This window comes from Pezoporus wallicus, unplaced genomic scaffold (genome assembly GCF_028554395.1).
Source record: "Pezoporus wallicus isolate ANWC-B61680 ecotype Strahan unplaced genomic scaffold, APGP_CSIRO_Pwel_v1 contig_5967, whole genome shotgun sequence".
NCBI classification, from domain to species: Eukaryota; Metazoa; Chordata; class Aves; order Psittaciformes; family Psittacidae; genus Pezoporus; species Pezoporus wallicus.
The window spans coordinates 3,554,681-3,698,859 of NW_026639377.1; the positions used below are offsets into that span (position 1 = coordinate 3,554,681).

Below are 144,179 nucleotides of genomic sequence, written 5' to 3' on the forward strand. Positions count from 1 at the left end.
ACAATGGGAAGCCACAGCCTCGGTATACTAGGGGGGGGGTGTCTCCAAATCCTGTGTAGCAGGAGCCAACTTCATCATTTCTACAGGGAAAAAGTGGTTAAAGTGGCAAACAGCTTCCTTGTGCTCACTGGAGTATCCAGAGCTCTGTTCTTATAAACAATCTTCATCAAACCAACAGGCTGTGCTCTATTCTTTGAACTTTAGCAAACACTTTATGTTTTATGTCTTACTGAATATAATATAAAGAAACTGGAGAACATGTGGCTGATATAATTGCTTAATACCAAAGTGCTTAAAGAAGCCAATTTTGAAGATGATGGAAAAGCAGACATTTAATTTATAGTTATAGTGAAAGGATTTAGCTCTATTATTTCGTCATGACAAAACCTACAAATCTTTTCTCATGCCAAGTGTAGGGGAAAGATTTGACTCCAAATAGCAGTAAATTCAGTACAATGTTTCTTCTAAATCAGAAATATCAGATAGCTCTTCCAACGTGTGGCTGACTTCAGTCAGCATTTCCTGCAGTCAAGGGACAGAAGCTGGTCACAGCACTTCATGGATAATGAGCTGAAGAGGACATGAGTGATGCCACTTCCAGCCAAAGATGCCTGCCTGACCTGATAACCACAGTGGAGCAAATGGCAGGCGATATAATTAGGGGCCCTCTAATTCGCCTGGTGTCAAAAATGCCAAACCCCAAATTCCTTGGTTTCTTCTCTAAGCACACAGTAGAACTAGTCAAAACAGCTATAAATACATTTTCCCTGTATCTGCACATTCCATAAATAGTACAAATATAATTTTACAGCAATAGCTGAGACTTGAATAGTGGGATTATCTGCTTGGATTCAGGTGGTTGTATAGTTTAGCTTCTACTGTTAGAGTCTGAGTTTGGAAAGGACTACGGAATATAAATAATTTCTTACTTTTACAACAACACCATGTGCAACAGGGTGCTTAGTTCTTCATGGGCCGGCTGACATGTGCTAGCAGCAAAAAAACTTGCTCTGCTTCCACTGAAATCAGAGATCATGTGGTCCATGGGAAGGAAAGGGTTACAGGACCCTCTTTCATATACTTTTAAAGGGACTTCTTTTTTTCTGGTAGGTTTGTGGGGTTTTTTTTTTTGTCTTTATTTCTTGAGAAATGAATTCATTATTATATTGTTTGTGTTACTCCTTTGTAAGTAGTTGTACCAGGTTAGGGCTTTTCGGGTATTGAGAAACCAGAGCAATTAATTCTACATCAGACTGTGTCATAGAATCATAGAATCATGGAATAGTTTGGGTTAGAAGGGACCTTCAAAGGTCATCTAGTCTAACCTCCCTGCAATGAGCAGGGACATCTGTGTCCTGTGTGATTTCATAAGCGCATGCTGAGCTGGAGACAGTAAATACTGGGTGCCCAAAGAGTAAGCATATGCCACAGAGTTGCCAGATCTTCCTGAAGAAATAAAGGGGAGACAGTAAGGCCAGAGGGAGCAGCAGATCCTTTATTTCCTTTGGGAAATCCTGTAAATCCAAGTGCTTCCAAGGCTGTGGAGCACCAGCATGTTTCAGTGACCAAAGGGAACCAAAGCAAAGATCTGTCCATTCACTGGCCAGGCGTTGACTCCAAGGTAGTAGCTTGTGGAGAAGGACAGTGGCTGGATATGCACGATCTTGTCCCTTATGGCTGGATGTTTGTCCATTGTGGACATTTTCTTTTGTATTAGGATGTGATATTGTTAGCTAACTTGATCAGCTTTCATATGTACAACTTGGTGATTACCCTCTAAAGACACCAATCCCATTTCTGTTCACTTTGGTAGGAGCTGGATAGACTTTCTTCTGGTGTTTTATAACATCCATTTTCTCTCTCTTCTGTCAACCCCTAGTTAATGCTAAATTGAAGTTACATAGAAGAGGACAAAATCTGTTGTGTGAGAGAAACTCTGCTTTTTCAGTGACTTGTGATGAGACCACAAGTCCAGATGCCAGAAGACTGGGGCTGGGTTTGTGTACAAGGGTTGAATTGATGACATCCATTTCTAAGCTGTTTTTGAATTTCTTGGTATCAAAGGCAAGTTCAGTTTTAACAAAGACAGTGGACCACAGGTGAAGATTGCTGGAACAGAGAACTGGTATGAAAACCAGGGGAGTTGGGTTTTGCTCCTGCAGAACACAGGTAGGTAGGTGAATGTGCTGCTGGTAGTAGGTTGCCTCTATCCAAGCAATAGCCATCGCCCCAGGCAGGTTATCCTGCCCAAGGCATTCATTGCAGTTTTGTGTTCTACTAGATACCTCGTAGAATCATGAAATGGTTTGGCTTGGAAGGGACCTTAAAGGGGAATTTAGGCAATAAAATAAGATTTGTTGAGCTTGAATTTTGCTAGAGGGAGAGCAAATATACCCCACCCAGAAGCACAATGTCTGTATGGGCTCTTAAAACCATGGTCAGGGATTTGATTTCCCACAGAAAGGACAGACACAGATAGCCTGGGAGGGGTTATATATGTGTACATATATATATATATAAAATGTGTTATATATGGATAATATAATAATATGACTTGTGTTATACATACATATAATATATGTTATTTTTTGTATATATAACCCCCTTCCAGATTATCTCTGTCCTTTGGGTGGGAAATAATATTATCTATATACTCTAATATATAGCATTCATGACTAAAATATATGTTAAATATATTATATGTTACATTATATGTAACATATTTTAGTTGTGAATGCTTCATCCCTGACAGTGTTCAAGGCCAGGCTGGACAGGTCTTGGAGCAACCTGGTCTAGTGGAAGGTGTCCCTGACCATGGCAGGGGGGTTGGAACTGGATGAACTTTCCAACCCAAACCCTTCTATGATTGTATGAGATATATATATATATATATATACACATATGTAAAATACAAGGTGCATTTCAGTGTGGAGCCCAGAGCTTCCTGGCGAGCAACGCGGAAGGAGGGAGGGCTGGGCTGCAGCCTCCCGGGCAGCAGCGAGCCTCAGGAGGGGCTTCCGCGGGGGTTTTCATGGTTATGGGGTGCAGAAGACCGGGGTCAGGGCCAGCCGTGATCTGTGGTCCCCGGTATCCCAGTGCACTCCCCCGGCGGGCCTCCACCAGCAGCCGAGCTGGAGGTGCGGGAAGGCACTGGAGGGGAGTTGCAGGGAAGGAGGTGCGGGCAGCCACTGGAGGGGAGTTGCAGGGAAGGACGTGCGGGACAGCGCCGGGACACGGCCGGGAATACCTCCAGGTTACTGCCGGAATACTGCTGGGATACTGCCGGGATACGGCCGGGAATACCTCCAGGATACTGCCGGAATACTGCTGGGATACGGCCGGGATACGGCCGGGAATACCTCCAGGATACTGCCGGAATACTGCCGGGATACTGCGGGGATACCGCCGGGAATACCTCCAGGATACTGCCGGGACACTGCCGGGACAGCGCCGGGCCGGCAGAGAGCCCGCCCGCTGATTGGCGGGCGGCTCAGCCAATAGGGTGGCGCGTCTATTCATGAAAGCCGGGGAGGCTCAGCGCGCTTATCCCGTCTGCGGCTGGGCGGGGGGGCCGGGAGCCGCATTGGTCCGTGTGCTTAGGACCAACCTATGCCTTCTGCAGCGGGTGCTGCCGTGAAGTCATCTTTCCGTGCTGATTGCAATCATCTGTTTTCAGCTCTCTGACAAATTAATTGAGCTTTCCTCCGACTCAGGGGCCTGCTGACTTCTGAAGCAGATTGTGTCTACATGCTGTCTCCCAGACAAGCACAATTTAATTTGCTAGGCTTTAAATGAACTGTATGTTTCCAGAAAAGCAATGAAAGAAGCACTTGTTCTGGTGATAGCACTTCAGCTTTTACAAATATGGCACAAGGGTTGAAGCTTATAAAATGTGGATTTTCCTGCAACTGATAACCACATCCAAAATGTGTTAGACCCTGAGATGCACAGCACTGATAATGTTGCAGGCTCTGAGTTGCTTTCTTTCAAATATATTAAAAGAATTCTCCTTAAGTAACTGTAAGAGAACTCAGCTCTCTCCTTTCTCAGGGATGGGACAGTGCTGAGCCTGTGCCCATTTGCTGTGCTGATAAACTCTCTCCTGGTTACAGATATGTTCCAGTTCAATTTCATTTCATAGAGCTAAGCAGGAGTTGCAAAGTTCATCTAGAATCCAAATCCCCCAACCCCCAAGTCCTGCTCTGCACCCAGGGTTGTGGTTTAGGCTCACGAATGGTATGGCTTCTTCCAGCATTCTCTTCATCTGCCCTTGAGGACTTCTAAACCTTAGAATCACAGAATGGTTTGGGTTGGAAGGGACCTTAAAACTCATCCAGTTCCAACCCCCTGCCATGGGCAGGGACACCTTCCACTAGACCAGGTTGCTCCAAGCCCCATCCAACCTGGCCTTGAACACTGCCAGGGCACAACTTCTTCCTAATATCTAACTTATATAACTTATATTTAATTTATATCCTTATGTATTTCAAATATAATTAAACAATTTTTGCTTTCAGGTACCCAAATGTTGCTGCCTGCGTTTGTCCCCTGGGTAGATCCAGTATTTAACAAGTGGCTCGATGCAGTAAGAAGGCAGCTGTGCCCAGCCTGAAGACCAGTGAAGGAGCACAGAAGGTGCTGGCTGCCTGCTGTGCTCAGCTCAGTCTGTATGTATACCCTGCATTTTTCAGTTATACCTGTTAATTTTCCCTATTTAGAAAAGCACCAAAGCACATCATTAACTCTGCCCTTGTTCACTGGGGTAGATTTAAGCATATTCTCAAATTTAAGTATGTGTTTATGTGGTCTGTTGAACACTTACTGAAGGAATCTGCTGGTTTGTGGCCCAGCTGAGTGTTTCTTCCATTTTTTCACCTCCCTCCTCCATTCTAAAATACAAATGATTTGTAAACATGAATTAATTTATCTTTGAAAGTCTTCTGGGAAATCAGGGTGTTATTGTTGGTCCTTCATTTACATGAAATGCAAGAGATATCAAAAGAATTTTAGGAGGCTATTGGGAATCAAACCCAAGTTCTGTCCCATGCAGCAGGGACAGAACCTCAACCAGCCCTAACTGACTGGGGAACTTTTATCATGGGCTGACCCTCAACTGCTTCTACTTCCTTATCCTCTAATTTACAGGTGCTACTTTGAAAAGTCAAGCAGAGAGCACTGAGTTAATCAAGTCAATAAAAAGTCTGTGTTTCACTGAAGGGTTAGAGAAGAACTAAACCATAGATACTAAAATTGTAATAATAGGTAGCTGAAATTTCAACATAAAACCTCAGACCCAAACACTCCCAAATGCCAGAGAAATATGGAAGTGAATCCAGAGTGAGTCCAGACTCATATGTTATGATTTGGCCAGACCACCTTCCCTTTCCTCCCCAGTTCTGGCTCCATCTGCACCTTTCAGTCAACATCTTCATTGCACTAAAGTTTTCAATCTGTTGGCAGAGCTGAGCTTTACAGCTTGCACCTATTTTTAATTCAATTACATTCCCATTCCAAGGACTGTCACTTGGAAGAATTCCTCCTTTGATTTTTAACTGTAGAAAAGTCAGCTAAAAAAGACTCTCAGCAAAGCTTTACTGAAGTATCACTAGTGGATGAATTTAGAGCTGTTCCATGTTACTTCTACACTGTCCAAGATCTGAGCACAGCCACAGTTTTTCAACCTGTGCCTACCCTCAGAGTTGCTGCTGCTCTCTAGAAAACAGGAAAAAATGGCAGGAAAATATTGTAGTCGAATGACACATTTTAGGCTGCCGAGTGGTTTGCAATCTGCTCTCGTGATAATGTTAGTAATGATATTCAGTGCCTTTGCTTAAGCTTTTTTGCATTTACTCTGCAAGCCTAAAGAGGTCTGTCCAAAACCGAGCTCAAGATTGGAATCTGCAGCTGTTCAAACTTTTTACTGTCCGGCCACAATAGTTACTAAGGCACATTGAAAACTTTCCATATTGTTAGTGTACTGTTAACACTTCAGGCTTGTTAAACAACATGAAAAACTGTTGCTGTTTCAGGCATTTAGGGGAGTATCATGGAAAGGGATCTGGACCATCCATTCCCATACAGTATTTCCAATTTTATGCAGTGTTATGAAATAAGAGTGCACTGGGTGCATGTAACCCAGCTATGGATTTTCAGACTTTCACTCTATGGTAACAAATACCAGATAAAAGAGATTTTGTGTCTTTTTCAGTCAAAACTCCCCAAATTCTCCTTCCAGACCTTTACAGTCTTACTTGAAGAAGAAGCACAAAGTGTAAGGGAAAGGCCATCAAGTTGCTCCCCATCAGTTCTGGGATAATGATGGGGAGTCATTCTTGTGCCCGAGATGAAGGTTGCTGCTGAGTGATCTTGAAGTTTTAAATGTGCATCTCCATAATGTTTTATGTTAATATCAAGTTATAATGTGGGGGAAAGTATACTGAAATAGAGAAGACTTGCTTGGGTTGGTCTATAATAATCTTTAAGTCCTTCAGCAGATTTCATTCGCTAATATTTAAGAATGCCTTTCAGTTTACTTGTAAAAGACCTGTGATTTTTATTCTGTGTTCATACAAATTATATATATTATGCAACTCTATATATTATGCAAAAACAGTAAAGCATACCATGCAATTCTCTTTGACCACAGAAGTATAGTTCAGTGTCAACTTTTAATACAGTGAAAAGTATAGGTATGCAATAAATATACAGGTAGCCACTAGATATGACCCAAATATCATCCAACAGTATCAACTCAGAACATAACAGAACGTGAAACAAAAGGGCATTACCTCTCCTATTTATATGACTGAGTGATAAAGGATGCTTTTTATTTTTCTTTGTGAAAAACTTCTTCCTAAGAGCTCATCTCAGTCTCTGCTGTGTCAGGTTAAAGCCATTCCTCCTTGTCCTGTCCCTCCAGGCCCTTGTCCAAAGCCCCTCTCCAGGTTTCTTGTAGCCCATTTAGGCACTGGAAGGTGCTCTAAGCTCTGCCCTGAGCCTTCTCTTCTCCAGGCTCAACAAGTCCAGCTCTCTCAGCCTGTGTCCAGAGCAGAGTTGCTCCAGCTCTCACAGTATCCCTGTGGCCTCCTTTGGACTTGCTCCAGCAGCTCCATGTCTCACTTGCGTTGTTGCATCCCAAACTAAGAAGTCAGAAAATGTGAAGTTTTTGTCAGAACTTTTATTCTTGCCTGGCTTCTAACAGTTTGTCTGTTCATCTTTCTGCAATTCTAGGATCTACCTGAACTTGCCGCTTATTTTCCCCCTCCCAGTAGGTAATTAGATTTGATGTGTCTCCCTGGCTGAGATTGATAGGAAAACTGTGGGATACTGTGTCAGGATCAAGTTGCAGGTAGAAGCAAGGGAGGAGTAGGCTGGCAACCTGATTGCTTGTGCAGTACCATATGGCCTAGGGAGGTAGGAAGGAAAACCCGTAAAGATGACTCCAAACTGTCTTCTTCCTTGGCACAAAGCAAGAAGAGAAATCTGTGCTGGACAAACCACAAGAGCAGACATCTGGGAGTGGAGCCACACCATCTGAAGAGCTCAACAACAAAGTCCTTGATGATAACCAAAGTATTTTACAACAATAATTACTTTGAACTGTGAACCATGCTTCACAATATCTGTGCAGTCGTAAGGAAGTGAGGAATGAAGCAGATTTTGTAGCTATGAAAGAAATGTTTTCTGTCATGCTTGTACAGGTTGTCAATGCAGAATTTGGTCCCATTATATTAGAGTGCATATGGAACCAACTATTACAGTTCTTTTCTTCTATTTGTGTGTGCCTTTACCTTTCCAAAACACCAGAAGAAGAAAAACAGACCCAATCTATTTTACCTTTATCCTTATGGAATAGTCCCTGCAACTTTAGTTATTCATGAGTGAGGCAAGTATCCTACATTCCAGGCAAAAAAAAAAAAAAAAAAAGGAATTGAAAGTACTTGGGATTATTCCTTCTGACATTGGTATATCTCTAGCAAAACTTCACATTTCTAACCTAAACTGAGCAAAGTTTTAGGATGCCAGTCAGATAACAAGGGAAACTTGTCCTGGCTTTGAAGCTGAATTTCTCTTCATCTGTGTTCGTTCCCCTTTAAATTTGGTTTGCTTGCAAATGGGGCATGTTCAGGAAGGCAAAGTGTTGATTAGCAGCCAACACTTATTTAATAATGAAACAAAATTAGTTTTACAGTGAAGGAGAATTCACTTCAGGAAGAAACGGGAGTAACTTATGAAGGTTACATCAACCAAACAGGAAATGGAAACAGTCCCATGTGCTTTAAGGTACTTTTGATTGCACTGCCAAGGTTGTAAATTGCCGAACAGCTTTTGCTGGCCTGAGCTATTGTTTACTTTCCCCTTCTTCTAACTGCTCCTAAGTGTCCAGTCCTGCCTGGACGTTCCCTTTCCATCTGGATCAAGCCCCTGAGCTGCCTTACTATGCCTTCAGGGCAAACATGGCTGGGGGAGAATTGCTAGCAGTTGCATTGTTAGCAGCGGCTTAGTCATTACTGCCACCAAAAACCACTGTCTGAGAGAGCTGGAAAATTATTTGCAATGTGTGTTTACAAACAATTGCTAGACAGATTTTGCCTGCACAAAGCATTTGTGAAACAATTTTGAGCAGGAAATAAATTCAAGTAGATGCTCTTTTGAGCAAGGAAAGTATAGGCACAGGTTTAAGAATTGTCTAATATGACTAATCATACTGCTGTAAGATTAAATAAAGGCAGTGCAACTATGAGATGTAGCAGGATGGGTTGTTGTTTTTTTCTGTTTGTTTCTTCTGATGATAGATCATGTCAGTTAAACATTTTAGGAAACAGAAGTCACTTCTCTATAGGAACTTACCATCAGTGCTCACAGCTAAACCACAGATAGTCGATGTTCGAATGTGTACTGGTGCCAGCCTTGAATGAATTACTTCCAAAAGCAGCACCACGTAAACGTGTCTGAAGAAAGTAAGAACTGAGACAACAAGAATGTCCTTTCTTGTTGTTGTAAGTTCCAAATGTTTGGCAGACTCTTCTCTGACCACTGTATTTCATTTCCATGCACTGCTGTACTTCCCAGTTCTGGCCAGAAGCAGAAGCAGAAATAATAAAATACCACAAGGAAAGCTATTCTTGTAATATTTCCGGTGCTACTGGATGCAGCACCAACAGGAAATCTCATGAGAAAGACTGTTCCTTCACAGTTTCCAGGCCCACTTTGGAAACCCAAGTGACCTGGTTGAAATAAACAGCAAATAAGCATCAGCCAGCTTGGGTGAATGAAACTCCTTCTCCCAGCATCTCTGATCTAGTCCTCAAGGATGATGGTTCCAAGGTGCATAAGCCATGGTCATCACAGAGAAGACACAGAGAATCCTCCATGGTCAGCTCAAAATAGTCTGAACATGCCCTGCATTTCCTTTCAGTTATCAAGCATGAAACTGGTAGACATGCAGCCTTCTTTCCTAAAATGCACCCACCTTAGTCGAGAGTCCACCTGCTTCGGGATTTCAGCCATGATGTCATAGATGATGTGAACCCTTCCTGAAGTGTCACTCTCAAGAACAAATACTTTCCCTCTTGGTAACTGATACAATATTTGTGGCTCTCCAGCTACAATACCAGATTGCATTTGCAGTGTCACTTTGGCAGTTAAAAAACATTGTCATAGTCATCTGCTTCAACACCAAGCGTCTAGTCCAACTCCATGTTTTCCTGACATGCAGCCTGGATGAATGTTTCAAGTGATCTTTGATACTCCGGACATTTGGAGCTGGAATGTAACCACTTAAACCTGTCGGGTTTGTCACTTTTGGATTTTCTACATAAGGCTCTGTTAATACAAATGGGCCTGTTTATAATATTCATCAGATAGTGGAAGAAATTCCTCTGATGTCTGTATAATGCAGCAAGCAGACTCCTTGATTATTAACATACTGGTTGTGTACTCTTATTTCAGATGTTAGCTCAGCACTGGGGAAAGAGAGCTGGTGGAATAAAAAATTCAAGACGCATGACATGTTTGGGATTTGGTCTGTGAAACTGGAAAACATATTTACATGGTTAGATTGTGTATAAAAACACAATCATTCTTTCCTTTTATGTCATTTTTGGAGAAGCCGCTGAATTTTCAGTTCTTACTCAAATCAAGCCACACCTCAGAGAGAACTGGAGCAATCATTGTAGGAGAGAGAATGGAAGCAACATGTCCCCATCCTTTCTTAATCCTTTCCTTGATGTACGCATTAACGTTGGCACAGCGACTGCCTGATGCATCTCATCCCTCCTGCAGCACTTCCTTAAACTCAGCATTTACAGACAGGCTTAACTTCCAGCTCAGGGGGCGGGACACTCAAGCGTTCCTCCAGTGTGCTTTCCCAGCCCCAGCTCCCATTTGTGGCTGCCAGATACAGCAATGTCTCCCACCACGTGCAGCTAAAGCAGATCTTGGTTGCCAACCATCACTAAAAGCTGCAGAGTAAGGAGTCCTTCATTGTTTGAAGAAAATAGTCCTTTGCATATCAGCCACAGCACTCAACATGCTTCATATTCTCTGGTCAGCAATTACCTTAAGGGGGGGGGGGTATCAGTTCCTGCATCCTGTCACCAGTTACTTGCCTATTTACAATACTTTCATGTATTAATAAGGCCTTTTTGATGCCTTAGTCATAGAAAATACAGCAGATACTATTTGCATTACTCAGTGGTTTATTCCCTTGGGTGTTAAGTCTTCTTTTAATTTACTGTTTGTTGTTTCTGTGAAGGAACTTTCAGTTAGTTTCAGAGCCCACCCTGGATGCCCCACTGATGGGCTGAAGTATATTAGGTATGACATTAACTAGCATTAATATGGAAATTTAGAATCCCAACAGAACTTGTGCTGTTGCCCAGCAATGAGTCATTGTCCTTTTTCTCTTTTTAGCCGGCAGCAGATTCAGAAGCTGTGAGACAGTTTCCTGCAGATAAGAGATAAATCGAAGGGAAACCTGGCAAAAAGATGATGGTCAAGCTGCAAGATATCATTTCCTCTAAAGACCCTACATACTAATTAAACATTCCAAGCATATTTTCAACAGCATTTAGGGATTTCCTCATCAAAATTAACCTCCTCCCATGTTATCTTCATTTTTGACATCCAGTGGCACAGTCTGATACAAGACTCAGGGTTAAAAATTCCTAGTGTTGGGTTGTGTGTGTGTGTATATATATGCGCAAGCATGCGCACACACACAGTCACCTGACTGAAGCTCTGCCAGCATTACTTTGGAATTTTAATGCCTGATCCAAAGTCCTCTGTAGTCAGCAAGAGATTTTCTGTTAACTTCAATAGTAGCAGGATCGAGCCTCTATCCTTCTGCATCCAGATTTTTTCATTTATGCCTTATGACTTGTTTATAACAAACTACAGATGGGCTTGAGTCATAAAGTTTGGATTATTCAGCTTAGAGGTTTTGCTTTGGGCCCATCCCTTTAATGTACTGGTTATTCCAGACCTGCCTTTTAAAAGGAAAATGTTGTCAGAATGACAGTGTATGTGCAATAAACAAACTTCTCATTTCCTTTCCCTTCAGTTTTTTTCCTTTTTTGAAGCTGATGTCTTATCTGGACAATTAGTTTTACCACTGACATTGACTGCAAACTTGTCATACCTGATTTGCAATCTTTTCTGGTTCAAGTGCTATCAATTATTTTCTAACTAGATGCTCCTGTGGGATCAACTGTCACTAAGAGCAAATTTGAACACAATGGGTTGCTTCCTATTTCCAAAAGGATCTGAAGATTGCCAAAGCTTGACAGGCAGCTCCAGTTTGAAGATGAAACAGATAAGTTAGGTTTCCCTGTTAGGTGCTTTTGAACACAAGCAGATAAAGGAAGTATTGTTTCTAAAGAGAGCGTGCCATTTATAGTGCAGATTCATCCTTAATAAGAACAAACTGCAGTTGCTTTAAACAGAAAGTCAAACACATTTACACTGAAGAGGCAATAAAATACTTAGGAGTCTTTGCAAATATTTCTGCAGATCTTGCACTTCCAAATTTGGCTTTTTTTTTTTTTCCTCCTCTCTTTTTAAATGAGAGACTGAGTAAACTATTAAGAAAGCCAGTAGATGGTAATGTAATTGCTGGGTAGATCAAATAAGTGATGTGTTGATTTTATAACCAAATTCAACAACAGTCAGAAGGTAAAATGATGTAACTTTGTTTTTGAAGATGCTTTATATACTGTATGCCTTGGTAATTGTGTGTGCTGCACGTGAGGGTGGAGTGCAGATCATTTTAGGCATATCATAAGTGAGAAGTGGCGCAACTTTTATGTCTAAGGTAGCAGTAACTTAATTTTGTGGAGTGCCACTTTTGTTTCAGCGTGGAAACCTGCCACTGAAGCATGCCTTTGTCCAAAGATATGTGAGAGTATCATTGAATGTGCACTTTAAAAAAGGTTTATTTTGGGAGATGACACTAGGTTAATAGCCCCAAGGTCTGGAGTATTCCAGCTGTCCACACTAGATTAATGGTCCCAAGGTCTGGAGTGTTGCAGCTGTCAAAAGGAGAGACTCGCTGTGTATACTGGAAACACTTCTTACTTAGTTCCATCCTTTTCTGTTGTCAGAGTCAGTCTTGGCAGTTTGGTTGGCGGTGGATGTGGAAACAAAGATACCATTAGTGCCAGGATGTTTGCCAGGGTCTGTTGTGTGCCTTCACCCACTACAAAGAGCTTAAAGAGTTTCTCCTTTGCAACACAAGGCAAAACCCTTAACTATTCAGGTGAGTGATCAAACACCCAGTGACTTCAAGAATTAGTTAATGTGTCTGCTTTTGGTGTAAGTGTCTGGCTGAATGAAAGAGTTGATATGGTGCATAGGAGGTGCTGAGTGTTTAGGTGCATGTGTAGAAACTGGCAAAAAGAATACATTTCCTCCCTCTAAAATGTGAAGCAATCATAAGAGAAAATAAGCAAGGAGCATGTGACCCCTTGGGTTTGCCATTTGTTGTCAATGTGAGATTTTAAGCTTTAATAGTTTGAAAATTTTCAATGAAGACCATCATCAAGGAAGATAAAACTTCATGCAGAATCATTACAGTTGTGAAAACACCAAGCAATGGTAAGTATCCTTAGTCAAGAGAAGTATTGTACAGCCTGAGTGTAGCTGCCCCATGTTGATGGATTGTCCCCAGAGTGGATTGAAAGGAGGAATTGTGGCCACAAAGGCAATTCATACTATCTACCAATTGAGAGAAGCAATGTTATTTCCACTTTCAAAATCATAGGGCTCCATTGCTACACTTTCACAATCATGAAATTAGAATCAGGTGTTAATTAGCACTTGTGTTTGGCAAGCTCAGTTTATTGAGAACATTTGCTTTGGTCAGACTTCTGATTATTTTGGCTCTGAAACCTGGTTTACATTGATTTAATCATTAGAATACTCTCTTCTAAGGCTTTCAAATGATGGAATTAAGTGCAAATACCACGTCTCCTGCATAGGAACAGTTATGACAAATCCATTAGACAGCAGTAAGTGCAATTTTTTACCATTTAACAGGGTATAATTCTGTAGGAGAGCATATGCTGAATATTAAAATGATGGTATTTTTGCTTGCTCATTTCCGTACTTGTACATTGTAATTGTTGCATATCTTTGTATCATGCTAGGTATCTTTTCTGAGTTTCTAAATGAAAAATACAGTATTTATTGTATGTGTACATGACAGTCCATGTCCAATTTGTAACTTTTACAAAGAAATCACAATCTTCTGATTGCATCCAGAAAGTACATAGAGGCTGTGGCACAAATGTAGTACAACAGCATGCTGGCATCTACAAGAATTACTCACCCCTTCTTAAGACATTGATTCCTAAATAAGATATTTAAGTTATTTTCTTATATAAGCTGTTCATCTACTTAACTGTGTATATTGTACTTTACAACAGCTTTGTGGCAGCTCAAGGATTTCAGACATGTTTACACAGTTTGGTCACCTGCGCTATCGTGCCATCTGGAACAATTTGCTAACAATGTCAAACTGCATATTTTAGTTAACTTTTTCTGTTTCTGATGATCAGGATGAGGTAAATAAGTAACAGTAAATCAGCAATAATGCTTTATCTGCACTTAAAAAAAGCTTCCTCCTGCTGGATATGGTTGTGGGGAATAATTGAGTGTAGTCAAGGTTTTGCTCTGAGTTGGCTCAAACAGCTAACACAGCAGTGAAATTAATAATGCTTTTATTTCTAAAGCTAGGCTGGATCATACATTGTTCATTGTTACACCTCACTGACATTTTTGACTCAGTCAGGAAGGGCTTTTGTAGTCTTTCTCTCCTTGAGTAGTACCTTGCTCTACAAGCATCTCCAGGGCTTCTAATAGACCTACTGTCTCACTGGAGCTAAAGTGTCAGGATCCAGCACTCTGTACTTTGTTTTAATTTCATTTCCATATAACTGAAGAAAAACACCCTGACAAAGGAAGTCACCTCTCTAAAGAAGGCTAAACCTTTTTCCTCCTCTTCTCCTTGCATAGCTTTACAATGGTGATTTTTATCAGAAGAGTCATCTGCCAGGTTTTATGAATCGGTGCTCATGTTGTGGATCTATTAGGGGTTTGTACTTCTCTCCACAATGAAGTTGGAGAAAGTAACAAGGAGGCAGCTGCTTAGGTCAAGTGGCAGTGTCTGTCCACTCCTAAGCTTGTAGCCAGAATAAACAGTGTGTCTTTACAGTCAATCTAGCAAATGACGTTACAAAAATGGGATGTTTGCACTAATGACTTAGTCAAATACATCTGGAACCTTTTTCCCCAAAGAAATGAAACTGATGTAATAACACAACACAGTCTCCTCATTATGTAAATCACAAGGCAGAAAGCTGAGGACATTATTTAAAGAAAACCGAGGAAAGCTGAAGATTTGCTCAAGTAATTTCCTGGTTTTACCCCATACGAGATCTTGCAGATGGCAGGAAGGAAGGGGAAAAGCAGCAAACCCTCTAGCTTCCAATTCTCTTTTCACAATAAGATTTTACACCACTGAGAACCTGGAATTTTCTGCTCTTATTTCTGGTTAAGTGGCATCTGCATTCCTCATAGCCATAGGCTGCAGTGTGCATAATATTGCCTTAATCCACTGGCTTAAACACAGGTCAATGTAAAACTTACCACAACATTTTCACACATTTACAGACATCCATATCAATACACAGGATAGAGGCTAAAGTATTACTGTAGTTGAAGGCTGTGAGATGTAGGTATGTTTTGCACCTTCGACTCCTACAACCTTCATTTCATAGCAAGACGCTAAGACTAAATGAAAATTTTCTCCCTGGCTATGTGCAGATTCACTTGCATACAGAGAATGTTTGTGTACTGAAAGGCACCATCACCTGTGGATGCATGGTAGTTCTTTTATAAACCTTATTGCTAGGCTTGGCTGATAGGGTACTTTTCACCTCTGATGAGCCTGATCAACAGGGTCAGTGTTTCTACTCACATAGATCTTGATGCTTGAATATTTGTGTGGATTGCTATGAAGGTGTCACTCAAGGAGGAAATTGGGGCTTTCAGGTATATAGCAGGGGCTTTCAGATTGGCTATAATGTAGACCAGGTTAGCAACTTTGAAGAAATAAGGTTCTGCTGAAGACAGCAAAGTCCTTCTCATGGATGCAAAATCCTTTCTCGGTATTGATGGGATCTGGGTTCAAGAAAGAACTTATTATTTCTGAAATATGGAATCCATTTGTTCTTGGAACACATGTCCTTTTTATGCCCTGGTTCATGAGCTGGTTGCAAAGCTACAAATTTGCTATAAAATTCCTTTTAAGGTGCAGTGCTGCTAGAAATTTGTAGAATAATAGGGATCCTTTCATCCTTTGTATTTAAACATGTAATTTGCTTTAACAGGATCTGATCAACCATTAAATCCTGCTCTGTTTTATGTGTTTAACAGAAAACATACTTGCACAAGTAAAATAGACTGCATGCAAGACTACAATATACCTATTTATGTTCAACATATAACGAGGTCTCACAGAGCTACTTTCGTCCTGAGGGGTTTAACAGCTCTGTTGCAAAACCATCAGTGGAAGGTCAAACCTTTTGGAAGAAAAGCTGCAGTGCAGCACACTGCTAGCATGTGTTTGTTAGGCCATTGGGTTGATAGTCCCAAAGTGGGGGTTCAGCTCCTACAAGATGGATGCTCCATCACAGTACTTCAGTCAAAACGTATCTGGATGATCATAGAATCACAGAATCACAGACTGGTTGGGGTTGGAAAGGACCTTAAGATCATCTAGTTCTACCCCCCTGCCATGGGCAGGGACACCTCACACTAGACCGTGATCCATTCCAGTCATCTTCTATCCAAGAATGCCAGCATTCTGTGGCAGGATCTGCTTTTGTTAGATAATGCCTTGTGGAAGAGTCAGTTCAAGGGGTCTCACTCCTTGCTGAAAGGAGTATGGGGTATGAATCTTTACCATAAGGGAAGTTTCAAAGTCCAGAAGGTTCTAAAGTCCAGGAGAGGATGCTAGCTTTTTAGAAACATTTGCAGACCAGGTTGGGCAAGGCTCGGAGCAACCTGGTCTAGTGGCAGGTGTCCCTGCCTGTGGCAGGGGGTTGGAACTGGATGAGCTTTGAGGTCCTTTCCAACCCAAACCATTCTAGGATTCTTCGAGTCTGTAAAGTTGAATGTTTCTAATGTTACTAATGTAACATGGAGAAGAAAAAAGTTCTTAGTGTTCAAGGTTTCTCTGAAAAACATGCAATAGAATTGAATATTTACTGACTTTTTTAAAATTTATTATTAGCCAGAGAATTACAAGGTTTGCCTTTTTTTCCATGAAGAGGAAAATGCAATTATTCATGTAGTCCTGTTTGCTTACCTAAGCAGCGATTAAGCAAGAAGGGAGACTATTTTGGCTTGTGGTTCAAAGGCCTTTTCAAAAATCAACTCAGCTAACCAGTCTGTACATATGGATTGGAGGCCCTCTGGTTTCAGTTGTCAGATCCTGTGAAGTTATTTACAGAGTACCAGGAGGACATCATAAACATAAGCATTAGTGGAAAAAACAAGAAATGAATTGAAAGAGATACCTTAAAGACATTTTCAGACTTGGAACTAAGAACTGATAACTTACTTGATATCTTGGCCTTTGTATTTCTCTAGGAATTCTGTTTTCTTTGATGTCATTCATATTTTGAAGATTCATCTAATGCAATATATTTGTTGTATCAAGCCGAAGGTGAAAATTTAAAATACTTAATAAAACTTAAGAGCCACATTTTGATAACCTTTCCATCCTTTTGAGTAGTGGACGTTATTTACTAAAGGTTTCTTTCTTTCAAGGAAAAGCAGGGTTTAATTATTTTTTGTCTTTGAAATATTCTGTGGCAATGAACACCCCAACCTTTCCTATCAGTTCAATGGGTATAGAATCATAGAATGACAGAATGGTTTGGGTTGGAAAGGACCTTAAGATCATCTAGTTCCAAACCTGCCATGGGCAGGACTGCAACTCACTGGTCATTGCAGTTTTTAAGATAATAGTTAAAACCCCCAAAACTCTTGGGTTTTTACATATATATATATTTAATGCTAAGGATTACATCTGTGTAACCAGTTTTAAGAGAATACTTTACCCTGATTATCATGAAAAATAGCACATAGTACATTTGGCTTGTTCTTTTACAAATCCCAAATCTTTTGGCTGACTAAATGACCCCAAGACCTCTAAAACATTCTGTGATCTGTCTAATTGAGTGCACTGATGTCTGCTGGAAAACAGATGTGATCAACTGCTCGCATCTGTGAAGCTGAAGAAAATGTAGCATGGTTTTGTCAGGAAAACTTTATCAGTAACTCTACCTCTTTCCAAGGCATAGATGTAATCCATAAATAAAGGAGTTGCCATTTGATGAGAAGGAGGAAATTCTATCTTAGTCAGTGACAAGGAAAGTGAAACATGGTCACCCAGAATTCCTGCAATTCAAAGACAGCTCATGCCCACTTTAATTATGGTGATGTATGTTCCCATTCAACTTTAATAGGGCTGCTTGTACGACTAACGGATCTCAATTGCAAGGGTCACATTTGCTTTGCTTTTTTTATCTGTAGTTTAGAGTTAGAAATCCTGCAGAAAGGACAAGGACCTTTTGAGAAAGCCATCTGTTCTCCTGAGTGCCTCCCCCAGGAAAGATTAGCACAAACCCAGGGTGGTCAGTTTGGGTATGTCACCGAAAGTTGGGAGAAAAACTCCTTAATACCAATGTAGCATTAAGAAGCAGGTATTATTTATTATGGTCACAAATACACTCCCAGATAGCAGCTGAGTGCCAGGGAAAATAGACTGGCCTCATCATGTCTTAAGAAGCTGTGGGACAAAGTAAAGCCAAAGCACAGAGTGTTTTGGAGAGGACTGGATTAGTGTTAAGACTGCATGGCAGAAACCTTCATGTACCCTGAAGGAAACCAGTGGCAGCAAATAGATCAGTCAAGGAGGTCACTCTAACAATTGTTACATTTGCGTGTCATTTTAGCTTTAATTTCACCACAGGTTTTTCAATTCCAGTGGAATATTAGAAATTTAAAATTTCATATAGCAAGGGAAGGTGTTTTCATGAGCACAGATCTACAAAAGTGTGGGAAGTAGATTCATGATTGAGTAACTTGTCAGTGGTCACTGCAGTATTGGTGAGGATGGAGACTGCACATGCTAGTAATTTTGATTAGTGGAGGATTTGGTACTGTCAAGAAGTTTAAAGAGTTTTGGTTTTGTTCCAAGCTCTTCAGACTCAGGATGGATTGAGATAGTCTGAGGCTTTGGCAGTCAGTGATGGGTTTGCACTTGGACCTCATTTCCCCTTTATCTGTAAATGATAAAGTCACCCACACAACATCTATCTTCTGTGTTGATGTCTCCTTGGAAAACAGTATGTTTTAACCAACTGCTGTTTATCTTTGGGCAGGGTGAGGTGTGTCTTAGAGAGCTCAGCCCCACAGCAGTGAGATGGAGGCCATGCTGGTGACTCCTGCTGACCCTGGGAACCACCATGCTGCATCTGTTCCAGGAAGCATTTCAGCCCATTAAGAGGGCTGGCACACCTTGACATCCCAGATGTCCATAAAACTGTTAAGGTAGGTAACATTTTCAGGCACTATTTACCTGTGAAGCTTAAGGCATGTCTTACTTTTATGTGAAAATTGGACTCCTCATGCCAGCATGTGACTTTGGGAGCTGTGATAATAATCAGGGACCTATAATACATGTGCTCTGATCTTGTTACTTTTTAATACGAAAGCCTTGCAGATGTCTATTATGCAGGCATACAATGTTTCACTACAGATTTATAATTACTTTTATTCCTAGTAATAATCAAATTGAAATCAAAGACCAGTAAAAAATTTATTTTGGACTGTCATTCTTGGCCATCTCCAAGCTCATTCAGAAGAAATTAAAAATCATCAGTAAACTAATACTGTATCTTTTCAGAGGACACAGGCTCTTAGTTTCCATGCAAACTGCTTCTGCAGCTGACATTTGCTTATGAAGCCAAATCCATATCTCAGGGCAGACCAGAGGGAATGTGTCTATTCCGGTTCCTGAGAAAAAAAAGCAGACAAGAGCTATTTCTAGTGGCCCTGCAGGTCCAGTGTGGCTGGCTGAGAACTTTGAAGCAAAGTCTGCCCTTTCAAAACTGAACCCAGTGATATGGATTTTGAACAGGGCTCACAGACTTAAACCCATAAAGGAGGAAATTGAGACACTTTGTGATGGAACAAGCAGCTTCTCCGCCTCTTGGAATGAGAATTATCTTCGAGAAATGGGAAAAGAAGTACATAAGAAACTAACTCAGTAGAATGAATCTATATATTAGAGGACACTAGGAAAAATGCCCTGGCTTGTTTTCTTCAAAACATTTCGATAGGCTTCTGGTAAACTAGGAAAAACAAAGAAAAAAGCTGTCAGCATAGGCCAGCAAACAAACGATAAATGCTGTCAGATGTGTGGAATGCTCACTCTCTTACTTTTATTTACAAGGCTATACAATAAAACATCCAGCCAGTGTATGTGACTATGATATGGGAGAGGAGGGAATGAGGGAAGGTGTAGAAGAAGGTTGAAGACTTTTAAACCTGGATACTTAATTCTAGGTCTCTAAATCTGTATTTCTTATACAATTATTTTGAGAGGTGCTTCTACATCTCAGAACTCCCCCCCCCCAAATCATTTAAGGTTGAATTATCTTCTTAAGATGATGTGATCCAATGTTCTTTATTCAGTGAAGGGAAGCACCTATAAACCATTTCTTTTTTGAATGACTCTATTTCTGGATTCTTGCTTCCCCTAAATAAGAAGATCTGAAATGCTTTCTCATGAACATCAGAGGATGCAGGAGTAGAGGGCATGCTGTGTTTTCTAAAAGGCAGTCAAACAATAAGCAGTGATACATCTTAATGCTAAAAATGAAAGCATTTCAAAAACATATCCAGTCTGCAAAGAAAGAGGAAGAAACTGGTAGATATTTCATTTTCTATCAAACACTAGCCATTCATAAATTGTTGAACAATGGAAACTGCATGCAGTGGTAGCGCCTGGACTTCGAGTGAACCATAACATTCCACAAACTTGCAGAGCTAGGCATGAAGCGCTACTATTGGGAGGCTGCATCTGCGAGTATCTGCTCACTTAAACCCCAGGGTAGAGGATAAATTTTCATGGAGCTTATAGTGATTTATCATGGGAAGCATAGGCTTTTTCATAGACATTGTTCTCAGTGACAGTGTAAAGAAAGAGAGCACTAAATCTCTTCTCATCATAACTAATGATTAAGTCAGCAGCTTTTTGGCGAATACAGAATACCCTTCTACAAAAAAACAAAGTATTCTATTGTGATGTATTACATTTAAAACCCCCATAAGTATCCCATAAGGCTATTGCAATATTTTTAACTAGATCTTCCCTCTTTGTCACCATATTGAAATAAATGGAATGTGTCAGACTGAGTAATGCTCTTTCAATAAGTTTTTAGGAGCTCACTTAGAAGTTTGGCAAAATATAAAGAAACGAGGAAAACTTTCTCAGGATCCTCTATGGCCTGAATGAAAGATCAGTCCATTAAGGAGAAAAGCTTATGCTGATGCTGACACTAATAAATGGGACAGGGAAAGATATTTCTGCCTAGTTTGGGCTACCTTGCTCTAAGCCTGCTGCCTCAAGTTGCCCTGCGAAATAAATCAGCCAGCTGAAGATGATTCATTGCATTACAAAGTTCCCATCAATATAATGGGGAAATCAGTTTTGTGTGAGTGTTCAAATGTGAACCCAACCTCAGCTATCAGGAGTGACAGGGACAGCAGCTGCTCAAAAATTAACTCCCCTGCACCCACTGTTCAGTCCTGGATTTGAGCTGTGGTACTAGGAATGCCTCTTCTTTCAGAGTGCATTACTGTTATTCAGTCTGGATGCTGAACTTGCCTCAGCATCATATGTTATTTGGAAGAAAATACCATGATTTTGGTCAGCTGTTCCTTCTGCAGTGTTTTAATTTCAGATGCAGTCTCAGCCCTGTTGAAGCCAGCCATCACCAGGGCCAGGCTTTTATTCTCTCTTTTGAACCTTGAGGCAAGTTTTTAGAAGGTGGACCTTCAGAGCTACATCTCGCTTGGATTTTAAGGTTCTCTTATAGGGAATATAAATACATTTTCTTTTAGAAATACACTCCCTAAATATTCCCTAAAATATTTTACACATCAAACCACTTTTAAAAAATAACTCCTCGGTGCTCCTCGGATGGAAAAACCTGCAGTAGAATGGCAATGGGAAAGAGCTGTGTTTAATCATTAATCATTGATGATGGTAAGACTTGAGGTCTCCATTGGTCTCCATGTTACAAGTGCTGTATTTTAACACCATCCATCTTTCATTCTTTAGGAAATAAATAGATTAAGGAGAATCCATTTTCAAGAGTTTCTTCTTTTGTGACGCTTGATCTTACAGTGTGTTCTGATATTAGCTATTTGAAACATTTCTGAAATGTTTGGAAATCTTGCCTTGTAAGTCCTTTTTTATATCTGTGTAACATAGTCTTTCTGAGTAGCACATCTGGAATCCTAGCCACAATTCACAGAATTTATAGTTGGGTAAAGTGGGCCCTCCTCAGACTTGAGAATCTTCCAGTTTTCCTCCCCTTCCCATCCCCCTTTGCCTCACAAAGGTCCTACTCAAGAGTGGGATTAGAAGGAAATCCCATTAAAGCCTAATAGTGCTGCTTCTTTCCAGAGGGAGTCACTACAAAGTAATTTATTTCTCCAGCATGCAACTGGAGGTACTCCTTTGTCAAAGGCTTGTGCATGCTGGTGCTGTGGCCTTCGTTATCCCAGGAACAAGGGACCCAAAGAGTCTATTCCTGCTACCAGGCTAGCCTTGTTTGTTCCTTCCTTACTCCAACATCACATACAAGTGCACAGGAGGTAGGTGGCTATGCTTATAGCTGGAATTTGGAGAGTATGTATAAGGCATAAAAAGCCACAATTCTGCTGCCTTCCCATATTAGCACCAGTAAGAGGCTCTGGGCAGTGTACAGCTATCAGCTGCTTTCATCCCCTGAGCCATAGGCAGCTCTAATTTTCAAACATGCTTTTCTTCTACCCCCCTCTCCCCCTGCTTTTCTTTATTGTTATGTCTTTCCCATCAAGGCAATTCACCCTGAAGTTCAGATGACACACACTTAGGAGATGTGGTGGAGAATCAGCCCTTTGTGAGCGTGTGAAGGATGCTTTCCTTGACCTGTCAGGGAACATATTTTGCTTGATGAGAAAGAATGCTGTCCCAAATTCCTCCCTACTGCAAACAGGCTGCTAGAAGTGGACTTACATTAGGGATGAATATGGCCTACTCCAGCTGGCAGAAGGTCTCCTGAGCAGATGACACTGTTTACAATGTATTGGCTGCTTTCACTGCTCTGTTAAGTGATGGTAGGTGTTTCTACCAAACAATGCAAATACAAAGTAATTTGTTTGTGAGGGCCTAATCCTGAAGATCTTATTTGGTGTTTACAAAAGTTAAATTCAGCATTTACTCAGCTAACCTCCACTTGAGTTCACAAGGAGTTAGCCATGGTGAGGACAAGAAGAGGACTGTGGGAGCGTGCTGTTTGTTTTTGGCCATAGCACAAAGATGCTTTACATTAAAAACACATACTGAAGAAAATAGAGGTGCACACAATTACTGCCTATATGCATGCGGCACTATATGTGTGCACACGAACACAATTGCACGCTAATCTAATCAATACATTCATTTCTGATTAGAACATAATTACGCATCCCAGGAGGCTGGAACAGAAAAGTCCCATTAACCCCTCATGCCCTTTTCAGCTTTCCTCTGCCTTTCCATCTAACAGACCTCTGTGTCACTCCACTCATTAGCAGTTACTGTCTATGACATTGTTACATAAATAAGGATGTCGACCTGTCAGAATGGGTCACCCAATTCAAGGGTGATGATAAATATCTGTCCCTATGAATTAGGCTAAAGACACCAGAGTACAGGACAGCTACTGTTGATTATTGGATAGTTAATGTATAGAGGACAAAAGGTGCTGAGGCCTGGTCACTTTTTGGATCATTAATATGGATTTAGGCCTATTGTTAATAAAAAAAGAAGCACACACACACACACAAAACTAGGTTAGCAAGAACATGCAACTTTGATTTGGGACAGGATGCATAGATAGTGGGGAGATTCATGGTATGGAAGGTGTGGCTTTTACATCAACCCAATGATGCTTTTCATAATCAAACAAAATATCTGGGGGTCAGGCTGAAAACAGATTGTGCTGCCCCATGCTTGCAAATGCATGTAATAGGAAGTAAAAGCCACAGTGGATGCCTTTAACTAAGCAGAAATGACTCCAGGAAGGGGAATATGCAAAAAAGCATCATTCAATTCAGGAGCAGCTTGAGAGCTGCTGCTGAGGCTCTTCTCATGGTTTGCACTGAAAACCATCCGTTATTGCCAAGACTCTTAGGAAACCCTGCTTTATTTTCAAAACACCTTCTTTTACTTACACAGGGAAAGGACTGGAGGGTATCACTAACCCCAATTCATTCATTTAGTGATTGCTATCTTTCCACATTAGTGACAGGTTTTTCCTTGCAGGTAGAACCGAAGTGTGATGCAACACATAGCTGTGATTTTAATAGCTGATGATGTAAAAATATCAAGGCAGTCTGTAGACAGAAGCTCTTGCCGTTCTAAATAAGATTGAATTAAGACCATTAAGACTCAGTGCTGTAACTTGCTGAAAATATTAAGTGCTGGGCAGGAACATCTCTTAGGATTTCTTTATCTACAAGTCTAATCACAGCACCCACAACTTTCCTGGAATTCAGTGTCCCACAGGATCAGACTGTCATGCCAGTGTCAAGAATTTATTACAACGACTTGCTCTGAAGGGCAGATCCAGTCTGGAAGGGAGCTAAATATCCTGTAAAGCAGTCAGTGTAAGTACACCATGTCTTTGTAGAGTCAGGCCCTTCAGTTAGTTTTACTAACTATTGAATTATTGAGTTCTATGATTCTATGATTCTAGCTTTGCCACTGAGCTGCAAGAGATGTGGCTGTAGCACTTTCCTACAGCAAGCTTCTGCCAAGTGATGATACCAGCTCATGTGCCAATTCAGTAGTGCAAGGTAGCTGTACTTCACTCCGTTTTTCCCTTTCTAATTTGCTCTACCCTCAGGGAGCAACTGTTGCAAGGAGTATCCCTGTTTTACTGGCACACCAAACTATGGAAAATTTCTGCTAGTTATTGTAGTCAAAAGTCTCAGCCTCACTGGTGGTGCCAATGACCAAGTCTGCTCAAGTTTGCTGAGACAACACACCACTCCTGAATTGCTGATTTGAGCTGAGACAGTGAGTCCTGGCTTCCTGGAGAGCATTCACAGGTTCAGCTATGCAAAGCTGCAAAAACAAAGCGCAGGCTGATCAGAAATAGTGATGCCTACAGCTTCTGAATTTCTCTTGCTGGAATAAGACTTTGTTCCAGCCCTTTGGAAAAGTGTATTTGTGTTGATTCAGTGTTGGCACACGGGAAATATGAGCAAATGAAGTTGTCTTTTGAGCTCAGTGGGGTCTTCCATTTCATAGGTCGCTAAAAGGTACAAGGGAGGGAAGGAGCAGGAAGAAACAAGACTGAATATTGTCCCATGAAAGGAACACTAAAAAACATGGAAGAAAGGCACAGTCTACTCACTGGGTAAAGCACCTACTTGCATCTTCAGGTTCAAACTTTAGAGTGTGGAGCTGTCATTTCCCCATCCCAGAGGCCTTTGGATTTCAGTGGTAGAAGAAGTGGAAATTTTCAAGCCCTCTGTGGTGAGAGATGGTCTAATGTACTGCAGTCACACATGCCATTTTATTTAACTGCAGTAGATTCTACTACTTTGTGATTATTATTTGTAAGATTCATACTCCTCCATTAAATCAATTTTTAGAATTAATTTTCCGGAACAGATGTGTCTGTACATGAACCTGCAGATGTGTTTCTGCTGGAATATACAACATTTTTGACTGATGCCTTTGGGGTCTGAAAGTTGTAAAAACCTTAAAGAGTCAGCCTTTTTACCTTTTTGTATCATTATGACAATTAAAATTTGAAGATGCTTTTATCTGGGATTTCCCAATGTGTTTTTTAATATGTGTTGGAGATGTGATGATATAGGAAAGACAATGTTATTGCATATTTGAAAGTGCACAATGTAGCAAGGTTGCTGTTTCTTAAAGGCCCAGTGTTCTGAATGATATCATCAGATATTCTTAGATACCAACACCTATTCCATTATAATAACAGATTTGATAGTCTATGGGAAATATGTAAAAGCTGTAATTCAGAAAAATACGGTTATTCCCTAAGTATTTCACAGGACCAGTGTGACTTTATTAGCTTGATGCCTATCAGAAACCAGAGGCAACCACGTCAAAATATAAGTTAAAAAAGGAAATTATACTTCTTTCCCCTTTAAGGTTGATTGTAAAAAGCCCTTGTGCATACACACACTACATTTATAAAAATAACTCCTAACACCCTCTAAAAAATTCTAATCATAATATCTCAAATATGTGGCCAATATAGATGGGATTATTTTGCAGCAGTGGGTCAAGCATATTGCTGGCAAAGAACTCCAGGATACACTGATATAAATTCACAGAAATAGGGCTTGCTAATGTAGTAAATGACGACAGCTGCTGTGGCTGCTGAACTAAAAAGGAGCTCTGTCCAAGAATAATGAGTATTTCCCATTGCACTGCAGAAGCACTTGCTTTGCACGTGGGAGTTTGGATCATAACTCAGTCAGCCCTATGTAGTATCCTTTCATTTAGTGCATGGTAACATTTAGATGCATTGATTAGAGGTCTGAAGTTCATTGTGCGCATAGTCAGTGTAAGAATTCCAGTAGCAGCCCCTGGCCATGCCTGTCTCACCCCAGACTGCAGGAGGCAGGAGCACTCTTGCCCTAAACTGCCAGGGCAAGGAATCCATTTGGCTTCTTGTTGCAGTCCCCTAACAATCTGCCTATTAGTGCTGGTAGTTTTTGTGCTGTGACTACCTTTCCAACAGGAACTGGACTGAGATCACTGGCTTATTCCAGTCTAGACACTGAAAGGCTGCCTGTTTATTAAAACCATGCTCTGTGTGAAATGCATCTTTGTCTATGAAATGGCATGGCCATTACATAAGGAGTTTGTGATTTACCGTCGTCAGATAGCGTGTTTGCAGTAGGCAAAGCAGTAGGCCTTGGGGGATCAGGATTTGCTAGCGCAAGGCTGTCCATCTCCAGATACTTTCACGCTTGCTTGCTTTGTTGAAACAATAATTGATGGGACTTATTTTCTTGAGGAGTGAAAGGCGCTCTTTCTACTGCTGTGCAAATCCAAACCAGCAGCTACAGCATAAAAAGCATCAGAGGCCTCTGAAGTACCTGTCAGAGTGATGTGGAAATCTACCTGGGTTACCTCTAGAGCTCAAGCATTGGTAGCAGTCTAACTGTGGTAACATGGAGCACCATGGACGTAAATCTACCCAACTGAAAAGCGCTTGAGGCTGTGGTTTCACAAACATTTCTCTCTGTGGCAATTTTTGGCTCTAGCAGGTCATGCTGCCACTGCCACAGGCTGTTTGAGGCAGCCCCTACACTGCCCTCTTTGTCCTGCTTGGAGAGCTGGCAGGAGTGTGGGAGCAAGAAGCAGCAAGGCACGGTGGGCATCCTTGGCCTGGAGAAATGTGTGTGTAGCCACACCCGAAGGGCAGAATGAATAAGTTTATGTGGAAGCCTGTGACTAAGTCATTCTGGAAAAGAGGCTTTAGGCTCTTTTCAAAAGGTTACCCATTGCTAGTAGGGACTAGATGTCTTAAAGAAAAGGCAAGAGGTCATTTAGTCTAATCCTTTACATGAATAAAAGAAATCACCAGCACAGCTGCTGTTAGCTGGAAGAAGTGAACTTCCTCAGCAAGTAATTGATAGCTGTAAAGATTCCTCTGCCCTCTCTGAAAGGGTTCCTGGTGTTCATCTAATCAGTGGCAAGTACAGTAGCTGTTGATCTGTGCCAAGAACCTCCCTCTTCTGTTAGCAGGACTAAGCCTGTTTCTTGGATGCTAAGGTAGCATTTCATAAGTGTTGAAGCTGAAGCAAAACATGAGAAGGTGAGTGTCTGTTACAGGGAGTGAGGAAAGAGGTTCGTTGTGCTTGTTGTATGAGTTTAACAGAATATTCTGGAGGTGAAACCTTCCTCACTCATTTGATTGGTCTAGTGGAAGGTGTCCCTGCCTGTAGCAGGCAGTTGAGACAGAATGAGCTTCAAGGTCCCTTCCAACCCAAACCAGCCTGTGATTCTGTGATTGTATGACTGTGTGTTGTCAAAGGGTGTGTGTGCGATGCATGAGAACAGCAAACGAAAATAAAGTCTTGTGAGTAAATTACCCACCGTTAATTATGCAACAGCTGCATACCGGTGAAGTTACAAATATTAGTATACATTGGCATGCATGTTACCAGTGTGATATCAGCTGATGTTGTTAAGGTGTGATTCAATAGATTCATCACAGAATACTAGAATGGTTTGGATTGGAAGGGGCATTAAAGCTCATCCAGTTCCAACCCCCTGTCGTGGGCAGGGACACCTTCTATTAGACCAGGTTGCCCCAAGCCCCGTCCAACCTGGCCTTGAACATTGCCAGGGATGGGGCAGCCACAGCTTCTCTGGGCAACCTGTGCCAGTGCCTCAGCACCCTCGCAGGGAAGAACTTCTGCCTAAGAGCTCATCTCAATCTCCCCTCTGTCAGGTTAAAGCCATTCCCCCTTGTCCTGTCCCTACAGGCTCTTGTCCAAAGCCCCTTCTCCAGGTTTCTTGTAGCCCCTTTAGGCACTGGAAGCTGCTCTAAGGTCTCCCCAGAGTCTTCTCTTCTCCAGGGTGAACAGTGCCTCCAGCCAAGTGGGCCCCATGCTGTGAGCTCATCAGTCATGTGCTAACTCAATGCTGCATGGAGAGCCTTTATAGTGTGAGTTGGGAGCACTGTTGGTAAGTGCCATACTTGCATCTTAATCTGTCTTAAACTCAGTATTAGTGGACACTGTAGGTGCGTACTCCAGTAGCAGTCTTGCTATCAACCTCTTCTGCTGCTGTGGCAATTTTCCATCATTTTTCCAAAACTGCATATGATAATATAATTAATGACTATGTTTCTGGTGGAAGCAAACAAGTGCTGCAAGGTGGATCTCATATCTAACTGTATAGGGCAAGTGTACAGTCAGGAAACAGAAGGACATGATATTCCCCAGCATCAGGCAATCCTCATTTTTTGCTGGGGCTATGGGAAGTGCAATGTGAAAGGGGAAAAGACTAAGTGAGAAGAAAGGGAAGCCGCAGGCATGTGCTGAAGCTGTGGTGAATACAGGGTGAGGACAGAATGACTGATTCTTACTGTAGAAAATGTGTGTGATAGAAGGAAAGCACATCAGCAACTAGAAAGTAAGCAAAAACAAAATCTGAGAAATGACCCTTTTCCAGGCTATAGAGCCAAGTTCAGATTCTTTCAGGACTTGATTCCATTTACATCGATGAGGGAGAAAATTCCTGCTCACAATGAAACAAGTGATTTCCATTGCTGAATTATGGGTTTATGCACTCCAACATATGGCCCATGTCCCCCCGACCCCAACAGAAACACAGTTGCACAGCTTCTGTCATAGCTGGATTGCTGTGTTGGATTGGCAGGATTTCCAGGTTTGGGATAGAAACTTTCTGCTTTATGACCCCACCTTTTTCTCAGCCCTTCTGGTATGTACAGAAGGACATCCCTTCCCTGCACGCATAGCACACCATGAGTGAAATTCTCAGTAATTTAACAAAGAACAGATCAGCCCCTTAGAATCATAGAATGGGTTGGAAGGGACCTTCAAAGGACTTGGGTTTCTCTGTGTTAGGTTTCATGCATACAGCATCCAGCTTTTGGCAGCAGGTATGATATGCAGGCTTGCATTCATTACATACATGGGCTTGTATCCTCTTGTATGAACCTGGTTAAACAGCAGCATTTTAGATTTAGCTTAACTGTCTGTAACACCTTGAACTCAGCTCTTTCACAAGAGTGGTGTACAGCTCGATCCATTAACATCCTTCTGAACTACTGCAGGAATTCTTGAAACAAAAGACATTTTTAAAATTAGTGAAGAATCATAACCCAGTTGTTAAATAATAGCATAATGAATTCAAACTTTATTAATATTTGCTCCAATTGTTCTATACTTCCTCTGTAGAGCCAGATATGTACACATGCATACACACACATGCACAGATTTAGAATCATAGAATTATAGAATAGTTAGGGTTGGAAAGGACCTTAAGATCATCTAGTTCCAAACCCTCACACTAAACCGTGTCACCCAAGGCTCTATCCAGCCTGGCCTTGAACACTGCCAGGGATGGAGCATTCACAATTTCCCTGGGCAACACATTCCAGTGCCTCACCACCCTAACAGTAAAGCATTTCTTCCTTATATCCAATCTAACCTTCCCCTGTTTAAGTTTGAACCCGTTACCCCTTGTCCTGTCACTACAGTCTCTGATGAAGAGTCCTTCCCCAGCATCCCTATAGGCCTCCTTCAGATACTGGAAGGCTGCTATGAGGTCTCCACGCAGCCTTCTCTTCTCCAGGCTCAACAGCCCCAACTTCCTCAGCCTGTCTTCATATGGGAGGTGCTCCAGTCCCCTGATCATCCTCGTGGCCCTCCTCTGGACTTGTTCCAACAGTTCCATGTCCTTTTTATGTTGAGGACACCAGAACTGCACGCAATACTGCAAGTAAGGTCTCATGAGAGCAGAGCAGAGGGGCAGGATCACCTCCTTCGAACTGCTGGTCACACTCCTTTTGATGCAGCCCAGGATACGGTTGGCTTTCTGGGCTGTGAGCACACACTGAAGCCGGCTCATGTTCATTTTCTCATTGACCAACACCCCCAAGTCCTTCTCCGCAGGGCTGCTCTGAATCTCTTCTCTGCCCAGCCTGTAGCTGTGCCTGGGATTGCTCTGACCCAGGTGTAGGACCTTGCACTTGGCATGGTTAAACTTCATGAGGTTGGCATCAGCCCACCTCACAAGCGTGTCAAGGTCCCTCTGGATGGCATTCCTTCCCTCCAGGGTATCAACTGAACCACACAGCTTGGTGTCATCAGCAAACTTGCTGAGGGCGCACTCAATCCCACTGTCCATGTCACCAACAAAGATGTTGAACAAGACCGGTCCCAACACCGACCCCTGAGGGACACCACTCGTTACTGGTCTCCAACCGGACATTGAGCCATTGACTACAACTCCTTGCATGCAGCCATCCACCGAGTGGTCCATCCATCAAACTGATGTCTCTCCAATTTAGAGACAAGGATGTTGTGTGGGACAGTGTCGAACGCTTTGCACAAGTCCAGGTAGATGACGTCAACTGCTCTACCCCTGTCCATCAGTTCTGTAGCCCCATCATAGAAGGCCACCATATCGGTCAGGCAGGATTTCCCCTTAGTGAAGCCACGCTGGCTGTCACCAGGCACCGGAGGTGAGACTGACTGGTCTGTAGTTCCCTGGGTCATCCATTTTCCCCTTCTTGAAAATGGGGGTTATGTTTTCCTGTTTGCAGTCGTCGGGAACTTCACCTGACTGCCATGATTTTTCAAATATGATGGCCAGTGGCTTAGCAACTTCATTTGCCAGCTCCTTCAGGACCTGCAGATGGATTTTATCAGGTTCCATGGATTTGTGCATGTTCAAGTTCTTAGGATGGTCTCGAACCAGATCCTCTCCTACAGTGGGTGCAAGGTCTTCATTCTCACAGTCCTGTGTCTGCCTTCGACTTGGGTGGTTTGCTCAGGGCCTTTGCCAGTGAAGACAGAGGCAAAGAAGTCTTTAAGATCCTCAGCCTTCTTCAAATCCTGTGTAGCCAGTTCTCCTGATAGCTTCTGGAGAGGGCCTACATTGTCCCTAGTCTGTTTTTTATTTGCAGTGTACCTGTAGAATCACTCCCTGTTATCTCTCACATCCCTGGCCAAGTTTAGTTCTAACTGGGCCTTAGCTTTCCTAACCTGGTCCCTGGCTTCCCAGACAACATCCCTGTACTCTTCCCATGCCACCTGTCCTTGCTTCCACCTCTTATAAGCCTCTTTTTTCATTTGAATTTTCCTCAGCAGCTCCTTATCCACCCAAGGAGGTCTCCTGGCCCTCCTGCTGCACTTCCTTCTAGTTGGCATGCAACACTCCTGAGCTTGTAGCAGGTGATCCTTGAATATCAGCCAACAGTCTTGCCCCCTGCCCTGCCCTCTAGGGCTATATCCCATGGAACCTTACTAAGCAGGTTCCTAAAGAGGCCAAAGTCTGCTCTTTTGAAGTCCAGGGCAGTGAGCTTGCTGTACGCTCTTCTCACCGTCCTGAGGATCTCGAACTCGACCATCTCGTGATCACTGCAACCAAGGCTGCCCTGGAGCATCACATTTCCAATGAACTCTTCCATGTTGGTGAGCACGAGGTCAAGCTTCAAGCTGAGGTCAACACTTCTCCTTGTTGGCTCCTCTATTACTTGCAGAAGGAAGTTGTCTTCCACACAATCGAGGAACCTCCTGGATTGCCTGTGCTGGGCCATGCCGTACCGTCCCTCCAACAGATATCAGGGTGGTTGTGAAGACAGACTAAGAGACTTGGGCTTGTTCAGCCTGGAGATAAGAAAGTGACAAGGAGAACTTAGAGCAGCTTCCAGTGCCTGAAGAGGCTACAAGGAAGCTGGAGGGAGGCTTTGGAAAACGGTCTGTAGGGACAGTACAAGGGAGAATGGCTTTAACCTGACACAGCGGAGACTGAGATGAGATCTTAGGCAGAGGTTCTTCCCTGTGAGGGTGCTGAGTCACTGGCACAGGTTGCCCAGAGAAGCTGTGGCTGCCCCATCCCTGGCAGTGTTCAAGGCCAGGTTGGACGGGGCTTGGGGCAACCTGGTCTAGTGGAAGGTGTCCCTGCCCATGGCAGGGAGTTGGATCTGGATGAGCTTTAAGGTTCCTTTCAATTCAAATCAGTCTGGGATTCTATGATGATTCTATATATATGTGTGTGTGTGAATATATATACACACAGGTGTGTGTGTTCCATATTTACACATATGTATGTTTGCCTAGAATGCATATAAAATGATGGCATGTCTGTGCAATGTTCTCTGAGCTGTTTTGGAGTTCATCAGTGATATGTCATTATTGATGATTTATTTGCATTACAGAAGTGCCTACAGAACCTATCTAAAGCTAGTATCCAACTGTGTTGACCAGTCTTCAAATGGTCCCTACTTTGATGTAAATATCTTAGAGAAGAGGTGAAGAGAAAGATGTACAAGCTACAAAGCAGGTTAGTGGTTTAGCTAGAAATAAGTTTTAATGTCTTGACTAATACCTTCTGATTCTCCTTGGCTTCATGTATTGCAGTGTGATGAATCATGTATCAGTAACAGAATTTGTCTGAATTAACATTATCACAGATTGCTCTGATGCTCAGCCGTGTGGGGCTCCAAGCGTTTGATGGCAGCCTCCAGAAACTCCTGCTCTCCTGGATTTCAGAGTCCTCACACTGAATTTACTCTGCTTGTGCTGTAATTAGATCAATCTGTGAACAGGCCTTGCCCTCAGCCCTCAGTCCAAGGTCCCTCTGAAGTTCCAAAGATGTGAGTTGCAGTTTATTCCCAATATTCCTCATTTTCACGTGCTTGTTACCATCCAGGTTCCAGAAGAAGCTTCAAATGGAAGTGCCAGAATCTTATTAGGGCAAGATGTTGTCCTTTTACTCCCTGAGGAGGTCTGGTGAGATTGTAAAGACACAGCAGCAGTCTCCTGCAGAAGGCTGAGAAATGAAGGAAGCAGACAAGATGGAAAAGTTAATAGGAAGAAGGAAAAGTATAAAAGAGGTACAGTGCATGGGAACTTTAAAGTGACCTTTAAATGATTATTTTTATTGCATTTATACTTTTCATCGCTTATTGATGATTCTCAATGTAAGCTTGAAAGAGTTCACATCTTGATTTTTTTTAATATATTTCTTGTTGTTCTGTATCTCAAGATTTTTGTGTACACAAAATTATTGCTAACACATCTAAATTAGTTTAGAGTGTTTTTGATATATTAATATACAATCCCTCTCCTACAGACACCCAAAACCTTATCAGCATCTGGGGGACACACTTCAATTGATGCACTCATTTTCAATAGCTCTAGTTTCTGTCCATAAAAAATACTCCAAAAGTGGCAAAGCTCTTAAAATGTCAGGAAGATAGAGAAGAGGGAAGGGGGAGAGAGTGGAATTTTACAGGCAATACTTGCGTGTGCTAAATAAAAAAAGGGGGGGGGGAGGATTTATTTCCCTGCCTCAATTCCCTTTGCAGGACACCTTTAAAGGAAAATATTTTTTAATGCACATGTATTAAACGTGCTCATGTTCAGTTATGATTGTTGTTTAATGAATAGGATATTCATTATATTTAAGTACATTGAGCTCAGAGAAACATCTGGAAAAATATTTTAAGCGTTCATTATACACAAGTGAAGAAACAAGTGTGTATGTGTATGTGTTTATGTGTGTGTGCACATGTTTATTAAACACCATTATCTAAGAGAGGGCCCTTATATGCATATGGAGGACATATATGCATGATGGATTTAAAATAACAGAGTAAGAGGTGAAAATAAATCCAAAGATCAAACAGAAACAGACTAGAAGAGAAAACAGGAACAAACTGAGAGGAAGTTATGCTAAAATCTGGCTATATGCCATACTAGTTATTCACATTTCCAGATTAAGAGAAACCAATTTTGTTATTTCTTCTTTTGTTCTTTAATTGAAACCAGATACACCTTAACTCAAGGAGATGTTTAAACATGTGCTTAACTTTAAGCATATAAGTAATCCTAGTGAAGTTGGTTTACTGAGCATTCAGAAAAGCCGCAATTAATAAAGACATTGGTGTAGTTATAAAGATCAACAAATTCTAGGTTAGTACAGAGGGGACAATAACTATTACATTTATATATATTTAATTATGTAGGTGAAGAAGAGGAAGCTTGTAGCAATACGTATGAGTAAGAAGCTTAAAATTGCAGAAGAATAAGGGAAACATGAGAACAGCCAGATCTGTATTTACCAGGCTCAGGTTTTAATATATTAAGCAGAAAACCTAAACAATACTAATCTTTTTCACTAGCTGAAGATAGTAGAACAATCAGGCAAAAGTGATAGAACTGGCTTTATTTCAGAAAAAAAATCATATTGTGTAACGAGTATAGGGATCATTAAATGCTTTCCTTTCCAATAATAACTTTAATAAAGTTCCAACAGCAGCTTATTAAACACAAACTACTGAAATCAGAGTTAAGATATTCATATTCTAGATAACTTTTATAGAATCCCAGGCTGGTTTCAGTTGGAAGGGACCTTACAGCTCATCCAGCTCCAACCCCCTGCATGGGCAGGGACACCTTCCACTAGACCAGGCTGCTCCAAGCCCCATCCAGCCTGGCCTTGAACACTGCCAGGGATGAGGCAGCCGCAGCTTCTCTGGGCAACATGTGCCAGTGCCTCAGCACCCTTACAGGGAAGAACTTCTTAAGATCTAACCTGAACTTTCCCTGTTTAAGTTTAAACCATCACCCCTTTTATTTGTTTGTTTGTTTAAAATATTCATATATCTGTACCCAGGAATTCTAAAGGAGCTCAGTGGTTTCCTGGAGTAGCAGTGCAACAGGTATCAACTAGAAATAAGCTACCACAAACACTAAGTGGCAGCTACCAAAAGAAAATAATTTCATTGTTTTTTTTCTTGTTTTTCTCAACTGCACCATCACTTTTTCATAGTAACAATCATAATATGTAGATTACTAATATTTCTTCCCTTGCAAACTTCCGTGAGGCTGAAGGTATTTACATTTGGTCATACATTCAGGGGCTAAAATATTTTTCTCCTTTGTGTTAAAAGGGAGATTGAGCCAAAAGTTGATGGTATCTTCTTTGGTCCTTCCCAAATCTGATAATCTAAACGAGGAATAGATGATGTTTCTCAACTTCTTGCTCACTTCCTTAAATGAAACAGTATTGATTTATAAGCTGCTGAAATGCTTAAGTATTGTCTGGAGACATCAGAAGAATGGGGATCAGACTGTGTAGGTAGAGGACTATAAAACGTGCTTGTTACTGGTTTAGTTGTGTGAATTCAGGGTTCTGAATAGGCTGCTCTTTTCCTCTGGAGAAAGAAAGAAAAGCAAATACATTATAACAAGGAGATAAATTTAAAGGTGGATCAGCAGAGAAAATAAATCTTAGCATTAATTTAGAAGCATCTTTATTGATTCTATGAATTTGGGTTCAAAAGAGAATGTTTGGAAAATCAGAGCTTTCCTTTGTATCTGCATTGCCTGACTGGCTATAGGTTGCCAGATACATTGAGTGGCTCTTTAAAGAGCTGTCTATGGATTTAAACAGCTCACAGCATGTCGGTCCTTAATTTTTCTCAGAATCTACTGTCTGTCAGAAATTCACAAGAGTTAAAAAGCCTGCAAGTAACACAGAGATTCAGTGGAAGAATTACAGTTGGCTGCTTGAGCCTCTAATTGCTCAGTGTCCTTGACAAGAACAAACACAGAGCCATATCATTCGATATCTTGAGCCCTAACCTGCAATAATCCATGCTCCTTAATCCTTCATAGAGCTGTTGATATGTCATCACAATTTATTTTAAAATGGCATTCTTTAGTACTAACCTCATTCCTAATCATTCATATTAATGGTAGCATTAGAGTGAATTAGGACATTATTTGCCTCATATGTGACACTGAAGGACTTGCAAGTAAGTGTGTATCAGAGAAGACAGCATTAAATGTGTATGGCACAGACAATATGAAAAATGGAAGAGACCAATATTAAACTTTTAATAGAAATAACTTGCAGCAAAACTTTCCCACAGGCAATAGAACTGCGGTATTTTTAGCTGGTTGAGGCCCATGTATGTTAAGAATAGCATTCACTGCAGTGGGAAAATACACAATTTCTATTACAGGGCAGTCAGAATAACAGCATACTGATGATACACTGGTATAAAATATGTAATTATCTAGCATGCAAAAGAATAAATCACATAAACTATTTACAGTAGGAATTGTGAAAGGACAATGACACGTTGTCTTCTTTGTGTAGCAAGGATAAAATTTGGCTTATAAAACTGCAAAATCTAATTCATGGTGTTTATGTGATGCTTCCTGCAAGAAGACTCTGATAAGATATTTTTTTTCTTTCTAATAAATTAGGTCAGATATTAGCTTGGTTGAAATGACAGAACTGGGTAAAATTAGAAAGATGTTAGCTTGGATAACATCTTGTGTTTCTTCATGTTGTATCATTAGTGTAAAATTATACAGAATAGTCCTCCTTTCCCATGCAGCTGCAGCTAACAGCAATTTCACTTCCAGAACCATCACTGGATTGGAACTTATAGGGTGTAAAATTCATAACCCTACCAGAAGTGAAGCCAGGCACTTTCAGAGCTATGCATGGAGTGATTATTCTTATTACAGAACTACTAGTCCATCATATTAATAATTATTAATAATGCAGAGAACAAAGGCTTTGCATGTCCTCATCTCTCATCACATGTAAAGCTAGTTTTAATTGATAAGCCCCGTCTGTTCCATGTGCTCTTATTGTATCACTAGAAGTTGTAAAAATAGGGTGAAATCAATATTTGTTATCTGTCCTCCTTGGTAGCAAAGAAAGACCTAAGCTTTAGGATTAGCAGGATTTCTCTTTGAAGAGGATTTCTTTGTGATACAAATCTGTATTAATTGATTTTTCTTGATGTGGATTAATTGCAGTTCTTTCTTAGGAATAATATCACAAATAAACTATAGACAAGTATAGATTGCTAAGCCTAGATTTCAACTGAATGAGGCTAATCAATATCTAAGTCTGTAAATTAAAGCAATTCATTAAAGCCTAAGGAAAAGCTAAGTGAGAAATGCCTCATCTGGAGCCTTACAGGAGTTTTTCCCTAAATGGAATAAATACATTTGTAATATATAATTATTGCAGATTAAGCTTGCTCAAATGCTTTTCACTTGCCATCTATTTTGCTGAGGGTGAGAAGAAGCACCTCTGTTGTGTTACCAACATCCTGATGGGCAAGAGCCCCCCTCTGTGTTCATCATCAGGCTTTCAATCCAGGAGGACAGCTGTCATGTGATGCAACACCTCAAGTAGCTCTTCACCATTTTGGGACTGAAAGCGTTCGTCTTCTCATTGTAATGTAACATCATTCACTCACTGTGGTTTCTGATTGCCTACACTAAACAAGAGAAGTCTACTTCAGTTTTGGCCAGCATGTTTAAGCGCAAATGATAGCCATGGAGCACAGCCTGCAAACTACTGCTCTGCCAACAGGTAGGGAGGAGTGTTTCCTATGGGAACACCAGTCTCTGGCCCAGGCATGAGAGGAAGGGGAAGGGAATTCTTCCTCTAGGGAAGGGTTGACCAGCTAGGGCCCCTCCTGGCTATGCCTTCTGCTGGGAACTTGCAAGCTGCCTTTGGGTGCCAGTTCTTCACTATCACCCCTGTACCTTTGTGCCAGCTTTGGGAGTGCTCAGCACACAACTGGGACTCTTGGAAATACTTGTGCCTAAAATGTAGACTCACATAGGACTAATTTTCATCAGTATTGTATAATAGATACATTTTGTGTCTTGCAGGTCATTAAGAACTTCCCTTGTCTATTTTACATGTAATTAAACAGTAGATCACATACGACTTGAGGTTGAAGTTAGCCTACAGTTAGAAAAAATACCAGGAGAGCTTAGTGCGTGTGTTAATTTACATTTTTCATGTACAGCCATACAATGTGTGTAGTGACGTATGTATTCCCATGGCTTTAGACAGAGGTTGGGTATCTATAACAACTTTCAAGCTGTTCGGTCTCTGACTGGGCTCATAACTCTTGCTGTCAGTTCAGTCAAACGTATAGTTCAGGTTCTGATCTTAAGCATCCATTTGAAGCTAAATACATGAGCAAACCTCATTAAAATTGCTACTAATAACCAGCCTTCAGGAAATTATTTTAGTGACCTTTAGTGAGTGTGTATTATGCAAAATGAATTCCAGGGTTCTGTGACTTAAGAGCTTTCATAATATGAACAGTATCATAAAAGAAGGAAAGTGGCTGTAGCACTTAATTAATATGATTGCTATAATACTTGAGACAGATCCTAGGTTTAGAAGCACTAAATGTAAAACCTAGGACAGATAAAACACCTAAGTCAGTGTAACAACAATAAACAAAAAAAGAGATTCATTTCAAAATAATATTATAATGAGTGTATTCTGAAAATACTCTTACATATTTGCATATGTTCATCCTGGACACATGCGTGGATAAGACAGAAACACTCTTCAAGCATGTACCAGTAGTTCTGTCTAGTTCAAACTGTAGCACTTACCAAATTCCTGAACTTTGAAGTTGCGAAGGAGATCTGTTTGCTTTAGTAGTTTCATGAATGTTGCACTTAGAATGTTTCCTTTGTTTTGCTTGAGAAATTTGGGTTTAGAGCTAGAAATTCCAAATTTCTATATATTTCTATATAACTCCCAGCTTTCAGTGTGGCTACAGCAGGAATAAACGCAAACCGTTTCTGCTGGAAAACTGACCACGACTGTCTTTACAGTGGAATAAGCCAGGCAAAACATTCTGTCAGCTCTCCAGTGTGCATGTACTGTTCACCAGTGCTGGTGCCACTCTAAGCTTTGCCCTTTTTTTCCCTTTGCCTAGGCTAGTATCTGCCCTCTGGATACCACCTTGACTTCCAGTGCTGCAGCCTCCATGTTCCTCCTGTGGAGATAGTAGACTTGACTGTCACTGTGAAGATACCATCGGCTGTTAACTCACATGCAGTAAAGATAACCTAACCAGGTATTCAACTTGGTTAAATGACTTGACTTTGACTTCTGATTCTTATAAAAGTAGTTTGTCCTTGTTCTTGTATTGTTTTGACAGCTGAATCATCTAAACCTGACCTAACTAACTACCTCTTCCAGGCAATACTTAGCATGATCTGGGACTGATTTTCTGCATATTAGTAGTCCCTTTACACTACTCTATGGGAAATATTTATACTAAGTATATTTAATTGCTATAGAAATAATGACCTACAGAGGACAGACATTTATTGCTTTTTCTCAGTCATTTATATTTCTTAGACCCTTTCTTAATCCCATGCTGCTTCCATAGCATCACCATAAATCAAAGCCTAAATCTGAACATGTGTGGAAATGGTAGGGCATAAATGCATCCAGGACAGACTGCTCTTGCATTTGACAGCTAACAAAGCCAAGAGAATAAGCATCATAATAAGTCTGTGTGCCCTGTATCTGGCTTAGATTATCTGGAGGCCGTCTGAATAAACTGTCAGCTGAAACAGGAAGCCCTGGGATTAGATCTTTCACATTCCTTTGACTCTCATTTTCCAATTGTTTTAATTTTTCAGTGATGCCATCACTTGTTCATTGATGTTCCATTTTGGCCTTGACTGTGCCAGATCCACCCAGAGAAGTCAGAAGTCAAGAACAAATTTGGCCTAAATTACGAATGGGCTTTCCTTGAGGCATTCTTATACATGAGGTCCTGTAGTAAGATGCAGGCAGTGCTGAGGTTTTGTAGAAGTGATCTTAAGACAGGGTGCTTCAAGTTCATCAAGCTTCTTGAGCAGATAGACATAGTATAAGTGCACAGGCAGATACCCCCTAAATCAAGGATACCAACAACAGATCCATTACTGTGAAAATGCACTAAAAGGTGTCTGTATTTTTTCTTTATTTCCAAACTAGAAAACTATCACAGCTGACTATATAGGGAGAGACTTTGCTCATTTTCTAGTCTCTGATATTAGCCTGGTAGTGCAAAGGAAACATAGTACCACAAAAAAGGTGGCAAGGTGTAACAACATAGCAAGTTCAGCTCCCTTTCCTCTCCTGTTCTCCCCTTTTCCCTCCATTCCCCTCCCCTCCCCTCTCCTCTCCTCCCCTTGTCATCTGACCAAAACTACTTGCTCTTTGGGAACAAGAGAGGGAGTTAAGAAGGCTGGGCTTTCTCAATTTTACATGTGTCCTGTCCATTTTAAGTTTGGGACTGGTTGTCAAGGAAAGCAAACCTATATCCACTCATCTATTTTTCTTGTGCAAAAGATTTCAATTGCCCAGTTTGGCACTCAGCATTAACATCATTGTTTAGAGAGGAAAGGCTGTTCTGGAATGGTCAGACAGAGAAAGTAATCCATGTATTTGCATTTTTGTGCTACTAGCGATGCTGCATTCAGAACAGCTCTCTGGTCTGAGGAGAGATTTGCAGGGTAACTGCATTTTTGTAGTTTTCCTTTGAAACAGAAACCAAACAGAAAAAGCAGCAGCAAACCACAATTTTAAAAATAAGATGCTTTAAGATGCCTCTTGAAAGTCACAGGCTGTCCTTATATCCTTCAATTTTTGGAATTCTTCAGGAGTGAGAACAGAGTTGGTTGTCAACAGAGTGCTGTTCACAGAAACAGGGCAGGGAAATGAAAGAAGGCTAGCTATTGTTTGTTGATGTGGTGTAGGCTGCAAGAATGCCTTGGGAATGCAGTGCCTGCATGGCAGGCAGAGAGGGCTTTGTGCAGAGACACTGAGGCAGAATGTCAATCATATAAATAACTCTTATCTCATTTTATCTTGATCATTGCTATCACACTCCTTCAACTGCAGTCCATAAGGATCCTTAGTTATCATTTGTTGGAAAGTAGAACCCTAGAATGGTTTGTGTTGGAAGGGACCTTAAAGCTCATCCAGTTCCAACCACCTGCGTTTGTCAGGGACACCTTCCACTAGACCAGGTTGCTCCAAGCCCCGTCCAGCCTGGCCTTGAGCACTGCCAGGGATGGGGCAGCCACAGCTTCCCTGAGCAACCTGTGCCAGCGCCTCAGCACCCTCACAGGGAAGAACTTCTGCCTAAATATCCCTTCTGTCAACTGGTGCCTAATGGAAGCTGTCCAAATAGTGCATGCAGGGTTGCTGACCTACCATGAAGTGGGGAGCAGTGCATCATACCTCCATGCCTTCTGCTTTGCACCACTTTCTGACATAGTCTTGATCATACTTTATGAGTAGGTAACATACAACCACCCTGCTCTGCTGCCACTTAGAAGTAGCATTGTTTTTCCTAAAATTCAGATGTCTATATCATTCCCCATAAGAACATACATGGCTTGAAATATTCATAATGGGAAAAGGAAAATATTGGCTAATGGAAAGCTCCACACTAATACAAATGTAAAAAAACATGTTTTATCTCACAATGGTTAACATTGTGTCTGAGTGCAGTGATGTAAAGGCACTGTTATGAAATTCTTCAAAGCCCTGCACAAAATAGAGGCAACATGCCTGAAAAGGGTGCATTAGTGATTAAAATAATCTTACTCTTTAAGCAAATTAACGCTCCAAACAGAAGCTTGCAGGGCTGAGAATAACATACCTGTTAGGACCTGAATTCAATTGACCTCCTCTGAAGTCTCACTTCTCACGGCTCAGTGTTACTTTGTGATGCTTAAGGCAGATCCGCCACTGAGGTAACACATCCCTGGTTTGCTTCCCAGGAATGGGAGGAGATCACATACTGGGAAGACCCACCCTGCTGGAAGGCGTTGAGCCAGTATTTCCTTTAGCCTAAACCATGTGCTGTGGTGCAGTCATAAGGGATCTGCTTCAGTGGAGTCACAGAGTCATAGAATCATAGAATCAACAGGGTCGGAAAAGACCTTTAAAGACCTTTAAAGATCGTCAAGTCCAACAATTCCCCAGCACTGCCAAGGCCACCACTAAACCATGGCACTAAGGGCCTCATCTGCATGGTTTGTGAACATGTCCAGGTTAAACCCACCCAGTCTTCTGCCAAATTAATTTTAACCCTGTGTGATTTGGGGGGGGCAGTGGACCATCTAGCTGAATGACAGTGATATTCATGAGAGAGAAGACAGCATGGACAGGAGAAAGAGGCAGTGAGCAGCTTGGAGAAAGCAGGGTACTTGTGCTTCAACTCCATCTCAAGCCAGCACCACCTCTGAACCTCGGTACCTGCTCCAGCACCTGGTAGCTTCAGCTTGTCATCCTGATTCTCATCTGTCTCCTTTGTGGCATCATTTATCCACCATACCTTCTACACTATTTTTCACACTGTACCTCATGTTTGAGAAGGCCTTCTTAAATGATCCTTAGGAATGTGGATTTCAGGGCAAATCCTATTCTTTCACCACAGTTCGTTCAGTTTAGTGAATAAACCATGGGCCATATCAAAACCTCTGTTTAAATCGGTGGAGCTCTCATCAGTTCTGTAGGGCCACGCTGACTTGTACCAGCTGAAGATTTATTTCACCCCCTCAGATTTCTTCTTTGTTTTTATAGCAACTGTAGCTGTATAGCACTTAATAACAGCACGTTATTATGGTAGAGTTTCCATGATTCACTTCAGGAATTAAAAGTGCACATAACCAATTGTACTTACTGCTCAAATGCTTTGCTGAAAATCATATTGATTGTAGAAGCAAATCTCATTTTTGTGCAAAAACGCTGTTTATTTGGCCAAAAGTGGCAATTTCGAAAGTGACCAGAACACAGGAGCCTACAAGGTGGATGTACCCTTGTGAATGGCTCATAACTAAAGAAAGATGTATTGTTTCGCAAGATTTGGAAATAAGTTTTTCAGACTAACCCATGAAAAATATTCAGTTTCATTCTAGAGGATAAAAACCTTCCAAGAAAAATCTTACATCTTTTCTATTTTGGTTACAAAACCAGTAATCTCTCTTTTTTTATTTTTCCCCATTAAAACACAATTCAGAATACTTTAATATGAAATCCTGCAAGATCTTACTGAAGATATGCTGTTTCAGTTCCTTGGCTGTTTCTTTTGCATTTGCCTTGTGGTGTGAGGGCGTAAAGAAGAAAATTTCTTCTAACAGCAATAGTTTAGTCAAAAACTATTTTAAAAAGAAACATGATTTGACAGAGATAGTGGCCAGCTCTTGATTTAGATGTTTTAGCATTTAGTGGCACTGTACAAAGCGAACACTCCAGTTGGGGTTCCAAACTACAACAACCAAAACTCTCTCATGACTAACACTTCCTGGCTGCACTTCATGCTGGCTCAGAAAGAACAAGACTACTTTTTGTCTAAGCCTGTACTAGTGTTATATAAAAGGTTGTGGAAAAGGTCATGTAGGTCCATCCACAACCATCCATCTTTTGCATATATGCTTGTGGTGGTTTTTGCTGGTGCCTTTGGGGAGAGTTAATCTAATGTTTAATTAAATCATGTAGCTTTAGTCGAAGCATACTTCTTTAGCTGACCATTTTTCATGCAGGGATCTGCTGCAGTCCCAAAAGAAGGATGAATAATGTTTCCTAGTTTGACCACAGAGTGATCTGGTTAAGCATAGTGTCAGTGGACATTGCTACTGGCTTCCAGGGAGAAAAACCACCCGTAGTGCACTCTGTCCCTGCCACATGTGGCAGGAGGGGATCCTGCTGGTGGGCAGAGCATGTGATGGCAAGATGGGATGCCCTGATACTGGATCAAGCTGTGTCTCTGGGCCTTAGGTAGTCATTAATTAAAATAAAGGTGATAATATCCATATGTCTTTAAGGTCCCTTCCATTCTATGATTCTGTGTTATGAAAGTCTTTTCTGTGTATTTAGGAGGGTCTTTGATCCTCAAATGAAACTGTCAGATGATGACAAATCAAACATAACAGCTCAAAGTAGATGCAGGACTACTACATCTGATTTTCTGTAGGACTCTGCGCCCACCAACCCATAGATTCAGAAGCATCCTATAAACTCCTCAATGAATAAAGACTAAGGAAGATCTACATGAAAATTCACTTTTCGCTCAGAAGATATTCCGTCTTCCCATTCCTGCTTCCTCCTTCCAGCAGAACAGATCTTTCCTTAATCCCTACTAGCACCCACCCTCATCCCATGTTCCTCCCTCGCTTTCCATTAAGCTCTATATAACATATTTCCAGCCGACACCGAATGGAAATGTAATACTCCCAGCTGCGCTGCCAGCAGCACTCTGCTGGCCTCAGCTGCTGTTATGGTCCAGCTTCCCCAGTTTCTTTTCCACACTGGCAGAAGGCTGGAAATGATGGTAGGCTCCATCTACACCAGCTATACCCAAAGCTCAGGAGAAGGCTGGAAGCAAGGGCTGGAAGAAGTGGACTAGGTCAGAGTTTCCCCCACCTCTGAATTGGTCTCAATATCCTGTGATGAAATACCTTCCCACCTCCCTGCCACAGTACCCTCCCATGAATGCTCACAACCTAGTATTATATGGGGAATTGTACTTGGTAAGAAACCATCTGTTCAGAATTATTCAGCTTCCAGTGGGTATCCTTATAATGACCAGATTTTCAGACGGGTTCAGCATTTTATGTGTATTTGCCAGATACTCTCTTGAAACGTTTGGTTCTAGTAGCCAGAAAGATAAAATGTTATGAATGGAACAAATAACTGTAGAAAAACTTGTTCAGACAGTCACCATCCTGTCCAAAGGGCCAATTCCCATGTGCACTTCAACATCCTTTGAAAAAGTCACTGATGCTTAATGAAACTTATTTTTAACTTTCTTATCAGTTTTACATAGCTGTTTTTCTCCATTGTAGTCTGTCCTTTGTTTGCTATTTGGACATTAAAAGATGGTACCTGCATTTGAAGAGCTTATCTTTGATCCTCACACTGTTGACATCTAACAGTTTTGTGATTCTCTTCAGTCTTTATACTTGAATCCTGTGTTCAGTTCTGGGCTCTTCACTACAAGAGAGACATTGAGGTGCTGGAGGGAGTCCAGACAAGGGCAAGAGAGCTGGTGAAGGGCCTGGAGCACAAGTGTGATGGGGAATGGCTGAGGGAACTGGAGGGTTTAGTCTGGGGAAGAGAAGGCTCAGGGGGGGCCTTATCACTCTCTACAACTACGTGATGGAGCCAGGAGGGGGCTGGTCTCTGCTCCCAAGCAACAAGTGACAGAACAAGAGGAAACTGCCTCAAGCTGCACCAGGGAAGGTTTAGATTGGATATTAGGAACAGTTTCTTCATGGAGAGGGTGTTCAGGCATTGGAACAGGCTGCCCGGGGCAGTGGTGGAGTCACCATCCCTGGAAGTGTTCACAAACTGTGTAGATGAGGCCCTCAGTGACATGGTTTAGTGGTGGCCTTGGCAGTTCTGGGGAACGGTTGGACTTGATGATCTTAAAGGTCTTTTCCAATCCAGATGATTCTATGATTCTGTGTTTCAGCTAACTGAAAGTTTCTGTAGGCTCCCTTCCTGATTCTCCCTCAGTTTTCCTCCTCTTCTTGGGTTGGACTTCTGGTTAGATGGATTATTCTCAAATCAGAAACTTAGCAGAGTGGTATTAACCGAACAGGCGTTGAATTTCTGCTTTCAGAACCTGCATGATTCAGGCAGGGCTGCACTCCTGGGAGGAGGGGAGAAACACTCCTACCCTCAGCTGGGAACTGAGGCAGGGATTCAGCCTCATGGGACCTGACAGCACTGCCTCTAAACCACAGATCCCCTCGGCCAGAGAAGCCTTCGGACATACATCTTGGGACTATCTTAATCCTTTTGCACCCCAGAATATGCTCAGAATGCTCTAGCAGCGGATTATGCTACATTTTAGGTACAGCTGTGTGGTGTGTGCCTGTTCCTTGATAGAAAGAAGTTGCTATAAAATGACTGGTCTGTTCTAAAAACATTGCTGGCAAATCCTCGTGAACATGGGAGAGAAACAAGAGTGTTGAGAGCTCTGGGTATCATTGAAATATTTAAATATTATGTATGGTGATGCCTATAATTCAACATTTTCTGTGGTAAACACAGCAAAAATGACTGTAGCATAATGTTATTCCATATTCTAAGCCAGATTCTTGAGGTTTGTTTTATTTGTATCACATGTGGCTGGGAGAAATAATTTTAGGAAGGCTCGTACCATGTATTTTCTTTTCAAGTTGCCAAAATATCTTTAAGAAATCAATGGTTGGGGACTCTTCCGTGTGGCTAAAGATTTATTTTTAACCTCTTGGTGTGCCAAAATCAGGAACAATTATTAATCTGTCCTGAAACTGCTGATACAACCTGTTAGCAACAGATGGTGTAAATGAAAAGCCAGAAGTGGCCATTTTTAATATTCAATAGATTAAAAAAATTCAGTTCTTTAATCTTATGTAACCTCTTGTGACCGAGGGTCTAAGATATTGACTTAAAGACAATATCAATAGCTTTGATTTGAACCTGGATCAGCCAGAGAATTGGATGTTCTGAGATACTGTGTGCCTCTAAATGATGCTTCGTATTCCCCATCTCCATTGACCTCAGTGATGTAGGCTCTGTATGGCTGCACTTCAGGGGTTCTTGTTCAGGTCTGAACTTGCAGGGTAGTTAAGAACCAACTCCTGTCAATGCCTAGGGATGGAAAAGTATTACATTACTAGATATTATCTCAGCCTTGCTGTATTTATACAGCTCAGTTACAAAATCAGGAAGTATTGCCAAGCATCGTTTGGCTACCACTGGCACAACCACACAGACACACAGAGAGAACAGAACAAAACCCCCCCAAAGCTGCAAGGCTGCTTTATTTTGTGATCCAGTTAAGGATAGGAGTTGTGCAGTCTGTGTTGACACTGTGCTTCCAGTGAGACTTGGTTTAGCCCCGTGTGCCACTGACTGTCAGCAGCAGGAACACAGAAATTCAGAGCTTCCTGTGAAAGGTGGATCCAAAGCACAGACCCAACCTCACCTCACCTCTGGGAATGACAGTATCTGAGTTTCAGGTGTGGGATTGCTTGTTATTTCTGGTAACGTTTCTGCAGCCCAGGTTTATTGGTGGGAAACAAGGCAGGAGGGACTCAAAACCCCACCAGCAGCTCATCTGTAAGGGTAGTGCTATTAACATGGGACAGGTGAGAAGTAGCCTGAGGTTTTTGCCCAAATCATTTCCAGATCAGGTGTCCTGTCACTTTGTACTTGCCAAGCAAATGCAGCAGAAGTGGACAGATTAAAAACCTAGCATGCACGACTCTGGGACAGACAAAATCTTTTGCAAACCAAGGGCTGCAATTTGAGAAGCTGTTATTTTCTGTCTTTTTAATGCCTTTATTGATGCTGGTCGTACAGACCCCCATATCCTGGCAGGCCAGCAGCTCCTTATCTACAGAAACCCATTCTGGTCCCAGCCTCCGTCCTGCAGTTGTGCTGCTCTCCTCAGGCATGGCCCCTCCAGCCCTTTCTGCCTCCACGTCCACACACAGCAACCACAGATCATGGTCAGGCGGTCCCCTGACAATACAGCATGTGGGAAAGCTCTTCTAGGGTGAGCAGCATCCTGTCCAGAGCTCAGCCAGAGAGGAAAGGCCAAAGCGCCATGGGAGAGCATGGGGAGGATGCTGAAGTTTCCTGATGAAGGGAAAATGAGTTCTCCCCTATGGGCTTTTCTTTGGAGGCTCTAAGAGTGATGTTTCTGAATTGGAGGAGTGAAAGAAAAGGGATTAAAAAAAAAAGACCAATGTTAAAAACTAGCCAGTTAGAAAGATGCAACTTTAATTTAGTACATTATTCAGCAATGGCAGGTATGCTGTGAAATGGGGGATGCTGGGGGGCACTAGGAAAAATACACTTCAGTATCAAATCATCTCAGACAGCAAAATGCAGCCCAACACAGTGAGATAAACACGTGAGGAATGAGGGCACAGCTGAATAACCACTGATGTGTCTTATCAGCCTGAGCTGTTGCTGACAGCAGTGGCTCTAGCATCCCTGTCCTAGCAAGTTCATTCCGAACCTGCCTGGATGCATTCCTGTGTAACCTGCTCTCAGTGGCCCTGCCTTGGCAGGGGGTTGTACTGGATGATTTCCAGAGGTCCCTTCCAACTCCGATGGTTCTGTGATTCCTCCTGTGGGGAGCCTGGCGGGATCTGATCCAGTGGTGAACAGGGATCACTCTGCTGACAATATCACTCTTTGGGAGAGCCCTGGTCTACCAAATGGTAGTTAACTGAGGGACTAGAGGTGTGGAGGGAATTTATGGAGAGGCAGCGAGGTGTAAGAGGACTATGCATTTTGTTGGCATTGGGGATTTCTGCTTGAATGAAGGGTCCATATAACCATGGCCTGGGAAGGCTCATCTAATGGTCTTCATTTCTACTTGGGGACAAGAGATGGATTCCCTTCTTAGCTTTGGGTAAGTCTGGCTTGGTCTGAAAATTGGGTTGTGAAGTGATTATTTGGGTTTCTGATAACTTCATTTATAATAGAAAATATTCCAGGTTGGACAGAGCCTTGTGTGACATGGTCTAGTAAAAGGTGTCCCTGCCTGTGGGAGGGGGTTGGAACTGGATGATCTTAACGTCCTTTCCAACCCAAACCAGTCTGTGATTCTATGATTCTGTGATTCTATGAAATGTCTGCCTGTGAAAGCAGCTTTCTGCCAGGCTCTCAGGTGCACTCCTAAATGTTCTGTAGTGTAAATATTCCAGTAATTCCAGATACCCAGGGTGCATGCTGCCAGGCAGGACATAAGGTGTTGAAGGACATTGAACACTGAGAACATAAACCAGAAGTCTCCTGCACACAGGAACCCATGTTTGCTTGTGTAAAAGAAGCTTATTCTTGCTCAGGTAGTATTTTGCCAGCATCAGCATGCAGAAATACTGGGTCAGTTGTTAAAATGGTGAATCTGAACCAGGACAATAACCATAACTTGCAAATTCTACTTGATCTGTTTGGTACAAGTGTGGGAATTGGAACACATAGTGGCAACCACTTCAGATCCTGAGATGGAGATAGGGAAGCGAACTACAATAAAAAAAAAATCGTTCTCCATCATTCCTAAGTTCTCCAAGGTCTAAGGCAGCTTGGGATCTACTGCACACCTTTCTATAGTAACAAAGTGTTTTAATGGGATTTCATATATGTGGAATGACAGTCCCATTTCCCCTTATGGGCAAGATGTTTATCCATTCTTTTTCACACACTCAAATTGTGTACTTAGAGAATATTTATTAGAGAATCTCAACACAGCACGCCCTAACTGTAGAATACAGATGGGTTTATTCATATTTTGAAGTTTATAAGAGGGGTTTCATGCACAACTCCTAGCCCATGGCAGAGACAAGTGCAACCACACCACCACTATGAATATGACTGATGCTACAGTAAGTAAATGTGCTCTGTTGGCAAGAAAAAAGACGATTGTTTCTTGCTGCTGTAAAATAGTCAGGAAATATACTTGGCAATTGAGAATAATGTCCTTTGCAGGATGTTTGTTTATTTTTTGCAGTAATATGTATTCCTGTAAGTATTAATAAGCCTATTTCCAACTGACAAAAAAATTACCTCTTTAGTTTTTATCAGTGAAATATGGTCAGTCATCCAACAATTTGCTTCTTTGACATAGCCTCCACTTGCTATAATCAGGAATAACCCAAGAGTGTATCTCAAGAAATATATGGTTGGAAATAATGCTTTTATGTTTTCCATATTTTGTTATTTTTGCTTCAAATCATAGCTCAGTTCAGCAGGATCTGACATGGCTGAAGTACTGAAACCCCCACTCCTGCAAAACAGTGTTTATTATAGAAACCACAAACTTAACCTAACCTAGAGCAGCTTTTCCAGCAGTGATATAATTACAGTAGTTATTGTTGCAATAAACCAGATGTTCCTGAGCCGGAATGAAAGCGCTTCCCCCCACATTACATTTGTTACTTTGCCTCTTTTCAAGTTTCGTATCAGCTGTTCAGAAAGCTCTTTTTTTGGTTGAGTGTCACTTACAGATTCTTGCTGCTTGAGTCTTTTAGTGTAAAAAAATGAAATCCTGGTAGGATCCAAATTTTCATTGCTTTCATTAAAACCTCAAACATGACAGTTATCAATGTCACTAATTCTTGCCCTGGTTTAATGACATTTTTTTGTCCTTTAAGATACTTCTATTTGGCTAAAAAACCCTACTTTGAAAAACCTACTTATGCTTGAGATTGAATGAGTACATTGTTCTGTATGAAAACAAACGTTCCGTCCTAGAAGATCAATGAGTTTGCCACAGACTTCAATAAAGTCATCATTTTACCCCAGCATTTTGAGCAACTCAGTTGTTAGGCACCATTGATAGCTTTGGAGAACAGCATCTTTTAACAACCATATTAGCTGTGGTTGCAACTGTGAACCACAGCCAACCATTCAACCTGGACCCCAAATATCTATCATTACTTAAACATTACACAACTTGTAATTTTAACAGTGTCTTAGTCAACACACGTCTAATATTTTTCAGTCCAATCAAGTCCTAACTCTAAAATTATGTTGCCAACAAAGGAATGGGCTGTGTTTAAACTACTAAGACTTTAGACATGAAAGTTGTTGTATATATTTTACTTGTGCAAAAAAAAACCTGTCTAGAAACAAGAAATATGAAAAGTCAAGAAGTTAGAAGATGGCTTTGTTGTCATGTAATAATACAGTAAAGAAGCATATACTTGGCTTTGGATTTGGTTTACATACATGTAAGTTCTCATGAAAACAGGGTAACAATAAGAATGAAATATGAACCCTCTGAAAAAGTCATGGCAATTTTGGAAGAAACCTTTGTCAAGTTCAGTTATACACACTGCTTATTTTTCTAATGGTAAACTCTCAGCCAACCCATCCTTGTGGTAACTGCCATGTAACTTGGAGACAAACCAAGGAGGAATTCACCCACCCCTTGAGCTGCTATATTTACACTTTGTAAAATATAAGTGTTTCTTATAGAAAGAATGTACATGACTCTGAAACACAGTCCAATTTTTCACTGATGTGGTAGGAGATGCAGACATTGTTGGCCTGATATTACAGAAATCTTTGAAAATGGGCCATCAAAATAGCTGAGGAAACCCAAGAGGCACCCACACATTTGGAAGCAGATTATAAGACAGCTCGGTTGCTCTGCCACCACCGCTCCCTGCTTTCAAAAGGCACGGTATCAATTTAACATATTTTTTCTTTCCTAATGGGAATGTGTCAGAGCTGAAATAAATAAATAACAAGGACCCATGTCCAGGAAGCCTCAATGTCTTTCCTATCACAGAATCTGGGAGGCCCCTGTGCTTTCTCCCCTTGGCCATGACATGGCCGGTAAATATTTTCACCACCCACACTTCATTCTTCCCTCTCCTCACCCACTCAGCATTACAGCTGCGCAAAGCATCCGTTACAAACCCTGGAGCCATCTGAAACCTACCTTTGTAATTCTGTTATGTGCTTCACACACAGCTGGGGTTGGTTGGGCTCCTGGTAAATTGGTTTGTGAGACCATGGACCCCAGCTTCATGCAAATTCGGGTGCAGGTGAAGGTGAATGATTTATGGGTTGCAGTTTGAAAATCACTGGGAGAGTTTCAGATCACTGTGTCAGGCTTCGCTGTGGAGATCTCTGTCATAGTCATGGAAATTAAAGAATAGTGGATAGTACACTGCAAAAGGGAATAATAACAGTTAGATCCCAAATGTGCTCCATGTCTGCGAATAGTTCCTGGCCTAAAGGACCTGGGGGAAAAAAAAAAAAAAAGAAAAAGAGTTCTTTTTAACTCTTTAACACTTTCCTGCTTCAAAGTGTAACTAACTCGTAAAGTTTTCATTACAGTCTTTCATTTAGCACATATGCATGCCACTAGCATTTCAATTAGACAGGTGCTCGTGCCAGGAGTTGCCATAATGGTGCTCCCAGACAGGAAGCAGAGGGAAACCCAGACTACAACATTCAGATTCAAAGCTCCATTTTCTGTAATCAAAATGAGAGGTTTATTTAGATGGTGATAAAAGTTTGAATTGCAGAGTTTGGATTTGGATCCTTTTGGCCAGCCCCATTAGCAAAATTAAGCAGAATATTGCTAAATGGAGACTAAGTTAAGCCAGCCTGACTGAGTGACGTCTTCCTCCGTCAGTTTTCACAACTGTCACAATTTGCTGTAAAAATACTGACCAAATTATAGATAAACAAGTTTTTTAAAAAGAATGATTTAGAAAAGAGGATTCAGTAGAAAAGGCTCTGTGGCTTCTTAGTATCCAAAAGAAGGTAATTACACATTCTAATTTTTACAGGAAGCCCAGACTATTTAAGGCAGAAGTACCAAACATGACCCTTAACATCTTAACTCATAAGAACTTAATGGGTTTCAGTTTGTAGTATGACAACTTTTTATCTGAAAAACAATCTTTTCCTTTTTTATTGTGAATGAATCCATGCACAAGATTATAAATGCCTCACCAGACCCTGCTTCCTGCTGATACCAAAACAAGTGAAAGCCAGAGGGATGGGTTTTAGTGTGTGGCAAAAGTTGCTTTGTCATTAGGTGACTTCAGTTATTGTTTGAAATCCTTTAATGATGTGCCCATTTACCAAAATGCCTTCAAGACGAGTGGGGACAGGTTTGAAAAGTTTATCTAAATCCTGAAAATGGCTTGAGGTGGAGTTGTCTTGGACTCCAGGGGCATGAGATTATGGGGAGCAAAGGTAGACATGTGCAGTGTAAGTAACTGTATTTGAGCTTGTCACCATGGTGGGAGGCACAGGTGGGTTGCAATTCATGGTCTTCTAAATGTCTAAGATAGATAGGTAAGATGAAGAATCAAAGCCTACAGGGTCTGGTTCTTCCCATCAGCTATGAAGGGGAATGCAAGTGACCAACTGATGTGTAGTCTGTCTCCCTCCATGTTAGGGGAGGTGAGCTCCATTCCTAGTGTCAGCACCCTCTGTAGCGCAGGATTTGGTGAAACAGGAGGAGAACCAGGTTGAAGATGCAGCACTGTAGAGGTCAGTGCTTTAACCTGTTCTGCTTCCTTGATCATTTAGTAGTATGTAAAGGTCTGGCATGGAAACATTAACAGTAAACAAGACTATGAGAGGTACTCAGTGAAGAAAAGAGTCACAAAAGTGACACAGAAGCAGTCTAGGATTGCAACATCGGAAACTCAGAGTGTGTTTACAACAGGCTTTAATCACCACCTTTGCTGTGTCCATTTGTTACTCGCATTTGATCATCTGCATCTCATATCAACATCAACACATTGTAGGCTCATACCCAGGAAATACAGCAGGGAAGGTTTCATATCACATATGTGTGGATAGCTGTGAATCAAGGAAACAATTGCCTGTAAATAAATGACGTGACACTGGAGAAGTGATAATACAATGCAGGATTTGAGAGCAAAGCCCCATCCTGTTGGAACTGACTTCAGGAAGAGTAAAGAGTGGTGCTGCTAACAGAGCTGCTCAGAGGGGTCAACTGGCGTTTCACCTGCATGATCTTATTCTTGGTGTTGGTATCTCTGTCATTTCAAGTCATATTGAGCTGTAGCTTAGTGTGAAAGATGCTGAAATGATGGGATTTCTTTCTCCCCTCTCTCTATAGCATAAAAAAAATAAAATTTACATTTCATGAACTATTTGCCAAACCTCACATTATAAAAACCTTCTTTTTAAATGGATAGATAATAAAAAGGAAGACAAAAGGAGACAAACAAATTCAATATTTAAAAGATTTGCTCAAAATACAGTCCTTCCTTTCCACAATACTTTTTTTGTTAAACCATGAGAAATACAAGTCTCATCTAACCATAATCCTACCCAAAAGATACAGGCAATTAGCAACAAATGCTCAAGTAAATGTATCTGTTCCAGAAAAAGGTGTCATAAAAAATGTTAGAAGTAAAATTTATTACCTCTGCAGGCAGTGATAGCATTTCCATTGCCTCCAGCTGGAGGAGGACGTGGTTCCTAGGAAGTTCACTGCAGAGATGTTTATCTTTATATCAGCAAGTCTAGGAGAGAGGGCTCCATAGTCTTCTACGTGAATGCTAAAGGGAATAAAGTGCTATAAATCCCCATTTCTGCAATGATAAGAACTCTGGCCCCAGTTGAAATATATAGCACTAAGGTACAGTTATATAAGTTCGGAAATCCTAACAACATCTCTGAGTATCCACATCTGCAGTCCTACCACAGGTAATCTTCCAAGGCTCTTGTTACAACTGTGGCTTACATAAGCAGCCTGCTTCAGTGTTTGCTATCAGATCGATCAAATATTTCACTTAATATTTATTGACTAAAGAAAGTCTCAGACTCTTTGTTTTGGCTGTAAACAGAACTTACCAAATCCACTGTTGATAATCTTCAAGTAAAGACTGAATTATCTGAGAATTTTCAAATCATTTCATTCAAATCATGACTTTCAATTCATATAAAAACAGACCCATAAGGACTTCCTTAACTTGGCTTTGGTTTGGCCTAATGAATAACTAGTCTTTCAAAACTCTCTAATGGTTAAAGGTAGTGGCAAGGCATCATTTTAAGAATATAGGTGAGCAAATTTGTTGATTCTTCTTTCTCTCTTGTGTGTTTTACTCACAATTTTTTGTTACTTATGACAGTTACAATTGTGCATGGGACTGAAGATATGGCTGTTCACTTTTAAACCACTACTAAGTCAAGCATCCTGACTCACGTAATGGGAGGATTCTTTGTTTGTGTTCCCAAGGTCTTTCCAGCAAACCTGTGACTGAAAGCCCTCTCCCCAAGCTCCTCCCAAAGCTGTGCACCAGAGTGCCTACGGACTGCCTCCCTTTCCTCCCAGTCTGCTCCTGAGCTCCATCTCTGCTGCTCAGTCTGCTCCCTCTCTCCTCCACACATATCCCTGCCCAAAACAAACTCAACCAGGCTCCCCACCCAGACCTTTTACATTCCTGAGCAACCTTACAAACCTTACGTTTGCCTTTGTTTTGGGCAGAGACGTGTGCTGAACGGTCTCCTGGAGCTCAGAAGGGCGGTGGTTACACCTACCATTTTCAACAAGGCTTAACCCAAACTGTAACAAAACCCTCAGTCAGGATGTAACCACTTCACAACTCTGTGTGTGTGTGTGTGTGTGTGTGTGTGGTATGCGGAAAGGAATTTGAAGAAGACATGGCCATCTTTTCCCAAATTTCCAGCTAGACAGGAGCTACCAGCAGGACTAGGTCATAGGCAGTTCAGTTCATCTGAGAGCTGCATGTAAGAAAAATATTTGATTCATAGCATTTTGTTTCTGTTGGGAGGAGAGATGCTGGCACCTTTCTGGTTTCTGCTTCAGACATCAGGGTACATGGCAGATGCAGAGGCAGCCCCAGCTTTTTCATTGTGAGCAGACATCTCCTGAACGCCAGTTTGGGAGCCAGGGAAGACATACTGTGTGTAAGGTCTGGGCATTTAACAGTCTTTTTGCAGACGAGTTTATGTTAAGGTGGGTTGTCACACACAACCAACCTTAATTCCTTTTAAATTCTGTTTATAGCATATCAAGGTCAGAATTATAAATCCTGAAACAAATCACAGGTATAATTAAAAGGAATAATGCCAGTTGTATTTTCTAGTCGTTTCAGTACTTGAAATGTGGTCTCTATACTCAATGGACTTCTCACAGATGAGTAAGATGGTATCTTTGTGAGCTGACAGTAACCTGCTTGTTACAGTTCCTTTGTTTTTACCACTAGCTTGAAATACATACCATTATTAAGCATTGTATATGGCATAACAACCTAGTTAAGTCTTCTTTTTTTTTTTTGGTATGTTCAACAGAGCTTTAGAACTATTTCCAAAAGAAATTTCCAACCTTTATTTACCCTTTGTAGATAAATTCACTTTGCTTTTTTCATGCTCTTTCTGTGGTCAATTTCTAGCAGCCATTCCAGTTCACTAATGAAACTTTCACAGGAATAGAGGATTTTCTCTACATGTCACAGAACATTTCAAAAACCAGAATGTCTTTAATCTTTCTCACATAACTTTGCAACACAAAAACCATTCTGAGAGATAAAGTATTTCCATCAAGTAAAGACAACAAAACAAAATGCGGTACAAAAGTAACACATAATCTTCCTCTTAAAGAGGTAACATCTTCCTATTTAATTGAACGTTGAATTAAATTTAGAATTTTATTTTTTAAATAGCCAAGTTAAATAAAAAATCCAGAAGTTCAATGACATGAAAAAGGTTGCAGGTTTAGTATGGTTAACTAGAATATATGTATTGTAGCAGTACAGGCAATTACTGCAATTATCAGCCTGCAGTGCTTAACTAGCAAAAATGCTGCAAAGTCAAAGCATTGGCTTTGTGACAGAACATGCATAAAGCACAGTAAATAGTAATACATGTACAGAAATGTTTAATTCTTTCAATTTCAGAGGTTTATCAAGTCGAGCATATAACCTCAGGCTGGAAAAAATGATAAAGAAACTTAGCAGGTAGAGAACGTTTTCCTGACAGGATCCCAAATCATATTAATAAATTGGGATACTTCTGTTTTGTTTTCTATTTTCCACTGAAGGTGCAGGGGGGAAAATAATAGAGAGTTTGCTTTTTACCTCATTATTTGGTGGTCCTTCCTTGAAACTTTCCAAACCAAAGCCATTTCTCGCATCTGGTTGGAACACAGATCTTTAAGACATTCAAGTAATTCAAATCAGATGTAAAAATCTAAGCTATATGAAATTCAAGAACAATATAGTTACGGGGTTAGAAAAGTCTGCAATATGGCACCTCTTTTAATCAATAACAGCCTCGGTTCCAGTTGGTCTGTAAATACAAGACTATAATTAAGAATGATCTACAGCATTAATTATTTCAATACCCAGTGTAGCTAATTACCAGATTAGTGACACTTTACATCTATAATATTAGTAACGATTTCTTATCCCTGTACTCTAGGTGAAGTCCACAGCAATAAGGTCTGTATTAGATTGTAGTTCCAATGGAAAATATCGAAGATCACTAATATCAATAAGTACTTCCTTATCTCAGCCATTTGTAACTGCTTGTATTGACTTCTGTTACATTCCAGCAGTTGTGCTTATAACCCAAATGGTAGTCATTAATTTCCATTAACTAAGTCACAACTCTACCTAATTTAAATTATTTCCAATAACTGTTCAATTAATGCCTGTTATCTGCATTTAATTTCCATTGATTCCAAAAGCTACTGTTGAGGTTAATTGCTGCTGTAAAACCATAGGTGTCATTGGGGGTCTAATCCCAGTGGGCAGCCACAGGGCCTGAATTCTCTCCTCCTGTCAAGCAGTAGGGAGCAGTGCTACACAATCTGCCATGCAAATCAATGCTAAAAATGCAATCAGCTGCAGCTGAAGCTGACCAGAAAACAGTCTTTACCTCATCCATAAGTGAGTGCTCTTCTGGAATACCATTTCAGTTGAACAGAAAATATTCGAAAGATTTCCTCAGGCTTAGCCTGTGAAAATTAATGTGAGCTACCACAGACTGTCCAAAGGAACGCAGTATTGTGGCTTGGTCCACTTCAGTTAAAAAATGTCTTCTGATAAAGACAAGTTCTAGACCAAGAGGAAAATCTGTGCAACTTCTTTAATGTTTCTTTTCCTTATTATAATTTTGTCCATGCAAATACTCTGGATGATCAATTAAAAAAAACCAACAACCTTCTCTGTAGGACCGTTTCAGATATTTTTAGATATTCTGGGTTCTTAGCAACACTTAAAACTCATTGGGATTAGATCACCATGCTAAGATATCATTAGGTATTTTACAATTACAGTCAGACTCTCCAAACCTGCCAATTCTTGAAGACAAAACATCTGCGTAAGTGTGATGTTCCTTTTGAAGAGAAAAGCCAAGGAATCACCCTGCTGAAAATTAGATGTTACTACATTTTTTGGAATGCCATTTTGCATTGCAATTTTTTTCCCCTATTTTCCATGTTATTTCAAATTGAGATCTAGATTTAAAATCTTGCTTTTATTCAAACGAATAATGTTGATTGGCCAACAGTTATTTGTTGGTCATGCTTTGTAATAGTTTTCTGGATTGTTTTAGTGCTTTCATTGGGAGTGGAAATAAAAACCATAAGACATTCACTGAGAAGGAAAAGTCTGAAACTCACTGGGCTTTGATTAGGACATTTTGTCATTAGCTTCTCTTTCTGACTGTGCCCAATGTCTTATCCATAAAGGCCCTCCAACCTAGTCCTGTACAAAAGCTGCCACACATCCCACATTGCAGTATGGTCAAACCTCATATCCAGTATGAAATGACAGTGGGATATGGATTTCCTTGAGTTTTATTATAGCCTGCTGTTCTGTAGCAGTTCTGCATTCACACAGCAAATATAACACATGGTCATTATCTACATTTGGGGCTGGAGAGGCATAAATTATCAGTGGACCTAAGATACCCAAAATTAGAAGACCGTTGGGTAGCTATCATTCCATCTGCATTGCCCAATGCACTCTACAGAAGGTTCAGCTCTGCCCTGGCTTAGAGTGCATCACTGCAGCCACATCTCAAAGTGACAAAGTCTTGGGTAATAGTTACTAACTTCACACCTGAAAGAGAAGTGGTATCTGTAAGAACCAAACTCAGATGCTGCATGTTGTGGGCTAAAGGTTAAGAGGCAAGAGCTGAGCCTTCTGGCAACCCTGACATGCAAACCTGCATAACAAGGACCCAATGCACACACCCTGTAGAGGACTGATGCTGTCAAGAGCTGATACAAAGAACTCTACAAAGGAAACCATTTACAGTGAACAAAAAGAAGGAATTTTATTTGCCTTAGAGAACTTATCTCCTGAAACCTTATCTATTAACTATTTACATAGACATCAGCGGTGATAGATATTATCAGTACTTCCTTTTGATTGCTTCCCTTTCATGCCAACATTACCTCTGCCTGGTCAGACCTGAGACTCTCCAGCTAGTCAGCTAGTCCTCACTCAAGATCTACACATCCTTCACACATAGCAGAGAGGATGGTACAGGTAAGTTTGACCCTATACACAAAAGGCTGGGGAAGAGTATATTGGATAAGTGGAACAAAATGAAAGCAAAAATATGATAGATTAAAGGGAACTCAGTTTGATGTCACAATTACCACTTGCTCCAGTTGGTGAAACTCATCCTGTGCTCTGACATGGCATAGAAAAGCCACGTTTGTAAGATCTCAAGGATTCAACATGCATAGCATTCCTATTAGTATTTGCAGGTCTCAAGCCCATTTTCCTAAATAATTTAACTTTGAAATCACAGACTATGGCCAATGTTTTGTTACACAGCACCTGATAGGTCATAAATGTTTTTCTTTTACTTCCCTTTTCAGAATTCCTCATGTCCTCTGGATATTCAGATTTCCCCTATAAAATAATCATTTTGCTCTGCAACCTCCAGAGGTTTCATCCTCAACAGTTAGACCCTCAGTTATAAAATCTGCAGCTTTTCATGCTCTGCAACCTGGAAGCAAAAGCTGAGGATTAGTTAAGTACTGTGGCTGGTTTAGGAACAGTTGCCAGTTCTTGCAATGCCACAGCTTATGCTGTTTCCCTTTCAGACTCCAATTACCCTGGAAGCCCTGCCCAGTGGGGCAGATGCTCTCAGGAGATAAGCAGCAGCATGAAAAGTTTAGAAACTTATGCCATTGTACAACAAACTTGACATCTAATCTACTGCTTAGGTTTGTAACACACCCAGCAGAGTTAAAGTAATCAGCCACTGCAGTCCATGCACCCCTTTTAACTCTTTCCAGTGATATTCCAGACAGCCTCAATTTGCTGTAACTAAAGATGCTCCATCTATGTGTTTTTTAGTTTTGTGGATGCAGACATTCACTCAGCCCTGGACAATAACCTCAGATGACAGTGGCATCTCCCAGCTGGATTCCTCCAGCAAGGGAACTCCTGGTGTAGAGCTTTTGCAGGAATTTGGTTATACATATGGTATCTCACTACTGAGCTTTATCAAGCCTCAGGTGCCTTTAAGCATGTGCCCTCAAAAGTGTGATATTTTAAAGCTGGGTGTTGTGGTTTAAACCCAGTCAGGCAACTTGTTCACTCACTCGCCCCCTTCTTTCCCTCCCCCTACTCCCGGAGGGACAGAGAAGAGAATCAAAAAGAATGCAACTCCCACGGTTGAGATAAGAACAGTTTAGTAACTAAGATATAACACAAACCACTACTGCTACCACCAATAATAACAATGATAAAGGAAATAACAAGGGAAGAGAATATAACACCTCAGCACCAGCCAACCGATAACTCGCCCCCCAAGCCCGACCAAGCACTGACCGATACCTCCTCCAACCCTGCAGTTTCACAGCCTTTCAGGCTAACTCCCAGTTACATCCCGGGCATCACGTGCTGTGGTATGGAATACTTCTTTGGTCAGTTTGGGTCAGGTATCCTACCTCTGCTTCCTCCCGGCTTCCCCTCCTCCCTGGCAGAGCATGAGGCTCACAAAGTCTGCGACCAAACCAAAACATCATTGTTATCAGCTCTGTTCCCAGGCTGAAAGTCAAAACACAGCACTGCACCAGCTACCAAGAAGGAGAAAAATGACTGCTACTGCTGAACCCAGGACACTGGGGAAAAAGGTTGTATTTACTGTGTTTAAGTACTTTAGCTGAGTGAGGGTTTTCAGGGTTTAGTTTTAGTTTAAAGAAACAGTACTTGAATTTGACTTCTGTACCAACTTCTGTTCCTAAATCTGTTTCCTAACCTAGCCTTCAGTGACTAAGGTATCTGAATGAGTGGCAGAGACTTAAAACAACTACCTTTGGTAATTCTCTAAATTCCTAAATTAAAAGCACTCCTCTGAATACATAAATGGTTTGTCTGTTTCACATAGACCAGGAAATCAGGACCAAAGTCCAATAGAAAAAAATGACATATCAAAACATCAGCTGAAACATAAGGTTCCAGCTGTTTCAAATGCCACTAAAGCACAATGATTATTGCTAACATAAATAAAGCAAAATCTTAATCCAGCTTTATCAAGGAGTTACTAACCATAGTTCTCTGTTCTTCCAGTAGTTTTATGAGAAAGCACATTTTCAGAAGCAAGGAGAAGGGTGGTATATTAGTCACCACTTTCTCTTGTACTGTAAAAACACCCAAACACCTCCAAATGCTTCTAAAAAACAACTGAACTTGGTCAGTTCATACAAAGTAGGAAAAAAGCTGTCAAGCCATCATCTAAAGTATGTCCTTGTTAAGGGGCTTGGCTTGTGGTGGGTTTTTTGATTGGACAATGTCACTTCCTTGTGACCACTACAGATGATAACAGTTGCAACAACTTTATGGTTGCTAAACCAAAGGAATAGCTGGAATTTTTTAAATCTTTACAGCTTCAATACTGGGCTCGGGCTGACGTTTTGTACTTTAAAAGCTATCTTTAAGCAACTAAATAGGTGACAAAGCACTCCAGAGTCTGGCAAGACAGAGTAAAAAGAAATCAAAGCCTGGAAATGCTGAGCCACTGCACTTTTGCTACACTCCATGATTGTGGTGAAGGGTTCAGGTTGCTTCATTTGCAGACTTGTGGCTCCCTTCATTCCAGTAACAAAAAGTGCCAATAGCACACCTAAATTAAACCCAGCATCTTGTACATTCTATTTAGGGCATCTTTTCCTCTGCCCCACCACATCTTCGAGCACAATGCCAGTTCTCTCATGCCATCTGTGTGAACTTCCCTCCACTATTTCAAAAATGCCTTTTTTCCACTGCTGGGATCCTCCACTCAAGGAGAAAACTTTCAAGGTTTGCTCAGCGAGTAATTATTTTGTTAGCCAAGTGATCACACACAGTTACTCTTTCATTTATTTCTTGTTTCTCACCACAAAGTTACTGAGAGTACCCTAATTCTAGCTTTTTTACAATACAGTGTGGCAAGCAGGGGAGGAAAAACACTGAAGTTTGATGCTCATGTGTTACTGCAATTCCTTAGCATTCCAAAGACTCATTCCTAATGACTAAAGGAAAATATTTTAAGGACACCAAAGAGAATGTCTGAAGCAGGATGTGGCACAGGGAAACCTGAGCTATCTGGAAGTGAGTTCACTCTTACTGGAGCAGTGGAACCACAGAGCCAGGACTGTTGAAGTCCAGTAGTGTGCTGCCGGGATAAAGATGTTCTGCTTTTGGAATCCAGTGGGATCTCTTCATGGCAGTTAATGAATGATGTTTTAAATCACAGTAAATTTCACCAGGACTTGTGCTTCTACACCTTTTAGGAGATTTTAAACTCTTGCCTGTAGCTGTTTATCCAACAACTCTGTAGAGTCTGTAATATTCCAGTAGCTACCAGGAACTCCTTGGAACTGGCATGGGGATAAGTTAACAGGGTGCAAAGATTTGAAAATTGAAAAAATTACATTTTTACTGGACCTGCAGAGGGATTTAAGATTATATGTTTCTATTTGAGAAATGGGGATGACTGAGCACTGACAAAGGCTGCCCAGAAAGGTTGTGGATTCTCCATCCTTGGAGATACTCATGAGCTGTCTAGACACATCCTGGGTAACCTGCTGTAGGTGGCCCTGCCTGAGCAGGGAGGTTGGAAAAAATGACCTCCACAGGTCTCATCCAGCCTCATCTTTTGTGTGAATCTGTGAGAAATACCAGAGTTCGACTATTTATTTAAAAAGGATGTGCAACTGGTAGTTCCAGATCTAAAAATCAAGTTTCTGTATAGTCAGGTAGTGACTATAGACGAGGTACTTGGGTAACAGAGTGATGAGCACAACAGGACTGAATTGAAATTAAGCAAAAAGGAGAGGTTCCAGTAGCTCTGTCACTGTTTGTCCTTTGGGGTCCCATGCTAATTCATCTTTCCCCTACTATAAGCTATGTGGTAGATTCACTGTTAAAGTGTATGGAAGGCTGGGTGAACAGCTGGAACACACTGTCTCTATTTCCTCTTTGTAAAATACAATCTCTTGACCTTAGTAAGTTTATTTTACTGTTTTCCTACTGCAAGCAGCCTATATAGAATCATAGAATAGTTAGGGATGTAAAGGACCTTAAGATCACCTAGTTATGTTTGAATGGTAAGGTAGCTTATAGAGAAAAATATCTCCTATAATTGCTCTGCAAACTATATTGTTCTTTAATATGAAGACAACAATGAAGTCATGTCATGAACTTACTGTTACCAATGCAAATAATTACAAAACCATAAGAAAATGAATGCACACAATAACCAAAAGTATAAACTCACCATTACTAAATAGCACTTCATAACACTGGATCCAAATTATTACTGCCTCACCAACACAGCCACAATATCCAGATTCAAAAAATCCTCCACTCTACAAATTAAAGGAAATAGATAGTTAAGAAAGCCAATGTTTAGTGCACAAAGTGCAACCACCAGTTTCACTACAGCACTAAAGCATGGGAATGAACCCACATTTTAAAACCTGGTAACATTTCCACTCCCTGGCATGCATGATCTGTACCTCCTTGCTCTCTATCCATTTGAAGCTGTGTGTGTTGAGAACACAGAAGCTGGGCAGCTGCTTTGCTCTCCACAACGGCCTCAGATGCTCTGCCAAAAACTTCATGTCTCCATTAGAGAATTTTCAGGGCTGGGATTTTGGCTTCCTACCTATCTGCAAGACACTTTATTGCTAACAATAAATAGAAAATTACAGATTAACAGTAGAAATCTTGGTGAATAAAAAAGAAACAAAACCATGGCACATGGAGGTCTTGTGTTAGGACCTGTCTGGCAGGGCTTATTACAGAGAGGGGCTAAGACAGCAGCGGATGTTCACAGCGGCTCTTCTCTATGGCATCATCTCCTGTGCCACAGGTAGAGGAGCAGGCCTTGATGGAGCAGCAGCTGTGCTTGTCTCTGAAGGTCTGGCAGAGGGGAGATAACCAAACTTACAGGCCTGACCCCACCGAGGTCACCCATGCCCCCCAGCCCTCTCTGCTAGCCTAGAGAAAGGAGGCAAAGAACAGGAATGCAATGAGATACTGGGGGGGTGGGGTGCAGTGCAGTGATACAGCTTCCCATATTTGCAGGGGGTTGCATGTGAGTGTTTGTACCTCTCTGAGATTTAAGCAGTGCTCATGCATCCCTGTGGCTGGGCAGGCTGGGCATGAAATGCTCTCCTAGTAGAAAACAGAGGTGAGGGAGGAGGAGAGAGGATATTCCTTTTTAATTCCATTCTTCCAAGCCTTCCATCATCTTTCGGCTGTCACCCTCTTGGACTGTTCCAAATTTTAATTCATGAACATACCTTGCCAGCCAACAGTGCTCTAGGCCTCTGAGGATTGCCATTAGCTGTCCTTTCCTCTGAGCAGCTCTGTCACTGCCACCCCTGTAACTGAAGATAGATCCTCCCTTTCCTCTGTGTTTTCTTTCCATGTGCCAAGAGATACCTGTTATAACTTCCAAAGTATGTTGGCTGTATAGCATTCCCTGATTACCTTCCTGTTGTTGTATTAACTCTATAAATAGGACAAAACCACACCTATATAGATGATGTAAGAGAATTACATGTGTATGTTTTGCTCTGAACAGCATCTCCAGAATGAACAGCTGCTGATACTTTGCTGGTTTCATTTTCCTTGTAAAGTTTCCTCATTTCCCAACACAAGGGTTTTTGCACTGTATGCAGATGGCCAGGTGTTATTATCATTCCACCCACATGCCCCAGCCCAGGAACAGTCCTGCTTCTGGCAAAATTCAATCTTTTCTCATCTCTCAACCCATGTTCATCTTTGTATTGGTTTTTAATTAATCTATGGTTAGCTGAGGTTCCTGCCATAAATCAATGATTTGCTTTCAATTCTTGTTAAAGATTTTTCCTTTTCCTAGATTTGCAGAGTGTTGCTCAGGAGCTGCTAACAGCACACTTTTCTCTCATTATCAAATCAGAGAGGAATGGACTCAATGAAGCAAAAAACATAAACCCAGCACTGAGGACCTTCAGGCCTAAAGGCTTTTCTATCTGCCCCAGACATGCTGCAAATGAAAACATGGGGTTTTGCCACTTTGAATGCTAAAGGTCAGATCCTCTCTCGGTGTAAAGCACCACAGCTCAGTTTTGGGATGCAAGCAAGATGTCCTGATTTACACTGATTATTTATTACTTATTTTACATCCTGATTTATTACTATATATTTGGCACTATATATTTCTAAATGCAAGTTTTCCATAACTTTTTATTTTGGTAAGGAGTATATTGAATTCTTCAGGGATCTCATTGTGGATGTCTCTTTGTGCCTTCCTGAGCCACTGTGCTCAGCATCTCTTAGCACCATTATTGAATAAAGTTCTAAGCATCATGGGGTTAAATTTATAAGCCCTTTTCAAACAGAAAACAGTCTTAAAAATCCCCAAATTTCCTAATTGTGTTTATTTTAAAAAGGTGAACAAAAGAGTGATGAGCATACCTATTTGTTCTCTTAAGAGGAGACTCAATATTTATTCAAGGAAGGAAAATCAAGCTATAACACTTTTTAACGTGGTTTATCAGGGTGACCATGGGCACAGAAAGATCTGTGAACTGCATGCACCAGAACTGGGCCCAGTTATGGCATCCTTTATGGCTTAAGCCCATGCTCACTGTACATGTGTATTACATTAAACTTTTTCCTTCTCCTTTTCTCTAGTTACCCTTCTGTGCATTTTGGTCTCTATTTTCAGAAAACTGAATGCACAGTTCTTATGATTATGCGTGTAATCAATTAGTTATTTAGGTATACAACTACTGTGACCAGGTATGCAAATCTCCAAGTAGCTTTTGCCATTTTTCAATAATTTAGCCCTTTGTCATTTATACATCCACTTTTGTTCAAAACTCTAAGTTCATGGAAATCTACCTCATTTGAAACATATGTGTCGATACATATGAATTGCCCAAAAGTGTCACAAAGAGAAAGGATAACCTTGTTGTCAAGGCAGGAGAGCATGAAATCTGGATTCCATTCTGAGTTCTGCCATACATTTCCTATGTAACCTTGAGCAAGTCATGAACTGTAACGTATCTCAGAGTAGCTGACCTACGTGTAAAGCAGACAGAGCCATCCTTGCTTTGCAAGGTTATTGAGATGTTTCGTTTGTTATTGCATATGCAAAGCATAGAAAAAGCTAAGTGGAAGGTGCTAGAGGAGTATAAGATATCAGTAATGGTATATATAGTCACAGTAATAAACATGATATATATTAGATGATAGATGATCATAAAACTGTGAGTAAAGGGGCAAAAATGGCCATTGAGAAGGAAGAAAAGGGAACGGCAAACAAATTCAAGCAGGGGGATGAATGAGAACCAAACAGGAATGGTGAGCATGAGCAGGTATGTGAATAATTAACCTCTATATGGCAATTTTTACTGTCCAACCTGGTCTTGTCCTTTTACTAAGGGCCATGGTGTCAGAAACGTTTGAGAAGAACTGAGCTGGTTAATATGGCACCACCCACCTCACAGTCTGTCCGATGGGCATGAAGTATTCTTCATTTTTCAGGATAAACCTAACAGCAATATTCATGCCAGGTATTGGCCAAAAGCTGGTGGAGAACATTGTGTTATTGAAGTAATTCACATAGCTCTCAAAACACATAGCAATTCACGTGTTCAGTTAAAAAAGTACTAATATTTGGGGGTATGGTCTTAAGGGAGCCCTATAAATCATGATGTATTCTGAATACAGTTCCTTTTAAATATTAGCTAATTTTGTCGCTGACCTATATATGGCATTCACATTATTCACATCATCAGGAGTCTAGAGCAGACTGATTGCGGTATGTGGCCCAAACTTATGACTTAATACAGCAAAATGTTCAGCATCTCAACTGTTTAAATGTTATGTCTTGGGCCCCATGTAGCAAATTTCCATTTTTATTAACAAACTCTTTCCTCCTGAGAAATGAAGCAAAGCTTTTGAAAATATATTAAAGATTAAACATTATTAAAGAGAGAAAATACTATTAAATAAATACATTTAAAGATTGTATCTCTTTGCCTCTGCAGAACAAATTGATGAGTATGTCACATGTGATATTCCTTGGGATGATTTCGAAATCAGAATTAAAAATGAACATAAAACAAACAAACAAAATTCTGGTACAGTGAGGCTTCTGAGCTTTGGGCAAATAAACCTTTATACATACCTCTAAAGGAGATGGTCACCCTGTGAGTCTGGGGACAGTGGAGCCTCCTGCTTCATTGCACCCACCTTCAGTGCTGTTCTGGTCCTTCAAAGCAGCATCCTGCATGGAAAAAGCACATTGATTCCCACCAACAGCTTGCAAATGAGGAAGCTGTGATGAGCCACAGTGAGCTGCTGCAGCATGCCGGCCTCCTGAGTCCCCTGGAATTCATCCCTGTTTGAATCAGAGCATGCCTTTTGGAAACAGATATCATCTTGATTTAAAATATTCCGGTGAGGGAAAATATACTATAAATTTTGGGACATTATTTCAATGGCTAATAAAACTCAATTAAAATTCAGTGATGATCAGAATGGAGCTTCACAGGGGTCCTTATCACCTACAGAGGAGGTGAGATATACTATTTTTATATGTGAATTGCGCCCGTATGACATTAAGAATTTTTAATTACTGACTGCAATACAAAAACATTGGCTAAAAACCCAGCCAGCAGAATGATTAGAAGAATTACTATTCCCTTCCACATCTTGTGATGTGTTTTTTAAACCTATTAGACATAATCTGAAAAATGGAGATAACAGACATGTGCTGTGGAAGTGGTTCCATGACACTTTAGCTGGTCTTTATTAGTCTAGATGAGCAAAGTCAGTGGAAAAAAACAGGCACTTCTATGACATGATTCACTGGCTATTAGGCATATGCCTACCTTAGATTTAGATGGATGAATCATAGTAGTAGTATGTGTGGCAGTTAAGAAAATTTGGGCTGTGGCCCTAGCTCTTAGCAACCAAGAGAAGGCCAGATGAAACAGTTCTACCTGATGGGAAATGATCTACAAGACAGCAGAGTGGAGGGAGTCAATCTTCAGCTCAGAGCCATGGTGTTCAATTGCTGGTGTCTGCAGTGCTGCAGGGAAGTGTGCTGAAGCCATGTCACCACTAGCAAGTACTGACTCCTGAAAGAAGCAGATTTGTCCAGCAAAAATGTTGGAGCCAAGGTCCCAGCCTCCATGCTTCCAGTGCTTTAGGGATTTTACTTTGGACCAGAATTAGTCTAGTCCCACTGGTATGTAAGTTTAGTTCACTCCTGGAGCTGGAATCAACCTCAAGTGGTTTGGATGGATCTGAAAGGAATCAAGTCCATGTGCTCTGCAATGTGAACCAAAGCACAGCAAGAGGAAAAACCAGAAGATTCACTGCAGAGCCAAACTCCAGGTGCACACTAGATTAGTGTAGAGACATCCCTTTGTGACAATAACTGTGTGGAGCTGTGCACAACGCTTGAGGCTAGATTAGTGGTCATTATCTTCTCCATCATAGACCATAAGATGCTAGATGTTACATGTCCCCAGAGCCAAAGCAGGTAGTCTGCTGCTTTTTCTGTCTTGATATGCGTGGTTGCTGATTCCTGGCAAGTACAGGTAGTAAGTTCAGAACTGCAGTGCTCACCAGCTTTGGATCAAAGTGCTCAGGGAGCTACTCTAACACCCAGTGCCTCTAGTGAGGTGTCTGCCTGGATTTCAAACTATGGTTTAGAAACTGCATTCTGAGCGAGCATTTAATTGTCTGTGTTTCACTCTATCCTGAATCCCTGATCAAGCTTACAGATCAGATTGGCTTGGTCAAAACCATATGTTCAGCAAAACTAGGCACTGCAATCCTTTCTTCATTCATAGCACAACATAAATACCTACTTCCCTCTCTGCTTGTGCTTTTGTGACTTTACAGGCTTTAGCGGCATGTGTCGCTTTACACTTTGATCTTGAACAGAATTTCTTCCAGCACTAACGGAGGTAAAACTGCAAGCTCTTCAAATGAGAAGTCTGCCTTTCATTTTTCTGTAAGTGTTGTACTCTATAAAGCTAATAATAACAAATAATACAGAGTTACACAGGTGGAAACTTAAAAAAGAAGAAGTCAAATGAGAAACACAACTTTCATCAATGTCTGGGGTCATCACTGGAATGCTAAGAGATCTTTTCATTTGTAGAAGACTCAGTAATTGCAGGAAGAATATTGTCTACCCCCTTCTTCACTCTCCAGAGAAATTACCTAATAGTTTCCAATCGAGATGGCTTTCAAAAGAATTTGCTTTTGATTCAGTCAGCATCTCAGAATAAGGAAAAGGATTTTACTCTTAAGTTGTAACTTTCAGTAGTTGTCTAACGCCAGGTGAAATTCACACCATTCCTCTACTAACATATGCTTCTTAAATTTTCTCTCCCTTTGATATACATCTAATATAATAAATAGGTGAAAATAATAATCTGCTGCACTTCTAACCCAAGATCCAAAAAGTTTCTTAAGAAACTGGATTTAGTTTCCAGAGATGGAAGCTGAGGCAGAGGGAGCTCTCAGGCTTTGGCTGGGATCACACAAGCCAGGAATTGACCTGGGATTAAAACCCAGGTGTGCTGTTCAATTTCTGCATACCATCCTCTAACCAATACTACCACCCAATTCCTCTCTCTTCAGCTACACCTGATTTATAGCAGTGCTGGGAAAGTGTTATTTTTGTGCAAGGTTCCAAAGCAAAGCAAGTTGTCTTCCTTAAACCTGTTGAATTTTGAAATGCTGCATTATTTTGCTTTTAGGGATGAGAAAATGTTTATTCCATCTGCCAGCTCCTATCACAGAAATGATACTCTGATAAATCTCAGTGCTTAGGATGTCTGCTGTCAAAAGATAAGGTCATTAAAAAGAAGAAAAATGCAGTTTGAAATGGAAAAAACGCTCAGTTATTTATCTGACAAATACAGCTGAGGGAGATGGTCTTCCTCTGATGAAGCTTTTTTAATGTGAGTTGTTAACTTGAGAGTGGCTTGTTGGTGTAGGCATGCAAAAGTCATATTCAGAGTAGTTGTGTGACCTAAGTAGGAAGGGCCTGTTTCTTTTAACAAGGCAAAGCCCAGCTCCAAAGAAGTGATAATAGAGATGCCATTGACGACAGGGATGCACGCAGAAGCCACAGAGAGTCCTCCTTTTGTCTCCAGGCACATCACAAGGACCATAATTCTTTCACACACAGAAAGAAACAATTTCCGGGCACTTGAAGGAAGTTCAGTTGAGTCCCAGATAGTGTAAAAGTGTAAACTAAGAACATTTTTGTTCATACAGAATAAAAATACACTGGTTGCAAGTCTCCATGTATGTGGATATCAAGTTTTGGGGATTTTTTAAACAGAAGTAGAGAAAATCTTTCTCTGCTTCCTCCCCCAAAATGCCTTGGGAACTTGCTGCAGATCCCAACTGTCAAGTTATAACCTTTTTGGTTCGGTCTAAAATACATCTATATTTTTCTCCTTCCCAATTAGATAATCTTTGTATTTTATTCACCTCAGGTCTAGCTGCATCACTTTGACCTCTCTGTGAGGCCTGGGTCAATCCTGAAGATGCTGGGCCACAATTCTTAAGAAGGAAACTTCAAGTTCTTTCTGCTTCACTTCCCCTTCACATGTCTGAGGCAGTTAACGTTGCTGCCCCATAGTCTGCATGGCAGGATCTGTGTGCTAGCTGTGGCACCTATTGTCTGCATTTTTCCTCTCGTTAGTCTCCTTGACCTTTTATTGTCTTACTCCTGCAGTGTCAGGTCAGACTTAGTGTAGGTCTCCCTTCACTAAGGACCCCTTTCCTTTCGTGGATCACTAAGCAGGACAATTGCTCTATCCATCTTTTCAGGGTCTATTGTCAAGCGCCCCCTGAGCTGAGAAAGGTTTGATTCACTGAGAAACCATTTTGGTCAAAGGGAAACCTGACTATGTGTCCTTTTAGGAACTCTGTCTTAATCACTGACTTTTTTATCTGGGATATGAAGAGGATTCAGGAGATCAAAAGGTTTGGGAGTACATGGGTTTGACCACATTTTTCCTGGAAATAATGGGAAACCTCCACTGAAAAATGAGCTCCGTTACAATGGGCAAACAAGAAGGAAAGCCACATAGTGTTCCCACAGCATTTTGAATCATCAGACCTTCAATAGCTTCCATAGAGAAGGGAAAAAGTAAACAGAAAATGTAAATGGAATGTAATAATTAATGGACCTAAAGAAACGGACTCATTTGATTTGCGCATAATTGGAGCCTTAAAAAAAAAAAGGTAGAAAGAAATCGATGGAGAAGGCTGAAGAATGGAAGTTCAGTGTGGCTGAGTACACGATGGACGTGTGTGGTTACTCAGGACTAGTAGCTCACCTCACCTTTACAACTGAATTTACATTCAACAGCCCCATGCATTTTCCAGGAACCTTACAGAGATCTTGCTGGAGCACCACAGTGGAACTATTTTGGGTTTGAAGGCCCTGACTTAGTATTCAGCCAGATTCTTCTAATGCCTTGAAGACTTCTTCCTGAATTGAAACCCTGACCATTATTTACTATTACAAGGCCTTATGTAACTTATGTATGAAACTTGAGTTGACGAACTTCCAAGGAAGTTAACCAGCAGCAACCATTCCCAACCTGGCAATTTCTTGAAACAGAGATGTAGATGCTTCTTCAGGTGCACAAATTTCAAATCATTTGGTTCTGGGTCCTAACAAAAACCAAGAAGAATTATGATGTCTTTTTTTTCCTGTAATCTAACTAGAAACCTTTACCTACTGGTGTGTCAGAATGCTTTTTTAAATGAACGAACATTTCAGTCTTCCTTCAACTAGCCATTACCTCTGCACAGAGTCAGCTCAAGCCTTTGCAAAAGCAGAGTTGAATATTGCTTTGTAAGGATAAAAGAGAGGAAAGGGACTAGTCTTGGGGTAGGAGGAAAGCAAAGGGAGGAACTTGGACCTAAAGTCTTGGAGAGCTGGACTTGTATTCCTGCTATCAATAAGATGAAAGGAAAAAAAAATGTAAGCAGAAGCCAGTGCCTCAACTTTTTCCTTTGACCTAGTCAGAATCAAGAGGGAGCCAGGCTGTTTTGCCTTCCTCCAGCAACCTACTTTTCCTAGGTGTTATCTGACCCTTTCCTTACTCCTTTAATGCTTTTAACATTGATAATTAAGGATTCTGCTTTAGAAAGTACCCCAGTTTAGGCAGTAAACTTCAGTACATCTTTACTTGAGCTGAAGAGTCATCTGGACATAGTGAGCACCTCTGCCCTGGTTTTTGGATGAGGAGCTACACTGGCTTCAAACAAGGTCAAACTTTCAGATTAATCATTCTTCTCCAGTAAGAAGGGAAAAAAAGCCTCTTTTAAAAATAGAAAACTCAGATTAAAAGAGAAAGTCTTTCCAGCCATGAAGAGTAAAAAATGACACCATCCACATCTTTGATGTTTCAGGTAAAGTTAAGTGTAGAATTGAATGAGATGTGAACCATTCCTGTTTTCTACAGTGAAATTGTTAAGCCTGATGTTTCTTGGTTGGGAAACAGACATAATCTTTGTGATATTTACTTCAAGTATGATAAGAAGAATTATTTTTTTCCTTTACTGTCATATATTATCACTGAACAATTGTTGAAGGAACAAAAATATATACAGTAACTTCTGTGCACCTTAATTTGCTCCTGCTGTTTGACTTCCCAGTGTCAACCCATCACTTAATGTCAGCAGCATTACTTTCTTGTCCACATTACCAAGTCCAAGTGTCCGGGATATTAAATATGCTTGCAATTATATGTAAGAGGAAGGGAAAAAGTGATCCAAGCATTTCCTGTACTGTAGAAACACCTGAATATTGTTTCAGCTGAACTGTGTCTGACTTGTTGACAAAGTTCCCCTCCAAAACAGTCCTTAGTCCTGATCCTTAATGAAATACCATTTTTTTTGTTAATGATTCTGAGTTTTACGAACCCTTTCAGCTTCATTAAGAGAGCTTTTCTGGATAGGTCTAAGGATGTAACCACCCCAGACTCTGAGCATGCAGCAATGCCACCAGCTTTCACCTGGTACTGTACTACAGAAGTTACTTTCTCACTTTCTCATGGTTCTAAGGGAGGGATCTGATCCCAAGCTTGCAACTGTGGTGCATCTTGAATGGTTAAAAAACTCTGGTCAAGACATTCCCCAGAGGAAATACCTTTAAGAGAGAATGAGGAATTGTTTTCCATTTCCCTGGTGCCTAACAATAAAGCTGTTGATAGAGGTTTCCCTCTGGATCCCTCTCAGTTGTTTGCCACCCACCTCTAATGTTACTCCTGCAGCTGACCTGTTGAGAGATTCCTGTGAGGATTCCTAATATGTTCTGGGCAAAACCATAGAATCAAAGAATCATAGAATGATTCATAGAAAGGACCTCAAAATAGTTTAATTTCAACCCCCTGCCATGGGCAGGGACACCTTCCACTAGACCAAGTTGCTCAAGCCCTGTCCAGCCTGGCTTTCAACACTGCCAGGCATGGGGTGGCCACAGCTTCTCTTGGCAACCTGTGCCAGGGCCTCACCATTCTCACATCAAAGAACTCCTTCCTTATATCTAACCTAAAATTCCCCTGTTTAACAAACCCATTACCCCTTGTCCTATCACTACAGTCCCTGATGAAGAGTCCCTCTCCAGAGTCCTTGTAGGCCCCCTTCAGATACTGGAAGGCTGCTGTGAGGTCTCCACGCAGCCTTCTCTTCTCCAGACTCAAGAGCCCCAATTTTCTCAGCCTGTCTTCATATGGGAGGTTCTCCAGCCCCCTGATCATCCTCGTGGCTTCCCCTGGACTTTCTCCAGCAGCTCCATGGCCTTCTTATGTTGAGGACACCAGAACTGCACACAGTGCTGCAAGTGGGGCTTCACAGGAGCAGAGTAAACTGTTTCAAATCCTAGCCTGCATTAAATGGCAGATCCCAGGTAAATTATGTGTACATCTTCTAATTGTCCTACATGTGTCACATTTCCTGCATTTTGTGGGAGATCCCATATTGCTCACTATCCTATGAGTTTCACACCATAGCTAACAGAGAATTAGATTGAGAATTTAACTTAGCACAATTCATTTGTCCCACATAATTTGGAAGGTCTCATACTTCCTTCTCTGTAAGCAGATTGGTGAGGGCAGGACATCCCAGCAAACTAATGGTAAAATGGTAGGGTCACCTCTTCCATTAACACATCTGAATCTGGAAGAGGATAATTTACTATTCCCACCCCAAGCTCCTGTTGAAATGAACAATCCCATTCCTCACAAAGGACTAGTAGCTCTGCTGCATATTTAACTGGAATGGTAATATCGCCAGTTGCATAGTTGAAGATGTAAGAATTATCATATAATTGAGCTAATTGCTTCCAGAGGGAAAGAAACAGAAAGAAGCTCCAAAAAGGTATTTGAAAATCAGACTTTACCTCTAAGTAACACCGTTTGCAGAGCTTTCAATGTCAGGTGGAACATAAATTATTGATTATTCTTTCTTGTAAGCATGTATATTTTCTGTCTTCTGTTAAATCTTTTCTCCCATCTATTGGGTCATGCTAACAGCTTCTATAATAAAATGTAGTACATACAGGTGACCAAAATGACTGTGTATTCTGAAGAATTAGCTGCAGTTAGTAACTGTTGATGCTGCATTCAGCGTTGCATTTTTCTAGTCCTGAGACACTGAGTAAGTGCAAAGCTGTGTTAACTCTTTTGTGATAGCTGGACCAGTAGCTGGTGAAAGTCAAAGGAAAGATCCCCATTAACTTCAGTTGTCTATGAATGAAGATCTTGATATATATAGAAAGCCCCTGAAAGCAAAGTTTTGTTTTTTTAATGTATTGTCTCATTTGTTGAATAGCATGGCTTACTGCCCAGTGTTACGGCAGTGCACAATGACTATTCTTCCCACCCATTCTCCTTCTCTTCTTTCCTCATTAATCAGTGATGGATCACATTCAAATGTTTTGGAAGTTCTGTCTGGTTTTGATGTGATGGTACATAAAAATATCTACCAAGTAGTTATTAGGGTGCTTGGTGTGGCTGCATTTGTCCTGGGGAAACCTTCCCCTCCTATCTGAGAGCAGCAGCACATTTTGTGGGAAGGTTGGCAGCTCTACAAGGTCTTCTTTGAGGGGGGCTCCACTCCCTCTGCCCCAGTGGTACATCCATCATTTTTTGGTTTTCCTTTCCAAAATGCTTTTCACAAAAGTCACTTCCTTGTTTCACATTACTCCATGCTTTGTGAATTCAGACTGAAACATGCTGTGAAACAGATCCGTATCTGGTGTAAATCAGCATCATCCTGTTGCTGCTCTCAGCAGCAGAATGATGCTGATTTTTGGAGCTACAAATTCTGTACCCATGGAGAGAGAATCTTGCCCATGGACTTCTGCACAAAGGGGCAGTTTTGGTGGAATAAAAAAGGATTCATGTGTTTTGGGAAGAGATGTTAGCAGGAACAGCAAAAGGAAAATACCACCTACACAAGGTTTCACTTCATGGATATTAACATCTCTGTTCTGCCTAATACAATAATTCTGGATGATTTTTTTTTTTTCTTTTTTTGCTGTGACAACCCTCATATTGTTCACTTCTGGGTACTAGAAATTGGTGCCAAGCAAAAAACAGGCCCAGGCTGCTAACTGTAGAAGAGAGCTCAATTAGTATCATAAAATAACCATATATAAATGTCTCTTTTGCACTCCCATTCCTTATATAACTCACCACCCCAAGCACCTTTTGAAAAAGTGGCTCAAAGTTTATTCAAGGATGCATTTGGTTAGATTTATAATATTTGTCACTTGTTGGCCAAAAGTGACATAAGGGATTTCAATGTGCTGCTTTTAACGTGGTGACACTGCCTTTAATTTAGCATTAGTGATTATATATGTTTGACTGTCAAATCACTGTATGTAGCTTTTGTGGTTGGAGGCTTGTTTTATCTAAGAATTCTGCTGAAGCTCTTCCAAACCAGAGCTCTCATGTGTATAATTATATTGTATTTTCATTATATAAACTTTATTTTTAAGACTGAAAACATATGAAATGATTATGGAAATGTGCATTCTATAAAACATCACCATGTATTTGTGGGTAGAGAAGCTTATAACAGAAATCAAATGTTGTCATTAATACATAGGTACAAGATTCATCCATGTGACCCATAAAACTAATGATGGAAGAGAGGGATCTGAAAAAGCATACAACTGCTCTTCAGATTGAAAGATATTTGTAGCACCCTTTTCTATGCATTAAATGGCACCTACTTGATACTCTGTGGAAGTAGATGTCATAGCCTGCTGTTGAACAGTACTTGTAGATCCAAGTTAGGTGTTTCCAAAATACCTTTCAAAGTGACACTTCAAAAAAATAATAATTACTTCATTAATATGTTTGATTGGTGCAAATACAGCTCTGTTAGAGACCTATTTTGTTGCGAGACAACTATTTTGGTTGTTTGTCCTACAACTGTACACTGGGATGATGTCCTTAGATTAATTTCATTGTCTTCTGTCACAACCCAATGAGGACCTATTTCCATTTTGAATAGGTGCCACACAGTCCAACATTTTAAAAGATCTGCAAGAGAATATTGTTTAAGGCAGAAGCAAATATTATATCCAACAGCAAGATCTGGCTGGGAGGGATAAACTGTGCAAGTTCTGAGGAAGCTGTCATCACCATCATGTCTACAGTCTGTATCCATTCATAGATTTTTTTTTTTATTAATAAGGCTGTCAAGCGTTGTGCCTATGTTATAAATGGGGAACTGAATCACCATGTAAATTAAGCAATTTACCAAGAACATACTAAGCATGTCCATATAATTTAGCATTTGAATCCAATTCTCCTTTTGCACCTTTACTCCATTTCGCTATGTAATAAGCTGTCCTTTATTTCAAACATCTTTGGTAGCTCCCTATGTAATCCAAGATTTTTTTCCTCTCTGCCTCATTAAGTTTTGCTTGATTAATAGTGACTCTTTAAAAAAAATCCACAAATGAAATAAAGACTCTAAAGGGGGTGCCATGAAAGCAAACCATTGCTTATATATATATGTGTATATATGCACATACAAACATAGCACAGAGAGCAAGACAGATACACACATTCATACACAGAGCAAACTAGTGGATACAGCCATCATCAGAACAATCTATGAATCATCTAAGATAAATGCTAACTCTTTCAAGGCAATCCTATACAATAGATCAATAAACAGTATCTTCACTTTGAAGCTGGGAATTCAGACCCAGTCATTTGCAAGCTAAAAAATAGGTCAAGGAATAATGGTGATAATTTGCCTTATCACCAAGCAGTGTGTGTGACCCTTGTCATCTGTAAACTGCTGACAAGCCCACTCATGTGGGCTGATTCTTCTGTAGGGGTCCTTGATGTTACAGTGCTGTAAATCCGAGTGGAAAATCAGGGCCAGAGTTTAAAAAATCCCTCTATGCATAACTTAAAAGTTAAGATATAATAAACTTTCAAAAAGACAACAAATGCAGAAAAATACCTGAGTCATTCCTAATCACCAGAGAAGTCACCTTAAGATAGTTTTGTGGGTTTATGTAGCAAATTTCTGCACAGCATTCTCAAAGTCCACAGCCTGAGTCACTCTAAGGTGAACTGCTCTGGGGCAGCCTGGAAACTGATGAATCTCTGTTGAGCAGTATGTATGTTTTCATAATCTTCACTTTAAGGTATGCCCATTCAACATCTAAGCTTCTGACCATTGGATAAGGAGATGGAAGCAGATGGAATGTGATTTCAGCATTTGGAAACACTCTGTGATTAATCTCTTCTTTAAGTGTGCTTATGTTTGAGGGACTTTGCATGCAGGCTGTCTCCTCAATGGTATGTTAAACTCTCTGGTCCAAAGAGTGCAAGAGGCAATGTGGTGGAGAAGAGGAATCCAAAAGGATGGAAAAACTGCAAAATACATTTCTTTAGAAGCACTGAAAAGGAATTTTAAAGGTTTGAAGAGCCTTTCTCATTTAAAGGAAAAATAATAAACTCTGATAATTTATCCAAACTCACCACATATAATTAAACGTTTAGGGGTCTGGAGTTGCAAAACAAGAGACGGTGGTTTCCACTATCTCCACAACGTATTTAATTTGCCAGTACATCATGGGTTCAAACACTGACATCTCTCAAAATGTTTGCAGATGATTTTTGTAGATTTTCAAAGCTCTACTAATTGCACCCTTCACTCATTCCACATCTCCATGTGTGTCCTGTCACTGGTGTCTTTTAAAATTTGTCTTTTGCAGTCTCAGCACTGGTTTTTGGTATAAGGGAGGAGTTTGCAAGCATACTGTATTTTAGCGTGGCATTTAGGCTTAGCTTCCATTGTGTGTGTATTTCCACTGAAGACAATTGGTTCATATTAGGTATTCTGCAGATCCAGTACTGAGTTTCTTACCATTTCTGGAGAGCAGAAGAGAGTAGAGCTAGAAACCTAATAACTGGTTTGAAGTCAATACAGAATTATCCTCAGCTTTTCTCCCAAACTTCTGTAAACAACTTCCCCACTCCCAAAATAACTTGCAAACTGTCTTTCCTCCTCATCATACTTATATATTCCTCTGCACTTCCTGATCTTGGCAGGGATATTTCAGAAATAGCTATTACAATGGTGTTTCCACTCTGAAAGAGGAAACACTGGATGGGAGGAGTTATGAAAGGAACAGAGGAAGCAAAGCTGTTTTCATACCATCTCAAGCTCCACTTTTATAGCACAGGTAGAAATGCGTCTGGGTGAAGCATGCCACTGAGCCATAGGAGCCCCATCACACACAGCACAAGGCCAAAAGTGAATATGCATAAACCAGAGCGTGTGTGGCTCCTTTCATCATTCAGCACAGCTGATGCTGACAGGCAGCTCTAAAGTGTTGAACAAACTGAATGAATCAAGGTCAGCCCAGAGTCAGCAGCAAGCTTCCCTCCCTCCACGATTCACTGATACATGAAAGGTACTGACTGGATGGCTCTTCTGTGCAGCTTTGTGCAGAGCAGTCATACAGTAGAAGCTGCTCTGTCACATGTTTGTTAGCAATCCAAGATTTTAATTCTGAACTCTTCCATGAAACCAATAGCTATATTTTCTGGCTCTGGCCTGCCCGAGTACTTGGCCAGGGCTATGGGAATGAAATGTCAAAGCACGCTGCCTATGAACTGAGATTGCTTTCATGCGTCTCCACCTGCTGGCTGGCATTTCACTAATTGCAACAGACCAGAGAGATGACAGCGTGCTTCCCAAGGTAACGAGCTTCCATGGAAAATCAGCTCTGTTCCACAAGAAGATAAGCAAATAAGCCTGATGGGAAAGATTATTTTCTATCTTGATAAAGAGCAACATCCTGCATAGCAGCTGACAGGTAGAAGGCCGCTGAGATTTTTCAATTCAAGCTTTTAAACTTCTGAAGCCTCAGTTGAGAAGACAAGCAGTAAGAAAGATAGAATCATAGAATAGTTAGGGTTGGAAAGGACCTTAAGATCATCAAGTTCCAAACCCTCTGCCATGGGCAGGGACACCTCATGCTAAACCATGTCACCCAAGGCTCTGTCTAGCCTGGCCTTGAACACCACCAGGGATGGAGCATTCACAACTTCTCTGGGCAACCCATTCCAGTGCCTCACCACCCTCACAGTAAAGAATTTATGTTGGCTTTCTGGGCTGCGAGCACATGCTGCTGGCTCAGGTTCAGTTTCTCATTGACCAACACCCCCAAGTCCTTCTCTGCAGGGCTGCTCTGAATCTCTTCTCTGCCCAACCTGTAGCTGTGCCTGGGATTGCTCCAACCCAGGTGTAGGACCTTGAACTTGGCATGGTTAAACTTCATGAGGTTGGCATCAGCCCACCACACAAGTGTGTCAAGGTCCCTCTGGATGGCATTCCTTCCCTCCAGGGTATCAACTGAACCACACAGCTTGGTGTCATCGGCAAACTTGCTGAGGGCGCACTCAATCCCACTGTCCATGTCAGCGACAAAGATGTTGAACAAGACTGGTCTCTACTTGTTACTGGTCTCCAGCCAGACATTGAGCCATTAACCACAAATCTCTGCATGCAGCCATCCAGTCAGTTCTTTATCCACCGAGTGGTCCACCCATCAAATTGATGTCTCTCCAATTTAGAGACAAGGATGTCATACAGGACAGTGCCAAACGCTTTGCACAAGTCCACGTAGATGACATCAGCTGCTCTACCCCTGTCCATCAGTTCCGTAGCCTCATCATAGAAGACCACCAAATTGGTCAGGCAGGATTTCCCCTTAGTGAAGCCATGCTGGCTGTCACCAACCACCTTGTTGTTTTTCATGTGCCTTAGCATGCCTTCCAGGAGAATCTGCACCAAGATTTTGCCAGGCACGGAGGTGAGACTGACTGGTCTGTAGTTCCCTGGGTCATCCATTTTCCCCTTTTGAAAATGGGGGTTATATTTCCCTTTTTGCCGTCGTCGGGAACTTCACCTGACTGCCATGAGTTTTCAAATATGATGGCCAGTGGCTTAGCAACTTCATTTGCCAGCTCCTTCAGGACCTGCAGATGGATTTTATCAGGTTCCATGGATTTGTGCATGTTCAGGTTCTTAGGATGGTCTCAAACCAGATCCTCTCCTACAGTGGGCCTAAGGTCTTCATTCTCACAGTCCTGTGTCTGCATTCCAAGACTTGGGTGGTGTGGTCAGAGCATTTGCCAGTGAAGGCTGAGGCAAAGAAGTCATTCAGAACCTCAGCCTTCTCCGAATCTAGGGTAGCCAGTTCTCCTGATAGCTTCTGGAGAGGGCCCACATTGTCCCTAGTCTGTCTTTTATTTGCAGTGTACCTATAGAATCACTCCCTGTTATCTTTCACACCCCTAGCCAAGTTTAATTCTAACTGGGCCTTAGCTTTACTAACCTGGTCCCTAGCTTCCAAGACAACATCCCTGTATTCTTCCCAGGCTGCCTGGCCTTGCTTCCACCAAGATTTTTGGAAGGAATTCAGAAAGTGTGGAAACATGGGAGTTTTATTTTACTACCAAAACCAGATGCTAAGAATGTTAACGTGCTCTCATTGACACAGTGAAAGAGGGAAATTGTTTATTAATATGTGGAAGCATGAGCATTCTGGGGCCCACAGCTTAGTTTCTGTGTGGTTGGAAAAGCAGTTACTTAGCAAATGCAGGCAAGCAGCTGTTTCAAATGGAAAGGAATAGAAATGATTAATGACTTCTATGCTTTAAAGAAATGAACCCACAGGATTTCTTTCTTCTACTGTGCTGTCCCATTCGGCCATTTCTGTCATGTGCCCTGGGACTTTATTTGGAAGTTTTCAATGATCTGTCATGAGCTACTCTTTAGAAACTTACTGGACCAGATCTGGAGCCAGACAGATGCCAGCTGTGGATGGGACCCACTTGTACATACATTTACAGACTCCAAGAACAGATTATCAGCACTTGATATTCTATGAACTTTGTACTGCAACAGCAATAGTATATCTTGTCTCAGACACTGAAGGGATGAGCACAGTAGTAAATACTATTTAGAGTAGGATCAGTGTTATCTTTTTCCTTTTGTAGCCACATTTTATTCAGGCTATATTATACAATGTAGAAGGCTTGGTGTGCTCCGAGGAACTGAAACAATACGAGGAACAAACCCTTCCCTAAAGCCATGTTAGATATCAATACAGATTATCGGTATTTTATCAGCTTCTGCACTTCCAGCAATGGTTCGTTTTATCCTGCCCAAAATCCTAATTCTATCATCTGTTTCTCACGTATGCTTTCATTTAGGTTTTTAGGTTTTCCATGCATAGCATTGGAAGGTGGGAAAGGTTAAAAAGAGGATGAGGAAGAGAAAGAGGGATATGGAGAAAAGAAGAAGGAAGGCTATACAAAATACAGATAACGTTTTCTCTGAACTGTTCACAGCGAATCATCCAGCCAGTTTTATTAAAGTAGTATTTACCAGGGAGAGTAAATTCTCCTCTGACTTAACTTCACAAAATTAATTTGAATTTACTTCTATTCAAAAGGGTACATAATTTGATCCACTGAATGTTCTTTTGCTGTGTTTCTGATGATGTGAACTCAAAACCATCAAGTAATTTTGAAGAGTTTAATGCATCCTGAATGTGTCTAATACTTTAGCTAAGCACAGGCATCCAGCTAAAGAGAGTTCTCCTAGATTACTTCAAGACACAGCAGGACTGGAAGATGATATTTTGTTTTCTACAAGTATATCACTCTCAAGTCATCATTTCAACACAGGAAGTTATCTGTGACCTGGGACCACAATGTGCACTTGGACACAGCCTGCTGTCTGATGATATTTAAGAATCAACCACATAAGGCTTTCTTACAAAGTTGTCAAAAAGGCTCGGCTGATTATTTTGACTAAGCCTATTTAAAAATACCTGAATAAACTGATGCAAAATGAAAGCAACTTTTGCACATTTGAACTGCACCCTTCCTTTATATTCCTTATTTCCAGCATAGCAATAAAGATCAGCTCAAATGAATAGTGTTTCTATATCTCTCTGTAGATCTGCATCAGGTACTCAGGTGAATTAGTACTGATGCCATTCAAAGCTCAAAGCATGAGGATGAACATTACATGTCAGGGCACAAAATCACACATGGAGGTATAAATTCAGCTCTATGTTCAGCCCACTTTACTGAAAGCAGAAGTTGGTCCAATAGCCTGAATCTTCTTTCACAGGCTATTTTTGAAACTGATATAACTAAGGCAGGAAGTGTAAGTGTGTATGTATGTCTGTCTGTTGCTGCTCAACACCATATGAAGGCCAGATCTATTTTATGAAGTTGATTTTTATCCCTTTCTTTGTTGTTTTTTTTTTGTTTTGGTTTTTTTTTTTTTTTGTATTGCAAGATACTTCCTGAAAGCTTCTCCCTGGTAATCCTGTAGAGTATAGTAACAAGTACTGAGGTTTTATTCATACCTGGATTGTCTAGCTGATGCGCATGTGGATGAATTCCTCTCTGTTTTCCTGACCCTTTTTATCTTTCAGGCTCAGTGCATCACATAAGTATTTAGCATATGCTCTCATTTGACACTGTCTCAGTTAACATAGTATTTTACTGTCGTATTATAAATTCTTTTAAAATGGTGCTCAGTTGGAGGTCTCCATGTAGTACAATGAAGGTCTCTGTGTACTACAATATTTCTGCTCTGCTGTCCATCCATGAAAAAGCATAATTTAAAAAAATCAAGGCTGTGAATTTTCCATTTTTTTATCCCAAAGCATGTTAATGCTGAGCAGAATGTCAGGAAGTTGAACAGCCATGTGCATTATCTGCAAATAGATCATACATCAGCTGGTGTTCTCAGGCCCTTTACTGGTAGAGTTGCACTACCAGTGATGAAATACTCATTTTGAACACTTCACTATGAATACCCTTCTTAGTGTTCCTGCTTTGGCAAGAGAGTTATTGCCTGCAAATCCTTTGCCAGTCACCGAGTATAACAAACTATTACTATGGAAAATAAAAGTCAGTGGGAAACTGATTATCTGAGAGGCAATTCAGAAGTGTCTGGGGAGCTGTACATTAGCCTGGTAGTGACTACGTCTTATTGAATGAAAGACTATGAAAATTAAGCAAGGGAATCAGCATGATATAACAATTTCTGTAGGAAAGAAACAGTGTAAAGCTGTCCAATAGTTTGTGAATTGCTCTTGGTGTTAAAAGACGCCTGATAAGATAGGCAGCCATGTACATCTCTGCAAAGTGACTAGAAAGCCAGTATAAAGGGGTGGCTATGAGGTGACTGTTACAGTGAAACCCCACATGGTGCTACAGCAGCCCCTGCCTCACTTGGGCCACTGAGGTGTCAAAGGCAGCAAAACACCCTTTCCCAGGTTAGTGACGCCTTGGTTCTGGCACAGGCCCTTATCCCTCTTCTTTCTATTCTGTAAGCTGAGGCTTGTAAGCTCAAGGAATAGAAGTAAGCTTTAGTCTAGCAGCACAAATACTGAAGCAACTTACTTCTGGCTGGAACAAGGAGGAACTGTGGAAGGAATTGCAGCTCTCTGAGTCATACTACCTCCTTGGAGTTTCTTTTGGAGTAGTGCAGCTCTGCACCATGCCTTAGGCTGACTCTAGAGTTAAGCTCAGCCATCTTCTTATCCACAAAGTGATAAAGAAGGCAAGACAGTGGATTATCATAGCCTCAAATCTCCCGATTGTAGCTCTAAATATAGCCAAACAAGTAAAAATCTGTTTCTGGACACAGTACAACTATTTAGCTCTCAACCCTTCAGAAAACATACATGAGAAAAACAAAAACCAAAATACCCCAAACAGTTGTCTCCTAAGCAAGAATCTGTATGTGGAACCATGTTAAGCACATTCTGCTCTCCAGCCAGAAAGTGAAAAATTCCCAACCGCCACACCTATCCAGGGTGTGACTAGAGACTATCAACTAGTTTATATTTGCACTTTGATATATAGCACATGCTTAACATCATATGGTGTATCCTTTGAAAAAAAAATAGCAACAAGTTTCAACATAGAAATTGTGTTAGATTAGGAGGCCAGAATAAATAAGAGCCAATGAGTTGTAGAATGACTTGAGATAGCATATAAGATCTCATCTTAAAAAGTAACATGAAGGCAGTGCACTGTAGATGAAATACATAATGAAAAAAACATTCCAAACTTCTCATTTAAGAAAAGATTACAAATAAAATAGGCTCGGGCATGCCAAGTGTAAAATCTTTGATATGGAAATGCAGTAATGGTTAAATGAAATGGGCTGAAAATCTATTTATCAACAGTCTGTAATGCCTAGCTGGATCATCCCATCAGAAAAGCAAGTAAGGAGTAGTAGGAGAATATGCAGGCAGCGTTCAAAAGTTTACATACCTCCTGCTTTCTTACTTCAAGATATAGTCCTTCACCTTAACTAGAGATTTGGAGAAGTTAAAAAGCTGCTATGAAAGCACACCTCAAATGATTACAGAAACATGCCCTGAAACCCAGATTTTCAGGAGTCATCTTGTATGTTCAGCCTGAGAAATACTAAAGGGACCTGGTCCCTAGACTGTGAAAAGGAGCCCCTGTAAGCATCATGGATTGATATTACCAAACAGTGCTACTCATTTTTGGAAACCTCAGCCCAAGCTGAGGGTACTCCATGAGGTATGTATTCATGGAAATGCTGCTGTGAGAAAGATTGTGCTCCGTGTGACACTGCCCAACTTCAATGAGTTCCGCGCATCCAACTGAATGCGGAATTCGGGCTGTTTCTATTACCTCGATTCATTTCTCTTTTTATTCACACTAGCCTTCTATTACATTATTGCCAATGGGCATGTAAGTCATGACTGCACCTTACATGTGAATCACAAACGCAAGTGCCATGGAAATTGAACTTCTTGACCTGCTTGCATTTTTCTCTTTGATGTCAGTCTGAATAGGCATTTTTGACTGGAACACATTTTTAATTTCGAGACCTGGCAAGACAACCACAATGTTTTCTGTAAGGAAGTTCATCGAAGAATTCTTTGTTGTTCTTCCCAAATTACTTTCCTAAAGAAAGAGTGTCAGCAAATAACATTACAGAAGGCCCAGGTCATATTTCCACTGTGTTCAAATGCAGGAAACAGAAAAATCAGTTACCGTGTTCCTGTTCACCTGGCAAATACACAGTCTGAACTATATCAGCCTGAGCAAGTTGCAAATTTACCATTAATTTGACACAGAGCTGAAAATGGAAGATAGTTTTCATTCAGTGGAAGATATTTTCATTATTGAGGACATCACAGTGGCAATCTGGATTCAGGGTTATCATGCAATCCATGGGGCAGAGGCGTGCTTTAGGAACTCAGGGAATGTGGGAGAGGCGAACTGAGATGAAGGCCCCTAACTCCAACCCTGCACTCAGGGCCCAGGCTTGAGCACTGAATTGGTCTCCTGGGAACCAGAGCTCTGGTCTCTTCCATGCTACCTGCTTACTGCTATAGATCAGGGTGACTGGCAAAAGGCTAGGAAATTTGCAAGGGATCCAGGGCCAATATAAGATTTCCATTTGAAATAATGCAATGTTTTGCTCAATGTTTTGTAGAGATGTTTGTTTTGAAATCTACAATTTCCCATCTCATTACTGATGACCTGTTTAAAATAATAAAACCAGAAAGCTTTACAAGATGAATGACACTTGGGGCAGGGATCAAAACCTCACTTGTGTTTCTAGAGGCTCTTTCAATGCTTGGAAACCTGGTTCTTGCACCCATCAAACACAGAGGACACTTTTTTTCACATTCTCAAACAGGAAGCTTCAAAAAGAGATGTCCAGGTCATCTATTACGTTGTTAATCTTCATTTCAGTTCACAATATGGTTCTTAAAGCTGCAGGGTTTCAGGTAAATAAATATTCTAGAACTAGAAAATAAGTATCTATTCAAATTATACATCCATGCTATTTGAAGGAAGATTTTGTTTCAGACATGTGGCTTTCTGGGAAAAATTATTGTTTGATATACTGTTCTGTAATTTGTTATTTAGGCCTTTCCTAGAACTATCAATCTTGCAAAGAGGCAGCAAATAATGTTATGGCTGGGAAGATGGCACGGATGTTGACTTGTGGGAGTTCCAGATGGACTCAAGGACTCACATAAAGTCACATTTTATAGCTAAGCTGATGGAAAAGGAAATTTTCATTACCAAATCATTACAAGTAACTCCATAGTTAAGCTTATAAGAACAGGGTATTTACTTCAAGCCAATGTTTCAAACCTCCTCAAATCCACAAGTAGAGCTGATTAACTACAAAATGAATCTATCAAAGCCTGGAACACAAATTTGAGGTTGTTTGGTAAAGATGTAGGAACAGTACTTTTGAAACCTCATGATTTTCAGCTTTCTTCTGAGATTTACTTTATTTTTTTTTTTCCTGCAGAGAAAGGGAGAAAGAAACTTTGAAACTATGCACTAGTTACATTACTGCACTGCTTTTCTGGAGAGAGAATATGAAATTGTAGATGAATTTAAAGCCATAACCATTTTACCACTGATTTTGGAAGAACCAAGGTTGACAGAAAGTAGGGAAAGGCCAAAGCAGGCATCTTGAATTTAGGTCTGTAAGGCTTGAAGATGCCACTGCAAGGTGTCTCTTTTAAAACAGACTCAAGTCACCTTGCACTGTATACCCTGTATTTCTGGTTTGGGGTTTTATTTTCCAGCAGATAGTAGGAGTCAACAAGCAGCACCGTTTCTGCTTGTATAGGTGCAACTACGGAATGCAGAGGAAACTAATCAAGAAAGGCTAAAGGTGACAAAAGTAACTTAGCCAAGGTATTTGCTACGTAAGTAAGTTTTTGAGACTTATTTCCAAAAGATGAAGCTATAACTGTCAGTTGTTTTGACCTAAAAGAATGGGCTATTTCTGGATGCATTTGCAGTGCTTGGTATGGATAGCTCTCAGTCTCAGATACACAATGGTATAACAAAAATAACTAACTGAGAAAGTGTATTTGTTTCGTTAATTTAATAACTTCAACCAGGATAACGGATCTAATTTTAGCTTTGTGTAAGTCAGTTCATACTTGTTGACTGGTCTGTTCTTTCTAAGCATATTGCTTGTGACAATACTGGTTCACAAGCAGGATACCAACATGCACATGGTGATTTCTATTGTTTGGTTTGGTTTTTTTTTTCTGTGAATTGTGCAGGTGAGGATGCCTTACTGCCTGGACAATAACTGACTTAAAATGTATTTTAAATATACCTAATGCCTATTAATTTGTAAAGATGTAGAAGAATATAATACAACTAAACAACTTCAGGAAGAGTGCCTTCATTACTAAAAGGTATGTTGAACATGTGCTGAATCACCTTCACAGAGGCATCCTCCTATGCCTTATCTCACTCTCACAATGCCTTTATCTTACTGGCACAAAACCATATTTTATTTTCCTGGAGAAAATTGTGTCAAAGTGTACAATAACAATAGAGCATTCACTGAGGCCAAGCAGAATTATTTCTTTGATGACAAGAAACAGTGATTTTGAAGACCCTTCCTGTGACTGCTGAGCACTTTCTCTCAAGTCCTGAGCATCCTCATACTCAGTTTTCATATTGTAAGATGTACTTCGCACCTCACAGCTTTCAATCCTTCAGTAATATATGGATCTCTTCTGCTTAGTTCAGAAGGATCACCAAAATGTTTAATTAGAGGGTGCTACCATTTTCCAGAATGCTGTCTGGTATGCTGAAAGAATACAGCAACTAATCTTTGTGAGTAAATTACTGTTATGTTTAACAGAAGATTTATCACATGGTTTCCAGTAGCATCCCAGTTTGGTGCTGCATCAAACTTACCGTTTCTTTTTTTATTAAATAATTCAATAGCATTTCCTCTCCAGCAGTGTTCATCAACCTACAAGTCCCACAGAGACATCAGAAGTCTTTAATGCAGGTTTTCAGAGTAAATGAAACCTTTTTTCGGTGTGGTTGCCTTTGTAATAACAGTCTTCTTATTTGTTGGATACTTACGTAACGTAAGATGAAAAGACATTTTATAGCCTTCTGGCAAGAGGACTTAAAATTAACAGCATACCTGTGGCTGCCCTAAGCCAGGGAGGGAGTCATTTTCAGGCCATGGGAAAACTGCAGTTTTGCATCCTTTGCTTCTTCTGACTTGCTGGTGTTCAGTATTTCCATAGACTTGTTTTTCATTAAAGCATCACCATCATCATGCACAAAAAGAAAAAATTAACTAATTGATTCTGATGAAAGAACAAGAGACCAAGGTGGTAAGTGATAACTGTCCCCCATCAGCATTTCCCCAGAGAATGTGGTGGTTTAACTTATTTCATTTTATGTTTTCATGCCTGGCTAGGCTCTCACATTGCACACACTCAGTTGGCTCTCTATGCAAACGCTATTAACTGTATGATTACCTCTGGCAGCAGAACCAAACAGATGCAGTGCACATCTAGAGGTATGAATCTTCAGCCTCCAGGTAGCTTTATGGGCCATATCCTGCCAACCATCTACAGGCAGGCAGACTCCCACTGAATTTAAAGGCTGTTTTACAAAACAATCAATGGCCCTTCACACTGACTCCCTCTCAATATGCAAAAAGGAAAAACACAAAAAGATAATGATCTGGGTTTTGATCTCACCCATACTGGGCTGACAGAAGGGTAATCCCATTGACTTTAGCTAATTTATTTCATCAGTCAAAAGACTTTCACAGGCTTTGGGCTAGGCCTTTAAACAAATGTAAACTTGATCAGAACCAAGCCCAATAGTATTCATGCTCATTCTTGCTTTGAATAGTTGTCTTCCATAGCAGGTTTCCATCTGGAACCCTATTGACCTCAGCACAAAGTTTTGGTATTTGAAATTAAGTTGACAACTATTTTCAAACAAGGTAATTACTCCCCATTGTAAATGCAGACTGCTTTTAATCCTTAAAGAAGCAAGTTGGAGGTAGTTTCCTACTCATCCCCATTGATTACCAACAAACAAACAGATATGTCACTGCTCAAGTCCCCACAGTAATGCAGCTCCTAAAGACATGCCTGAGCCGGTCTGCTCGGATATTGCTGTCTGCAGCATGGAGCATAGTGTGACCATCAAAACCACACAGGCCCCTGGGTAAATACCTGGGCTACTAGCCTGTCCTGAGCATTGGCCTGCTGCAGTCATGCTGCTGTTAAATACTTGTGCTAGCTAGTTGGGAGGCAGGTCTGGGGAGCTGGCTATATGAGCTGCCATCACCACAAGGTAGATAAAGACAGGGCTCATCAAGGTGGTTGCATCCAATTCCAGCTACATCCCAGGGCTTTCAGAGCCAGTGGAAGAGCCCAATGGGGTAAGCAGAGCAAGGTGTTTGCTCTTCTCACCCCAGACACTGGAGGTAAGAGATGTGGCAGCCAGCAGAGCACCAACAGGACCGATTAGGTGATGGGTGTGTCAGGCCCTCATCTATGATCCTGCTTGGAAAAACAATTCTGGTTTCACAAAAGCCCCGTGAGATCTGTAATAACCCCAGGTGGCTGAGACCCCAGTTTCATGGCTCAGAGAGGTGCGCAGTTAATTGGTATATTGCATCTACTGGGGATCAGAAAGACTAATGCTAATACTACCACATCAGACATGCTTCTTCTTTGCTTCTCAGCAAAGACTCCTTTGCTTCTTCAGCTTGAACTTCATTCAGCAGTAACAGTTACCCACAATGCTAGAGATGGCAGTGATATTAGATCAGAAAATGACTCATTATTGAACTAGCCCTGTCAAGCAAGATAAATACCATTTAGTTGTTAGCTAATCTGTTTTTGTTTGTGTTCTTAATTCATCCAAGACACTGATTACATTGCAGTCTGTCATGCTAGCATTAAGTATATGTTGTTACAATGCTCTTTGCTTTGTAAAGCGAACATTTATGAATACAATAGCTGTATTTGTCTGTCAATATTAGATCACTGCTGACATACTGTGCATCAGCACTCTGTGTCATAACGTGCGGAAGAATATTTTGGGTTTTCAGGATTCAAATATGGGAAGGCAGTATTTAATTTAACAGCATTTAAGCAACTAGAATTCTCACCTAAGATACACTTCTGCTATCTGTCATCTTCATCTGCTAGCTGTTCCATCTCCATGACCTAAGTTTTGTGGCTTGATACTGTGTTGAATCAGCTTTGGACTTTAACCTAAGAAGGAAGGCTGACAGGGGCTGTTTTAAGAGGCCTTGAAGGATGCTTTTGCACCTCGATGCTGAAATTTTATCAATGCAAGCAGCTCCTGGGGGTGCTCAGCACCTCCAAAGTTCTCCTCCTGAAAGAATTCAGGGTTTGCATTTCAGTTACTTGTTCCCATTGTACTTCCTCTCACTCTGTTTTTAGTTTTGTTTAGCACTTAGGTAGCTTTTGGGAAGGCTATTTATGTAAATGTAAAATTTTCATGATAAAGAAAGTAGTTTGCATTTAGAAAGAGAGGAAACCATTGATCTTGATAATAGAGAGAAACTTTCTAACTTGCATGGTTTGCAAATCCAGTACCAATTGCTGAACTTTGTAAAACAGTAAATAGGCAAAGGTGCATGGTAAAAAAGGAGGTGAAAAGCTTCATAGAACATGCTATTTGAACTCTATTTGAATTTAATGCCAAGTAAATTGGCATACCAGGTATGGAATTCATCAACTGTCACATTTTATGAAGTCTTTACAGACTCAAGCAAAAGATCTTGCTACAATCACTTCATGATCAAGTCTTTTTCTGAAAATCAGAGAGAGATAACTAATTATTTTGTGCAGGCTGAGAAAAAAATGTGTGGCTTTGCAAAGTTCCATCATACGTACAACAGGACTTCAATACTTAAGATTTCTGATTGTTTTCCTAAACCTGACCACAATATTATGCAGGCAGAACTGAAACAAAAAATATTAGCAACGAATTTATGATACTTTGGAACCAAGTTAGCTGTGGGCATCTTTCAGGAGAGGCATGAACACACACTTACTGTCCATCACTATGTTTGCCTTCCACTAGAGTCCTTTAGGTCTTTTGTTTTATTTACACTGATTGTAAGAAATTCTTGCAGAGCCCACTGGTTAATCCTGCTATGTTAAACAAGCTGCTAAGTGATGTGGGAAACCATTGCAAAGATACTTGGCTGAGACTGATACACTACACTATGTCTATAACCTCCTTGCATCTGATAGTACTATTGTTTGGTACAGGCTGTGTGAGAGGCTGTAGCTTCTATCAGTCTGACTTGATGCTTCATACCACATTTCTCATGCAGATGATTCTGTCTCCCAGATTTAACACATAGGCAATACAAGACTCAGAGAGTGGGATGAAAATGAGTGAAGTAACTTCTATTCTCCCTCTTGAGTACATAAATGCTGCATTGTACCGCTTGTCAGGTACATTTTATGTTTTGAGACAATAGTTTATTTTTCTCATCTATAGCATAAGATATTATCATCACTATCCTTACTATTATATGATATCATTTAAACTAGTCCAAAATTGCATACCTGTATGCAGTTCCATCTCGTTCTTGATCAGCTGAGCCAAACAGATAACTATGCCATGAGTAAAGCTAGGGCCTCAAGCTGCTTGGGCTCCATGAGCTTGGAAGCGAAGACAGCAGAGAGGGTTTCTCAAGAACAGATGTTTGTGAATAAGAGCATGTTAACTATGTTAACTTCTCTCATCAGAGGAGAGAAGATACAGCCTGAGTTGAGGATCTGGCTTTCCTAGTAAGAAGATGCACCGGAACATATGAGACCTGTGTCTGACTGGCTTTTCCAGCCAGCTCCACTGGACTGAGGACTGGAAGTGCGATGACTGTGTGGATTCCTGAGAGCTCCAGGGAAATGAATCCTACGTAGAGGATGGTAACCCTGTGATACAAATGAAACCAACACATATTTTCACATACATTTTTGCTTCCACTGAAATTGTTTCAACTGTGGAAGCATCAGCAAGGAATTATATGACCTTAGTTCCCCTGAGGTTGGAACAGTAAGGGGAAATCAATGCAAGACCTTTTGTAATGGTTGGAGTTGATGATCTTAAAGGTCTTTTCCAACCTAAATGATTCTATGATTCTATAAAATCACACCAGCAGAGCCATGGTCAGGAGATAACAAAGCAAAAACACACCAAAGTCCCTGTTCTTTGGCACTTACAAACTTAATTAAAGGGTAACGTAATCAAGCTGGTGATTAATCATAAACTTTTTATCAATGGAGAATGATAGATTTTCCTGCCAAAGCCTCTAGCTCACGTTTTGCTATCACTCTGGCTTGAGCAAGTGCTTGCACTCAATCCTTCCACACTTGCCCAACATGTGTCTGAAACAGATTCGTGGGAGCCTGTGGAATTATACCAGGATAAAATCAGTCCTGGGACATAATCACAAGGTATTAGGATCCTTCCTCAAACTCCTGATACCTTCAGAGAGTCAAATAAATGGATCTGAATGCATATTCCTATTGGGTGATAAGAAATTTTTATGGCACAAGTAGTGCATTGCTTTGTAGATAAACTGCATGTTGCTTAAGGGCATTACATTTATAATCCCTCAGGCAAGGGTGTGCATTATCCTCAGTTTCAACAGTACAGGGTGGCAAGAAAGACATCTGGAGGGAAAGCCATACCTCATCCTGCTGGATAATGCTGTTACTAAAACAGGAGGGAAATGGAGGGGTACTAGTTTGCCACAGCTAGGAGGGATAAAAAGGCTATGAGTTTACATACTCGGATTCCTCTGAAAGGAAACTAACAGCATGGGAACAGAATTCCTACAGGATTCCTCACACCACTGTAACAAACCCACCACAAAGCTAAGACAGTCTGCATGTGAACATAAACAAAGTCAGAACTTTACAGAAAACAAAGCCTTGGGGGTTGGGTGGGGTAGGGAAATACCTCCAACTTCAAGTAGATGCTGTTCTAAGAGGGTCTCTTTGTAATAAACTCCCACACTGTAGCACTAAACCTTAATGGTCTGTGAAAGTTATTATGGGATGTTTTTAGCATTCAGTTTCATTCTGACAAGAGTTTATGATGTGTATTACAGGAGAATACTGTTAAGCTAATCATATTTATACCAAATCTTTGTAATATAATAGCTTCAAATATTTTGAGCAAGGCACAACTTGACTTTTCATAGATACAAAACTTTTAATGATGTTAGTTTCCTATTGCTTCCCAAGTCCATCTGTTAGAGCTGCTAAAGATCAAGGGCAATCATTTCTTTTTTCTACATGCTGAACAGTGGAAAAGATATTTGGCTTCCCGGGTTCTAATTCTGCACTTTTTTTATTTCCAGGGACAGTCTCTTCAGGCAGTATCAATTTGTCATTTTCTTTTCAAGACATACCTGGTGTAAGTCATGTCTGAAATAGAATTCCTTATTTCTGCTACTGATGACAGCTTAAATTATAAAAAGGAATTTTATAGTTTTGTTTAGGTTTCTCATGTTGACATTATTTTCCTTCCTGCATTTCATTCAGTTTTGGTAGCAGAAGAAGCCTTATGAGAGTCACTTTTTCCTTCTGTTCATTAAAACTAATTCCACTCTGTTTGCCTTTGATGAGCAGTTAGAAGAAAAGGAAATAAAAGTACAGGTAGTGAATTCTCTGAAACTCACCAACTGCATATACTTAAAGAAAAACTGAATGTGCATTGTAAAGTTGTCCAGAGTGGCCCTTTAAGCTGGAAAAAGGGCAGATTCTTTTGAACTTTCCCAGAGAATAGCAGTGACCTTGGAGATCAGATAACCCATGGTATACAGGAGTTCAAATATGTCATCGAGACTTTATTTGATGTTCCTTGGCCTACTTGCTCTGAGCAGGCTAATTGCACCACCCCCCAAAAACCCTCACAACAGGACTGTACAACCAGAACCAATGTCAGCAAAACAGAGGTACATGGGAGGTACAAGGATAAATGAGACACTGTGTAGAAGGCTGGGTTTTTGCTGAGTGACTCAGATCTGATGGGTATGATATATTAAAACTAATGGAAACATTTGATTAAAAATACACTAGATCTTTGAACAGAGTCTTATTACAAAGTCACAGGCAGGCAGCCAAGTGCTTAGCTACAGCACAAATGACCACGATAGAAACCCACAGGCCCCAGTCGTCCTCCTTCCACAGAAAACTTGCCAGAAGGATACCTGGACTCCTCAAACTTCTGCAGCCTCTAAATGTTTGCACTGAGAGACCAAGATCTCTTATTGCCACCCTTAAAAATAGAGTCATCTTCTCCCCAAGCCCATGACTTCCTGGTGCACGTCCAAGAAGACTTGGGGGGGGATCACCCTCCTTTCTGTCAGGTTCTCTGAAAAGCCTTCAACCTGTACGGTTTTATTCCAGAAATGTATCAGTGAGTGTGCCAGTAGACAGTGCAGTCCTCCCGCTTGTAGCAGAAACTTGACAGGTGGCCAATGAGAAGTGAAGTCTCAGTCTCTCTGTGGCTGGCTTCAGGAGGCCGATGTATCTACAGGATCTTCTGCATCCCACCATAAGGGGTGAGCATTTCACAGCACCTGCTTCTTCTCACTTGATTTGCAGCCAGCTTGATTTTGGCGATGTATTTGCTTTGCTTTTGCCCTACCCTTAGTTATCACTGAAAGCCCATAAGCTCAAGAAGTGCATTCCAGTCAGCATGAGAACTGCTCCCTTCAATTCTTTCTCTAATGGGCTGTAGCTTGTGAAACCAAATTGGGATTGCATGTACGAAAACCCACTTCAGTGTATCTCCATTGATTTTGAGTATTAACTAAGACTTTTACTTGCATTTTTATGACAGAGAAATACTTTTTAAAGTTGTTGAGGAACTAGCATTGGTGTCAACAAACTGCGTTTGTTTTAATTCAGCATAAGCCACTTCAGGGAAGAAAACCAGGAGGATCATAGAATCACAGAATCATAGAATCACAGAATAGTTAGGGTTGGAAAGGACCTTATGATCATCCAGTTCTAACCCCCTGCCATGGGCAGGGACACCTCACACTAGACCATGTCACCCAAAACTGTCCAACCTAGCCCTGAACACTGCCAGTGATGGAGCATTTATCACTTCTCTGGGCAACCTATTCCAGTGCCTCACTACCCCTCACAGGGAAGAACTTCTTTCTTGTATCTATCCTGAACTTACCCTGTTTAACAAGACTAATCACTTTCAGCAAAGCTACTGTCTAGACTAGTTTAACTTTAAACTGTACCCTTAGGCTCCAGTTCAGCAATATATTAAAACATATTTAATTTTTAAGCATATGAGTAATTCCAGTGTACTTATTTAAATTTAGGTACGCTTAAGTCTTTTCCTGAATCAGCTTCTAAACAGTTCACAATCTGGCCTCATTTCCACCAATGCAAATCACTGTGCTACATTATTTGATTACTCCAGAAGTAGGAAAAATACTCTTGGTATTCCTTGAGAAAGTTTTCCTGCTTTTATACTAGCATTTTTCTGAGATTCAGCTTCTTTAACCAGCCTGAATTCAAAGCTAAAGCTGGGATTTCATGAAATACTTTGGTTGTGAACAAAATATGCTCAAACTATGCATAGGTTTTAAGAGGAGAGATAATATGAAGGCATAGCTTTATCATGCGTTTCAAGCAGAAACTGAGCTATTCCCCTTTTCCAGATCCTCCCTTTCTCAGCATGGTGCTCTGGGAAATACCTGTGCATTTCAAGACACACTCACACTATGATACCCAGGCATGTGACACCAGCTTGTGCCTCGTGGAGACTTCTGTGTGTATTTTGGGTTGGAAAGGAGCATTAAGATTTATCTTGTCTTTTCTTCAGGTGTTTGAAGTGTTGGATCTGCATGCCACACCATTTTGGCAGTTGAATTTCTCTGTCAGATGGGCTCATCTAACTTTACTGTGTTCATCCAGACATCATCTTCCAAGTACGGAACCCCATGACAGCATCCTCTGAAATTTTAGCTGCATGAGAAAGACCTTTCAGACACAGTTAAGCAAATGGAGGTTTTACACTTGTTGACTGAGCCTTACCATTTCCTGAATGGCTGGGGATCCTATCGACAGGCAACAGCAGACTACACACTTGGGTAAAGCCACTTCAGTCCCAAGCTGGGAATCAAGAAGTGGTAAAGGAAAAAGTGAATTTAGAATGGAATGACATCATATTTTCAATTTTGATTGTTCTTAACTTTAAAAGGGAATGCTGATATTGCTGCAAGCTCTAGGCTCTTCATAGGCCAAGGTAACGTTAAGACCACAGAAAATGGGAAACAAAGCATCTCTGATGCAGCTGTTAATCAAAACTGACATTCCTGTTTCATTTTGACTTTTTTTTACTTTAAATCCTCTGAAATGCAATACACATTCAGAAAGATGGTATCTCCTTTTCCTTTTTCGATTTCCCCAAGAAGCATCCAGTTCAAGCGGTTTAAGGTTGTAAATCTGACCAATTTAGAAAAGGATGTGAACACAAATGAAACTCGGCCAACAAAGGAAATTCAACTGAGTTAAATAGGAGCTTATTAGCATACCTTACATTTTCTTCTGTCACTAGCTGTAGCTCCTGTGGAGAGTGAGTCAGGTAAGAATTAACCAGAGGGGACAAAACAGCTACTGCTGATGTTATGCACTATTCCAGAGACAGCAAAAAGAATATAGAATAAATAGTATACAAAGGTGTAACTCTAGGATTATGCATTTCCCTAAAGATATGCTATTCATTTTTAATCAAATTGAGATGCACTGCACTTAAGTAAAAACATATTATTTGCCACAAGCAGTTCAAATTAGGTATAAGTATTTCTGAAGAGTTCATAAGACTATAACCTCATCTTTCAAGGTTTTTTAGTTCTTCACTTCCTCTACTGATCTATGGAAACAAGTAGATGAGATTCCCTAAAGCTTGTCACACTGCATCAGTAGTTATATTTTTGCCCATCTAGCACAACTGCTCCAGGTTCAAAATGGTATCACCCTGGATCCACTCATTTGGCACAAACGTAGAAGTGCATACACACATAGGGCAAAAGGGAATAGAAAACCCAGGCAATATAAGTTTATTTGATCGTAGTCATTAGTGCTATATATTACAGGTTCAATCCTGCTCCCTTTGATGTCGATGGTAATACTCCCATTGAATTCATGTGCTCTGAAAAAATGCCTGAGCTTTGCAAATCTATCATTTTGTCATCTATGCTTCAGGTAAAAATCATAATCTAGTGGTTTAGACTTGGTTTTGAGCCAAATAATTTTTATGAAAGGTTCAAAGAATGCATACTTGTCCTTCAGAGAGGTGCCAATCCACTTGACAACCAAGCAGTAAAACAGTTGCAGTTTTCAAAATTGTCTGAGGGATGCAAACATCTTACAGGTGATTACAGCAATCTCAGCTTCTATGGTCTCACTGCAGCAAACAGCAAGGCCTCCTCTTACTGGGGTCATGACGGTGTCCACCTGCTTAGGAAGAGTTGGGAAAGTCATTTGCAGAACAGCAGAAGCAAAGGATCATTCATGCTATTGAACAGCAGCTCTTTCAGTGAAGCATCCTAAATCCTAATCATTTACATTATCCAGTCCACCAGTTTCAAGTGAAGCAGGTTTCTTTTTCCCCTCCTCCACACCTTCTCTCAGCACCTTGTGGAGAAACTTGCATAGTGAGATATGTTAGGTAGTAAGAGGCAAATTATTCTGGTCATCATGATTGTTCAACCAAATGTGTTCTCAACAGCAATATTCAAGGAGTTCTAAAATGAGGCAGACGAGCCTCCTAAAAATGTGACTTCACCTTAGGTCAGCAGGAAGAATGAGAGAACATGGAAACAATTTAGGTGGGTGTCAGCTGTCAAGAGGACATTGATTTTGAAAGCCTCTCTCTCTGTTGCAAGTTAACATACCAAGAAATGGTATCCTGAAGAAAGCAAGGAGATTACAAGGTAGCCAAGCACCTGATTTACTGAAGGAATGACCCCTAGAACTGCCACTGGCTTAAACTAGACTTCAGAAGCACTGAGCACCCCCAAAACTCTGGCCCCAGAGATTGTTTGTGCTGCTTGACCTTGGGAGCATGTTTCAAAGATGCAGTGAGCAGATTTACCATTTTGAGACAGGTGGAGAAAGAGTGGAGAAGGCAGTGGACTAAAACTAGTGTATGGCTGGATAAACTCAGATCTGGCTTTGGGAGACCTGAAGAACAGGTGGTGGAGATGGTGACCAAAAGTGCGCCCAACTCTTATTTGTATCTGGACCATAGAGTCACAAAATATGCTTCTATCATCACAGCTTTTTACTACAAAGTAAAGAGCACAGGGACACATGTTGATCTCTGGAGCCATTGTGTTTAGCCAGGAAGCGAATCTGCCCCATGGAGCTACCCCACCAGCCCAGCCTAACTGACAGCCTGGATCATGACTAGTAATGCTAGCAGAGGGAGATAAACAAAATGGAAGACGACACTCAAGACATTCCTGAAACAGCTTTTCTCCAGCATATGTCATACATACTGATTTACTGGTACAGGATTTATGCAAGGTACTCCACAAAATCTGCTTAGGGCTTTGACACTAAGGAATAACCCAGTGTAGGGATCCTTCCAGCAAACTCTCTATTCGCTGGCCCCAAGCACATCAGCGATCTGCCCCATCAACGGCTGCTGACTTCAGTGGGAGCAGAACTGAACCTGTAAGTCATCACAAAACATCTCCCTGTGTTGTTTGGTTTACAACACTGGTGAAGAGAGATATGAAAAATAGTAACACCGTGCTTCAAAAACTACTATCTACAGCTAATTCAGCAACAAACTTCTAACGGTATTTATAACGTGCCTTTAACTCGCCTTGCAATACTATGAAGAGGCAGTGTCAGTTTGGGAAATGGAAGAAATGTTCCTTTTCTACCTTGTAAATTGAATTTAAATGCTCTGTGTGGCTGTGTTTTTTTCATAGCTCACAAATCTGTGTCAAACACCGGTGTCTATATTGCTCATTTTCATGCTTTACGTATTACCAAACCATACTGTCAACAAAGGCTTCTGGGTTAACAGTGCATAGCGAAACAGAAACTGTAGCTGCCGGTTTTAAAATCAAAATATATTCCACTGAAACATTTTCACTTTGAGAATTTTGGTGCATAAAGATATTGGCTATTCCCCTTGATACTGTCTGCTAGGCTTCCTTTGGTGCCTCCCCTTCCACCAGATTGTTTCTAGCATGGCTGAAGATGAGGATTCCTTTGATGAAGAAAGAAACAAAACCAGACCTTGTTTCCTTACATTTTCTTCCCCTGTCCTTAGCCTATTTGCCTCCCTTCTCCACTTTCCTACCTCCACTGTCAAGGCTCAACATGGTCTAATGTCCATCAGGTCAGGAAGGTGGCTGCAGTCTGTCACTGCCTGTCCTGTCCCACAGCAATACCTTGTCAACCCAGGACACCCCAGCCAGCCTGCCCTGGCTCTGCAACAGGCTTATCCCCCCTTCATACCCCCCAGGCTCACACCTCTGCCCCTCTCTAGTTACATTCCCCCCCCCCCCCCCCCCCCCCCCGAAATCTTTCCTGGGCTCTGCTCCTTCACCTCCCTCCCTGCACAGGCAAAATGGCAGCTGCACACAGGCCCCACATGGCAGCCACCATTTTGCCAGCTGTCATGGTCAGCACTGAATGGAAACGAGCCCTGACACTCCTCTATGCGGACCCACTTCTCCAGCAGCACTATAGAGCTGTTCATCCATCATCAATCACTCGCCCAAGGGAGGAAGCCTGCGGACCTCTCCAGACACATCCAGGCCCAAGGGGAAAACATGATGGAGGCCACACCACCACAGCTGTTGTCCTCAGCTAGGTTCTCATCTCCTCACTTCTGCCCTGTCAGAGCACCTCACGCCTAATGGACACTGCTCTTCTCATCCCCAGTCCATCGTGCAAGATCACAGAATCATTTGCATTAGAAAAGACCTTTAAGATCATCAAGTTCAACGATTCCCCAGCACTGCCAAGACCACCACTAAACCATGTCACTAAGGGCATCTACATGGTTTGTGACCACTTTGAGAGACAGGGACTCCACCACTGCCCTGGGCAGCCTGTTCCAATGCCTGCACACGCTCTGGGGAAGAAATCTTTCCTAATCTCCAGTCTAAACCTCTCCTGGTGCAGCTTGAGGCCATTTCCTCTTGTCCTGTCACTTGTTACTTGGGAGCAGAGAGCAGCCACCTCCTGGCTCCATCCTTCTTTCCTGTAGCTGTACAGAACAATAAAGGCTCCCCTGAGCCTTCCCTTCTCCAGACTAAACCCCCCCAGTTCCCTCAGCTGTTCCTCATCACACTTGTGCTCCAGGCCCTTTACCAGCTCCATTGCCCTTCTCTGGACCTGCTCCAGCACCTCAATGTCTCTCTTGCAGTGAGGGGCCCAGAAATGAACACAGGATTCGAGATACAGCCTCACCACTGCCCTGTACAGGGGGACAATCACAGCCCTGGTCCCACTGGCCACACTGGTGCTAAGAGAGGCCAGGATGCCGTTGGCTTTCCCGGCTGCCTGGGCACACGGAGGCTAGTGTTCGCTCCTCGCTGCGCGGCTCTTAGTAACATTACAGCTGCCGGGCGGAGTCGGCACGCGAGGAATGCGCGCTCCCGCGCCGGGTGCCGCGCGCGCCCGGTGGTGCGGGATGGCGTCATGAGAAGAACCCAGTCGCGGGCGCTGCGGGGAGCGAGCAGGCAGGAAGCGCTGTCGGAAGCCTCCGGGACCAGAGCGGCTGTTGTTGCTGCTGCTGCGGCTGCTGCGGCTGCTGCGGCTGCTGCGGCTGCTGCGGCTGCTGCTGCGGCTGCTGCTGCTGCTGCTGAGGCTGCGGCTGCTGCTGCTGCTGCGGCTGCAGCTCGGCCCCGGGAGCGCGCCGGCAGCGAAGCAGGAGGCGGCACGCCCGTTCAGCACTCACCCGTGGGGCGGACGGGAAGGGAGCAGGGCATGCACCGCCGAGTGCTGAGCCGGTAACGGGCGGCTCAGGCAGGGGACCCAGCGGGCCGGGCAGGTGAGGAACCGCCATCGCGGCAAGCTCTTGGCCAGACCCCTTGTGTGTCTGTGGGACCGGGCGAGCCGTGCGCTGAGATCTGCCCGGTCCGCCTGGTAACAGCCCGGCGCCGCCATTGGCTCCTGCGAAAGGCCGCTTCCTGCGGCCGCACCGCCCCTGCCGTCCGCCGGAGGCTCCCCGGGCCAGCGCCGCTCCCCGCCGCCGGCACCTCCCGCTGCTGCCCAACGCGACGCCGGCCTCCTGCTGGAAGGGACCCGCGGCGGAGCCCACCCCAACCGGGAGGACGAGATTACTCTGCGGGTCTGGGAGAGGGGATTCCGAGCTCCTGGTCTGCCCGGGCAGCTCGGCAATGTGGCCGGGAGACAAAACGCTGTTATCATGCAGTGGAGTGGGACTGGCACCCCAAACCAGCTGCTCCCCAGAGAGGTGCTGGGGGTCAGTTTGGGGAAGTTCATTAAACAAGATACCTGGTCTGGCCAAATGCCAGGACTGCAGGGTTGTGGCATGTTTCTTCATTAAAAATTAAAACTTCCCTGGCCAGCTGACGTGAGGACAGCAGTGTGTGTCCTTGTGTGTCAAGCAGAAGGACACAAGCAGGGGATGGAGAAACCGTCCAGATTTGCATGAGGGCAGCCGAGATCCTCCAGCCTGTGATGTCCTCCTGACAGAGGAAGACAAAATGGAGACAAATGATCAAGTGAGCGGGTAAACTAGGAGAGATGAGCACATATCTCACACAAAGAAATTACGTAGACACACAGCTGTAATCCCTTTGGCATTGCTTTCGCCACAGGTCATGCAGGAGAGATGCTGGAAGTGTTCAAGGCCAGGCTGGACGGGGCTTGGAGCAACCTGGTCTAGCGGAAGGTGTCCCTGCCCATGGCAGGGAGTTGGAACTGGATGAGCTTTAAGGTCCCTTCCAACCCAAACCATTCTGTGACTCTATGATGACTCCATGGTATGTCCACTATGGCATGTCACAGCCTCCCGGTCCAGGAGACATTTCCAATGCTTTGAGTGCCCACATGATGCTGAAGCAGGGAGGCCAAGGTGAAGCCAAGTGCTTGGGTCTGGAGGGGCAGGCTGGCAGTGCATATCCCAGGCTGTGGCCTTCCACCTCAGTGTAGGACAAGTTGTTTCTCCCATGCTTTGGTGCATTGACTTTAGCTCCAGTATCCCCCCGCAGACCCCTGTCAGACCCTTGGAAAGTAACGAGTTCAGAAGAGACTCATTGTTTCACTGGAAACAAGGCAAAGCAAAGTGTTTCCAGGTATGGGCAGCTCTGGTGGGGAACAGGAGTTATTTAAGGCGGGGTGCTGCTCTTGCATGTCACATGTGGACATGCTGTTGGATGAGGCCCCAGCAGGCTCTGGTGGCTACTTGGCACCTCCCTCCCTCCTTCCCTCCCTGGTTCATCTCCCTCCAGGGGCCAGAGGAAGCTCTGGCTACCATTTTGCTGCTCTGATGGGGTCTTTTCTCTGAGCAGTGGTAGGGGTTGGGTGCTGTGTGTGGCCTGCTGGGATCAGCTGGTGCCGCATCCCCTGCCACCTCTGTGCGTACACCTTATGCAGGATAAAACCTTTAAAGTGAAAAAAAAAGACTTTGAAAAATAAGATAAGAAAAAGCATCATTTTGATGGGGAGGGGGAGACCCCAATAATTCCTTTACAATTCTGGCATGCAGCAAAACCATCCAGGCTGGGAAAAAATAGGGGCTGAGGAAACGGGAGCAAGCTTTTTCCCTTGAGATCAACTGCTAAGGCTGGGAGTTAAGGTTAGCGTGCAGGTATGTGTCAGTGACAATAATATAATAATAATAGGCTATAAGGGACAGGGTGCTGCCCGGCTCCCCCTGCCTGGTACCCCCAGTAATATCCTAAGCAGGTCTCCTTGTATCCACATCCCTGCGTGCCTATGTGTGGCCTGGCCCCATTCATCATCTGGCTCCCGTTGCAGAACCCGCTCCGTTTTTAAAGTTATGCATGATACACTGAAGAGACAATTTGGGTTTCCCCCACCTCTCCCTCGCCCTTGAAGCGAGCAAGCCCTCGCTTCATTTGCATCGAACCCTGCTCGCTATAAGCGAAGCAAAGGGGGAGGACTTGAAGCCCATGGGATGGCTTTAGGGCTCTGCCCCTTGCTTTTGGCTCTCTCATTCTCTCCCGTGCTTTGATCTCTGCTTAACAACAGTAACGTCACGGGGACCATACTAGAGTTTTGTTGGAAGTTAGAAAGTTTTGCAGCCTCCAGAGGGCTGTAGCGGCAGTAGCAGAAGCAGCATCCAAGGGAGCTCCTGGAAGGGAAGAGCGAGCGAGGAGCGCCTGCCTCAGCCCTGCTGCAGAGTGCTGATTCGGGACGACGGAGGCGGCCATGGAACATCAGCTGCTGTGCTGCGAGGTGGAGACCATCCGACGAGCCTACCACGATGCCAACCTCCTCAATGACAGGGTGCTGCAGACGATGCTGAAGGCGGAGGAGACCTGCTCGCCCTCCGTCTCCTACTTCAAGTGCGTGCAGAAAGAAATCTTGCCATATATGAGGAAAATAGTTGCCACTTGGATGTTGGAGGTTTGTATCTTGCGGGGATTTCCCTTTGCAAGCTTCGGCACCCAGATGAATTAAACCGGAGAGCTGCTCCCCCATCTCCTTGCCTTCACCCCCATAACCATTAATCCCCCCCCCCCCCCCCCCCCCCGATTAGTTCCCCGGCTTCGGAGCGGCCGCTATTGCCGGTTCTTTATCCCTGCCGCGGAGGAGCGGCGGACGCCCCCCCTAACTCCACGCTACACCGGGCCGGGAGTCGGGGGTACCCCGGGACCTTTTCCAGCCGTCGGGGAGAGGCAGTCCCGGCGTGGGGGATCGCCGGGAGCGGCCGGGCCTGCGGCACCCCTGGCCTTGGTGCCCCCGGGGGACCTTTTGCCAGCTCCTTTTTATTGGGGGGGGGGGATATATTTTATTTTAAATTAATATCCTTGTACACGTATGCAAGTGGCTGTCCGTGCCAGTATTATGCGCCATCTTTGTTCTTTTATTTGGAAAGCAAAAGTGTTTATTAATCGAAAAAGAAACCCAACCCTCACCCCGAAGAAAGTCTCGGGGGAGACCGAGCCAAGAGTGGGAGCTGCGGGGGACAGCGGGGACAGGGGACCCCGCTGGGGCTGCGGGCACCGGGAGCGGCCGAGGGGCTCCGGCGGTGCTCTGGGGGGAGCTGCAGGGTGAAAGTTTCTTTGTTCAGCACGAAGAGTGGCTGTGAAGCTGCAGTCACCCCTCAAAGACACGCTTGTGCCGCGGCGTCCGGGCTGCAGGGTCGCAGGGGAAAAGCGAGTTGGAAAAGACCCCGTCCTATGGTGCGAGGCCCCCGAGGGGTGTCCCTTCGGGAGCCCTAGGAGCTGGGCTACATTTTCGTGCCTTTTCGGAAGCTCTGCGAGCCCGGGATCTATTTTTAATTAATTTTTGAAAGCGCAGCACCCTGCCTTTCAGCTGGGAAATGTCGCGCCCGGCTGTGCTGCAGGGCGAGGGAGGGAGGCGGTGGGTTTCACTTCGGCGGGGCTTCGTGGAGCCCCCCAGCAGCACCCCGTCCCCGGGGCTCGGTAAAGGAGCCCCGCCGCTTCATTTTCATCTTTTTTCGAGAGCTCGAATTATTTTTTAAATATTTTTTAATATTTTTTGAAAAGATGACGTCTGGGGAAATGAGGCTGGACGCCACCTTTGTGTCTCGACCCGAGAGGGGGGAAATCAGCACAACGGCAAAGCAGATGACAAAAATAAAAGCGAAATAAGTCACTCCTGGGGAGCAGGGCCCGGCTCTGCACCCCATTCCCGCGTTTTCCTCTGCTTTTTCTTACTTTTTTTCAAACTGGGTTGTAGGGGTTGGAAAGATGGGGACAGACCTTCCCCTCTTCGACACCCCCCTCCCTTTCATAATACCACGAATCGCCTGCGGATTTCTAACGCCGCATTTCTCCCCAGTTTGTCACTCGTGACTTTTTCTTTGATGCCTCTGTTTCTCTCTTCTTTACCCGTTTCCCCCCAGCTGCATTCCCCCCCTAATCTCCTTCAGCCTTGCCCTGCAAAGTCTGGGGGGTGAGGGGAAGCCTGCTTCGCCTCTATTAAATTATTCCTAAACGATTTCTCTCTCTCCTTCCAGGTTTGTGAGGAGCAGAAGTGCGAAGAGGAGGTTTTCCCCTTGGCTATGAATTATTTGGACAGATTTTTGTCGTTTGAACCCCTCAAGAAAAGTCGGTTGCAATTGCTCGGAGCTACCTGCATGTTTGTGGCTTCAAAAATGAAGGAAACTATTCCTCTGACTGCGGAAAAACTGTGCATTTATACAGATAATTCCATCAGGCCGGACGAATTACTGGTAATTTCACGTTTAATCATCTCAGGAAAGAAAAAAAAAGGGAAATAATAAAACAAAAACACGTAAAAAAAAACAAATCGAAGTCGCCGATTGGGAATCCCCTGCCCCCGGAGAGGGTGGTCTCCCTGGAACGGGGCTGCCGGCAGTGGGCGGGAGCTGCTCCCCGCGCCCTCGGAAGCTGTAGCCCCTTAAAGGGCGCGGGGCCAGGCCCGGGATCGGGATGGAGATCGGAACGGGGATCGGGACGGACCCGGCGCTCCCCGGCCGCGGGCCCCGGGCGGCTGCGGCTGGGCGGAGCTCTGGCGCCCCCTGGCGGCCCCGCGGTTTTGCAGCGGCAGGAGCGTCCTGGTGCCCTCCCCCCAGCGCCTGCGCCCCCTGCCCGAGCAGGGGCTCCCCACAATGGGTTCCCCTCAGTCCCGCCGTAGTTCCGTCGTTCCCCCAACCATTCCGCTGTCTCCCAGCCGCCGGGAAAGCGGGCTCGGCCTAGAGCCGGGGCCCAGCCGCGAGTAATGCTCGGCCGGGTGCGTGTGAGCAGAGCTAACCACGTTTTCCCCTCTTCTTCCCTACCTCATCCCTCCTTCTTTTCTTTGCAGCAAATGGAGCTGCTTCTGGTGAATAAGCTGAAATGGAATCTGGCTGCAATGACCCCCCACGATTTCATTGAACATTTCCTTACTAAAATGCCTCTCGCAGAGGACACCAAGCAGATCATCCGTAAACATGCTCAGACTTTTGTGGCTCTGTGCGCTACAGGTATGAGCCCTGCAAGTTAAGCAAACCATGTTGCTTTCTCCAACATGCACCCTACCCCCTGGTTTGTACAGCTTCCTGTAGCTGTGACCTAAAAGTGAGCTGTGGGGAGGTAGTTTAAGCCCCGGTTATTGCCCTTTGCTTGTAGAACGTGGATTACTTTGCAGAGGTAAGTTTGCTTTCGAGAAGATACTTGGCTTTTGTGCACAGTGTATGTTGCTATTGAGGCGTCCCTCAAGGGAAGTCCTCCCCCCCGTGGATTATCTGTGGAGTTGTGGCAGGATTCCTTTGCCTCTGTGTGTGGGAGCTGTACAGGGAATCACTCCCTGCATAGGTTTATTCTTAAGATGAAGTTTTAAAAGCAGAGGGATATTTTATGCTTGTGAATAGCTCTACATGGAGGGGGTGGTGGTGGTGGTGGTGTAAAACTTCCCTCTTCAAGATGCCTCTTGGCCCTCCTGTCCTCCTCCTTGGTGGCTGGTTGGTTGGAGGAAGGCCATGCAGCACTAAGGCTTTGCTGGCACAGCACCGAGCCACTGCCATCTGCACCCTGCTGACCACGTGCTGCACTGAAGCCATGTGCAGGCCTCCAGAGATGCTGAGTAGGGAGGTATCCACACTTGATAACCTCGGTGGGATGTGTGTGATGGCATGGCTTAATGTCGCGTAGTTTTATTTTCCAGAGGTAGATTTGGTATATAAAAAGATGGAAGAAAGATTGCAGGCACTCAGAAGAAAAGTTTTTATTGCACAGAACCAGCTCTACCGCAACGCCTAAAGATAGAACGATTGAGTTATAAACAAGAAATACATAAACACTGGCATTGCTCTTCATCTTGGGGCTAACACCAGCCCAGCAGGCAGTCTGTAAGTTAAGACTGCTTGGAATAACACTTGGTGTTGGGAGCACCACAGCCTTCAGAGAGCTTCACACTAACAGCAACGGCATTTTGGGAATATCAGACTTAACTCTCTGTGCCAGATCCCACCCAAGCTTCCTCTGCTGTTAGCTAAAAAGAGCAGCTACCCAGACTCCCCTTTGGCTATGGGGATGTTTAACCTAGGTTGTTCTGCTGGCAATGACAGGGATGAAAACAAGAGTAGTTCAAAGGTTGGAGACTTGCTACGAGTCCAGTACTTTGATCTACTGTCGGTGTTGTTATGTTTCTTTTAGGAAGCACATCCAGAGCCTTTATTTAACACTGCTACACACCACAGCTGGAGAATGGATCAGTAAATGAGAACCATGTTCTGGGATTTTTACATAGCTTCTTAAACAGCCCCACAGTGCTGAGCTCACCAGAACTGGGGCCCTCTTGAGTTCCCTACAGAAGCTGGGATATTGCCTGGGGAAAAAGCACTCAAGAAGGCTACCACTAGGCTCTGTGTTTTTATTGTCCTTTCTGGATGTCGGGATTTTCTTGCGCCTTTTGCTTTCCCCATGGCTTCATTGTTGGCTAGTGAAGATCACTTGTGGCTTAAGTAGCACCTGGACTTTGCTTTGCTGTTACTGGGTTGTGTTGTATTTCCCCTTGCCAAAATGAACCTAGATGGACTGTAAACTGCCTGGATGCTGTGGGGCCCGATCCAAAGTCCACTAGAAACACACTCACTTAAGTGGCCTCAGGGGCAAGTACAGTATATACTTTGCATGAAGTTCAGCCTGTGTCCTCTGCTGTAAATGAGAGGGTCTCCAAAGAAGAGCTGGCAAAATAATGCTTGCTTAGAAAATGAAAGTTGGCTTCACAGGGTGAAGGTTATGGAAGCGTTGCTAGATGTGCATATATGTGTTTGCTCCAGAAAGAGAAGGTTATGCTGAAAGGTGAAGTTAAAGAGGAATTCCTTCTAAGCTCCCTCTTCAGTTGTCTGGCTGGTAGAAGTATATTTGTTTAATTTGGTTTAGTTGTGAAAAAAAAAAAAAGAAAAAACATTTTCACCAAAGGATGTCTTTGTGCTGTGGTAGGTTCGGGCAAAAAAGCAAAGGGAAGAAGAAGAAAAAAAATTACCAGGGGTTGTTTGAAGTTAACACATAATTGAGCTTAATGAATGGGGCTTTGGCATGGCGGAGGAAGGCAGGGAGAGCTCAAAAGGAAGCAAGCCTCTTTTGGCCCAAGTTAAGACCAGTGTTGAGGGAGAACTGCAGCTCTACACAAGCATAACAATGAATGGCAACAAATATTGGAGCTTCAGCATTTCATTATGTTCCTCTGGTTATCAAAACATACTAGGTTCCTTTTATACTACTATTATTGCTGTTTTTATTGTTGTTGCTTTCCTCCTCTGGGATGGAGAAAGAAAGATCCCTCCTTTGAAACGAAAGTGTTACAATTCCCCTATTTGCTGGCCTTAATAAAATTGGAAGTCTCAAGGTATGTGACCAGTTGGAACCTGTTGCATCTTGCAGCAAGTGATTTATGTTCGCAGTTTTGATTTGCCTCAATGAAAAGATTTTCATTCATAGCCCCCAGCTCTCCAGACGGATGGAATTGCTGCTCCATTTAAAAAGGAAAAGGGGTGACTCGCCTTGTTAGGAATTTTTTTTAAAGCACTGCAGTGCCTATATGCTTGCTTTGTCCTCCCTTCAGGGTGGCTGGCATTCTTCTCTCTCCTCCCCCTCCTCTCTCTCTCCCTCTCTCTCTTTTTAACAACGCTGAAGTTGTTTATTCTTTTTGGATGAAGTCTCAGATAGGCTACTGGGGATGTGTGCTTCAATTGATGGGGCCCCCTACCCCATTGTGGCTGTGTCAGGTCTAATTCATCTCACCGAAGCCCCCTTGTTCCTGAGCGTTCAATAGCGCAAGATGAGGCGATGAAGGCTGACAATGATGCCACACTCTTCACTTGGGGGCATCCAATTACAGGCGAGAGGGGCCCCCTGATTAATATGCTGAAATTAGTGGCCTCTGCCACAAATAATTCCTTGTTGAGCTGCAACAAAAAGGCAGTCCATGCTGCTTGTCTGGAGTGGTTATAGGGACAGACACAAACTGGTCATTTAAACTTCATTATCACTTTTCCACCTTGGAAAGGATGAGGGTGTGACTATGAATTCATGTTCTTGTTTACTGCTCCATTTAAAAGAAGGATGCAAATATAAACAGGATCCTGTCAGGACAGACTGATTAAACTGACACATTTTGGTCATGTTCTGTTTGTGGAGCTCAGTAAATAAGTGTCATGAACACTCTGCAACCCTACTACCCACATGAGCAGCCCAAGCTTAGTGGAATTCATGCTTGCCTACTGAAATCCCTTATGTCTGAGGCCTACCTGCAACTGTGTATTGTATTTCAGTGAGGGGACTGGCTTTGCAATGTGTGTAGTGTCAGTAAGTAGTCTGGACTTCCTTAGATTTTTGGGAGTGACGGAAGGTTGCTAGAAGATGGGTCTATTTAATATCCTCCTGGCAATGGACAGATTAGGAAAAGGGGATAAACTAAATTCATTTCAAGCACAAATGAGGCTATTTCAGATCAAGTTTGCCTTTCTGCTGGCAGGGCATCTCATAAGTTTGGTGACAGTTCATCATACCAGTTTAATTTTGAAAGTTTGCAGCGTGCAGGGTAAAATGCCCCTTTGAAGGTAGGTGTTGGTCAGTGCTACAATGGAGTGTCAGAGGTATCTGAATAGTTTCAGAAAGGGGACTTTCACGGAGTCCCAAAATCTGTAGTTTCACTGGTAAAACATGTACACAAAAGTTATTTTATCATAATAAAGGAGATGCATGATTTAATGCTTAAACTGTTCTGCTGAGCCCTCTAAGCTGTCTGTTCCTTTGATTTCATTCAAGGGTTTGACAGACGGTTTATATTTTTTCAACCCAGAGGAAGCTGTATCCTGATAAAAGCTGAAGGAATGTGTCTCAGGTTCTGGTGTACAATGTGGCATTTCCTTTTCATCCTCAAAATTAGACATTCACTTGTGCCACTTGCCTCCTTTGTTTCTGATTCTCCTCCAAGGTGTACACTGCCCCAGATCAAATGCACTCATGTTCATCAGAAAGCGTCTTGGCATTAAAATGTGAATTATTCTTACTAAAAAAAAACAACCAACACCAAACTAACAAAGCAAAGTAGAAACCCATATGAAAAACATGCTAAATGGCAGAGGTAGCCCCTTAAGGAATCATGGGAGAGGCTTTGTGGAGAGACCTACAGCAATGCAGTCTGGAAGGGGGCCCAGCCTCTTGTCAGCATGGTGTCACATCAGAATGTAACTGATTGTCCGCCAATTCTTGGGACCCCCATCACTTAGTTATGCCACATTTACATTAAATCCCTGTTGCCAGGATGGATGGCAGCCACTGACAAGAGACTAGCTTGAGACAAAGCATTTTGAAGATGAAACCTTAAATATGGATTATCTGCCTCCTGACAGGGTTAAGCAGTCTTTCTCTTCCTTTTTTGTGGGTGTTGTTCATTAAAGCTATATTCCTTTGACTGTCAGTGCAAAGTTTTCTGTTTTAAAAGGCCTGAGCACTTACTAGAGTTCACCTAAGATCCCATCACGCACAAATGCAAACAGGTTTTCTTGGATGTCTAGTGCCACTGACCATAGTGGCATTATTTACATGAGCAAAGTATTTTAACATTTGAAGAACAGGGGCCCTGCTTATGATAAAAGTCCCTTGGAGTGATGAATGGCCTCCCAGGCTCAGTGCTAGAAAGGGCTATTTGCTGAAGTACAGTTGCTCTTGTGGATAAGTGTTTACAGGTTTGGACCTGTAACAGTTTAGAGCGGGAGGCACTTTTCTGCTCCCACTTTTCCTTACCTTCTTGGATGCAATACTTGGCAGCTGAAGCCCTGCTGGTAGCAGGGTGTATGTGTATGGGCAGGCTTCTAAAGCAATCATTTCAGGTTTTTTTTTTTTTTTTCTCCATACAGATATTAAATTTATTTCAAACCCACCTTCCATGATTGCAGCTGGCAGTGTGGTAGCAGCTGTGCAAGGCCTGCATCTGGGGAACACTAACACTTTCCTCTCCTATCAATGCCTCACACACTTCCTATCACAAGTTATCAGATGTGATCCGGTAAGTAATTCTTCCTCTCAGTTGATCTCCTGCCTTAGAGTTTAAGAATGAATATAGTAGCATCTGACGTAAATCTTGATCAAAGTCAAGATTGTTGAACATGTTCTCTTGTGTCCATCCTAGTTATTTAGCTGTCATTTATAGCCATTAATAATCTGGTTCACTGATAGGAATGTCATATCCAGTTCAGATGTTTGTAAGAGAGGTGTAAAGGACTAAGCAAAGAAAAAACTCTGTGCATTTAGGACATTGCAGAGGCTGGATTTGGTTGCAGGTAATTAAACCAGGAGTCTCTGTAAAACAAAACTTTGAAAGCAAGACCACGAGAAATAGTGAGACCTCGAGGTATCTCTGACCTTATCTTTGACAATTCTTGAGGCCTTTTATTGTGCCAAGTGGTGTGAAAAAGCCCTTCTTGAAAGAGTTCTAATGATCTAATTTGGTTTATTACATGCTACACCTGCACAGTAGCTGGCATTGAATTCTTTTTTCGAAACAAATGGCTTGTCCCAGGACTTTCTGACAAGGTAGATGGTCCTCACAGGACTCATTTTGCCCTGCAGCTTCCAGGAGATGCACATCAGTAACTAGTGAGCAATAAACCTTTCATGAGTGAATGGGCCAGGAAGGGAGCCTACAAGGAAGACCTAAAGTCAATGATCCATGTCATAATGGTGTGTGAAGTTGGGGCAGAGTTGAGCTTTGTTTTGTAACAATGCGGAAGACCAATAAATAGATGCTTTAAAAAGGCTCTTGTGAGGTCTCCCAAGCACTGGACAATGAGTCAAAGACAAATCTGTGGTTAGCAGCAGAATCTTTGAGATGCTCTTCAATTATTTTACAAGTTAATAATCTGAATGCATAGAGAACTGTACTAGTCCAGACACTGCAAAGTTAGGTTTGTGTAACTCTGTTGACAGGATTGAGTGATTTCTAGAAAGATGAATAATAATTAATGACTCACAAAAGAATATTTAACTTTTGCTAGAAAGTATGAAACAGTTGCTGACAAACATGATTTCTCAGCATATTGAGATTGATCACCTTAACAGTGCCTCGGTATTGAGGGTGTTATTTTTGCCATTTATCTTACTGCAGCTAAAGTAATACGGATGCAGTGCTGAAATATTAAAATACTGTAAGAACTGCAAATGCTGCAATAAAACATTGCTCTGTTTGGTATTATATGTGTAATGCATAATGCTTCTAGTCAGTCTGTAGATATTTCAGTGTATGGTTGGCTACTGTCCAGCACCAGATATCTAAAGCAGGTACTGAGAAAAAATGCTAGGCTCACTATCTGTCCTGACAGTATCAATTCAAATAACTTTATTTAATCATTCCTGATTCAGAGCATTGAAGTAGATTCTCTCACATCTTGGAGAAAAACAGCGTGTCCTTATGTGGCTTGACTTAGTTGACGACAGAGCTCTTTTAAAAGAAAACAAAGTATTTTTAGGAAGAAATGAGAATTTATTATTTTTTCTCTTCATTGTCCACTCATTGCAAGGCCACAATCTGTATAACCCGAACTTAAAGTTAACAGCATGAAAAGGAAGTAACTCACCTCCGTCTTCCATAGCCAAATGTGTAACAGCAGATGGAGTTAGAAGTGTTTTTATAGATTGCTACAGAAAATAAGCATCATTAAAAGATATGTATGTATCACTGTACTTGTAACTGAATAAGGGAACAGCTTCTTTAACTACCATGGCTTTGAACAGAGAAATCTGCTTGGTTTCACACATAGCATGAGTTGCCGGAATAGAGAATTTTCCGTAAGATGTGCCTGTGTAATCCATGGTATCAAATGCTATTCCCATTATTTTACTTCAGTAGCATGTAGATGAAGTTTGTTACTCCATTGTGATGGTTCTCCTTGTGCAAACTAAGAGGCTTTATATTGAATTGTCATGAAATATTAAAGGCATGCATTATAAGATGGCTAACATTCTCTCTGATTATGTGTTAGCTAAGGCAGCTGGATTTCTTGTTGTGAAATTACACTTTTTTTTACCTTTAGTTTCAAAGACAGCAGAATCTGAAGTAAAATGAGTATCACTTGATTGGAATTCCTTTATGGTTCATGTTTATGTTGGTGGGAGTCCAGTTTCCCATTTTGCCTTTGATCAGGGGTAATTAGAAGTCAGATAATCACAATTAGAAGTCTTGGGCTGTCTTCCATCGTTCTGTTCTTGACCCCATCATCCAAAGAGATTAAATTTTACCTGACATTCATTTCCAGGCCAGAAATTTGCTAAACTAGATTAGATTGGGTTTCCATGCTGTCTGTTAGTACACTGGAATTCGTCTCCTGCCTGCCTCTACTCAGAGGCACCTTCAACCATGTGCTTGTTTCCAGAGCGGGTCAGGGAGTAACAAAGGATTACCAAGCAGCTCCTTTGTTGTTGTTGTTTGTTTCCTTTACTATCTGGCCCTGGAGTCTGATCATGGCTTCTGTGTGCGTTAAAGGTATTTGACCACATCAGTTAAGCTAGTAAGCCTCCTTATTTTTCACAGGGGAGTTTAATTAATCCAGGAAGGGTTTATGACTTTGAACAAACTGTGGGCATTGAGAATTTGGGTAGCGAAGTAGAAAAGTTGTTGGGAGAAGTTACCAGAGTAATTCACAAGGTTTGGATTTGCTTTCCAGTGTTCAGAAGTACTGAGAATGCAAAAAAGCTTTGGTGAGATTGTTCACAGGGAATTTATATTTTTCTGCTGGTTTTGCTAGCTCTAATACATTCCTATAGTCAAACTATTCATCATAGAATCATAGAATGGTTGGGGTTGGAACGGACTGTAAGATATCTAGTCATCTGAATAAGAAATGAACAGAAATGCCTAAAACAAAATAATTACTGTTCGTTCAACTGTAGCTTAAAACATAGTCTCTTCATAATAAATTGTAGAATTGTGTTTTAAAATACTACATTTCCAACATGCTGTACTCTTGAGAATCTCACAGAAAAAAAAAAAAAAAAAAAAAAAAAGAAGGTAAAAAAATACCTTTAAGTTACACAGACTTGAGTAATTATCCACGACTGGAATCCAGAGGGAGAATAATTTCTAGAAATGCTTTTGAATGGTTTCAGTTTTCAGAGCTCAAACACACTGTATACAAATGGTTAAGATTAAAAAAACAAACCCAAACAAACACAAAACCCCCACCAAACAATACATGCCCCCTTCCCCTCCAAAAAAAAGCCTACAGGCGTAGGTGTTGCTCTGAATATATAAATTGGCTTTCAGTTTGGAACGCTGAACATGCCACCTTGTTAAAATAGAATTACCCTCGAAAGTGCCTCGATCTGTAAACCCCAGAATATGTAAACCTCCTGTACTATTTAATACATCTAATTCCAAGTGTGACTGAGGTGTGTGGTACAGGACATGCAAGGAGGAGCTTTACAGTCAGGATTGATCCGTCATACCTTGAGAAGGGGGGAAAGGACTTCATGGAGATCTTATTGTGAAGGCCAGAGGTATGTAGGAGCCAAAGGCATGATGGCTTTAGGATATGAGGCGTTTCTTTTTGTCATTTAAAACACTGTGTGTCTCTGTCAAGAGGAAATATTACACTAGGGTTTAAACCAGAAAAGGTCATAGGTTATGTGTTTTCAGTGAGCTGTAACGGATGGTCTGATCTGCTTAGAGGTAGGATTAACCTCCCTCTCTCAGAAAGGACTTGCAGAGAATTGTTCGCTTGGGTTTCTAATCTTATTTTACCCCAAATGCCATGTGCCCCTATTGGTGGCAGGGGAGATTTCTGTGGTAGTGGAATCAGTGAAAAGCTGGTAGATCACACAAGAAGCCTCTGAATGAAGGCAGAATTGAAACTGCGAAATAAAGAAAACAGCAGGCAGGTCACCCTCTCAGGAAAACAACATTCATTCTCAGTCATGCACATCCTAACACTTTTGACAGCAATTTATCATGGAAGACTGGGTTCACTGCAAGGGCTAACACAAGTCATAGGTTAAAGCAGAAAAGGCAATCCTGAAAGGAAACTTCGAAGTCCTTAATACACAGAGCTAAATTTGTTGGGAAAAAGCTCATGATGTTTGTTACAAAGACAGGAGTAAACAGCATGCTGAAGGCATTCTGGCAAAAGGTCTTGTGATTTGCCTATTTAAGGCACCATTTCCTTGTCATTGCAATGGATGTGCACGGCTCTGAAGAATGCAACCAGAACTTGCAGAAGGTTGCGATAGGTTGAGCTAACAGGCCTTCTCCAATTGTAACTGCTGTGGATTGATAAGTAGAATTGGGTATAAATACTCACGGTCTTAATGCCTGGGGGAAGTTGCTTTTTCCCACCTTAGTGCTTGTCCTGGTTCTTTATGCTTTTAATTCACGCTGATGTCTGTGTGAGTGGCGAGGGTCTTGGACCCTCCCGAACACTCATTAAGACTGTGGGTACATTCTGTTCAGAGAAAATGCTTGTGAAGCAAGGGAAGGAGACCTCACCCTGGCTGAGATTTCAAGGTGAATGCAGTAGCAAACTGAAAGCTTGGCAGCACTTTGTAATGCATGGTTAGGAAGGTGTGTTTAGTGATGCTTCTGATAAATTTCCCCAGTCTGGGGTTAAACAGTCCAGGACGTTTTTGTGTTCAGACGCTTCCTGAGTTAGAAATCAGGTTGCTAACTTGAGCTGCCCACTACTGGACACAGCAGCAGTTGGCAGGCAACTTTGGTGGGCATGTATATCTAAATATGTATTTCTTAGAACCTCTAGGTAAGAACTTTGTATTTTCAGAACTCAGCCTGGAAAATTCACTGTTTATGACCATCACTTCTAATAGACTGTACTGCAGAAATGTTTCTGTGGCCCAGCTCAGTCTCATGTCTTTGCAGTGCTATTCATTTAATTTTGATTGATTCACACTGCTGTCCAGTCAGACTGTTCCCCTTTTTTCAAAAGGTATAAAAACCAGTGAGGTAAAAGATACTATGAATGGGCCTTTACAGGACTGCTGTGTTAGCAGTGCAGGCACGGTCCTGCCTGGGTTAGTTACTACATGTGTCACTAGTGGAGCATGCAAAACATTCAGCTGTAGACCAGTGGTTGAGACTAACAACAGAAGGGCAGAGGACCGTGTATGGAGATGCTTGCCTAGGCCATTAAATAAGAGAGGGCAAGAGTTAGTTGACGAAGATCCAGGCTAGCGTCCTGCAGAAAATGGGTGGCTTGCCCAGTCCTTTTGCTAATCTTGTTCTTCACAGACTCCTTTCAGTCTGCTGCCCTCCCAGATAACTTGGGATATGTTTCTCTTGCTTTTTCAAGAAATGGTATTTGTTCTGTGATCTTACTGTTTTTCTAAAGGACTCTGGATCTTTTTCTGCTTCCGTTTAATCTTCTGTAGGATTGTTTACGAGCCTGCCAAGAACAGATTGAGTCCCTCCTTGAATCCAGTCTACGTCAGGCACAGCAGCACAACGTATCTTCAGAAACAAAGACTGTAGAGGATGAAGCAGACCTTTCCTGCACACCTACTGATGTGCGAGATGTGAACATTTAAGAGGACTTCTAAAGGGTTTGCTTGGCCAGAAAAAGCAGACAAAGAAAGGGCATCTGAGAAGGAATCAGCATCAGGATCTCCCCCCCAGAAACCCTTTTCTTCAGGACATTTTTATACCAGAAGGGAAAATCAGTCTTGTTATATTTTTTCTTGCTCTGTCTCCCTTCCATCTGTGACTTCAAAAAAACAAATAAACAAAAAATACCCCCAAAACTGTCTTTAAAAAAAAAAAAAGAAAAAAAATAGTATTTGCATTACCCACAGGGGTTTGTGCTACAAAAATAGAGGATTTTATACAATAATAATCAACTAGTTTTTATATTAAAGTGTTCTTGTCTGTATGTTGTAAAAATAGGCATTAACACACAAAATGTCTCCAGGGGAGGTATTAGATTTGATTTCTTACATATAAAACAAACCAGCCAACCATTTTTAAAGTAGAAGAGGGTTGTTTTTTTTTTCTTCTCTGATAGTAAATGAAATACTTTTTTTTTTCTTTAAAAAACATAGCTTTAACGCAGTTCTAGGCTTTTCTGTATCTTGCTTGCTTATGCATTTAGTCACTTTATGATTCATTTGTAAATGTTTATTTCCTTAGGTTGTTTTTTTTTTTTTATCATCCTCTTCACCTTACAAATGGTTCACATAACCCATAAGTTAGTATATGGTAGTATGCAGCATTATTTTATGTTAATCTTTTTTTTTTTAGTGCCTGTGGATTGCCTGTGCATAAGGCATTTATAGGGTTCCAGCTTAGCATTGTTGGAAAAGGCCAATGTACTACTCATACAGTACTCTAGAGAGTAAGAGAAACCGAAATAGTGACATAATATATTCTATTTTTGTAATCTTCCTATTTTTGTAGTTAGCTGTGTAAAAATGCTGGTCTGACCCCACAGATACTCAGCCTATTGATGTTCAGGTTCAATCCACAGTTCAGTCTTTTATTTTGTTGTTTGTTTGTAATATTCTAAACCCATTCCATTCAAAGCACTTTCAGTCCATTAGATATAGGAAATTCTTTTATTGTGTGGGAAATATTTTTTTTCTTTTTTAATGGAATGGTTTGGAAATATATAAGTGCTTGTTCGCAAACTTGGAATTGCAAAGCAAGTGCATTTAACTATGGTGTTAGAGGAGAGGTGATATTTTCTTTCTGAAGGTTGTGTTCCAGTAAGAGAAATTGCATTCACAAATTGCCAGGAGATATCTTCCTATCCTTTTCTATAGAAAAGTTGAAGTTTAGAATCCTTTGGTGCCAACTCATCTTTATAAAATTAGGGGGCCTTAAAGGTTCACATATAGGACACATAGTTTTAAGGACTGTCACTAGATGTTTTACAACTGAAGGTTTTTAAACACTAAAATATATAATTTATAGTTAACGCTAAAAAAAAGAATATTTATTGCAGAGGATGTTCATTAAGGCCAGTATGATTTGTAAATTAATGCAATCGCCCCTTTTTGTTTTTGAAAGAATCTTTCTCCCCTTGACCTTGCAGTTTTAACAGAGCTTATTAAAGAAGAAAGGACATGCTTCAAAGCGCAAACCCAAAACAAAGCAGTCTGCTCGGCCCCTTCCTATCCATGTTCAAAAGCAGTCTAACCACGCAACAAAACGCCATAGTCAAGAGATATGAGAATTGGAGTACTTGAAAGAAGGTTTTTACTCCAGTATATGTGCCCCTTTTTATTTAGCTACAAATAGAAAATTTGCACATCTTGGGCTATGTATCATTTTATTATTATTTTAGAAAGTAGCTGAAGGGACGTGGACATAGCTGTTGAAGTTGAGGCTCGAGGAGAATGTGATGGTGAAATGTATGTGAGAAAACTGCCGCTAAGGTGTTGATTGTAAAAAAACAACCCAACAAAATGACAAAAAAAAGGAAAAAAAAAAAAAAGAAAAAAAAAAACCCTTAAACATTAAAACAAACAAACAAAAAAAGGAGTGGATGCTCCATTTTTATTGAGCTGCTATGGATAAATTCCCAGCATGGTTTGAAAAAAAAAAAAATTAACATTGCTTTTCTGTATCATTGTCATTGTGTTTTGCTGCTATTTTGTGGATCAGTTTGTTTTTTTTTTTGTTATACAATGTCATATACTGCCATGTTATAGGTTTTAATTTTCTCATAGAAAATTATATTATTGACATCACTTTTTTTTGGTAGGTTTTTTTTTTTTATGTGATCAATTTTTACTTAATGTGATTACTGCTCTATTCCAAAAAAGGTTCCTGTTTCACAATACCTCATACTTCAGTTAACCATGTCTAGACCAGGTTTTAATGTTTGTACACAGTGCCTCATAGTTCTACTGCAGACGGAAATGCATCGAATGGGTCTCGCGATTTGCAACTAGGTTGCGTTAACTTAAAACCAGCAGACATTTCAGAACATCAAGTAATGTCATGTTGTTTTAATGCATTTTATAAAGCTGGATTCTTTTTGTCTGACCTGGGTTTTATTATAGTAGTTTGAAGCTGTGTTATTAGCCACATTGATATACGAAAGGTGCATTATAATGTAACTCTTGGATGCCACCTGATGTGGTTTCCCAGCAGTTGGAACACATCATTTGGTATGACAGGTTATCTTCTGGAACTCATAAGTATTGTGTTTAATCTGTTATGATATACTAGGGTTTTGTTTTTGTTGTTGTTTTTTTTTTTTATTATTATAGTGTAATGCTAATTTAAAAGGCCTGTAAATCTCATAAATAAGCCAGCTAACAGAGTTGTATGCTGAAGAATAATCTAGCTGTTGCCTGTATGCTGCTAAACCAAAACAGAATTAGAACTCATTCTGAGGCAAATGCAGTTAAGATCCTACATAGTGCATAAATAAAGCATTGCAATGCTACTAGCAGTCGCAGGACCCAGGAGGACTGGATACATTCTGTCCAAATTTCAGGAACATTTCTAACTGCTTACCTCATGAAACACTTCTGTTTGTGGCATCTCTGTGTCTCTGAACCAAACATGATTATTGAGTTAGTGCTTGTTGGTTATAATTATACATTACACTGAGTGGCAGTGTGTACTGCAAACTTCTTTAATAAAATATTGTATGTACTAAAAGGCCAAATCCAGATTAAGTGGGTTCATGTGCCAACAGAGATGCTTTATTTGTCACATTATTATAACAATCTGTAGTAAGCAAGCAATTCAGATTTGTACATTTTTATATTGTACTTATTGGCATCACTGGTCTGAAATGCACATTTTCACCAACAGACCTGAAACAGACAAGTTTCCAGTGGAAAAAACCTAAAATCTAGAAATAAAATTGGTAAAACCCAATGTCGGCTTTTTATTTTTATTATTTTACTTTTACATTGCCTTCACAAATGCTGAAAGGCAGTAACCACCTGATGCAGTGAGTAAACCACGTGACATTCTTTGGTTTTGACTCTATGCTTTAATAGTTGCAATGCTGAAGACCTTTTGTTATTTTAGGAAACCACAGGGGTTTTTGGCCATGGGTAGGTGACTACTTGTCACAGTGATGTGTGTTTTTAAAGCAGCAGTTTTTGCTGAAGACTTTATTTTAAACATAAAGTAAAATAGCACTTGGTGGTTCTTGTCACTAAAAGGTAAAATAGAGTAGGTGTAGGATAATACAGAATACTTATTTGTATTTATTTAACAGCATAAGGTTTTGTGTCTTAGATACCTTTACAGAAGATTGCAGCAGTGAGGTTAACCTGCCTTTTCTATCCCTTCTCCTCATGCACAGCTTTTGTATCTTGCTATTTTATGACTAAGATAACAGGGAATAAGCCTGAAAATGTAAAACCCTACTAAAAATACATAAAGAAGAAATGGACCTAGAAGGGCAGAAATTAATGTATAAAATCATAGAATCACCAGGTTGGAAAGACCTTTAAGATCATCAAGTCCAACCATTCCCCCAGCACTGCCAAGTCCACCACTAAACCATGTCACTGAAAAATAACCCATCTCTATTCACATTCCAAAATATCTCTGAAAACTGGGGATTATCAATTATCAATTATTACCAAAGCAGGACACAGCAGAAACAGCTTATACTTAGTAGAGATGGTCAGGCTTATAACCTATGGATTTGACTATTTACCCTGTATTTCTGCCTTAAAAAACACCAAAAATCTATGCAAAGCATCAAATGTTGTGTGTCCTAAGAAAAATTAGTAATCTAGTATCTGCCTTCTGAGTTTCCCACTGACTAAACTTCACATTCATTGCAGTAAGTACACAAAAGGAAATGAAAAATGAAACTCTTGAGCTAACACCTAATGTTAATCACAGCCCAGTGCAAAATGAGTCTCAGTGCAGTTACCAATAGATGAGAAACCACCTGCATCAGAAGAATCCTGGCTGAACTTTTATTAGACTGACAGTTCCCAGTCATTTCAGACAGAAACCTGAAAAATGCGGCCTGCTGTGAAATCACAGATTGGCTAAGTGAAGTAATACCAGTACGTAGTGGGAGCTGCTTTTTTTCCATTCAAAAGGGGTAAAGTGCCTCAATACGGGCAAATTATACTGGTAGGCCACTGAGGAAGACCTGTATAGCACTGAAAGATGATCTGAACTATATTCGAAGTAATTTTAAATACAGATCACGCCAAAGCTTGAACTGGACCCTGTCAAAACCAACTAATTTTTTCCACACAGATCCTTTATCAGTTTTCTGCAAAATTTCAGCCTATTTCAAAGAAGACAAAAAAAAGGGCTCACTTCTGTATCACTGATGGCTAACTCTTCTGATTTTAAATGCTTGAAAATTGAGGGGTTTGTCCATTTAGGACAAAAACCATTTTGCTGATAAAACCAATATGATTCAGTGAGAAATTTAAACCTGCATTTTGTTGAACATATTAAATGGGTCTTGCCTTTCTTATCCATTTTATAAACTCCATTAAAGCAACTGAAGTGTTCTGTGAGTTCAGAAGGTTTAAGCCCACATAGTCACCTCTGTTATTTACATTTTCTGTGTCCCAAACATCATCTCTAAATGCAACTACTAAATTTGAATGTTGAGTGAACTATGCCAGTATTACATTGCAAAGGGCAGGAAGACAAGAATGCAGCAAAAAAACCAATTTACTGTAGGCTGTAAAAAAATACGCATGTTCAGCTAGGCTATATTGTATCTTATTAAAGGGAAAACTACCGTCTTTTCTTACATCAGATTGAGATGTGTGCACAGAAAAACCTCAGAAAGCCCTCCCCAAAACCTCCTCAATTCCATTGCTGAATTCCAACAAGCTTGGACCTTTCTGAACACTTCAATTCACATACTCTTTATTAAAATAAAAAGAATAAACAAGATCTGTTAAATGCAAAAACTTGGAACCCACTTACAGTCAAGTTTATCTGGCATTTTAAGTGATAGAAAACTCTAAAAGATAGAGGAGAAAGTGAAGCTTTGAGCTATTATTTCAAAGAAGTTATAAGAATGACCCAGGCATGTGGGTTAGATACTCTGGTAAAGATTCCTGGCAACGTCACTGAAAAGCTACAATGGGACAAATGCAGTAAAGCTGCAAATGATGACATTTTAATGAATTCCTGCCAGCATCATTTTATGAGAAATGTATCTCTTTAGACAAACATGGTATTTTTACGATCCCACAAATGTAACTGATAATAGCAATTGTATTGGCATGGCAAACATGGATTCACATACGGCTTTTGACTGAGTTCCACCCAATATTCCAATCAGACAATAAGAAAGGGGCTGCAAATTAGTCACCTGGATTGCACTGATAATGTGAGACTTCGTAGACTTCTCATTTTGTTCTTTAAGGTCAAGAAGCACAAATTTAGGAGCAAGGCACAAGTTACCCTTTTGTTTCGTTAATGTGATAGCCATTTAAGAGGGAAAATGGAAATAGGTTCTTGATCCTATCAGCATCTGCAGAACCTCACTTAGATCCGTCATACTTTATGCCTGCATGAAGACCATATATTAAAATGTCTCATTTTTCAGGGAAGTCACTGAGGATTCACAGCTATCTTTTTCTTGAGGATTCTTACCTAAAGAGGGTATTACTAGCAGAAAAACTGTGCTTACAGCAAAGGAGCAATAAGGAACACGGGCAGCATATCTTTACTCTGCAGGGGCCCTGTTGATGCAGGACAACCATTCACAGTGTGTGGCAAACAGATCTGCTCCTGGGGTACATACCACCACTTCTACTAAACTCCTGAAGATGTTTTTAATGTGGTCTTCAGAGCATCCATTCCTTCACAGAACAGCCCCAAGCTTTTAGGAAACAGTCACTACCAAACACACACAGACAAAGGTTAAAGCAGCTTTTTACTTGTCTCGAATTGCGTTTCTGGACACAGGAGGCTGTGTTTAGTAGCTGTTAGATGTCTTCCCTCTAACACAGAATGAAAAAAAAAAAAATTCGTGTGGTTTTCATCTCTCACTTTAATTACAGCTTATGTTACTTCTTTGTAATAATATCACTGAAGAACTACAACAATTAGTGTTTATTTCAATTAAAATAAAACCCCCATGTAGTGATCCATCTCAAAAGCAGAATACCAGTCTGTCCTCTCCCATGTTAGTGGCCAGTCACAATACAATCTTCCCTGCCAACATGTCTGTCAAGGGGTGAAGCCTATCTGAAAGTCAAAGACTGCCTGGTCAAGTAAGACCTTGACTACATCTGGTCAGCTCTGGCTAATGTGGCATGAACTGGGAAACAAAGAAGTAAAGAACCTCATTAGGCAACTGTTGCTAAATTCACACTCCGTAACACATTTGGAGTGGGTGAACACAGGGCAATAGGAACCTCCTCCCCACCAGTAACTGGCCTTGGATATGTAAAAAAAGAGAACGGCCTGGGACTGCTTGTAAATATATAAAGCAGTAATTGGTTAAAAGGGTGCTACCCTCAGGGTTGGAGAGAGCTCCAGGTACAGGTATCTAATATAATCATAGAACCACAGAATCAACTGGGTCAGAAAAGACCTTTAAGACCATCAAATCCAACTGTTCCCCCAGCACTGCCAAGGCCACCACTAAACCATGTCACTAATCAAAGCAACACCACATGCACAGGACAGGACCTGACATGCTGACTAGTTGGATCAAGAGTCCTCCTGGGTTCATGGGACTAAAGTCTAGGGCTTTGACTTGTTCATTTAGTGTGTGGATTACAGAATGTAAATTGGTATCCACTCACCATTTCCAACCTGCTAAATTAATCAATTTTAGATTATATGTTGCCAAGTGGTGTGGTTTTGTTACTCCATCCATCCCACCCGAGCATGCTGTGACACTTGTCTTAATCCACCATCAAGGTATATTCCATTAAAAGCCTGGTCTCCTATGACAGCTAACATGCAACCCACCGTAAGGATGTTATCTGTAACATAAGCACCAGTCTTCAAGGAACTGGGTTGAGATGGGCAAGTTATTTAACAAGGATGGCTAAACTACCACTAGAGCATTACGACAATGCACTTGAGCCAGCACAGAACAAGTGACCCAGTGTCCCAAGTCACTACTCTGATGGCAAACTGTCTGAAACGGACAATTGAACTTTTGATGTTTTAGTTCTCCTTTTATTAGATTTTATCACTATAGTTTGTTTGAATACAGGGTATTATTTTTTAAGAGCTTTTTGCTCTTCGAACACCTGCAGGCCATAGCTCTTTACATTTGGCTGCTTTAAATACGAAAACAACATCTTCAGGAAATGTATATTGTTATATATAGCCATGTTCTTTTTGTATGCACAGGAACAACATTGTCCCAAGATTTCCAGAAGGCATCAGCAATTATTTACTCAAAAGTAAACATTATTTCTTGCAAACATAACGCATTTATTTCATAGTTTTGACTCAATAGCTATTTCTGTCGACCACTTCGTTCCTTTGAGACAATAAATCTACCAGCTACATATTAATTCAGGTTTCCCTTTTTATGGAGACCCTTGGACTGCAAAGGATCAGGAAGGTTCCTTTCTTATGGACAATACCTTTCCAATGTAAGTGAAAGCTTTCACCTTTCTTCACTTGTGCATGATAGTACTCAACAGAGGTGCAGAGTCAAACAAGTATATGCAAAGCCTCATGTCTGTGGAAAGACAAAGGTGCTCTCATCCTCAAAACAACCTTCTAATCTACCTAAATACAGCCCTCCTTGTAAACCTGCTTAAAGTGCCTTCAGGGATCTCCTTCCACTTCTATGTTTCTGCTGAAGGAGAATTTCAAGCAAATCACAAGCCAAAGCTCCTTGAACAGTCTTCTCCACATTTTTCCCATAACACAATTTGTTTCGTTCTCAGGACTTTGAGAAATTAAGATGCTACTGGATTTTTGTGAACTTGACCTCATTTCACTGCGTAAAACTTAAAAGAAGAGCAAGACATACAACATCATGAGCCAGATCCTCATCTCAACATGTGGTTCTAACAAGCTACCTATGGTGAAGCAGGTTTATGAACTCCTAAACTATGCTCAAATCATTCTCTGTTTTATTCAGGTGTTCTGGATATGACACATAAAATGGTGCCCAAAGTCCATGCAGTTTTAGGTTTACAGTGCACTTGACTAACTGCACCATGACCAAGGTTTCCTCAAGAAGCAAATACACTGAAGATGTAACCTCCAGCTCTGTTCCAAAGTGACATTCTATTCTATCAGTTCTTAGTTTCAAATAATAATTTGGGGTTTTACTTGGATTTCAGAAACCATTAAGTGCTTATTAACAATAACCTCTGTATGTGTGAAAGGCAAAAGGGGTCTCAAAACTTCAATGTCTGCACATACACTGAAAAGAGAAAAAAAAAACGAAGCCAGTTTAGAGAACAATGTAGGCATGTGTTTTTAAACTACTGTGCATGCAGTCTGGTCAGGACTGTGTGACACAGTATACAGTGTTTTGTCATCCAAGGAATGTCTTTGATCAAGTGTTTATGCAAGAAGGAAAAAAAAGCCATGAAACCCTAATCCGTTCCCACAGTCCAGTAAACATGAGCTGGACAAACAGTGGACAATAGAAGTAAAGCTTGCTGCTGGAACAATAGCTGCAACTAAAAAAATTAAAGGACTGCTGACTCATAGTTCCTACTATCGAGAAAGATACCATGCAGTGTTGTTCAGAATACTGAAGATGCTAATTGTTAAGAATTGTAATTACTATTATGTTGAGATAAAGCAGCAAAATATGCTGCTAAACAATAAAATAAAAAAAAAATGAAAGAAAGTAACAAATACTGATGTTGATTCCATCTAGTGCAGAGCTGGGATGAGAACTGAATAATCAACGTTTCTGCCTAAGCATTTTGCTAAAATAAACACTGATTTTATTATAAACAAGCATCAATTAAATCCATTCAGTCAGTGTGCCATTATTTCAGATGCCACCCATCCAAATTCGGCATGACTACAATCAATCCTTCTAACTTTTTTTTTAAGGCGAAGCTGTATCCTGTTTCTTATTAAGAAATCTGTAGGCAATTTTGCCATGCCAAAACCAGGTACACAGAGTACTGTATTACTGGTCAATTACATGTTGATACGGAATATAATAACTAAAAAGAACAATTAATAATACTAGAAAAATTAAAAAACTGCATAGCAAGTCCCTTGAGAATCAACTGGCACTTACTATAGCTGATTACCTTTGAAGGGGGACTTATTACTTTGTCTTAATAAAGACTTCCAAAGTCTCCTATGTTGGCTATGTTTTGGATAATCTTAGTGATTGCGATTCCTTCCACACAGTATTACATCATTTGGTAGAGCTATCTGTGTTTTCAGAAGTTGCACAGTACTTGAACTTCAGGATGAAAAATGCTGCAAGTATGTAATGATTACACTTCGGGAATAAATACTCTTGTGATTAATGTAGGAATATTCACAGTGTGATGCCAAAGAGAGATTCAAGTTCGCTACAAGTGAACTAACTGGATATTTAACAGCATTGTACATTACCTATATCCGTACTTTGGCTAATAGTATCCCTATTAACATAGGGATACTCTTTCTGCTGCATTAAGATAGGTTTAATTTTAGCACAGATATTACCCCACTGCATAGTGTAGTCTAGACAATCCCAAAGAATCCAAGAGCTCCAAGATCTCTTCTTGTCTCTGCTACAGAAACCATTACTTTTCAAGTCTGAGTGCATGGATTTATATACTTAGAAGACTGCTTTCAAAATGAAGCACAAAGCTTTGTTAATATTAACAGCAACAGGAAGTGAGCTGCTTCTACAACTCCAAACACTGGGACACACTGAAACACTTCAGTACCAGATTGCTCTACCTGGCCTTTATATGTTGTACTAGACACCAAAATACGCAACTGGGAAATTGCTGAACTCATTTCACATCTCCCAGACCTCCATTTTCTCTGGTGATATATACATTTGTGTGGTAATGTGTACTGTCATAACTTTAGCCATTTAAAAAAAACAACTCTGGCAAACTAAAACGAGAATCATGGTTACTTGCCAAAATATGAAAGCTGATTTTTTTTAGGCTGTAATTAGATAGAACCCATTACCATAACAAGCTGCAAAGAGCAGTATTCAAAAGGCACTAACATTCATACTGAGTAGTACCAAAAATATAAACAACAGCAGAAATATTACAACTTTTGTTTCAAACCAAAGCCTTTCTCTGTAAGATGAAGATGAGATATAGCATCACACACACATTGCTCTGTCTGCCTGATCAAGCTTTGTTGTAACCTTCTCTGGAGTGTCCTGCACAAAATCCCATCAGAAATCAACATTCTAATCCAGGACTTCAGATAATTCTAATATACCAGCAGATTTTGAACTATATCCCTCAGATCATTAGGCACACCAACACCAGCACTTTGTCAATAAATACGTTGTGCTTCCCACTGCTATCACGGCAGAAACTGTTTAAGAAAGCAATTACCCAGAGGAGTCTTATCCTTACCTTGCCCACACCTTTAGCTCCAGAAAATGACATTCCTTAATATCATCAGCATTCCCTTTCCGCATGCAACACTGCTGAGTAACTACAGGACATTATAAAAAAACCCAAACACAAATGTTCAAACAAGCCACCCACTTTCATTTGAGAGCAAAACTAGAAAAGAATCTAAGATTACTAAATCAGATCTTGAAACAGAAGGCTGTATCTAATAAAATACACAGCTTTGGCAGACTTCTGACAGATGGAACTCCCACTGTTCCAATATAAGAAGTTGTATTTACAGTCAAAGCACAAATAAGCATTCATAGATACATCATAGGGCTTAAACTCTCTCTTCCATCTCCTGAAAAGCCAAAACCTACATAAATTTTAGAACAAATCTACTGAAAAATTGAACCTCCTAATTTTGTCTCAACAGAATGTTTAAAAATAATCAATAAAAATGTGCTACCTTTCTAGAATTTCTAAGTACACAGACCAAAACATGTACTATACTAGCCAAAAATAATCCTGCTTACCCAGAGTATTTAAACCAGTCTATATTTTTCTTTCTTTAAATGGCATTTATCCATAAAGCTAGCAATATGAGTTGGCACAGGTTCTATGTGCATACTAGAACACACATATTTCATACCTCAACAGCAATTCTTCGGGACTGCAATGACTTCAGTACCCCAGCAGTAATCAAGTCTTGTACGCATCTTTTAATACAATTCTGTATTTCCTGCTTTCAGATGAGAGAATTACGATCATGAAGAAACAAAACAAGCCAGAACACAGCCCAGGCAAGAAATGTTCAACGTTTCAAACATTCCTCCCTACCTACTGAGCAGTATCTAGAGGTGGTAAACACAGTGACAGATATTTAAGTCTTAGCAACTTTCAGAACATTTTAACTGTTCTTAACAGATCAAGTACTTCTGCACAATTCCAAACTTGTTTGATGACTTAGCACAAAGCAACAATCCCTATGTCCTACTTTATTAATAACCAATATTATAATCTACAAGATTGCACTATTTCCCTTTTCCACCCAGTCTTTAAATCAATACTTAAGCTGCACAGCTGAGCATTCAAACCAGGAAAAGTCTGAATGACTGTGGTCCACAGCTTTATTCAGCCTCTCTGTGCACAGATCTTCTGATAGGGTCTTTAATTACTTAAAGTAATTGAAGATTAAAGATTCCAGCAGAGTCCCCAGCACTCAAGAGGATGGATATGCAGGGCGTGGAACTACCAAAGCCATTTGTAAGAATCTGTTTCATTTGTTACAGATTTTAGGAAGATGTTGACAAAGAAGGACAGAAATGATATCATAAGCTTCTATGTCACAAAAACTGAACACTGGGTTTTGAAATTTTGATGGAATTTTTTATTTCTCCATTAGCATTCTAGCTGGCTTAAGCACATCCCTTTCACAGGTGTTTGCTAACTACTGTTCCTCATTTTCTAGGTGAGTGGTCTGAGAAACACAGGCAAAAAATACCAACATGCAAAAAAGCTCAGTACTCGGCCACTCTTGATACTAGCGAGAAGCGCGTTCTGAAGTATTCAACTACTTAAAATGCAAAATTACTTGGAATGAGCCACAGTAGACACTTCACATTGGTTAAGGCAAATCAACAGTCTTGACATAACCTGGGCTTTACAGCTTTACAGCTGTAAATAAGGTATAAAAATACCCCTCCAGTATGCTATGAAAACTCCACTGCTACAGCCTGGACACCACAGAAAACCCCAAAATTGGTTGCAGAAGTGTTTTAAAAATTGGCACCAAAGTACACAACTACATACCCAACATAAATTTTAACCATACCTCCTTTAATAAACACCTTTAGGCTCATACAAGACATGAAACACAAGATACTCAGGAAATAGACTTGTGGAAGAAGAGACTCCATCAGTATGGACACACATACGGAGCCAAATTAAAGACATCATAGGCAACCCTAAACCTGGCTCATCCCAGTTTGAAATCCTGATTGCTACAATCTTTATAGTTAAATATGTGTATCTAAATATATATTTAGATAATAATTTATTCTAATAATTTGCTATAAATAAAATTAAATGAGAGATTTTCCATCAAACCCATTTTCAAAGGAACTGTCATTGACTGCTTGGTTATTAAAGAAAAGTCACTAAGGAAATGGCTTACTTACACAGGCAACAGACAAAAACCAGCAGATTGTTTTGACATAAGTTGACACAAATGCACACAACTCCCTTCTTACATTCATCAGAATTATCTTCGAAGTCCAAAATCAAAAACTTTTAGCAGAATGGATGTGCTTTACATCCCAGATGTGACTACACAGTGACAATCTAAAAATTCAAGTTATTTTCTTGTATAATAAAAAAGCTGTACAAGTAAACCAGAGCTGAAGTCTAGATGGCACACAGCAGTGCTGGTCAAGGATATAGCTATATTAAAACATTCCCTTCACCTGAGATACTTTACCCTGCATACAGCTTCTGACAGCCATAGGACTCAAATCTGTCTTTACGAACCTACACTACACTGTATGGACTTAGCCAGCATAAGTAACAACTGATGAAAGGTCTTCTAGAACTCATCATATCTTGCAAATGGTATGCAAAGACATCCAGCAACCTAAATTATCTTTTAAATAAAGATAAAGTAAGTGCCTGTGCTTCTCTTCAACATAGCATCCTCTTTTTTTTTTTTTTTTAGTAAGACTAACAAGTACATATTCAAGACTGGAAAATAAGAATCTATTCCTTGATAAATGGTACTGATATATATATAGAAAATCAGTATCAACTCTTCTATAGTCGTGTTTCTCTCACTGATCATTATATTGTTTGCTGTTTGAGTTTGGGGGGGTTTGGTAGGGTTTTTTTAGGTTCTGAGCTGCAGCTACTTTATGAGCAGGTATCTTAATCTTTCTCCTTCCCATTCTGACTTTGTCATTCTATCCTTTACTCACAATGATTCCTACTGCAAAGTTTACAGGCAACTAATTATATTTTACTTCACCTACAATACCTACACATTGTGTAAACTGCATGATCTGCATACACAGATTTTTATCTAACATACACTCTTTAAATAAGGAAACATTGCAAATGTGTACATTTTCCTTTTGAGGAATTAAATCTTTCAGTGCAAGGCTAGTTAAATCAAATATTTCTATTTAACAGTGTTTCAGTGCTCTCAAGTAAAACTGGGAGATAATAAATGTTAAGTGACATACAAGAAGTACTCTTGCAAGCTTAATGGTTTTCTCTTTCCCCTTTAATACTTAGCACTCCTTCGCTACTGTGATTTTGTTTAAAGTAAGAGTAGATAAATGCTTCTCCAGTTATCTGTTCTTTTAATGTTTCTTCTTTGGTCATCCATGTTTACCTTCATCTGTTATATTCAAAATGTTAGGGAAGAGCTTTCAGTACTGATTCTAAAATCAGACTGAACATTTAGCATTGTACAAACCTAAAAAAGAATACACAAAAGTGTTTCAAAGAGTCTCTTTTCCAAGAAGAATGTTCAACAAAATTCCCAGTTTCTCCATTTCTCTTCTTCTGGTCCCACTTGTAATTCATTGTCAAATAACATTTACAACTTTTCCCTTTCAAACACATTTTTTTCTTTTATTTTGCATTTGCTATCAGTTTGGGAATTTTCAACTATCAAGTATGTTCATTTAATTCACTTAAAGTGTTTTACTATGACTGCAAAAGGAGAACAAGAACTGCTCTGTGCTAATACTGTGGCTTTGAGCAGGCTTAGAGACTAAAAATTTCCAGAAATTAATACCACTGTTCTAAAATAACAACTTAATCCTACAAACCTGTTTAAATTTTCCTCTGATTTTTTCCAGATCTTCTTGCAGCTTATCGTAAGTAGGATCTTCATATGGGGATTTCTGAATCATCCTTATTAAGGAATCCAGAGCCCTTATCTTTTTGCTATAAAAGATCAAAACAGAAAATACAATGAGCCTACTGCAGAAAATCTTCCAATCTATCAATATGAAAATTATACCAATACTTATATATAATTCAGTGTGTAGGACCCAGCCCTCCATCCTTCTTTACTTCAACTTCCATCCTTCCCTACTTCAACTTCTCCCATTTAGCTCACTGAGAGTGTGTATTTGATAGATATTTAAGCCGTAATCAGAAATTCAGCTGTAGCACAACTGACAAAGTCAAAGTTTCCCTTTTAACTTAACTGCTAAAAGTTGAGAAATATTCAAGAATCTTCAGAAATACTGATTAGATGACAGAGCAAACTAAGGAAACCAATAAAAAAGCTCACCAGAACACATCAAAACAGCTGACATATGGTGGCAATTCTGTCAGATAAATTAATCAACAGTGGATAGGAAAAATATACAAAGAAAAGAATGAAAGTAATACAAAAATGTAGGTTGAAAGGGACAGCTGAAGCCATCTCGTCCACCTTCTACAGAAGCTGGCCCAACTTCAAAGCTAGGTAAGGCTGCTCAGGGCAGATTCAGAATCCAAGCAGATTCTGAAAAGCTACAAAGATGAGCCTTCTAGAGTCTCTTTGGACAACTTGTCCCCGTGCTCAGCTGCTTGCATTGGAAAGGGACTTCTCCTTATGCCCCATGAGAACTTGTTTCAAATGGTGAAAGTTGCCTGTGGTCCTTTTACTGTACAATTCCGCAAGGAACATGCCTCCACCTTACCTAGAATTTCCTCTTTTGTGGTACCACTAGGTATCTCCCTTACCTTCTTTTCTGCAGGCTGACGAAACCAAGGTCCCTTACCCTCTTTTCAGTATCACATGCTCCAGCATATTATACCACCCTAGGGCCCTCTGCTCACCTTTCTTCTAGTTTTTCAGTATTTCTTTTGTACTGAGCAAGAAGCAAAAGTGGATACCATAATTTGAAACAGTATTAAAGACCAGTAAATCTTTTTTTTTTAACCTTACCTGTTCTTTTCATCTGTGCATTTCTGGAGCAGACACTGCCATGTCCGTGCAAACCCAAGGTAGTAGCCAATCTGAATGTCGGGGGAGAAATATACGTATGTGGTATAAACAGTGTATATATATACAGTATATATAGTCAAACAGAAATAAAGCACTACATTGTAACCCTTTCTTCAGGAAACAAATCACTGGATACACTGGATTCCTGTTTCTATGCTAGGAAGTTCAATAAATTAGGGTGGAATAAATGAAGGCTACCTGTGTTACAGACACTGAAAACTTCTTGTAAGGATCTGCTCGGTAACAAAGGATAATAAATGATAAACTTGGTAGTGTTCAATAATCCCTGGCAGTGTTCAGGGCCAGGTTGGATAGAGCTTGGAGCAACCTGGTCTAGTGGAAGGTGTCCCTGCCTATAGCAGGGGGTTGGAACTGGATGAGCTTGAAGATCCCTTCCAACCCAAACAAGCCTGTGATTCTGTGAAACCTGAACATACAAGACAAGTTAAGGTTGTTCAACAGCACTCTCCAGTCCTTTCATTTCTAGGAAGGCTTACCGATTCAGTGTGTGTGCCAACACACAGGACTGACTCCCATGTTCTAAACAACAGTGCCTCAACTAATCAACTCTCCCACTATTAGAAATAACAAAAAGTGTAACAGAGACATCAGAACTGCCCCTTGATGGTTCTCCATCCAACATTCCATGTTTTTCTCTAATGCTGAGCCACAGGAGACAGTACAGGAGCACCTTCAGCCACAGTTTTGGGTTACAGAAATAATTGTATAGTCCATCCTAATTTTTTTCTGAGCAAGCTTGTTTGAATTGGTTTCTTCTTTATCCTCGCTCTCAAAACAAAATAAAATCAAAATCCCATCTAGAAAATAAGTTCAGGAAACATAAACTCACCTATTTAACTGTTCAGATCAAAACACCACTTCAAACTAGCCTTATGGGGCCTCTTAGACACATACATAGCAGTATGATATAGCAGGTGTCAGGCTACCAAAATATGGAACTTTATCTAACAGTTTCTGCAGTACAGTAATTTTCTAATGACAAAAACATTGTGATTCTCATTGTGATTCTGAAGTATTTTCCCATTTACCTCAGACCCAATCTTGGCACCATGGAGTGATCCATATCTCCTTCCCTCAAAAACTCCAACATAACTGCCTTCAGCATACCCCTCCTGATACCCTTCACCATGAAACCTGTGAAGACAGAAGGATAACTTTTTTGTCAGCCACTTTCATATCAGTCACACTGCATACAAGCAAGTTCCAGGAATAAAACCATGCAAAAAAAAAAAACACAAAAGAAAAAAACAAAAACCACCTCCAAAATGCAACTACCCATATTCAGATACACAATATTGGTTTAAATTAAGATTCAATTACACATTCTGTGTTCTTTCCAAACATGTTTATAACAATTTGCCAAGAACAATAAACTCCACAGTGCAGATCAACACTTTCACCAAAATAACACTACAAACTACAAGCTCTCAACTCTGGTTCAGGTTTCCACATGGTGGAAGAGCCCAGATTGCACAGGTCGGTCACTCAGCAACAGCAAAGACGAGAATTTTGGCCTAGGAATACAGGTAGTAGGGATGTGGTGGCACTGAAATGCCACACACCTGTGGGGAGCTCAGCTTCTACCCCTTGACACTGAACAGGCTCCACATGCAAATGCAGAACCAGGGGGCTGGTTGAGCTTGATGATCACGAAGGTCTTTTCCAACCCAGTTGATTCTATGATTTTAATTTCCCCCACTCTTCTCCTTCCTCACCCCCTCCCTGGACTCATTATGGAATCACAGAATCAAACAGGTTGGAAAGGACCTTTAAGATCACCAAGTCCAACCGTTCCCCAGCACTACCAAGGCCATCACTAAACCATGGCACTGAGGGCTTCGTCTACACGGTCTGTGTACACTCCCAGGGATGGTGACTCCACTACTGCCCTGGGCAGCCTGTTCCAATGCCTGAACACCCTCTGGGGAAGAAACTGTTCCTAATCTCCAGTCTAAACCTCTCCTGGCACAGCTAAAGGCCATTTCCTCTTGTCCTGTCACTTGTTCCTGGGAGCAGAGACCAGCCCCCTCCTGGCTCCATCCTCCTTTCAGCTAATTGTAGAGAGTGATAAGGCCCCCCCTGAGCCTTCTCTTCTCCAGACTGAACCCCCCAGTTCCCTCAGCGGTTCCTCATCACACTTGTGCTCCAGGCCCTTCACCAGCTCCGCTGCCCTTCTCTGGACCTGCTCCAGGACCTCAATGTCTCTCTTGCAGTGAGGAGCCCAGAACCAACACAGGATTCGAGGTGCAGCCTCACCAGTGCCGAGCTAAAGCCCTGACCTCACTCCTTTTACCCCCCTTCACCCCTCATTTTTCTCTTCTCAACTCCTACCGCGGACTGCAGACGTCCAGGACTAGGCCCAAGGCTAAACCCGGGGGTCCCCTCCCTTTCTCCCGCTCCGTCGACCATTACCCACAGCAGCTCCGCCGGCCCCACAACGTCCCTGGGCTCCAGCCAGAGCACCCCGACCCACCGCACCTCTCCTCGGCCATCACGATCTCCTCAAACATGTCACGGCCCACCGTCAGAGCCGCCATCACACCGCCACCAATCGCAGCCTCTGGGCATTCGGAGGTGGTTCTGAGCTTCAAGTCGTGTATTTTTGATGTATATACCCCAAAACGCATGATGTAAATACCTGAATCAAGCTTCATCGTGCTTTCTAGACGGCTTTATTACACGTATTTGGTATTATCGATCCACACTGGTAACAGGAAGAGTTTATACTCATTTATAAGCATATATTTTCATGTTAACTCACTGTTGTATTACATTCTTTAGTGAAAATGTGGCTTTAGGCACACAGAAGCCAATCCCAGTAGAGGTACAGCAGGTCTGTTACCCTCCAAACCAAGCACAGGAGAGAAGAGGATTTGAAAACACAGCTTTAAAATCCAGAGGAGGGTCTAAAGAGAAAAACTACATTAGAGTGAAAGTAAAGTCGTGCTGCTAAAGGTTTAGATAACTAGATACAACAATCACAGGATCCCAGACTGATTTGGATTGAAGTTCATCTAGTTCCAATCTCCTGCCACAGGCAGGGACACCTTCCACTGGACTGGGTTGCTCTAAGCCCCATCCAACCTGGCTTTGAACACTGCCAGGGATGTGGAAGCCACAGCTGCTCTGGGCAACCTCTGCCAGTACCTCACCACCCTCACGGGAAAGAACTTCTTCCTTATATCTAACCTGAACTTCCCCTGTTTCAGTTTAAACCCATTACCCCTTGTCCTATCAATCCCAGTCCATTAAAAATGCTCCACCACAGCAGGCTGTCCTGATTTATCTTGAGTGACTGTAGTGAGCTGGCCAGTGTGTTTTCTGCATTAATTTAAAGTGTAGATATCACTGTATCTCACATAAAAACACTGAAGATTTGTTAGGTGTGTATACCAATCTGCTTTACAACCACACAATCACAAAGATATACTGTTCAATGAGGTCAGTGGGAATATCAGGTGTCCCAAAGGTTTCCTCTAAGCTAATAGCTACAGCTTAAATCTTTCTTTGGATGTTAATGGAATGGTTCTTTGATCTCAGTAGACCGTGGGATTGATGGAAAATCCTGAAAATATGCCTTATGCTTCCCAAAAGGAGGGTTGGTTTCCATAACATTTTTGGGAAAAGAAAGTGTAGTTCTTTCATTTGTTGTTCTCTATCCATATACAAAGTACTCTGTCAGGGTAGAAAGAGTACTCCCAAATTTTCCATGAACATCATTTCAGTGCTTTCAGCAGAGGTAAAGTTGATATTATGGCTCTTGAATAAAGGATTTATAGCTTTTTACACTTCTTCAATGTGGAAATGAAGATGCCCAGAATCTCCTTTCCTACAGTCTTCCCGCTATTTTAACACCTTGTATTTGCACATCATAGCTTCTAATTGAGACTTCACAAGGGGACAGTTGACACCTGATCTTTAAAAACCTTTTAAGGCTGTAAAAATGTACTGTTGCAAATGAAAGCACTGCAATTGTCCTGCTGGCTTTGAGAAATGATGATCAGCTGGGAGGTATATGGTGAAAGGTGGAGGTGGTGTTTACATTCCCACAGAACCAAAGGCAGTGGTGTGTCGAGGTTTTGCACAGCAAGTTCCTGACCAAGTCAGGTGCCTGATGGTAGGGAAAGCATTTTCCAGTAATCCTTCCAACTCAAGCTGTGACCATTCCAGATTTTATAAACAAAGCAGCCAGGTTTAGTCAGAACTTGGATGAGAAATCTCCAAGGAAAACTAAAGTGTTCCAGGAAGCGGTGTGGGTAATTTAGCTCCTGGCATCTTCCCTCTGTCTGAATAAATATTCAACCAACCTCTAACTATCCTGTTGCAGTAAGAAATGTACTTCTGCGAGAAGATGCAAATCCAGAGTTCTCAGCAGAGTCACTGGAGAGCTCAAGATGCTGTTTAAAAATGTAAGGTCACTCATCTTTGTGCTCTTGAGCAATATCCATGAACAACGATGTTACATCTACTGAAAAGATCTCTTTCTGGTTAAATTAAACAGTTTACCCTCTATTTGCTGTGTTTCCCATTAAAACTGTTTGGTTTCTTTTTAGCAGAAAATTAAAAGTAAATCTTTGCTGACCAAACATTAAAAGCACATATTTATTTTGTTTTCTGATTTTTGCTTCTTAAAAAAAAAAAAAAAGTCTTGAAAGGTATCTAATATTCAAAGACAATACAGTGCCTGATCAAAACTGGGAAAGAAAACCAGAAACTAGAATGTTCCAGGCCTGAAAACTTCCGGAATTAACCAACTTGCATGTGGCTGGATGGCTGCATGCAAAGAGTTGTGGTCAATGACTCAATGTCCAGCTGGAGACCAGTAACGAGTGGTGTCCCTCTGGGATCGGTGTTGGGACCAGTCCTGTTCAACATCTTTGTGGGTGACATGGACAGTGGGATTGAGTGCGCCCTCAGCCAGTTTGCTGATGACGCCAAGCTGTGCGGTTTGATTGATACGCTGGAGGGAAGGAATGCCATCCAGAGGGACCTTGACACCCTTGTGAGATGGGCTGATGCCAACCTTATGGAGTTTAACCATGACAAGTGCAAGGTCCTACTCCTGGGTCAGAGCAATCCCAGGCACAGCTACAAGTTGGGCAGAGAAGAGATTCAGAGCAGCCCTGTGGAGAAGGACTTGGGGGTGTTGGTCAATGAGAAAATGAATGAGACAGCTTCAGTGTGCGCTTGCAGCCCAGAAAGCCAACCGTATCCTGGGCTGCATCAAAAGGAGTGTGACCAGCAGGTCGAAGGAGGTGACCCTGCCCCTTTACTCTGCTCTTGTGAGACCTCACCTGCACTGCACTGGAGTGAAGTTCTGTCCTCAACATAAAAAGGACATGGAACTGTTGGAACAAGTCCAGAGGAGGGCCATGAGGATGATCAGGGGACTGGAGCACCTCCTGTATGAAGACAAGCTGAGAAAGTTGGGGCTGTTCAGCCTGGAGAAGAGAAGGCTGCGTGGAGACCTCATAGCAGCCTTCCAGTATCTGAAAGGGGGGCTGTAGGGATGCTGGGGAGGGACTCTTCATTAGGGACTGTAGTGATAGGACAAGGGGTAACGGGTTAAACAGCGGAAGTTTAGATTGAATATAAGGTGGAAGTTCTTCCCTGTGAGGGTAGTGAGGCACTGGAATGGGTTGTCCCGGGAAGCTGTGAATGCTCCATCCGTGGCAGTGTTCAAGGCCAGGTTGGACAGAGCCTTGGGTGACATGGTGTAGTGTGAGGTGTCCCTGCCCATGGCAGAGGGGTTGGAACTTGATGATCTTAATCTCCTTTCCACCCCCAACTGTTCTATGATTCTATGATTCTAACTTGAAAATCAGGACTACATCTCCCAGTACACGAGGAGCAGGAACCCTCCAAATGTGTGGCAGTGGCTCAGCTGAAAGAAGACTGGGAAACACCACAAGAGGTGTTTTCCAGCCAAGATATCTGCAATTCTATGACTCACAGAATTTCCAAACAAAAAGAAACATCTTTTTCAGGCAAAAAAAATAACCCCAGTTTTCTCCCTGGCTGAGTGTGGTTCCCATTTGTAAAAGGAAGCAGCCTTCCACGTACAGGATTTTTTTAATTTTGCAGGTAAACTTAGCACAGCTGAAGAGAAATCAGAGAAAACACGCCTGGTAGGGATTTTTTGCATCTCCCCAAGGAATAACCTCCTGTGGGCAGCTGGGGCTTAGTGCTATTTTCTGTGTCAGACACCTTGAAGGCTGTGTGAATGACATGGCAGGGTTTAATGACATAAATGGAATATGAAAGGGATATTTTATAGAATAGATGCAAATCCACAGTTGAGGATGTCTACAGGCAGCGTGCACCTGCCTCAATCTACAAGTACCTGAAAGGAGGTTGTAGTGAGGTTGGTGTTGGTGATGTCTCTGAAGTGACAAGTGATAGGATGAGAGGAAATAGCCTCAAGCTGTGCCAGGGGAGGTTTAGACTGGATATTAGGAAAAAATCCTTCACCAAAAGGGTGGTCAAGCATTGGAACAGGCTACCTAGGGCAGTGGTGGAGTCAGAATCCCAGGAGGTATTTAAAAGACATGTAGATGTGGTGCTTAGGGACATGGTTTTTTTTTTGTGGTGGGCTTGCCAGTGTTAGGTTAACAGTTGGACTAATGATCTTAAGGGTCTTTTCCAACCTAGATGGTTCTATGAATCTATTCTATGATTGAATTAGGAAGAATAGAAGGACACACACACTTAAAGCTGAACTCATTTGTTATATCAGGAGAATAATAGATTAGAACTAAATGGAGTGACCTTCACATATTGCAAGGTCAAAAATTAACAAGCTGTTTCCAAAACCCTCCTGTAACAGAGATACTTTTCTTAGACTTGCTATATCACATGGAGCTCATCAGTAACTGGCAGCAGACAGGCTTGAATTCCAGCCTTGGCATTCACTGACTAGCTTTGGGAAAACCCCTTTGTCTCTCCTGTTCTTGCCTGTTGTGGCTCAACTATGCCACCTTCACAGGGACTCCACATGGAATGGAGCCAGATGTCACAGTTTTCTAAAGCTTCTTCAAGACTCTAGACTAAAGGAGTGACAAGAGACTCAGCTAGGTTTCTGTGTTGAAGATGATTTTCTTTTTATTGCAAATGTTCACATGACACTACTGATGATGCACAGAAATTCAAAAGGCTATTGTTTGCTAAAATTGCATTACAAAACTCCACAAAATTTGTTACAACTAAAAAACCCACCTTCAGCAGTATATAAATAGAATTTTGAGCATAAATAATAGTAACAAAATAAACAGATGTATGTATTCAATAAATTAATTATAAATATTGCATTGGCAATGAAGTGCTAGGTCAGATGAACACCAGTATTTCCAGTCGAGCTTGGTTGTTTTTTTTTTATAGAAATCTCTATTATAAATGATCCTTTGGAAACAAGTAGAATCCCTGAACCCCTGTTTCACATTGCTTTTTGTTTCTTTTTTTCTTTGGTTATTCCTTTGTCAAGTTGTTTCAACAGAAGAACAGAACTGAAGACATTAGAAGTCCACGTTAGGTACCCCTAATTCCTTCTTACAAGAAGAGCGGCCTGGCTGATGCAGTTCTGTGGCACTGAAGTCACTAAACTTGTCTCACCACTGATTCCCAAGGATGCAGAATCAAGCCTGGAAGGGACTTGAAAGAACTACTAATGGATAAAGGTTAAACACAAAAACCTACTTTGCAATTGATTTGACCTATACATCATCCATTTTCAGTCTTTCTCTCCATTTGCTAATAACATACATGCTTATATACAACAGGACCTTAATTAAACATTCTAATTTGAATGGCTCATTCCCTATCTGATGAACATAAATGCTAGTTCTGTGCACACTATTCCAGACACACAATGAATCCTCACTAATGTTAATGAGAACTCTTTGCTGGATGATGCTGATGCCACAATGAACATAAATTAGCCTATAAAGGAAATCAAAGATCCAGTTTTCCAACATACCCTTTAGCAATAAGGGAAAGAAGAATCTATTTCCCTTTCCTCCCTTATTTCCTAAGGGAAGAAAAAGCACAATATACAAGCAAAATTTTTTTTTCAGTGGTATGCTTTCAATAGAAAGTTGTCAGCAGCTTCTCAAGAAACAGCTTTAAGTCTAGTTCAGGCAACTGCATTTGCTAGGTTTTCTTTAATCCTGTTTTGTTCCATATGTTTGTCTTTAAGGCCTCCAAAGATGAAAAGATTTTCTCCTATGAGCTACAGAAATAACAGGTGAACATATGTAGTAATGAAGTTGATGGAGAAAAACTCTAGCTATTTTGTCATCACCCCAGTAATGGAGGGACTTCGACAAAGCTGCTGAGCTTTTATTTTATCCTTCTTTTCCAGATGAAACTATGGCTAGGCAATTCTTTAGACTATGGAATAGCCTCTGGGCACTCATCTCTTGCAGGTACCACATACTGCAAGAAAAAGGCTGTCTCCATACTGAAATACACAAAAAAGTTGGACATATCACTACAGGAAAAGCTAAAAACCCAGCAGTATTCTGTGTTATTTCTTTAAAAACACGTGTGTGTGTGATCAGAGTCATTTCTGAAAGCTGGGGCTCTTCACTGGTAACAGTTTGGAGGTGATACCAAAGGGGTCCATGCTGTCTGTTTCCAGAGGTGAAGAATACACTTCTGGTTCAAAGGCCTGACTGTAATCACCATATTCACCAAAGTCTGTTGATTCCACAGGCACAGTGTTGATCATAGGTAAAAAGTGAGACAGTGGAAGAAAATCTTTCCCTTTGAACTGCTGTCTTTGCTTGGCACTACTCAAAGACACCGTTATTCCATATTTTTTTGATCTATATACATTGTAGCCGTCTGGACGAATCTCCTCTTCAAAGGAACAATCCTCTGTGGAATACCTGAGCTGAACAGCAAGGAGTAATGAGAGTTACAAATGCACCCACCAGACTCATTGCATTCAACCACAGCATAAACCTTTGATGCAAACAGCCCTTCTCCCTCTGCTTTCAGTGAGGGTGTCCTTCTGGCCTGTCATGGGTGCTCCAATTTGGGGCACCTTGCAGACCCCACTGCCAGATCCATGCTGGTGAGCTGCCTCTCTGCCTGCCTGCTGCAGGGATGCAGGTGGGACCTATTGTGCTGGTGACAGTGGTGGGCCACAGCCACCAAGAGGAAGTGCCCTGAGGTGGTCAGGCAGTTGGACTAGATGACAGTTGTAGGTCCCTTCCAACTGAAATCATTCCACTCTACTCTACTCAAGCTCTCTACCTTGCATACAACATTCATTCTGAGTTACGAGGCCATTAAAAGACCTAATCCCACGCTCCTGAAGTTAATACATGTCCATCACACTAAATAATCTTTGAATCCTGGGTGTGGACTTCTTCACAGCTATGACACTTATCCTGCCCTGAGCACAGGGAAAAAGTCTCAGATGACAGCATTCATTTAGATAAAGTGTCCTTAGTGGCTGACAGTACTTAACTGCAGTCATGAGACCTAACCCAACAATCCTCAGGTATAAACCTCCAGGCTCTGTTAAGGCCTGTGTAAGGGCTTCAGGATCAGGTCTGTAGAAAGGCAGTGCTGTCAAAGACAGCACTTACACAAGCAAACATGTCCAATCAGTACAAATTTGAAGGGTAAGATTCAGATTTAGTGTGTAACTAAAAACATAATTGCCTTTCTTTCTATTCAGCATTTATTGAAATTACAAAAGACCAGTTAATGCAGTGTTACAGTCTCATTACACCTTAGAACTATCAAATAAATACAAGTTGTTAAGATTTTATATAGAAGAAGACATTTTCTTAGGTGTGAATTTGTAGAATTACACTTGTGACATTCTGTACAGATAGTACCTTAGGATTTTGTGTCAGAGCTTTCCAGATCCTTACACAAGCATTGCGTTTCTTACAACTCTGGTGCTATTCCAGGCTCAGCCACCACGGGTGACTGAACTTGTGGTCAGTCAATAAAAGTCAATTGCTGATTGTGTCTCAGTCTGAAGTGATAAAAGTGTCCTCACATGAATGCTCTGCCTGTCTGCATAGAGAACATACTTGTTGCTCTTCAGTCCTAGTCAAACACCCTCAATAATATGTAGTGCAACTAAGTGCATGCATTTGGTAATCTTTTAAAAATAGTCTTCAAATGCATCAAATAATTTTAAAAAGGCATTTTCTCAAAATAAAATGATGAATACTTATCCTTCTACACACACTGTATCTCAGAAAAACGTGTGTATATGATACAAATCTATTAATTGCTGGTTGAATAATTAGCTGTCTTTATAAGAGCTCAGTCTCCCTAGCAAGGATGATGAAATAAAGAAGCTTCTTGAGCAAGTGCACTTTCCAAATAGCAGTTATTGATTGTGCTCCCCATGCCTCAACTGTATAATTCACTTTTCATATCACTGGAATTGACTCTAGCATTACTTTTTAAAACAACTACCAAATGCACTTTAACTATTTCCACATTATGGTTTTGGTGTTTTGTTGGTTTTTTTTTCCACGGGAGGGGTTTACAGCCTGTCAGTATCTCCAGATTTCCCTCTAAACTACTAGTTGCAGCACATCACACATTAAAAAAACAGCTCTAGTCATAATTTTTCAAGTGTTATAAAAGTGGCATGTTGCAGGAGTGAATAAGGTTGACC

At 41.4% G+C, this 144,179-nt stretch overlaps 3 protein-coding genes and 2 long non-coding RNA genes across 5 annotated transcripts in view; 1 reads left to right on the plus strand and 4 right to left on the minus strand.

Annotated features, from left to right (window-relative positions):
• Positions 1–46,663: 46,663 nt before the first annotated feature.
• LOC130601956 (uncharacterized) lies at positions 46,664–53,851 on the minus strand. The gene is made up of 2 exons (XR_008972777.1): positions 53,651–53,851; positions 46,664–47,074 (listed from the first exon to the last, which is right to left on the minus strand). It is a non-coding gene; the product is annotated as an uncharacterized LOC130601956 (long non-coding RNA).
• Positions 53,852–53,931: 80 nt separating this feature from the next.
• LOC130601957 (uncharacterized) lies at positions 53,932–78,158 on the minus strand. The gene is made up of 3 exons (XR_008972778.1): positions 77,953–78,158; positions 57,043–57,098; positions 53,932–54,050 (listed from the first exon to the last, which is right to left on the minus strand). It is a non-coding gene; the product is annotated as an uncharacterized LOC130601957 (long non-coding RNA).
• Positions 78,159–104,035: 25,877 nt separating this feature from the next.
• CCND1 (cyclin D1) lies at positions 104,036–119,472 on the plus strand. The gene is made up of 5 exons (XM_057414384.1): positions 104,036–104,506; positions 106,086–106,301; positions 106,895–107,054; positions 111,936–112,084; positions 117,451–119,472. The coding sequence occupies exons 1-5, from the start codon at positions 104,309–104,311 to the stop codon at positions 117,604–117,606; spliced, it is 879 nt and encodes a 292-aa protein (XP_057270367.1). The 5' UTR covers positions 104,036–104,308; the 3' UTR covers positions 117,607–119,472.
• Positions 119,473–131,844: 12,372 nt separating this feature from the next.
• On the minus strand, positions 131,845–136,093 carry LTO1 (LTO1 maturation factor of ABCE1). Its single transcript, XM_057414388.1, has 5 exons — positions 136,010–136,093; positions 134,560–134,665; positions 133,451–133,521; positions 132,339–132,456; positions 131,845–131,980 (listed from the first exon to the last, which is right to left on the minus strand). Exons 1-5 carry the CDS (start codon positions 136,066–136,068, stop codon positions 131,912–131,914), a joined length of 423 nt encoding a protein of 140 aa, XP_057270371.1. The 5' UTR covers positions 136,069–136,093; the 3' UTR covers positions 131,845–131,911.
• Positions 136,094–141,621: 5,528 nt separating this feature from the next.
• The window catches only part of FGF19 (fibroblast growth factor 19), a 4,409-nt gene continuing 1,851 nt past the window's right edge, over positions 141,622–144,179 (minus strand). The window contains exon 3 of the mRNA XM_057414386.1: positions 141,622–142,421. Coding sequence (XP_057270369.1) covers positions 142,089–142,421 — 333 coding nt within the window. The 3' untranslated portion in view covers positions 141,622–142,088. The remainder of the gene's footprint in view (positions 142,422–144,179) is intronic.

What these genes read in the sequence shown, in the direction of transcription:
- CCND1 (XM_057414384.1), top strand. Translation starts at nt 104,309, where the DNA reads ATGGAACATCAGCTGCTGTGCTGCGAGGTGGAGACCATCCGACGAGCC. An exon ending in TTGCCACTTGGATGTTGGAG is followed by an intron (nt 104,507 to 106,085) that starts GTTTGTATCTTG and finishes CTCTCCTTCCAG; the next exon opens with GTTTGTGAGGAGCAGAAGTG. An exon ending in AAGTTATCAGATGTGATCCG is followed by an intron (nt 112,085 to 117,450) that starts GTAAGTAATTCT and finishes AATCTTCTGTAG; the next exon opens with GATTGTTTACGAGCCTGCCA.
- LTO1 (XM_057414388.1), bottom strand. Translation starts at nt 136,068, where the DNA reads ATGGCGGCTCTGACGGTGGGCCGTGACATGTTTGAGGAGATCGTGATG. An exon ending in ATCGTGATGGCCGAGGAGAG is followed by an intron (nt 134,666 to 136,009) that starts GTGCGGTGGGTC and finishes CTGTCTTCACAG; the next exon opens with GTTTCATGGTGAAGGGTATC. An exon ending in TCAGAGGAAAATTTAAACAG is followed by an intron (nt 131,981 to 132,338) that starts GTTTGTAGGATT and finishes ATTCTTTTTTAG; the next exon opens with GTTTGTACAATGCTAAATGT.